General features: G+C 46.4%; 3 protein-coding genes and 1 pseudogene across 7 annotated transcripts in view; 2 read left to right on the forward strand and 2 right to left on the reverse strand.

Annotated features, from left to right (window-relative positions):
* The first annotated feature begins 15,388 nt into the window (after window positions 1-15,388).
* Ccdc93 (CCC complex scaffolding subunit CCDC93) lies at window positions 15,389-88,218 on the forward strand. Of its 5 annotated transcripts, none has more exons than XM_029477817.2 (25): window positions 15,389-15,569; window positions 18,839-18,952; window positions 21,556-21,650; window positions 25,679-25,790; window positions 30,592-30,690; window positions 32,092-32,148; window positions 39,832-39,932; window positions 41,078-41,095; window positions 44,368-44,404; window positions 44,784-44,876; window positions 45,128-45,178; window positions 46,023-46,109; window positions 59,215-59,331; window positions 60,999-61,061; window positions 64,169-64,242; window positions 65,352-65,433; window positions 65,956-66,021; window positions 66,641-66,694; window positions 68,693-68,755; window positions 73,225-73,333; window positions 74,852-74,934; window positions 76,342-76,379; window positions 78,840-78,924; window positions 81,091-81,204; window positions 83,035-88,218. In XM_029477817.2, exons 1-25 carry the CDS (start codon window positions 15,528-15,530, stop codon window positions 83,086-83,088), a joined length of 1,908 nt encoding a protein of 635 aa, XP_029333677.1. In that variant the 5' UTR covers window positions 15,389-15,527; the 3' UTR covers window positions 83,089-88,218. The 5 variants fall into 5 exon arrangements, 4 of the variants coding, with proteins under 4 accessions (XP_029333677.1, XP_029333678.1, XP_021019010.1 ...); XM_029477818.2 differs by having other exon boundaries at window positions 45,131-45,178; XR_003836725.2 differs by lacking the exon at window positions 83,035-88,218 and having other exon boundaries at window positions 73,225-73,337; window positions 81,091-81,201.
* A 2,762-nt stretch (window positions 88,219-90,980) lies between these two features.
* On the reverse strand, window positions 90,981-107,519 carry LOC110301108 (5-hydroxytryptamine receptor 5B). Its single transcript, XM_021171355.3, has 2 exons — window positions 106,495-107,519; window positions 90,981-92,015 (listed from the first exon to the last, which is right to left on the reverse strand). The coding sequence occupies exons 1-2, from the start codon at window positions 107,269-107,271 to the stop codon at window positions 91,680-91,682; spliced, it is 1,113 nt and encodes a 370-aa protein (XP_021027014.1). The 5' UTR covers window positions 107,272-107,519; the 3' UTR covers window positions 90,981-91,679.
* LOC110301113 (large ribosomal subunit protein uL23 pseudogene) lies at window positions 100,444-100,905 on the forward strand (annotated as a pseudogene).
* A 25,685-nt stretch (window positions 107,520-133,204) lies between the features above and the next one.
* The window catches only part of Ddx18 (DEAD-box helicase 18), a 13,554-nt gene continuing 3,670 nt past the window's right edge, over window positions 133,205-143,088 (reverse strand). The window contains exons 4-13 of the mRNA XM_021159637.2: window positions 141,437-141,572; window positions 141,067-141,167; window positions 140,657-140,971; window positions 139,302-139,441; window positions 138,331-138,492; window positions 137,577-137,729; window positions 136,564-136,677; window positions 135,018-135,074; window positions 134,562-134,739; window positions 133,205-133,502 (exon numbers count right to left, since the gene is read on the reverse strand). Of these exons, the coding sequence (XP_021015296.2) occupies window positions 133,360-133,502; window positions 134,562-134,739; window positions 135,018-135,074; window positions 136,564-136,677; window positions 137,577-137,729; window positions 138,331-138,492; window positions 139,302-139,441; window positions 140,657-140,971; window positions 141,067-141,167; window positions 141,437-141,572 (1,499 nt within the window). The 3' untranslated portion in view covers window positions 133,205-133,359. The remainder of the gene's footprint in view (window positions 133,503-134,561; window positions 134,740-135,017; window positions 135,075-136,563; window positions 136,678-137,576; window positions 137,730-138,330; window positions 138,493-139,301; window positions 139,442-140,656; window positions 140,972-141,066; window positions 141,168-141,436; window positions 141,573-143,088) is intronic.

Here is a 143,088-nt window from a genome sequence, read left to right on the forward strand (position 1 = left end):
AAGATAAGACCCAGACCCTGTGTAAGATTGTCCTGATTTCTCAGCACAAAGGATAGGGAGGAAGGGGCTGCTCTGGGGCTGAGCTGTTCTCTGCACCTGCACACAGGTGCCCAGTGCTTCAAGGTCTTGGAATACACTCTCTCACTGGAGCTACTCCGAGTCTCCAGTGCTCTTAGTATGATGTCCAGGTCTTTATTCCTCATACATTCAATCACCCCAGGGTCCCTGGTGATGATTGGGTAGAAGCAGGAAAGGACAGAAGTGGAAATGTTCTCTGCTGCCAACCTCGAGCTGGTCAGAGAATCTGAGTTCTCGAAGAACTGAATGAGAAACCTTCACAGTCCGAGTGGCCCTTTGAGAGTCCCGCCTAAGTGTTCTAGTTTAACAGAATGACACTGCAGCCCAAGCACCTGGGAGAAGAATGGCCGGAGCACCACGTGTTAGCTGCGGAAGGGCTGTGTGGTAACACCTGCATCAGAAAGTGCTGGATGCTGAAAGCCTGCTACACGGAAGCATCAATACTGCAGCATTTCTTTTTGCTTCTAATCTTTACTCTACCTGAGCATGATTGAAGTGGGCTATAGGGACATCAGTTAGTGATTTAGAGAAAAACAGGATGTGGGGGAAAAAAGGATAGACCATTACCTCCACTTCCATAGGGAGAATTCAAGATCAGCCTAAGCCAGACAAGGAGAAAGTAAGGATCAGATGCTAGAAAATATGTCACACTCTTCCTCTCTTCTCCCTCCCCTTCTCTTCCTTTCCTTCCTGTTCCCTTTCCCTCTCTCCTCCTCTTCCCTGATCTCCCCTCCTCTCCTCTTTTCTCATAGTAGAGGCTGGACCAGGTGTTTCTAGGTTCTTGCTGTCCTGCACTGAAAATCATGGCTCATACAGGGTTATGAAAGAAGCAAGATAATTGAGCTAAGCAATAGTACATATTAAAGAGGGATACACTGACCAGATTGATAGTGGGCTACATCCTTCAATGAACAGACTCAGCGCCCCCCAATTATCCACGACTCCCTTTTGTGAGAACCAAGAGAAGGAGTTGATCACTCCAGGCCTTAGCATGACTGGTTCTCTCTCTTTTATTGATAGATACTTTATTGATAGATTGGGCCATATAATTACTTCTCTGGTGCAAATATCCCTTCCCATAGCTTATCTGATTTTAATCATATTCTCACAAAATTCTGCATAGTATACGATAGCTAATAGGTGTTATGCCTAAAAGACTACCAGAAGATGCAGTTTTGCTTATTAAGCATAAACTCAAAACCAGTTTAGGCCGCATTGGTTATTCTTCACACCCAGATATATTGGGAATGTTTGAATAGAAATTGACTGAATTGATTATTATGGAGAGTCTGGGAATATACCATTGTTCAAAAAAAATGGGAGTGCATGCAGCCCAATGAAGGTGGAGAGTTGAGAGGGTTCTGGTTTTGCTGGGTGCGATGCTTAGAGGTAAAGGTGTGCGTGTGTGTGCGTGTGTGTGTGTGTGTGCGCGTGTGCGCGCACACATGGGGGTGGTGGTGTAGTGTGTGTAGGTGACAGAACCAAGCTGCCAAATAAAACATGACAAAAGGGCGTGTGTATAATTCCATCTTGTTAGCGTTTCTACTGCTGTGATAAAACACAATGGCCATAAGCCTCTTGAGGAGGAAAGGACTTACCTTGCTCACAATTCCACATCATAGTCCATTTCTGAGGGAAGTGAATGAGGGAGGCAAGACAGGAGCTGAAGCAGGAACCCTGGAGGAGAGTTTCTTACTGGCTTGTTCCTTGAGGCTTGTTCAACCTGCTTTCTTTTATATCATCCTGACCACCGGCCCAGGGGTGGCACCATAGATGGGCTCACCTATACCGGTCATCGGTCACGAAATGTACCACAGTCTTGACCACAGGCCAATCTGGTGGGGACATATTCTCAGTTGAGCTTCCCTCTTCCAGAATGACTTACCAGGCATCAACTTGTATCAGTCTAGCGAGCACAGGCATCTGAAGCTAAACTACCTCCTATGCTTACCTATATCACTTTCCTTACCCTGCCCTCCCCTTCTCTTTGTTGTAGCTAATCTTCTGCTCCTCCTTCCTCTGGTCCCTGCATGCACCAGGACACCGTGTTTCACTCAGTGCTGGGAACGGCATAAAGGCTCCTGATTTGCTAGACCCGCATTCTTACAACTAGTCTGCATCCATAACCCGAGAGCTTGAGAGCTTGAAGGGTTCCTGGGCATGCAGTAGGCTAGCCCCACTGCTTCTGGGTCTAGGAGCAGCTCACCATGGCAGGATCATAACAGAGAATGCCACTTATCTCATAGTAAAAACACAAAAGACGTAAAGACCAGTGTCCCATGATCCTTTAAGGGATCACCTCCAATGACCTAAAACCTTCCATCTATGGCACACTTGGTTGTTGTTGTTTTGGTTTTTTTTTTTTTAAATATTTTTTATTAGGAATTTTTCTCATTTACATTTCCAATGCTATCCCAAAAGTCCCCCATACCCTCCCCCCAACTCCTCTACCCACCCACTCCCACTTTTTGGCCCTGGCGTTCCCCTGTACTGGGGCATATAAAGTTTGCAAGTCCAATGGGCCTCTCTTTCTAGTGATGGCCGACTAGGCCATCTTTTGATACATATGCAGCTAGAGTCAAGAGCTCCTGGGTACTTTCTCTAGCTCCTCCACTGGGGGGCCCTGTGATCCATCCAATAGCTGTCTGTGAGTGTTGTTTTGTTTTTAAGAGAAGGTCTTACCATGTAGCCTTGCCTGGCTTGGAACTCTTTATGTAGACCAGAATGGCCTTGAGCTCATAGAGATCCGCTTGCCTGTGCCTCCTCAGTGCTGGGGTCAAAGACTTGGGCCACCACATGTGGAACTAGGCACCATTTCCTAATAGTTCACACCACTCTGTGACAGCATAACTATGGGGATCAGGCCTTTAATGCGTGGGCCGGTGTGGGAACATTCTAGATTCAAATGACATTAAATCTTATTTTAAAGGACAAGTCCATGCAACTGCCTAGCTTTTTGCTTATTTGATTTTGGTTTTGTTTTATTACCAATTTGGTTTTTGTTTTGTTTTGTTTTGTTTTTTAATTGTTGGTTTTGTAGCAAGGCTTTCAATCTCAAGAAAAGACCAATCTGTCCTAGATAATATTTGAGATAGGAAATCAATGCTAGGATAGCTATAAATTTCCAGTTAAATATTGGAGAAATTCCACTGACATGAAATTATATTCAGAAGTTAAATCTGTTTTTCAACTTCGAAGGATTTCTTTGGTGGAAGATTAACCATCCCAGGCCCTGAGGACTGACTTATCCATCTGCCACCTGGTGGATACTCCGATAGACACATTATGCTAATGGGGCCACCTTTTGTTGCTTTTCCATCCTCCCTGCCCCAGTCTTCTGTGTAGGCTCTAGATCTGAGAAGACTCTTGTCCTTCCTTGAAAAAAAAAAAAAAGCTGATAAATTCATAGGAGGAGGGCACCTTGTGTTTGAGGGAAATCTGTAAGTGTTGAGGCTTTGTATTCGTTACACTTTTCCTGTTTCTTTGACAAAGAAAAAGAGAGAGAGAGAGAGAGAGAGAGAGAGAGAGAGAGAGAGAGAGAGAGGAAGAAGAAGAAGAAGAAGAAGAAGAAGAAGAAGAAGAAGAAGAAGAAGAAGAAGAAGAAGAAGAAGAAGAAGAGAAAGAAGAAGGAGGAGGAAGATAAAGGAAGAAGGAGGAAGGAAGAAGGAAGAAGGAAGAAGGAAGAAGGAAGAAGAAGAAGAAGAAGAAGAAGAAGAAGAAGAAGAAGAAGAAGAAGAAGAAGAAGAAGAAGAAGAAGCGGCAACTTACACAGAGAATGGTTTATTCTGGCTCTCAGTTTCAGGTGGGGAAGCCATGGCGGCAAGTCACGTGGGGCAACTGGTCACATGGCATCTGCAGTCATGAAGCAGAGACCTGGGATGAATGCTGGTCTGATTCCATCCAGGACTGTAGTCCAGGGAATGTGCCACCGACACTCAAGGTGGGTCTTTCCTCCTCTGCTCAACCTTTTGGGAAACACCTTTACAGATGTGTTCAGAGGGGTATCACAGAGGTGAGTCTAAATCCTGACAAGTTGACCATTAAGATTAACCATCTCAGGCCCTGAGGACTGTGTCTGTGTTTTCGATTTTCTCCTCTTTTATTCTCTGAAGTTTAATAAAGGAGACTGCAGTTTTTGACTAAGGATGGCCCCCATAGACTCAGATTTGAAAGCTTAAGGAATGGCATTAAGTGGTGTGGCCTTGTAGGAGGAAGTATGTCTTTGGGGATGGGCTCTGGAGTTTCAAATGTCCAAGCCAAGACCGCCCAGCAACTCTCTTCCTGCTATTTACCGACCCAGATGTAGAACTCTCAACTCCTTCTTCAGTACCACATCTGTCTGTCCTGGTATCTCTTCACAATCACAGAGACCCTGACTAAGAGACTTAATCTTTCCAATCTTTTAGCTTTTACATTTTATTTATTTTATGTGTGTGCCTTGGCATGCCTATGGAGGTCAGAGGACAACTTGCAGGAGAATTCTCTCCTACCACCATGCGGGTCCTGGAGGTTAGGCCTGTCATGCTTGGTAGCAAATGCCTTCCTTTAGCCACTGAGACAAAATAATGCTTTGATGACTCTCTCAGTTCCTCAATAGAATCCAAGCTCCCTTCCATTGGCTCCCCAGCCCTTGTGGCCCCTTCTTGTCTCCTGTTCATAAGCTCTTCCCAGCCTGTCCATCCACTGTCCCTCAGCTAGAAGTGATTTCCCCACTATGTGTAGCCCTCATTAACCCTCCGGTTTCTTTTGAAAATTTACATTTATTTAGTGTTTGAGTGTGTTGGTGTTTTCGTGGTCATGCTACGTACGGTAAGTGTATGTATGTGGAGGTCAGGGAACAGGTGCCATAATTCTCTTCTAGTGTGTGTCCTGGGATAGGAACTCAGGCTGTCATGTTTGGTGGAAAGGCGAGCTATCTCTCTGGCTTAAGTCTTCAGGTCTTAAACATTGAATCCTTAGAGAAACTTCACTGATTACCACTAAAACCATCTCTCCTTCTAGTTTCCCTCCCACCACCTTCCAACATACCACAGTGGCTCTTATTTTGGCATGTCACTGAGTCATTTCCCACGGGGTTATTTGCTGAGTGTTCACTCTACGGCTCTGTGCTGTTCCTTTCCACATCCAGCATTCATCCGGGGAAGGTTTGGGTGCTTTTGACATGTGAGGGGATAATTCTGTATCAGGTTATTTGATGGTAATTTTTATTACATTATACTGCATTTCTATTTATTTTGTATGGATGTGTGAGCCATGGTCCATGTTGAGCATGGGGAGGTCATTGGTCAAGTTGTGCGAATCAGTTCTCTTCTGCCACCTGAACCTGGGGAATGAATTCATGTCCTAAGGCTTGGCAGCAAGAAGGCTGGACAGCAAGTGTCTTAGTTTGGGTTTCAGTGCTGTGAAGAAACACCATGGCCACAGCAACGCTTAACTGTGGATGGCTTATAGTTTCAGAGGTTCAGTCCATTATCAGCATGGTGGGAAGCATGGCAGTGTGCAGGCAGACATGGTGCTGAAGGAGCCAAGAGTTCTATATCTTGATCGGAAAGCAGCAGTAGATTCCACACTGGGTGGAGTTTGAACATAGGAGACCTGGAAGCCCACCCTCCACAGTGACATACTTCCTCCAACACATGAACACTTACACATGTATACACGCGTACAAGAAATTGTTTCTCTTTTAAGGGACATAGACTTAGGGGAAAAGTTATAAAGCCTGTGGAGGAAGTAATCTGAGTTCATAGTTATCCTGAACTGCATGCTTCAACAATGGCAGATATCCTGTGGCTGACAATGCTTGTTTAGAGGGGCGAGCTTCACCATGGGATGGAGTATTTTATGTCTTTTTAACTTCTGTTTAACAGATTTATTTTAGTTTTAGTTAAGTGTATACGTGTGTTGGTGTGTACAGGTGGGCATTGGATCTCCTGGAGCTGCCATTATCCACTGAGTAGTCGTGCTGGCCCTTATGCTATGCTAATGACACTTAGAAATGTCCTGACTTCGATGCTAATGGCAACCACTGATGTTCTTTCAAGGGTCTGTTCCTTGGCTGAACTTCATTCTCAGGTCTTCTCAACCATTCCATTCTTTTCTTCCAACCATTGTTCAATTGAAGACCCAAGCTGAAGGAGCAATGGCTGCCTGGGTGAGTTCCTGTGGTTGGTAGTACGCATATGACCAGTGAGGAAATGTATAGGGGTTCCTAATGCTTAGCCTGGGCCTGTAAAAGTTCATTTCTTCCCACACTTTTTTCCGTTTAGAGACTGTCTCGTGACCTAATGTTAAGGTCAGCTTGAGATCTATAGCAGCTGGGAGTAACATGTTGGCAATGTGAAGTTAATGTTCTTATCATCCTAGAACCTGTAGGTCAGAATGTTAGCCTGCTTTAAAAAAAAAAAAAAAAAGGTAAGTGAAAATCCACTTACAAGCGGTGAATGTGGCTTAGTTGCCAAAGTGCTTGACCCTCAAGCATGAGGATTAGAGGTCAGTCCTCAGCACCCACATATACAAGGTACCGGGTGCACTGGCTTTGTATTTGTAATCACGGTGCTCAGGACATGGAGAGAGGTGGGTCCCTGGGGCTCATATTATTAGGAGGCATGGATTTTAGAAAACAGGAATCTATCCTCATAAATGACCCTGAAGATGTCCCTTAACACCCCCCATTCCCCCGCCATGTCAATGACCAGAAGAAGACAGCATCTGTGAGAAAATGCTGACTCTGCCGTGGTCTTAGTCTCAGACTTCCCAGTTACCAGAATTTCCTGCAATTTTTAAAAAGAGAGAGAGAGAGAGAGAGAGAGAGAGAGAGAGAGAGAGAGAGAGAGAATGCACACCTTCCTGTGGGTGCCTGTAGGGGTGAGAAAGTGACATAAGATCTCCTTCAGATGGAGTTGTAGGTGGTGTGAACTGTCCAACATGAGTGCTCAGAGCCAAACTCAGGTACTTTTTAAGCTGTCTTGACCATTGAGCCATCTATCCAATCCCTAGCACTGGATTTTTGTATTTTATAAACAGCCTCTGGCATTTTGATATAGCATCCCCAAGGGAATAAGTCACAGAACATCCTGGTTAGTTTTTTAACTGTCAACCTGATACATCTAGAATCAACTACTAAGAGGGAATCTTAACTGAAGAGTTGCCTCAATCACACTGGCCTGTGTGGATGTGTTTGGGGGCACTGTCTGGTTTGTTAGTCGGGGCAGGAGGAGCTAGCCCACTGTGGGTAGTACCATCCCTAGGCAGGTTGTCCTGAGCTCTGTAAGAAAGCTCGAGCATGAGCCTATGAATGGGACAGGGAGCATGGCAACACGAAGCATTCCTCCACAATTCCAACCTCTAATTTCTTGCTTGAGTTCTTGCTCTGACTCCCTCAGCGATGGAATATACACCAAAGTCCTTTCCTCCTTTAAGTTGTTTCATTCAGAGTTTTTACACAGTAACTTAGAACCCTGTGAACATTCCAACTGCCCCTTGAGTGCTGGTGAAGTCATGATGGTCACTGAAGGGATACTTGGTCTCTTAGTTAGAGTGTGGTGCTGTGAACAGACACCATGACCAAGGGAACTCTTATAAAGGACAACATTTAATTGGGGATGGCTTACAGGTTCAGAGGTTCAGTCCATTATCATCAAGGCATAAGGAGCATGGCAGTGCTCTGGCAGGTGTGAGGCTGGAAGAGCTGAGAGTTCTACTTCCTGTTTCGAAGGCAGCTAGAAGACTGGCTTTCAGGCAGCTAGCATGAGGGCCTTAAAGTCCATGCCTTGAGTGACACACTTCCTCCAACAAGGCCATGCCCACTCCAACAAGGCCCCACCTCCTAATAGTGTCACTCCCTGAGCCTAGAATATTCAAACCACCACACTTGGTGAGCAGAGAAAGTTGCCAATTCACCTTGTTGAACTGTTCAGACAATTCAATGATCAGTGACTACTACCAGAACCTGCACTGGCTCAGCATGGATTAGCAGTGTTTCTCCCATGCAGGAAGGATACTTCATTTTGACTTTCTAAAATGATGCTGAAATGTTCTTACCCAATTAGTGAGATGTCCTTGATACTTCTCTAGTCAAGCCTCATGCTTTTGTTTCTCTTCAATTTTCCCTCCTTATTTGTAAGTCTTGCCACAGGCAATGAACATCCTGCTACCAGCTTGTCTTTTAGGTGTTTAAATGTGCTCTTTTTCTTCTTGGTCAGGCAGACATTATTAATATTGATATAACTCCCATCTCACCCTCTTCTCTCATTCCTAAGTACACATTTTCACCAACAACAGGATGCTCTACCAATGAAAATACTGTGTTTAGCCAGTTCTTTATTAGAGGACTTTGCATAAATTCTGTTTTTTTTTCCTTAGTTCAACATTGTTATATACACAGAAGTCAGAAAAATACAGTGGGGATTCAGGAGATGTTTCTGCCAGTGAAGCAGGAGAATGGCCTAAGCCCAGATCAGTGTAGTCCCAAAAATCTGGGTACAGGGGTGTAAGACTAACCCAAAGCTGAGGGAGCAAATACAGGTGGATCCCTGCAGTTCTCTAGGCTGCCAGCTAGTCGCAATGAGCTCCACATTTACTGAGCAACCCTTTCTCAAAAGCAAAAGTAAAATGGAGAGCAATCAAGGAAGACGATTGCATTGACCTGTTCTGGCCCACACATGTGCATACATCCACATACATCCTGACATATAACATACACACACACACTCAAAGTATTATATATATATATAGTTATATATAGTTATATGTATATATAGTTATATGTATATATAGTTATATATACATGTATACATATAACTGCATATACATTAAACATGTGTATAATATACATCTATATGTTATATGTATACTTATATAAAATTGCAAGATATATATATCACACACACACAAAGTATCATACCCAAGAATGTGTTTGAAGTTCTTGTACATTTGAAAGCTGCTGTTGCTATCCTACCCTCAGACCCCACAACCTGGATCCCCATTCTCTGGGACTCACACTGCAGATCACCTCATCTCGGGGCTACATCAGTGGTCATTACACTCAGGCCCTGCTGCTGGAGCCTTTGCTGGTCAGCTTCTTCCTAGAAACAAGGGAGGCATGAGCTCTGTCTGAGAGGGGGTTGCAGGGACCAGGGAAGGCTATGCTGTACACCTCAAGTGTGCCCCTTCTCTGGCATGCTTTCTCTGGGGTTTCCTTATGACACCTTTACGTCTCTGTGAAATAGCATGGGAGAGTTGCATCTTGGTCTCATCCTGACGCTGTCCTTAGACTGTTTCCCAACCCACTGCAGCAGGTTTTCTTCCCTTAATAGCATTTATTTCTACCAGACATTATCTTATTAATTTACATGCTTAATTTCCCTCACTTATTATCTTGTCTAGTTTGTTGGCTGTAATAACTCCAGCACCAAGAACAACTTCTGGCACAAATTCTTGTCAAATTCGCCATTCCCTGGAACCACCTGCAAAGACTTAAAAATCCCTTTGGAGACTGGGGAGGTAACGCACAGTTGGAAAAGTTCTTACATGCTGCACAGGCACAAGGACCCAGTTCAGTCCCCATCACCCACATGGAAAGTACATGTATTAGCACACATTTACAATGCCAGCTGTTGGGGGCTGGAGACAGGTGTGCATCCCTGGGGTTCACTGACAAGCCAAGCCTAGCCTAACCAGCCAGATCCAGGCCATGAGAGACTCTGTCTCCAGAATCAAGGGGTTGGGTCTTAAGGAGTAAGACCTGAGGTTGACTCCTGGCCTTCATACATCCTTACACACTTATGCATACACATGCACTTTCGCATACACTTGCATCTGCACTTACACAAACTTGCTCGTTCACTCTCACACACACACACATACACACACATCAGAGGAAATGCTGATAACATGTTAAGTATCATTTTCTTCAGGAGACAAAGAATGTTGAAGTGTTCTCATTAGGAGACAGAGAACACAGCAGATATTCTCCAACATGTTTATTCATTGCTGTGGAGCTGGGTCCTTGTCAAATCATTTTAAATGAAGCTAAGCTAATAGAGTATGTTTGTGAAAGTTATTGGAATTTGTTAATAAAACTATTCTTTGTTTAGAGAATGGGCTAGAGGAATTCATCAGTGTGGGTGCGGGTGCAGGGATGCAGGGATGGGGGTGCGGGGGTGTGTGTGGGGGCGCAGGGGTGCAAGAGGGCACAGGGGTGGGGAGGTCAGGGGCGGTGGTGTGGGGGTGTGGAGGGGTGGAGTGGTGTGGGTTTGTGGGTGTATGGGTGTATGGGTGTGTGGGGTAGATGTTGGATTATTTTATCTTCAGTCCAGAAGACACAGGGTTTAAACCCGAAGTATTCAACTTGTGGATCATGACCCCTTTGGGGGTTGCATATCAAGTATCCTGAATATCAGATATTTACATTATGATTCATAACAGTAGCAAAATTAGTTATGAAGCAGCAATGGAATAATTTTATGGTTAGGATCACCACAACATGAGGAACTGTATTAAAGAGCTGCATCATTAGGAAGGTTGAGAACTGCTGGTTTAAATCATCTTGTCATGTCCTGTCACATCTCTACCTTTTCATTGTAAAAATGTCGCATGCTGACAGCCTTGGTGGCACAGGACTCTAATTCTAGCAGGAGGATTGTAAGTTCAGGGCTAACTTGAGTTACAGAGTGAGTTCAACACTATCCTGGGCAAGTTAGTGAAGTCCTATCTCAAAATAAAAAGTGAAAAGAAGGTTGGGAGATAGTTCAGTGGCAGAGTGCTGGTCTAGCTTGTGCAGTGCTCCACAGTCAGTCCCTCAGAGGAAAGAGAGGCAAGTCACGCTAAATATAGAATGCAACGTTGCACAAGTGTAAAAGCTTACCACTTAAGAACAGCATACAGTTAAGAACTTTCAGGAAGAAGAGATAGTAATGACAGCTCAGTGAGTCAAGTGCTTGTCTTGCAAGCATAGGAACTGAGTTTGATCCCCAGACCCTAAGTTTAGAAGAAGAGGAGAAAGAGGAGGAGGGAGAGGAGGAGGAAGAAGAGGAGGAGAAAGAAGAGAAGGAGGGGGTGGTGGAGGGGGAGGAGAAGGGGAAGGAGGGGGAGGGGGAGGGGGGAGGAGGTGGTGGCAGCCTGGAGGCTTGGAGGCCTGGAGAGATGGCTTAGTGCTTAAGAGCACTTGCTGTTCTTCCAGATGACTCATTCTGTTTCCAGAACCCATGTTAGGAGGCTCACAATTGCTTGGAACTCCTCTTCTGGCCTTCATATTCACCCACATACATGGAGTACACCCACACACATGGGGTACACACATACACACAGTCCCAGTTTTCTGTGATAAACACCATAACCAAAATCAACTTGGGGAGGAAGGGGTTTATTTCATTTTACAACTTATAGCCTATCATGAAAGAAAGTTAGGGCAGGAACTCAAGGCAGAACACACTGTACAGGAGAGTCAAATAATACAGTTAGCTACTCCTGTTTATTTAAAACATTGGAAAACTGGCTCTTGGTAGTTGGCAGAGCACAAACACTTGTAACTCTAGCTCCAAAGGTTTTGATCCCTTCTTCTGGACTCCCAAAACAACTACACTCATGTACTCAAATCCACACAGAAATACATAACACATTTTGTTTTTTATCTAAAACATTGTGAAGGCATTTATAACGGGGAACCGAGGTCTTGACACCTTTGACGTGGGCTACTCTACAACCGGGTATTTAAGTTCACCTGTCCTGAGGCAGGAGTCCATGTTTGACCCCACATGGCTACAGTTCTCAGTATATATCAAGTCAGCGATGGAAAGTTTTAGGGTTATAAAAATAAGATCTTTGGAGAGTTATGGATGGGCCCTTTAGACATGAGTTTTACTGTGTGAGAGCAAAAGCTCTAACCCAGGGGGAGAGCTCTCTTCTCAGGACCTCACTTTGCATATTCAGATTTCTCCAGTCTGGGGGCTCAAGAAGCTTTCTCATCTTTTGGGTTCACCTTGTCCTAGAGCTCACTGCTCATCCTGAAAGGAAATAAAACTTGAGACCTGTGATTCATGTCAAATAGCCCAAAGAAGAGTTTGTGAGTTTTAAAACCTGGGGCTGAGAATATAGCAGAACAGACCAGGACATGCCCGGGCAGGCCCATCATTACATGTCCTGACTGGCCTAGTGCCTCCCTATCTCCCGCCCTTCTGACAGTCTGTTGATGTTTAAATGGACCAATCATGTGAAACGGCGCCAATTCCTCCTCCAGCCCCACCCCTTTTCTATAAAAGTCCCTAGCTTCCAAGCCTCGGGGTCGAAACCACTGTCTCCTGTGTGAGATACGTTTCGAACCGGAGCTCCACCATTATGGCTCCACCATGTGGTCAACACCTCTGTCTCCTGCGGGGAGATATGTGTCGGCCTGGAGCTCCGTCATTAAACTACCTCGTGTTCTTACATCAAGTTGGCCATCTGTTTGTGATTCTTGGGTGCACACCGAATCGAGAATTGAGTGGGGGTTTCCCCACTAGGTTCTTTCAATCCCAGACTGGTTGGTTAGAAAGGCCGAGGGGTCGGCCTATCTCTGCCTCCCCAACAGAGGAATACAAGCACACCTCCACCACTCCTGGAATTTTCCACTGGATTCTGAGGATCATCCTCAGATCTGAATGCTTGCAAAACAATCACTTTATAGCCTGGGTTCAGCCTTTAGTCAGGGCATGAACTTAAGGCTCTTCCTACCACTTGTGTGCTCTGCGTCCAGAGCATTGTTCTGTTTGGATAAACCCCAAAGTACAAAATGCAAAGTTCTCCATGGACAAACATTTACTTCGTATTTAAGTTTTTTTTTTTAAGACTTCAGGTATAGGAGATGTATCAGTCAGGGCTCCCTAGAGTAACAGAACTTATAGAACTAATCTCTGTGAAGATTCATTGGATTTATTGGAATGACTTACAGACTGCAGTCTAGCTAATCCAACAATTGTTGGCTGTGAACAGAAAGTTCAAGAATTCAGAAGTTGCTCGGTTCCACAAGGCTGGATGTCTCGGCTCGTCTTTAGTTTACATGTTGTCCCAGAGTAGGTTCTAATGACTGAAGAAATGGATGTGCTAGCATGGTGAGAGGTCAGGCAAAAAACCAGAAACCTTTCTTCTATGTCTTTATATAGACTTCCAGAAACAGGCGTGGCCCATACTAAAGGTGTGTCTTCCTGCCTCAAGATCCAGGTCAAAGGCTGTGTCTTCCTGTCTCAAAGGTCTGGACCGGAACTGGATTCACCCACTTCAGACCAAGCAGAAAATCTCTCACAGGTGTGTTCTCTACTTCTGGATTGTAGTTCATTTCAGACTGTGGTGGTTTGAATAGGAATGGCCCTCATAAATTCATTTGTTTGAATGCTTGACCATAGGGAGTGGCAAGATTAGGTGTGGCCTTGTTGCCATAGGTGTGGACTGGACTTGGTGGAAGAAATATGTGTGACACGGTAGAAGCAGGCTTTGAGGTCTCCTATGCTCAAACTACATGAAGTGAGCACACAGTCTTCTGCTGCCTACAAATCAAGATGTAGAACTCTTGGCTCCTCTGGGACCAAGTCTGCCTGCATACTTCCATGCTTCTTGCCATGATGATAGTGGACTAAACCCCTGAAACTGTAAGCCAGCCCCAATTAAATGCTTTTCTTTATAAGAATTACCCTAGAGGCCAGGCGTGGTGGCGCATGCCTTTAATCCCAGCGCTGGGGAGGCAGGCAGATTTCTGAGTTCACGGCCAGCCTTGTCTACAGAGTGAGTTCCAGGACAGCCAGGGCTATACAGAGAAACCAAAAAACAAAGAAAAAAGAGTTGCCCTAGTCATGGTCCCAAAAATTGCTATCATAGAAGCTGGAGAGATGGCTTGGTAGTTACGAGCCATCTCGTAAGAGTTACTGCTCTTACAGAGGACCTAGGTTTGATTCCCAGTGGCCATGAGATAGCTCATAATTTTCTGTAATTCAGGTACCAAGGGAATCTCATACCCTCGAATTTCTTTGAGCCAGAGGCATGCACATGGTATGTAGGCATACATACAGGCACAACAGTCATACACCTAAAATAAAATGATAAATCTAAAAAAAAAAAATCAATCAAAAGTTATCAGAGATATTAAGAGGAAGAAAGGAAGCAAACACAAAACCCCTTTAATGGCAAGAAGCACACGTTTTTCCAGTTTTCCACCCCTCCTTCAGTAAAGATCTCTCCTATAGCAGAACACTTCATGTCACTTCTGCCTCCATTTCTTACAAAATGAAAATAAGCTGGTAAACTGTTCTGCAGCAGGTGCTGGGCTGGCAGGAAAAAGACAACCCTTTTGTATAGCTGCCATCCTCCGGGACAGACAAGGGGCACATTGCATAAGTGGTACAGCAGCTAATCGTATGTGATCACTGGACTCTACATTCTACAAAACATGTCCCCAGAAAGATGCAGGGTGTCAGGACGAGATGGGTGGGGATTATTTTCCAAAACAAATTTTTCCTGGAAATAAAATGCAGAGACTAGGAGGGGACAAATGTAATAATCTCTTTTTGAGTTCTCTGTCCCCAGGTCCACATGTTAATAGCTGGCACAAGAGTGTGTTAAACATGGCTGGAACTGGGTCTTAGCTGGGACTGACTCAGGAGCTAGGAGCTGAACCAAACTCAGAATCGGATACCCAGGGAAAGGAAAGGGAGCCAGAAGGCAAGAAAGAAATCCTCATGACACAGGGAAATGACTTTTAAGAAGCTCCGTGAAGGCCAAGAAACTAGAAAGTGGGAATAGTTAAAGAACTCTGGTGATATAACAGTTGAAGGGAGAAATACTAGAGGTAGAACGATTTAAGAAGGGAAGGGACGGGGCAAGGAGATGGTAGAGAAAAGAAGGTGGAGGTTCAAGTAAGACTAAGGATATTAGAACATGCCATAAGGAAACGTACTACTTTGTAAACGGGAAAAAAAAAAAAAAAAGGAACTGATCATGGTGGCGCATGCCTATAAACTATGTAGATGGGGAACAAAGTTATCCTTAGGAAGTGCTAAGCCAGGCTGGCTAAGACACTGTCTCAAGGAACAAAAAAAAAAAAAAAGGAACAAGAAGAAAGCATTTTAAGAAATTAAAACTTAGGAAAGAAAGGAAAAAGTAGGAAAAGAAAAAAGAAAAAGAAAGAGAAACATTTTAAAAAGAAAGAAAAAGTACCTTAGGAGGAATCTTGAGTTCAGCACCTCCTCTGAGGGGAGGATCGGTTACTCGGGATCCAGCCCCGCCCAGCAGTGCTGGCTGTCCTTGCGCAGGCGCAGTGGTTCCTCGCTTCAGCCCTAGTGCGCATGCTCCGCGGGGCCACGGTTCTCCGACCGGCTGTGGTAGTGTCAGCTCCTGTGAAGGAAGTTTCCGCTTTGCACCCCACCCGGATCACAGTTCGGTTGTAGGGCCCGCTCCCTCCGGCTCCACATCAGCGCATCTGGATCATGGGGTTACCCAAGGGGCCAGAGGGCCAGGGACTCCCGGAGGTGAGGACCTCTGTCCCTGACACCCTGGGGTTGCTGGGGAGAGAGGGCCGAGCCCAGGGCGGCGGGCAGGGACCAGCCTGGGGTGGCGGGGACACTGTCTGCGGTTGCTCAGGTGTGTCTGTCCCAAGGCGGGCCCTAGGTACCCTGGAGGGGCAGCTGACTGGTCCCCCGGCGTGCCAGGGTGCATCGTGTCGCTGGGTGCAAACTTAAGGGTTCCTGGGTCCTCTGGGGACAGAGGAAACATCCAGATCCCGGCCCAGATGCAACCTCACACATCACGAGGTCCCCGGGAATTCCTATCTCGGGTTGTCTGGAGGCCCCTCACGTTGCGAAACTGGCTCCCCCGGCCAAGGCTGCTGCGCTCAGGAGTCTCAGCAGTCACGAGATGAGCGGTGGGACTGTCCTGCTCCCGGCGTGCAGGGGGCGGTGACCTTGGGACGCACACCTTCTACGGGACCCAGGTGGCCAGCCTTTCATTCCTTTTTGTCAGGAAGGCACGCTACCTACCCGGCTTGTAGCCTCCTGCCCCTCCCCCCGTCCCACGGGCCGGGGAGGGTGAAGTAAGTTTGGAAGCTCTGACAGGCACATCGGGGTGATGACAGAGTTGAGGACACTCTCTCCTCTGGTGCCTGTGTCGGAACAGGAACATGCTGCGTGTTCTAAGGAGGGAGGACCTTTTCAGAAATGGTTTAGTACTCAGCCAGTACTCGTTCGATCCTATGAACAGGACTACCACGTAGGCTGGGAAGAAAAGTGCAACCACCCTCTAACGGTGGGCTACCGGTAGAGCTTGGCTGTGGGATTTCCAGTGGTCCTCCTAGTTGCCAAGCTAGGTCCTCAAAGCTCTGAGCTTAGAGAAGGGTCCCAGTTTCCAGAGAGAATTAGGGAACACCTCTAAGGCACCTGGATCCCTTACTAAGGCTGGGAGGCAGGCTTTGGCAGAGGTGTGGTGTGCCTATTTGACACTGTGCCTAGTGCCCGTTCTTATTCAGCTGCGCCGATCTTGCCTCCCTGTGCCCCTCACAAATCCTTCTGTTACATCTTCATCCTACTCATTACAGAGTAGCAGTGTTCTGTGTCCAGGTGACAAGGGCTGGTGTGTATGGCCCTGGGTTAGGTAAAGTTTCATGGGGTCTGGGTTGTAATAGTTCAGATTTTCTTTGCCACGTAAAAATCTCTGTCTGTCTGTCTGTCTCTCTCTGTGTATGTTGAAGTGCGTATGTGAGCATGTGTGGAGGTCAGAATAGAGCCTCCCATGTCACCCTCATGAATGCTGAAAACCTCCTTTGAGACAAGTACTCATTGGCCTGGGGCTTCCCAAATAGGCTAGGTTGGTTGGCCAGTGAGTCCCAGGGATCTTTCTGTCCCTGGGATTACAAGTGCACAGTACCATGGCTGGCGTGTTTATATGGGTCCTGGAGATTGAACTCAGATCCTCATGTCGTGAGGCAAGCGCTGGGCTATTGTTGCAGCTTTAAGGCTTTTCTTGGCCGTCTGCTATGGAGTCCTGTGTAGGCTTCCAGTTCTACCCTAGATCCTTCAAACTAGCAGAAGTTTTTCTAAAAGTAAGAAGCACACCACTGTCATGAGTAGGTGTGACTCCTCATAGGTAGCCAGGAGGCTGGTCTGATTTGTTTCTCTCTTCTAGCTTGTTCTACATCGTGAGTTCTGGAGCAGCTGTGGGTAGGGAGATGAGAGGGGTGGGCATACATAGTGAGATCCTGTCTCAAAAAAGAAAAAGCAAAACACAGAAAGACCAAAATGACTGTGTTATAGTGTGCACACAGATATAGACTTAAAAAAAAGATATAAAGGCTAAAAACTAGCATGAGTATAAAATTGAAAAGCTCCAAATACTGAGGGTTTAGGGCAGAGTGATTACATATGTGCCTGAGCTCTGGGTTCTGTCCCCAGCACAGTGAACAGTGAGGGTGGGGTGCCTGTAATCTCAGCACTGGGGAGGCAAGAGAATGAGGAATGCAAGGTCACTGTCCACGTAAAGGAATGGAGAAGGCCAACCCTGGGCACAGGAGACCCTTTCTTAAAAGACAAAACAAAATTGCTGTCACCTGGCTCTCACTAATCCAGTTAACTCCTGCTGGTCAGGTTTTGAATCCCTTTGTATGTATATGAAAGAAAGCAATAGCTAGACCCTTCCAGCTTCTGAGAGCTACAGTGCAGGGCAGATGGGAGCTTCTCAGGCCTTGTTTAAGAGCTCTCGGCGATCCATCTCCATCAGTCTCTGGTTATGAATTTATTTCCCTTTACTTACGCATATGTCCATGTGTCTGTATGTGCGAGTGAATCTGAGTACCTGTGAAGTCCTGACGAGTGTGGCAGGAGATGGGTTAAGGTGGTGGTGAGATGCTTAGTGTGGGCTTGGGGAACTGAGCCTGGGTCCCCTAGAAGAACAGTATGTGCCCTGAACCACTAAACTGTCGTCTCTCTGGCCTCCAGTGTCCTACTTTAGTAACTGGAGGTATTAACCAGTGTGGTGGGGTTTTATGGTTTCAAGAAGGATGGTTTTTGTGTTCTCTGCATATCAGCACATGGCCACTTTCCATTCTGTGTAAGCACGTTAATGTGTAAAGTGAATTTGGAATCAAACATCCCCATTCAGTGTCTTAGGCCAAAAACTTATTTCATTGGTTCTATTTCAAAAATACAGTTGTACATTCTGAAATGACAGGCAGCCGGTGGGGATGCTGTATGCAATGAATTGAGGTGGGAGATTGTCCTTCTGGGCTATAGTGTCCCCTTCTTGGCAGTATCTTTATGACACATGATAGCTGAATACTTGAAGGAATTCTATTTTATTTACGTGTGTGTGTGTGTGTGTGTGTTTGCATGTGTGGTGTCTAGACATGTCTGTCTGTGTGTGTGTATGGATGTTCATATATATGTATAGATGGTCACACTTGTTTGAATACACATGTATGTGAGTGCATATTGACTCCTGAGGTTGGCATCAGTTGTCTTACTTTGCCATTTTCTACCTTATTCATTGAGGCAAGGCCTTTCAATTGAACCTAGAGTTTACTAGCTGGGCTGGTCTAGCTATAAATAGCTAGCCTATGGTCTTTGCTTCCCAAGTGCTGGACTCACAGGTGGGCTACCATGCCTGCCCAGGATTTGCATGGGTTCTGGGGAATCTGAACTCTGGTCCTCGTGCTAATATGAGCATCCGACTCTTGGCAGCGGAAGGATTTACTTCATTTCCACTCAGTGGAGATGGCCTTTACCAGTTATGTGCATCCCTTTTGTTCTAGGTGGAGACGAGAGAAGACGAAGAGCAGAATGTCAAGCTGACTGAAATCCTGGAGCTCTTGGTCGCAGCTGGCTATTTCAGAGCAAGAATTAAAGGCTTGTCTCCTTTCGACAAGGTAAGAGAAAGCCTTGCTAGCCACTGCGCCGTCTCTTTGCAGGACTGTGCGGTTATCCAAGGTAGCGAGCGGAGGATGAACTGGTTGTGTTTTCACTTCCTCTGTACCCATGATTCCATTCCTCCCGATCTGGACTCCTCGGGGATGTACTCAGATTTCCTGTTCAAAGAGAATTATAAGTCAGTAGATGCAATTGGGTTCCATTACTGTGCACAATATTTTAGGGACTGTAAACAAGCAAACAAGCAAGAGAGTATTTTCTCAGGCCGGGAGACTCCTCAGTCAGTCAGTAAAGTGCTTGCTGGGAAAGCATGGGGACCTGACTTGGATCACCAGAACCCATGATAAAAAAAAAAAGGAAAGGAGGGGAGGGGGAGAAGGAAGGAAGGAAGGAAGGAAGGAAGGAAGGAAGGAAGGAAGGCAGGCAGGCAGGCAAGCCTGTGGCATGCTTGTGATTTCAGTACTGGGCAAGTGGAGACAGGCAGATCCCTGGGGCTCCCTGGCCAGCCTAGCCAAATTGATGAGTTCTAGGACAGTGAGACCATGTGTCTCAACTAGATAGTGGATGGATGACTCCTGAGGAATGACACCCAGTGCGGACCTGTGGCCTCTACATGTATGCATGTGTGTGCACAAACACATACGCACACAGGAACACTTATACATGTACACACACGTACAAGAAATCCTTTCTCTTTTGAGGAACATAGACTTCGGGAAGGAGTTATAAAGCCTGTGGAGGAAGTAATCTGAGTTCATAGTTATCCTGAACCGCATGCTTCAACAATGGCAGATATCCTGTGGCTGACAATGCTTGTTTAGAGGGGCGAGCTTCACGATGGGATGGAGTATTTTATGTCTTTTTAACTTCTGTTTTACAGATTTATTTTAGTTTTAGTTAAGTGTATACATGTGTTGGTGTGTACAGGTGGGCATTGGATCTCCTGGAGCTGGAGTTAGAGTGGGGACCGAACTCAAGTTCTCTGCAGGAGCAGCAGACACTTTTAACCGCCAAGCCACCCCTTCAGCCCTGGGGTGGTGTCGTCTAATTTAGCAGAGCTGTGAACAGTTATCATGCACAGGACCTAGTATTAGGTGTTGAGGGCACAGAGATAAACCATAGCCCTTCACTCAAAGAGCTCCACCGTCGTAGAGAAGAGTGACAAGCCAACCGTCAGGGCCTAAATTATATGGTGCCCAGTAGACTGTGCTCCTCAGACATCTGGGACCAATGGTAAGCTAGGCCAGGGAAGCTTTGCAAATACTGCTGCAGGCTCCAGGGATCACCCTCCTCCTTCTTTGTGGCAGAATCCGTAAGGGATGTTTTATAAGAAGCACGTCCAGACTTCCTCCATCAAGCTTCTGTGTAGGTGGGTCTGGGCTAGCGACCTGGAAATGTGTATTTTATTGTACATCTCAGCCATTAAATAAGGACCAGAAAATGTCTGCATTGCTGCCCACATGCCTGGTTGGTAAAAGACATCCTCTCTCTCCATCTGGCATGTGTCAGAACCTGGGCTAGGAATCTCTCAGCTGGGGCTGGAGAGGTGGCTCAGCTTTCTGCTCTTCCAGAAGTCCTGACTTCAGTCCCCAGCAACCACATGGTAGCTCGCAATAGCTATAATGGGATCTGATGCTCTCTTCTGGACCGTAGGTGCACATGTAGGTAGAACACTCACATACTTTAGATATATTTAAAAAGCAAAAAGAAAGAAAGAAAGAAAGAAAGAAAGAAAGAAAGAAAGAAAGAAAGAAAGAAAGAGAGAGAGACAGAGACAGAGAAAGAAATCTCTCAGCTGATGACTCAGTAGGCTGTGTAAGCATGAAGATCTGAGCTTAATCTCCATATTAAAAGCCAGCTATGGTAGTGGGCGTGGTAATCCCAACACCGAGGAGATGAGAATTCCTGGGGCTCCCTGGTCATGGTGCACTCCAGAGTCAGTGAGAGACCCTAACTCAAAAACCAAGGCATCCACATGCCCATGAACAGGCGAACACACACGCACACTCACTCACACATGCACACATCACATAAAAGAAATCCAAGCGCATAATATCTGATGCTTGCCTAGGAAGAAGAGCAATGAGTGCTAAGACTGTCTCTGTAGGTATTGGTGGATTGCGCAGGACAGTTGATCAAAGAAATGAGAGCTACTGCAGGATGAGTTCAGGCTTCTCAACAGCAAGGAGGGCAACCTCTGTGGGACTGAACCCCAACAGTCTCCTGGAAGCTCTTTTTATTGTTACACAAAAGGCACCTTTAGCATAGCAATTTCGCATACCAAAATATCTCATCTGACCTATGGGCTATCATGAAAGACCCATCATCAAAGCAACTCTCAGCCATGAGAGATTTCCTGAGAGACCCTGCCTCAACAAACAAGGTGTACAGCATGAGGGTCAATACCAGATTTGACATCTTGCCTCTCCATGCATGCACACACACACACACACACATGAACACATGTGCATACATACCAGATATTTATGGTTTTCTGAGCTTTTTGAGTCTGTATGGACTGCTTAGGAAAGGAGTTTCCTCCCCTGGCCCCTGCTCCCCTCCTTGGGGGGCTCATGAGCACCAGCAGTCTCCTCTCTTACAGGTAGTAGGAGGAATGACGTGGTGTATCACCACATGCAGCTTTGACGTGGACGTGGATTTGCTCTTTCAGGAAAACTCTACAATCGGTCAGAAAATGTAAGTTACTGGGGCTTGCCATAGACGGGCCAAATGATGGGGAGGAGGGTAGCAAAGATGGTTCTTATGTGCTTATATACACATTCCTTTGTATTTCTCATGCTATAAAGCTGTATTTAATGTGTGTGTGTGTGTGTGTGTGTGTGTGTGTAGGCCTTAGCTCTTTTTCCTCAAGCACTGTCTACTCTTTCAAAAGACATCTCTTACTGGCTTGGAACTTGCCATATAGGCTAGGTTGACAGGCCACTGTGCCCCAGGGCACTGCCAGGGTACTGGACTGTCTCCACCTCTCCAGTGTTGGGATTATAGTGGTGTGGCACTATGCCTGACTTCCCTACCTTTCATTTAATGTGGAGTGTGTGTGTGTGTATGTGTGTGTGTGTGTGTGTGTGTGTTAGGATTACAACTCAGGTCCTTAGGCTTGCAAGATATTCTCTTTACTCACTGAGCCATCTCCCCAGCCCAAGCTTCTGTCTTTTAGCCCATTAGCATCATGTAGTTTCTCCTGATATCTAAGTATTTAGAGTAAACTTTTTAATGTCTTTATTTGGCATTATACCCCCAACTACCATCCTAATATTTATTGCCTTCAAAATGGTAAGGGCATAATATTTATATAATAGTTAAGTAGATTCTTAAATGTATAGTCATTTTTATAGTAATTACTATATAAGGGACAGGATCAGGAAAAAAAAAAAAAAGGAAATACAGTCTTTTCAACCTAATGATACTTTAAAAAAATGGTGTGTGTATTTATGTGTGTGTGAGACTGTGTGTATGACTGTGTGTGTGACTGTGTGTGTGTGTGTTGTGTGTGTGTTGTGTGTTGTGTGTGTAGATCAAAAGATAACTTCAGGGAGTCCATTTCTCCCTCCATCTTTTAGGCCCCAGGGATTAAACTCATGTTGCCAGGTCTGGCAGCAGGCTTCTTTTTTTTTGTTTTTTTGAGACAGGGTTTCTCTGTACCCCTGGCTGTCCTGGAACTCACTTTATAGACCAGGCTGGCCTTGAACTCAGAAATCTACCTGCCTCTGCCTCCCAAGTGCTGGGATCAAAGATGTGCACCACCACGCCCGGCAACACGCTTCTTAACCCACCAAGCCTTCTCACCAGTGTAAATGGTACGTTTTAAAGGAGAAAATTGAAAGTATCAGGTGAAAAGAGTCTTCATTAATCCTTTCAATAAATATTTATCAAGTCTGTGTTACTTACTACTGCATCTCAGACATTATTCAGGTACTTTGGAAACATTAAGGAGAAGTGCCCTGACTTCATAAAGTTTATAATTAGCATGGCACAGACTACAGATATCAAATCCGTGAAGTGTGGGGCTGAAGACAGCTTGGTAGTTAAGGATGCACACTGCTCTCGCAGAGGGTCAGGGTTCAGTGCTCAGCCCCGAGCTTGGGCAGCTCACAGCTGGCTGTGTCTTAGTTACTTTTCTACTGCTGTGATAAAATACCATGACCAAAAGCAGCTTGGGAGGAAAGGGGTTATTTTATTTACATTTCTACATCACAGCCCATCTTAGAAGGAAGTTGGGGCAAGAGCCTGGAGGCAGGAACTAGAGGGGTGATGCTTGCTGGCTTGCTCTCCAAGGCTTGCTCAGACTGTTTTCATGTACAGCCCAGAGCCGCCAGCTCTGGGGCAGCACATCCACAGTGGGATTTCCCCTCACCCATATCTAATTAAGAAAATGGACCACAGGCTTCTCCACGGGTCATTCTAGTGGCTGTGTTTTCTCAATTGATGTTCCGTCTTCCCAGATGGCTACAGCTTGTGTCAAGCTGACATAAAACTAGCCAGCACAACCCATGACTCCAGCTCCCGGGGATCCAATGCCCGTTCTTGACCACACATACCCATAATTAAAAATTAAAAAGTGAGTCTTGAAGGAGTAATATATATATACATATATATATATGGAAGTTGCATGAGCACTGGAAACAGTTACAGCTGGGGCAGAGTATGGGGGAACACTGAGAGACATGCACAGTTTTACTGAGTGAGATGCTGCACGGGTCCTTTGGGACCACGGCTTGAAGGCAGAGGGTTGCAGGCAAAGGGAACCTCTTCCCAGCACTGTGCGTGTGTTTTATCATCTGTCCTGCCTTTGAATTTGTGAGACAAGGATTCTTTTCCTTTTTCCCCTCTCTCCGTATGTGTGCATGCGTGGTGTGTGTGTATGTGTGCCATAGCTTGCATGTAGAGTTGGACACACGTAAAAGTTGCTTCTCTCCTACCATGCAGGTCCTGGAGACGGAACTCAGGTTGTCAGGTTTGGCCACAATTGCCTTTATCCTCTGAGCCATCTTGCTGTCCTGTTGTTTCTCATGTTTTAGGTCTGTCTGACCGAGAGCTGGTGACTTGCCAGAAGTCCCAGAGGTGGTCAGGCTGGGATTTAGATCCGGGACAAATGAACCATCATGGAAGAGGAAATAGTGAATATAACACGTAAAACTTTGAAAGAGTCTGCTCGATGTGCTGGTGCACACCCATAATCTCAGCATTCAGGAAGCTGAGGCAGGAGAATTACAGTTTTGACGCTATGCTTAGCTGTATAGCAAGATCCTTTCTAAAAAGAAAATACCCTTAAAGTGTCAGATTCGTAATCTGTAAAGACAGTCGTCATACTAAAATCTCAAGCTCAGAGGTTTGCCTGGTGATCCACATATGCACCTTGTTTGATTTTTGTAATGTTGCTGTGGTAGACACCATGATCAAAAGCAGTTGAGGGGAGAAAAGAGTTTATTTGGCTTACAGGTCCCAGGCTGTGAAGAAGTCAGGGCAGCATCCGGAGGAAGAATGGGAGCAGGATCCATGGCCGAAGCCTGCTCATTTGTTCTCAGATTTATGCTTAGCTGACTTTCTTACACACCCAGGGTGACCTGGGTCAGGATGCTGCTGCCCACCATGGAGTGGGTGCTCCTAGAGCAATTAACAACATAACCTCCCAACCACTCACACAGGCCAGCCTGATCTGGGCAGTTCCTCAAGTGAGGCTCTCTGCTCAAATGACTTCAGGCTGTGTTAGGTTGGCCAAGCTTTTAAAGAAGTTCTGACTTTTCAGAAACAGTTCTGCTGACTTTTTAGGAAGTCTGAGTTCCTGAGCAGAGCTGAGGGTGGCTGGTGAATGTCTCTAAGAAGTCTTCCTGCCTTCTCTGCCCTGCCTTCCTACTGTGTGCTTCCTTCTCTATTGCTCCCGCCAACAGGGTTAGCGCTAGCAGCCTCTCCTGCTTCTTGCTGGGACTGCCTGGGCTTGGCTCTAGTTTCTGGGAGGCAGTTTTAAGAGGCTCATAAACCCCAAAATGACTTGCTATATCCTCCCCTCTGGGCACTTATGAATTGCTTGATTAAGCTGCCTGTGAGGAGTGGCTAGGGAGAACCCTCTGGAAAAGCAAGAAGGTTGGTTGTGTATTGTTGAGGTCTCAGCCCTTGGATTTATTTGAAGCTCCCAAATGGTACTTTTTCAAGCTCAAGCTCTGTGGCCCACTAGGGGGAGCACTCTTCCTGCTGAAGATGGCACTAAAGACCCGCGTGGTGGTGTGCTGAGCATAAAGACGCACGGAGCCAGGGCCTAGAACTTGTCTCCCTTGGATTAGTGTGGATTCTGGGTAGGTGGTCCGCAGCACCACATGACCAGGGCGTGGTGGCATGCACCTATAAAACCAGTTCCAAGGTGGAGGCAGGAGGATCTTCCTTGTCTAGGAGTCAAGTTTGAGGCCAGCCTGGGCTGCACAAGATCTTGCCTTAAAAACAAAACAAAAAACAGAAAAACAGAAAAAATAAAATAAAATAAAGGAAAGAAGGCAATAGGTGTAATACATGATGGGAAGAATCCTTTGTGACCTTACATGCATACAGCTGAATTGTGCTTCTCATGTTGGTCTACTGGGATGAACTTGGTCAGGTCTGTCACTGTCACCCTGACCAGGCTGGGACTTCTTCACAGTCCTGCCTAGACTTTAGAGCTGTCTTTAGAACCACTCAGTGTGCCCTGACTCTGCTTACTGTTTTCTTCTGGACAGTGCTCTATCGGAAAAGATTGTCTCCGTCCTCCCAAGGATGAAGTGTCCCCACCAGCTGGAGCCTCACCAGATCCAGGGCATGGATTTTATCCACATATTCCCTGTCGTGCAGGTGAGGGCTTCTGCCTGGATTCTTGCCTCTTAACTGTGAGTTCCTGGAACACACCTGGCTCTCACAGCCCAGCCTGGACCCAGGGTGTAGCGTGGGATGGTTCTGCTGCCGCACAGCTAATAGGGATTCTTGCCAGCATTCTCAAAAGGCAGCTGTGCTCCCTGCACTGTAGTAGTTTCACTTTGGCTTCTGCTGTGATCTTTGGAGGTTCCCATCAATGGCTTTTGTTTTCCCTTTTCATATGTGCATTGCCGTGTGCGTATGTGTGTGTTGCACATGTGTTTGTGGGTACATGAGTGTGGAGGTGCACATGTGGGGACATACAAGTGCGTGTGGGTGTCTTGTGAATGTGGGCATGCACATGTGTGCATGCATGTGAGTGCATGCATGTGAAAGCCAGAGGACAGTGTTGGCCATTGATCCTTACATGACTACTTGCCAAGTAGACTGGACCAGCCAGCTAAGACTTGTCTTTTTCTCATGCCCATACTGGATCTCTCTGTGAGAGCAGATCCTCTTCACAAGTGCTACAGCAGTCATAGTGGGAAGTGAGTATCTGACCGACATTAGCTTTGACAGCGGGAACTCCACAGCGGGTTCCGTGAGAGGCTCTGGGATGAGGCCTTCTTCCCCTTCTCTACCACATTATACTAGGTATGGTCCATCAAAGCACATCTCTACAGATGGAGTGGACACAGGCTTGATAGGTCAGAATGGGGAGGAGGGGGCTGGTGATCCACAGGAAGGCAGAGGTGAACTGAAGACAATCGCTTCTTTTTGTTTGTTTTGGATTTTGGATTTTTGTTGTTGTTGTTATTGTTTGTTGTTGTTGTTGTTTGATTGTTTGAGACAGGTTTTTCTCTTTGAAGCCTTGGCTGTTGTGAAACTCACTCTGTAGACCAACCTAACCTAACTAGTCTGCCTCTACCTCCCAGATGCTGAAGGGTGTGGGCAACCACACCTGGCTACATGGTTGGTTCTCATCTTCAATTTGATACACCGTAGAACCTAACTGGAAGAGAGTCGCACTGGATTGTGTAGATCAGCTTGGCCTGTAGGTGTGTCTCTGAGGGATTGTCTTGATCGCTGTAATTGATGTGGGAAGACATAGACTGAAAGTGAGCAATGCCAGTCCTGGTTTGGGTCCCTGGACTCTATCCGTAGAGAAAGCTAGCTGAGCATTAAGCGTGCGTGTGTTCCTTTCTCTCTGTTCTTGTCTGAGCTGTGACTAGGTTTGAAGTTCCTGACTCAACTTCCTCATAGTGATGGACTATAACCTGCGATAGTGAGATAAAATAGTGTTTGCTTTTGCTCTCCTAAGTCATTTTTTTGATTGTTGTTGGGATTTTCTATCACAACAACGGAAGGAGCCAGGACAAACACCGTGTGATCCAGAGTCATGGTTCTTGGTGCCTGATGCTATCATCTCTCCCTGATGCTATCTCTCCCTGATGCTATCTCTCCCTGATGCTATCTCTCCCTGATGCTATCTATCTCTCCCTGATGCTATCTCTCCCTGATGCTATCTATCTCTCCCTGATGCTATCTCTCCCTGATGCTATCTCTCCCTGATGCTATCTATCTCTCCCTGATGCTATCTATCTCTCCCTGATGCTATCTATCTCTCCCTGATGCTATCTCTCCCTGATGCTATCTATCTCTCCCTGATGCTATCTCTCCCTGATGCTATCTATCTCTCCCTGATGCTATCTATCTCTCCCTGATGCTATCTATCTCTCCCTGATGCTATCTCTCCCTGATGCTATCTATCTCTCCCTGATGCTATCTATCTCTCCCTGATGCTATCTCTCCCTGATGCTATCTCTCCCTGATGCTATCTATCTCTCCCTGATGCTATCTCTCCCTGATGCTATCTATCTCTCCCTGATGCTATCTCTCCCTGATGCTATCTCTCCCTGATGCTATCATCTCTCCCTGATGCTATCTATCTCTCCCTGATGCTATCTCTCCCTGATGCTATCTCTCCCTGATGCTATCTATCTCTCCCTGATGCTATCTATCTCTCCCTGATGCTATCTCTCCCTGATGCTATCTCTCCCTGATGCTATCTATCTCTCCCTGATGCTATCTATCTCTCCCTGATGCTATCTCTCCCTGATGCTATCTATCTCTCCCTGATGCTATCTCTCCCTGATGCTATCTCTCCCTGATGCTATCTATCTCTCCCTGATGCTATCTCTCCCTGATGCTATCTCTCCCTGATGCTATCTCTCCCTGATGCTATCTATCTCTCCCTGATGCTATCTATCTCTCCCTGATGCTATCTATCTCTCCCTGATGCTATCTATCTCTCCCTGATGCTATCTCTCCCTGATGCTATCTCTCCCTGATGCTATCTCTCCCTGATGCTATCTCTCCCTGATGCTATCTATCTCTCCCTGATGCTATCTCTCCCTGATGCTATCTATCTCTCCCTGATGCTATCTATCTCTCCCTGATGCTATCTCTCCCTGATGCTATCTATCTCTCCCTGATGCTATCTCTCCCTGATGCTATCTATCTCTCCCTGATGCTATCTCTCCCTGATGCTATCTCTCCCTGATGCTATCTCTCCCTGATGCTATCTCTCCCTGATGCTATCTATCTCTCCCTGATGCTATCTCTCCCTGATGCTATCTCTCCCTGATGCTATCTCTCCCTGATGCTCTCTCTCCCTGATGCTATCTCTCCCTGATGCTATCTCTCCCTCTGTTCTGCTTATGTTTTCAGTTAATGTCCAAGGTCTCTGGGGGTGGGGTCGGTGGTAGAGTGGGAATAAATGGAGGATGCTAATAACAGGAATGTTCTTCCTAGGATATGCACAGCACAGGAATGTGCCCTGTGGTGTATGTGCTGTGTAGCGGGTTTTTTTTTGTTTGTTTTTTGGTTTTTTTTCATGAAGTCAACTTATTTGGGGCAACTGCTTCCTAATCATGTCTTTTACTCGTGTTGGCCACCTTTTAAACAGAATTTGAGTCCTTGCGATGATTCTGGACGTAAAGATTCTGTGAAATCCCAGTGACCTGAATTTGATTCCTAGGCCTCACATAAAGATGGAAGAAGAGAAGTAACTCCACAAAGTTGTTTTCTGACCTCCACATGCAAGCCATGACACACAAGTCATTAGTAAAAATGAACTATAGATCTCCCTATTCCTACCTTATGGAGTGCCTCCCTATGGGTTATATACCTAGGTGCCTAGGCAGCTGGACCTGGCTGAGTTTGCTGTGCACTTGATAAATAAACTACCACTGTCCCCATATTGTTTTGAGGATGTAAGAGTTCTCTCTGAGGAGGGACTGTCAACTCTAACAAATGGTTCTTTCTTCTGATGTGCTTGTGAATAATGGAAAGAATGAATGAAGAACAGGCATTATCCACAGTGTGTGAGTGTGTGTGTGTGTGTGTGTGTGCGCGTGCGCATAATGTGCATATTTATGTTTGTGCATACGTTGTGTGATAAAACGTTTTCTGGGAAGACGTAACACATATGCCTACTCACCTAAGATAGGGAACCCACAAAAGATTAAAGTACACATATCACCGAAGTCCAATCCAGTAAACCAATGGGGGTTTTATTAGAGTTTCTTACAGGAATCCGTTCACGTGAAGGCTTACTTACAGGAGCAGAAAGGACTCAAAGCCAGCTGGGAATCTGAGTACACTGCACGGCCTGCTGCTTGTGGCCTGTGGCAGGTTGGAGAGGATCCCTTCCAGCTCTAAGCTCTGCCAGGCAGCTTCCCTGGTTTCCGTTTCTTCTAGGCTGCTGGTCTTGTCTCAGGGTCTTCTTCACTTTGGTTGTCTGAGCGTCTTCTTTGCAGGTTGGCTTCCTTCTGTTTGAGGGGAATTCTCAGCTTTTATTATTTACTCTGCCAGGGAAGGGTCTAGTGAATCTGGTTTGTTTCAGGGATTTCCTGATGTTATTTTGGTCTTGTTTACATTCCAGTCCTTGCTTAAAGAGCTTCCCTGTTTCAGTCTTGAAGGAAAAAAACTACACAACAGTATATGTGTTTTAATTACATGATGTCTTTTAATTGGAAACTAGGACTAGCAAAGCCAACTGCTTCCAGATACCAGCCTCATGAGACTGGGAACTTGAATAGAAAGCCCATGTTAGTCACTTGATGTGGAAGCCTCCCAGTTGTAACTCCCAGTTTTATCTTGTAGCTGCAGATCATTTGAGTAGAGTAATGTAGTGTCTGTGTAAGGTTCTATAAAGGTTGTACCTGAAATGTCACAAGGATTCAGAGAATGTTCTAGCCAGTGATCCCAGTGCCTCAGTCCCTGTACTGCTGCAAACTCTTCTACCACGTGAGGATTTCTTTCATCTAGCAGAAGAGGGGTTGTCTCAAGTGGTCTCTGTAGTGTCTGTCTGTCTGTCTGTCTGTCTCTGTCTCTCTGTCTCTCTCTCAACCACCCATTGACATTAAGATGAATGCATACCTGTCATCCCAGCATGTGGGATCATGCTCACCCACACAGTGAGTTTGAGGTCAGCCTGGGCTCCATGAGACCCTGCTCCAACAACAAAAGGAATGCCAAGGAACTCCCCCTTCTCTTGAAGAGACAGACAGGCCTATAGCTTTTAAATGCTGCACAGTTACTTAAGGCTAGTCACACGAGGTTACTGGGTCCTGTCACCTCAGAGGCCCAACTGGCTGCTCTTGTCGATTAGCAGTGTGTTCTCATGGTTTCTTCCCACCTGGGCAGGTCAGTTGTGCCGACATGAATTCCCAGGATGCGCAGTTTCCCTGCAGTAGGAGTCCGTTCCTGTCATCTCACACCTCACTTTCTCCCACAGTGGCTGGTGAAACGAGCTATAGAAACAAAGGAAGAGATGGGTGACTACATCCGCTCCTACTCCATCTCCCAGTTCCAGAAGACCTACAGCCTCCCGGAGGTCAGTGCTCTGCCCCGCTTCCTTCTGCTTACTCACTGTCTGTCCTGGTATACTTAGTTTCTTCCTCTTTCAGGTGTGTGTGGATTGAGTGTGCTTGTGTGTTTACATGGGTGCAAGTGCCTAAGGAGACCAAAGACATCAGGTTCCCTGGAGCTGGAGTTGGGAGGTGGCAAGCCACTGGACCCGCATGCTAGGAAGCAAACTTGAGTCCTCTTGCAAGAGCAGTAAGAGCTCAGCCGTTGCCGTAAATCTCCAACCCCAGTAAGCCCATGCAAAGGACACACAGCTCGGTTGTAATATTTATAAGCTACACGCCTGGATTGGGTAATATACCACTACACTATTCTATTCCAGGTATGAGATCCCTTGCTACTTGTGGCTCCTCCAAGCCATGTGGTTCTGCTCCATCTCCCTTCCACCTCCTCTTCCTCTTCCTTCCTCTCTCTCTTCTGTCTCCTCCTCTCTAAAACTTCCAGCCCCACCTTCCCTTCTACTGCCCAATCACAGGCTCTGGCTTTTATTTGACCAGTTAAAATGGGGAGGAGGTTCACATGTAATCACCTGAGTATGTGATCCCCTGCTCATCGGGGCAGCCCCTGTTGAGGAAGCAGAAATAGTATCAAAATACAAACAGCAGCATGGCGATCCACAACACTCAGCCACTGAGCCACCTCTCCAGCTCTCTGGGGTGTTCTCACAGTCTTTAATGTTATACATGTTTAAGGTGTAGCTTGATCATATCTACTTCCAACACCTTTCCTGCCCACCCTGGGCAGTCTCTAACATGTTCCCTTCCCACACCCATGCCCTCCTTCTGTAATGTCTATTACCTGACTGGTTCAGGTAGTGCTCCTTGCTGGAGCATTGACGGATCTTGTACAGATAGCCACCATCATACAGTGACTTCCAGTGTAGAGAGCCATGCCATGTGTTCACAGCCCTCCCCCGCCCCCTCCATCTCTCACATTCCCTCTGCATTTTCCTCTCTGATGTCCCCTGAGCCATGCAGCAGTCCCAAGCGTGTCCCATGTCCCATTTAAGGCAATAGTACCAGCACTGTCATAAAAGCTAGGTAGGTCCCTAGGGTTCCCAGGCTAGCCAGTTTTGCTTACTTGGCCAGCTTCAGGACAGTGAGAGACTATCTCTGGCTAATCGGCACCTGAGGAAGAACAACTTCGGTTGTCTTCTCGCCTCTACATGCACGCACACACATGTGAACCTGCACATACACGAACATACACATACCTAGACACAGACTTTTAAACAGCTCCTTTGGACTTCTTTACGCACAGCAGTGACAAACAACTGTTCGATAAGGGAGATCTGTGTGTGCAGATCTGTGTGTGCAGCTGATTTTTATCCTTAGTAGAATTGGTTGAGTTCCTGTGTTCTGTCTTGCAGGATGATGACTTCATGAAGAGAAAAGACAAGGCCATCAAGACAGTCGTTGACCTCTCGGTAAGTCCTTGCCCCAGCACTGCATAGCCTTCAACCATCCCCTGTGGAAGTCACATGTCCCCCAGATGCTGGCAGCCAGGAATGTATGCTAGACATCCCTGCCTGCTCTACACACTTCGCACCAGGACACAGGAGCCCGTTGCTGCGCTCCAAGTCCCGTAGTGCCAGTTTTAAGGGAGAAAATTCAGAATACAAAGCGTGATCCCCTTCTTAAGCTGGTAGCAGGAGTAACAGCACAGCTCTAGAGAATGAAGCATGGTAGCTGGCGAAGGCAACTCACTGCCCTGCCCCCTCCCCATGGTGGCTCTGGGGAGACAGAGTAGCTTTGAGGTTCTGCAGGAAGGCCACCGTATGTGGTGAGTTCTGGTCACTGGATTCAATACACATGAGCCATGTGCCCGGTGGGGGTGGGGAGCTTTGTTAAGATGCTTCTGGCCAGAGCCAGGAGACTGCAGCCGCTGGCCTTGAGCTCAAGAGAATAAAGCCTCTATGCCTGATGCACAGCCTCTGTCTTCCAGAAGCAGCGTGCTACAGCACACTGTGAGTCTAGCTTATGATGTTGTTGTGTCATAGTGCATTTACTCAATCTCATTTGCAAGGACTCAGCCATAGACAGATGAGAGGACAGGTCTGGTTGCTAGGCCTCACCTTTCACCTTGTTTCAGATGGTGTATTTTGGCTATTTTTTGACTGTGTACAGCAGGCCTGAGAGTTTCTGGTGATTCTCCTGTCTACACTGCCAGTCTCTCTGTAGCAGTGCTAAGATTAAAGATGCTCAAATTATACATCTGTTTTTGTTTTTTGACGTAGCTTCTAGGTCCTTATGCTTCCATGGCGGGTACCTTTTATCCACAGAGCTGCTTATTTTGGTGTTTAAGTTAGTGCTTGTTAAATAGCAAGTCAGCCAGCTTAAATATCAACTGTGCATTTAATGCAGACGACAGGGTGGCAGTAAGATTAGAAGCTGAGTTTGCCTGGCTCATACAGCTTTGTGAGCTGGCTCAGGAATCTCTTCAGAACAGTAATTCTGGACTTGAATTTGTGTTGTCCCATAGTGACGACACTGAAAAGAGCAGGTCACTTGATGGTTGCAGACATGAGCTCAAGCACAGCAGCCTGCACCCCTCCCTCTTCCTCCTCTGTGCTGTCAGCCCCAGGAGGGAAAAACCTTGACAATTTTGTTTTTGAGACAAAGTTACACGGTGTAGCCCTTGAGTACCTTGAAATTGTGGTAGTCCTCCTGCCTCAACCTCCTGAGTGCCTGGGTTACAGGTGTGCACCACCATACCCGGCTTAGCTACACAATTGGTACAGACTCATTGAGTCTGGAGGTGGCACCTGTGCTGGACCCGTGAGAAGAGGATAGTGTCACAGGGACAGCGCTGCTCACTGGAGAGACAGGCAGGAGACAAGGTTGGAGTTGTGTCTGGATAAACATGGATGAATAGCGTCTGTCGTCTCACCGTCTCCGTCACTTAGAACCCAGGGGCTTCACTTGGTTTGCTGTTTTATTACTGTGAAATATTAGGAAAGAAGGAAAGTGGTTGTAAGTGGCAGGTGTCTGCTTTGGGGCGGGGTGTGGCACTTGGTGTAAGCACCTGTGGAGCCCTGGTGGGCGGGAACCAGATTAGTTTACAGCTCCCAGACTGAAGAGGCTCTGTTAAAGATGCCGCAACGGTCAGCTTTGATTGTCAATCTGACACAATCTAGAATCACCTCGGAAGACAGTCTCAATGAGGGATTGTCTAGACCAGGTTGGCCTATAGGGGGCTGTCTTATTTATTCACTGATGTGGAGACCCAGCCCACTGTGAGCAGCGCCGTTCTCTAGAAGGGTTTCTGAGCTGTGTAAGAATGGAGAAAATGAGCTGAACACAAGCAAGCGAGGTGCATCGCTCCTTTCTCTCTGCTCAGACAGTGGAAGTGATGTGGTCAGCTGTCTGATACCTGCTGTGACTTCCCACGTGGTGGACCATAATCCAGAACAATGAGCTAAATGATCCCTTCCTTCCCTAAGCACCTTTCCTCAGAGTGTTTTAATCACAGCAACAGAAAGGAAACTAGCCCAGTTATGCTGGGCTGTGAGAATGAGTGACTGAAGGCCAGTGGAGGCAGCTTCCCCTTTGAGTCAGGTGCGGTATGGCCCACGGGAGCCTTCCAGTGCAGAGCACTAGATTGGTAGTGGCGCTTCACTTCTCTGGATTTCAATAAAGAAGCTGTCCCTGGCGATAGTGAGGGCAGCGATCAGAGAGTTGACACGTCAGGGGTACACATCAAGGGGTAGGTAGTGCTCTCCCTGCCTTGCCATTTCAGATGTGGGCTCAGGGATCACTGTGACAGGTGAAAGCAACTGTGATGGTCCCTTTGAGGAAAGTGGCTGTCAGACACACAGGGGTTCTCTGTGTTAGGGTCACCTTAACTCTTTAATGCCATTCATGTGTTCTTTATCACTTGCCAAGGCAAAGTGTCAGAACAAGGAGAACTGATCAGAGCGAGGGAGAACGTATTTGAAGAGTCCTCGTGCTGATGTCATTCCGTCGCTGTCACTTAATGCTTTGTTAGCTATGGGCAGGTTGTTTAAACCCAGGACCAGTGAGACGCCTCTGTGGATCAGGATGCTTTCCAAGCTAATAACTTGAATTTGATTCTCATCCCAGACTCCATGTGATGGAAGGAGAGAACTGACTCCCACAGGTTGTCTTCTGACCTCTGCATGTGCACCATGGCATACCTGTGCACCCTCCCTCAGACATACACGTAAGAGAAATAGTGAGATAGAAATCTAAGCTCTGCAGGTCTTATCTCTAAGCAGAAATAAGAATGGGAGGCAGTGCATAGGAAGTAGCCAGTGCAGGCCTGGCATGTGCTCATAGCGAGACAGCAAGGCTGGGAGGTGACTCCATAGGGAAAGGGCTGGCCACATAATCTCGAGGGCCTGGGTTTGAGCGCTGGAACCCACATGAGCTTGCAGTCTAGTTGCCAGGAGACAACATGAGAGGATCCCTGGAGTATGCTGGCAGCCAGCCTAGCCACATCTGTGAAGTTTGGTAAAAGTGAGAGACCCTGTCTCATACAACCTCCCACAAGCTGTCCTCTGACCTCCACACCCAGGCTGTGGGCATATGCCTGTGTGTGGGTGTATGCAGGCACATACACACATACTAAAAAAGGGAACAAATAAATAAAACGTACATTTTTTTTTTAAACAAAACAAGGTAGAAATCAACCAAGGAGGATATCTAGAGTTGACGCCTCAACTCCACAAATCATGTGCACCCCCAAACAAACACATATACAAAGAGAAAACATAAGAAGTTAACTCTATATAATAAACGTCTAAAGTATTTCATTTTTGATTTCTTTGTTGTGTGTGTACACACTTGTACATGAGTATATATGAGTATACATGCCACAGTGTCCTCCTGCTGCCACCTGGGTCTCAGGGATTAAACCCAGTCCTAAGGCTCAGCAGTATGCAGTCTGACCCACTGAGGCATGTGGCTGGCCCTGTGTGACTTTTCAAAAGTGAACATAGCCATACAGTATTGTTAATCTCAGACTTGAAATTGACACAGTCGTGTTAACAATGAACGAGACACTGGACGTGTCCCAGAAGTTTTTGTAGTTTGTGGTCTGTTGGAAGGAGCTGCCCATCCCAGAAGCCATCAGTGGCAGAAATGGGGTAAGATGCCTGTTGCTTGAAGAGTGACTTAGCAGGAGCTCTGTACATGGCTTGCAGTAGCTGGTGTTAGGTCTTCATTGACCAGGCTACCCCATACCTCAGCTACAGATGGTACTGTGAGTGGTGGGAGAAGGTCAGCTAGAGAGGCAGCCCGTGGGTGCTGGAGATACTGGCACATGCAAGTAAGGAGAAAAGCCAAGGCATTTGGAGCCTAGTGCTGTCCTAGGCTAGAGCTATCCTAGGCCCAACACTATATCCTAGGATCTTGGACAAATTATTTATTTAGTTGGGGGAGGAGGGTTGTTTTGGTTTTTTACTGAAACAGGTCTCATGTACCCCCAATTGCCTTTGACACTGTATAGCTGGGGATGAGGGATAACACTGAACTTCTAATCCTCTTCCTCTACTCAGGAGAGCTCAGCAACAGGCATATTCTACCAAACTCTGTTTATGTGGTCTGAGGATGGAAGCCAGGACTCATGGATGCTAGGCCAGCACTCCATCAGCTGAGCCGCATCCCTAGCCCCTGCTTCTTTAGCCTTACACTGAGAATAATAGTGTGTGCCCTGCCTTTGCCTCTGCCTGAGCAGTTTCAGAGTGCCAAAGGTAAGATGCATATGAAGGTGCATTCTTAAAGTGTACACGGAGCCTGCCTGCGGCCGCTGTGCAAGATGAGCACTCCCCTTGGCTCTGGTTTTCCTCATGCTATTGTCTTGAAGTCTTTTCTTAGAAGAATCCAATTTCCTGTCTTGAGTCATTGGCTCTTTCACTGGTAACTGAGGAGAACAGCAGTTAAGCGCAATTATGCAGTGTTATTATAATAGGCGAGCTTGGTGGGAATTAAATTACATGCAGTCCCAGGTTCAGGGGCCCATTCTCCTTTTCATTTCTGTATAAGTCTGGCTTGTGTTATTTATAGTTTGCTGTTTGTATAGACAATGGGAGTGAACTAGGGGATATTTGTGGAAGGACTTTATGAGAGCAGCCCTCAAGCCAGATATTGCCAGATATTTGATGCAAAATGTGAGATGGGCCAGTGAGCTGGCTTAGTGGGAAAGGTGGCTTGCTGGCAAACCTGAGAGAACCAAACCGGCTCCCGCAAGTTGACCTCTGACCTCTACATGCACAAGTGTGATCACACATACAATAAATACATGTTTAAAAAGTTGAGATCATTTGTGTGTCACAGGTAAACATAACTTCATAAAGAAAAGTCCAGTGAGGCGTAGGAAGCTGGGTTATCTCCAAGGAAAGGTCCTGAGTGAAGTGCTATGTTTGAAGGTACTTATCCTGGGCCGGGCCGGCTAGGGACAGGCTTGTGCTGTCACAGTGCCCATTGGTCCACATACAGAGCCATCTCAGCAGTCAGGAAGGACATTTATGGGGGGTGGGGTGGGGGTGAAGTGACAAATCAGGCCATCAGAAGGTAGACACTAGCAATTGATTATTGAACATGTACCGCATGCCACATACTTTGATCAAGATAGACAGATAGATATAAATATGTCACATGTATACATATGTACAGATATGTGCACATTCAACCAGAATGTGTGCCTTACAAAATAGACCTATATTTATTGTATGTAGTGTGTTGATTACATACAATAGCAGGACAGGTAACTGTAGTCCTACCTGCTCTTTAGGCTGAAGCAAGAGGATCTCTTGAGACTTGAGACAAAGAGTTCATCTAGATAATAAAGCAAGGCGCTGTCTTAGAAGAGGGGGAACAGATATAGGGCATTTTAGTTTTCTTAAGCTTTTTGATAGTGAAGCTTCGGGGCACATTTCTGTTACTGTGACAAAATCCACCAACAGAAAGCAACTTAAACAAGAAAGGGTTTATTTTGGTTTCCAGTTCCACAGGGATAGAGTCCACCATGGTGGGGAATTCCTGACTGCCAGGAAGCAGAGTGCTTGCATGTCCTCCACACACAGGAAACAGAGAGAACAGGAAGTGGGTGCCAGGCACAAAGCCATCACAAATCACGTACTCCTTCCATCAAGGCTGCACCTCCTGAACTTTCCATAGTCTTTCCAAACAGCAGCACCAGCTGGGACCAAGCCTGTGGGGACAGTTTACATCCAAACCACAACATCCACATTGCTTTCCAATGTTAGACTATGAAAGAACTGTGGTCTCCTTTACCATGTAGAGAGACCTTTTAGGACAATTGATTATCACAGTGTCTGATAGTGAGCTGGTTTGTGGGAAGGTCAGCGCATGATGGCTGTTCACTTGACAGGCTGTGTTCGGTTCAGAAGACCAGAGGAGACCTTCCTTTATTTCAAAGCCAGACAGCATCATAAAGAGATGCTCTTCTAAAGTCATCTAGACTTTTGGTGTGATTTTAATAAAAACAAAGAGTTTGCATAAGGAACCTAACAGGCAGGTGCTGGGATATGAATAGGCATGAATTTAGATAGAGCAGAGCTGAAGGCTTCAAGCGTGATCTTAAGACGAGAGGCACTGAGCGGCAGTGGGTCATTGGAGTCCGGGGCCTGCCTGTGTGAGGCGGCTTGTGGTCAGAAGTCTAGACGCCCGGTGGGTAGGACGGGATGCTCTGTTTTCCATGTGTAAAACTATGACCTTTCACTACACCACAGAGATTTTAAAGCTAAACATAAACTATAATGTGAATATATTTCCTTCTTATGATAACATATAAGGTGTTTTCTTCTGTGTCTGCTTGTCTCATTGTTCCTTGCTTAAGTAAGCTACATGTGTTGGTTTCCTTTGTGTTGTTACAAAAAACACCCTCACAAAAAGGTGAGAGAGGGTTTATTAAGGCTGCAGTTGCAGTTAATAAGGCTTCCAGGTCGCAGCCCGTCATTATAGGGAGGTCAAGACAGGAACTTAAAACAGCCAGTCACAGCCACAGTCAGAGCAGAGGAAATGAGCATGTGTGTGCTTAGCTCGCCGCCAGCCTTCTCTGCTCATGAGATGGCGCTTAACCAGAGGGAGGTTAAAATGTGGGTGTGTGTGTGTGTGTGTGTATCTATATCTACCTACCTATCTATCTATCTATCTATCTATCTATTCCTCATGGTTGTGATCACAGGTTGAACTGATCTAGACAGTTCTTTACTGAGAATCTACCCAGGTGATTTTAGATTGTGTCACACTGACAGTTAAAACCAACAATTACAGTGTAAAATCTGGAATTAGAGGAGCATATTGTTAAAACGACCTTAGCCAAGTCCATCAGCAGCTGTGTACAGAGCCGGATGTAGCCACACATGCGTGCATCATAATCCCAGCACTCTGCAGCTGGAGGCAGGATCCGAAGTTCAGGGCCATCCTCAGCTGCAGAAGGAAAGGGAAGGAAGGGAGGGAGGGAGGAGGGGAAAGAGAAAAACACAGTCTCGAAGCCGGGTCCTGTCAGTGAGCTTCTGCCCTGGCCATGAGACCTTTTCCCTTCTTGGTACATGAGGCTTGTGGCCCCCACCTTGTTGCAGTGGTAGAGGCAGCTCCAGCATGGCTAAACCTTGGGCTCCAGCTTCCTGTGTGTTACACTGGCAGAAATACAAATGAGGAGAGTGGGGGGTTATTTGGCTATTGTCTATTGGTGAGGGGCACTCAGGGCATGAACTGGGGCAGCTGCTACCTCACAATAAGCCCAGAGAGGGAGTGCACAAAAGCAAGCGTACTGCATAGTGCCCAGCTGGCTCTCTCTTCTCTCTTACAGTCTGGGCCCACCCCCAGGGAATGGTACCACTGACTCTCAGCCTCAGTGTTCTCACAGTGATTAAGGCAATCAGGACAATCTCCCACAGACAAGTTCACAGGCCAGCCTGATCTAGACTCTTCCTAGGTGATCCTAGCTTGCCTTAAGTTGAAAGTTAGCATTATCACACCTAGACTCTGTCCTGCTGCTCCTGATGTGAGCTAACCGGGTGGGTGCCCCCATCCGTTAGTAAAGGTCTACTCTGCTGGCATGGCTGGAGGCACCCAGCCACAATCCAGGGGAGCCTCTCATGTTGCCTTTCTCGTCCCCTCAGGATGCTTACAAGCCCCGGCGAAAGTACCGACGGCAGCGGGGTGCAGAGGAGCTGCCGGACGAAGAGTCCCGAGTCCACTCCACACTTCTGGAATATGGCAGGTACAGAGTGGGTACTGGTCAACCCCCAGCACCACATGAAAAAGTCCAGAGTGGCAGCGCACACTTGTTATCCCAGTGAGGAGGTGGAGACAGGGAGATAGATGCTGGGGCTCCGTGGCCAGACAGCCTAAACTAAGCCTGTTGAGTAAGATCCAAGCCACTGGGAGACCCTACCTCAAAAACCAAGGTAGACCCTGTCCTAAAAAGAAGGTTGTTCTCTGACTTCTACTTCCCTGTATACATACACAAAAGAATATGTATTGATATATTTAGCAGATGGATAGATAGATAGATAGATAGATAGATTTATAGAATATACATCTAAATAAAGACTTTTTGAGTTTTCATGTTAGCCCTCTCTCATCCTCAAGGGTGCTTTTCCCTTCTTAGTAAACTGTCTCAAGAAAGAGAGAAAGAAAGAAAGAAAGAAAGAAAGAAAGAAAGAAAGAAGAGAGAGAAAGAGAGTATGTGTGAGAGAGAGAGAGAGAAATGGAAGGAAGGAAAGAAAGAAGCAAGCAAGCCAACAATTAATTTTTTGTTAATTAAAATTGGACAGCTGCTGGAGTGGTGGGGTATGCTGTTAGTCTGAGACTGGCTGACAGAGGCAGGTGGATCTCAGTGAGTTTGAGACCAGCCTGGTCTACAGAGTGAGAGCTCCAAGCTAGCCAAGGCTACATGGTGAGATCCTGTTTCAAAAAAGAATGGAGAGAGAGAGAGAGAGAGAGAGAGAGAGAGAAGCAAGCAAGCTGGCTTCTGACTGATTGAGTCCACATTTGCAGCTGTGACTTTCTGGTTTTGTCTCTGTGCCCACCTTTGTAGTTCTCTGGAAATGGGTGTGACTGTGCATGGACTCCAACCTTCTTGGAGAGTTGGTGCAGAGGCCAGGGCTTGAATGCCCCTCTTTTTAAACAGACAGTCCACAGAGCATATGCAGCCATTTCATTATGCCCTGCAGCAATCCTTTAGGGCAAAGATCAATCTGAATAGAAAAATGAAAGCCTTAATAGTAAGCCTTATTCTTAAAATTATTTGTCCTGGAGAGAGTTTTACTTTATAGCCTCACTTCTTTAAAAACATGCAAGCACAGGCTTCCCTTGGTCAACACTGGATATTAACCTTGCCCATGTCCTGCATTGTTTACCCAGGGTGACCGATCCCTTGATGTGAGTATGTGCCTGTGTCTCCTGCCTATGTGTGGGGATAGTGTTCCAACTCTTGTTGTGTGGCTGATGCTAACTCTCTCACTAGCATCTCCCTGTGTGTCTTATGGCGCCTTCTGCTGAGAAATAGTAGTAAGCAAGAGGAAATTAGACTTAGCTGTTCTAGCTTTCCAAGGAAAGGCAGTGCTTATTAGTGTGCGTGTATGTTGTGTGTGTCTGTGTGTGTGTGTGTGTGTGTGTGTGTGAGAAAGAGAGAGGGAGGGGGGACAGAGACAGAGACAGAGAGATGAGGGCTGTGTGCAAGCCATGGCCTGTTTGTGTACAGGGTAAGTTTTCTCCTTTCACCTCCATGTGGGCTCTAGGATCGAATCAGGTCTTTGATCTTGCATGAAAGCACCTTTACCCATTGAGCCATCTCACCTGCCTCTCGTGGTGTGGTGGTGTTTGGCTTTGTTTATTTGCTTGTTTTGGGGTGATTCTCTGAGGTCATCTCTCTCCCACAAATGAAACTAGTGTTTCAGAAGCTACGGAGTCTGTTCAGCATTCTGTCTGCTGCTGAGAATTGAATATGTTTTTCCAATTCAGAGACCATTCATACCAGGGACATTATTTTGAGAGGGAGCAGGAACTGTATAAAATTAAAGTGCATAGCCCCTTGTTAAAAATTGTTAACAAAGGCCTGGAGAGGTGGCTTATTTGGTAAAAGTGCTTGCTTTACCATCACTAGGGCTGAAATCCAGTCCCAAGAACTCACAGTACAAAACTGCCTGTGATTGGCATTCACTTGTAACTCCAGGGCTAGAAAGGCAAAGGCAGAAACATCCTGGGGCTTCACTGCAGCCAGCCTCACCTAACGGGTGAGCTCCAGGCCAGTGCAAGACTCTGTCTTAAAAATGAGGTGGACACACTCACACACACTCACAAATGAAAAAGGATTGTGCTGAAAGTGTGGTGTGACCTCTGTCTACACTGTGGAGTAGCTGGGAGCTCCCAGGAACCGAATCATGGGATTCAGTCACTCAGACTCCAGACTATGTCCTGGAACTACAGATTTAAGTCATCCCACATTCTGGGTTCCAGTGTGGAAGCAGTTTCATATCTTAAATCCGGGCACTTTTCATATACACTGGTGGAAACGTTAGGGTTACGGCACACGTAGAGAAGTCACAGCCTTGGATGTCATCTCATAACTCTTACCCTTTTGGTTGGTGGGAAAAAAAAAATTTTAAATAGTTTATTCTTGAATCAAATATATGTTACTAAGGCCCTGGAACATGAATTCCTACATGGAAATGGTTTCCTGAAACTACAGAACAAAAGGCTTTTTTAATTAAAACAACATCAGGTAGATGTGTTAACAAACCAAGGAGATGTGCTATGGGCAGAGATGCTGCTGTCCAGTGATGTTCTTAGTGGAAGCAGGAAGTATGCTAAATTCATTTCATCGGGTTGTATCAGATTAGAGGTGGGCAGTGAATGACTGTGAAAAGACTTAAGGATATCACCAAGGTAGTTCAGCTCTGAATCCTCTACATTCCAACCCTCCACAATGCTGAACTTGTAGGTCTACCTTGTGCAAGGTTAGCTCTGATGGGGCTTTTCCTGTTAACTTGGCAGCACTGACTAATCTGCAGAGGCTGCAGTAAGGTCCTGTACAGGACTGTGTGGAGACCCAAACTTTAGCCTTAGGTTGAATTCCCTGTACTTTGGCCCACTGTCCTGCAACGTCTGCCATGCCTGTTTTGGTCTTTTCCAGTTCTATTGCAAAGTTAGGCAATGTTTATAACATCTTACTTCCTGCATTTTCTTTCACTTGTATTTTTTTTTTTAATTCAACAAACATGAGAAACTCAAACTGTAAAAGCAGCAGCATCCACCAGAAGGGTACAGACACGTGCTCAAGCAATTGACCATGACCAACAGAGTGGGGGCTTGTGTGGGTGCTAGAGAGACAGGTCTTGCTCTGTATGTGTGCACTTGGACAAGTGGAAGCTTTTGAGACACAGAGCAGAGAGGCAGATGAAGGGAGAGAACTGGTGTGAGGCTCCAGATGGACAGTAGATGGAGCAGGAGCTGCTCGGATGAGCCTGAGTGGGGCCTTGGAGGAGGGAGCTCGCCAGACTGCTTAGGAGCCAGCAGTGCATCTTGGAAAGTGCGGTTGGATGGGTGGTGGAAGAGCAGGAGGGGAGGGGTAAAGCTACAGACCCTCCCTAGACAGTGACAGCAGCACACTGCTCCCATGGGCAAGGCATGTCCCAAGCAGGGCAGAGCAAAACCTTAATTTGTGTTTCTCTTAAGTGCTTGCATGCAACTTTATTTGAAACTAAGATCTTAGAGGCTGGTTATTCACATTATATCTTTTGTTTGGGGTTGAATCTTTTTTGTGTGTGTTATTGTATTTGCTTTAGAAAAAAAAAAAGCATAGTTTTTGTTTTAAGCCAGAAAATAAACTAACTGAAGCTGAAATGCAGCCATGCGCCTTTAAATTTTAGCTCTGCTGAAGTGAGTCCACATGACTGACATTATGTTTGGGTTATGTGTGAAAATAAAATATGGGCGTGACTTGAAGTCATTAAAGCAATATTAAAGTCTGCATTGGCTTTAAATACATTGTTTGCACAGATGTTTTTAAGGCTTTTAGCTTGCAGTGTGGTTTTGATTTTTAGCTTGCAGTGTGGTTCTGAGATGCAATTCCTGATTCGAAGAGTAACGTGTGCCCTTAAAGGATGCTCTATACTGTCTTAGCATTCCCGTGTATAGTATCTGAACAGCAAATACCGTGACTGGCCAGATTCAGAATCTGATAGGTTATGTTTCTGGGGACACACATGGAATATTTTCTCTAAGCATTGAATAGGCTAAATCCTTTTCATAGTCTGTGGAAAACCTAAGTGCTGGGGCTGGGGAGATGGCCTTTGTGGTAAAGTGCTTGTCACGAAAGCCTGAGGGCCCGAGCTCCTGAGCTCTGTACCCAGCACTGTGTAAAAGCCAGTTGGAAGGGTGTGCACCTGAATCCTAGCGCTGGGAGGCAGAAACAGGAGGGTCCCTGGGCCTTGCTAGCCAGCGAAGTTGGTGAGCTCCTAGTTCATTGAAAAATAAATGTCTCAGAAAAATTTAGAAAGTGCCTGAGGAAGCTATCCAATTTTTGCCAGCCTCTACACTCATGCATACACGCAAACACACACACACATACACAAAGGATCCAATAAAAATGCACTTTTTGGAATTTATTGAGATTTGTGAATAGTAATTAAGTTGTTTCTCATGGCTTACAGGAGATACGGATTTAGTCGCCAGAGCAAAACAGAGAAGGTAAGACCTACCTTCTTACCAGGTGGTGGCAGCAGGCCCTGGGCAGGCAGGGGTCCTGGGAATATACCAGGCACCTTTGTCCCTTGCTTGTTCGTCTTGGTATCTCTAGCCTGCCGCCTCTGCAGTCCAGGAACAGAGGCATCCGAGAGCTATAGAGCAAGGATGGTTGAAGTCCAGCTGATAGATGTGATGCTGTGTCAGACACGCCTCACCGACCCTGACTGGCCTGCATCAGAAGCCTGGAGCCCCCTAGATTATCCAATCTCTTTTATTTGGGCCCCGGATGTTTTCTTTCACAGGCTACCCCTCTGTAAGCCAGCCTTGTTCCTGCTGAGTCTCCAACTCTGGTGCTCAGCTGTTTTCTCATCTTCCCTTCTAGGCTGAGGACAAGAAAACAGCGCTTGCTGCAGGGCTGTCAGCTGCAGAGAAAGCGGATGCTCACGAGGAAGATGAGCTTCAGGCAGCCGAAGAGGTGTGTGGCATGTGGTGGCTCTTGGAGGTTCAAGTTTGGGTCACTTGAGGGAAGCGTTAGCTCTCACCCACAGCTCTCTCAAGCAGCCTTCCACTCACAGTTCCCTTTTTTTGAAATGTTATGAGGTTCGCCATTACCCCTCATTAAAGCAGCAGCTCGGGTTTCACCACAGAGATCTGGGCAGGTGCTCACCTCAGTCAGTCTCACATGGTTGGTCAGAACTGCTCCTCACTGTTCTCTTCCTCTTTCAGCAGCGTATTCAGTCACTGATGACCAAGATGACCGCCATGGCAAACGAGGAGGTGAGGACTTGTGGGGAAGGGGGTTGTGTAGTAGAGATGCAGAGATAGAGACTTGGCCCCATCCTGATCTGTCCTAGGGACCCGAGGCAGGGGAATACCTCTTCAGAGCCCTCTGTCTTCAGAAGGAAGCCTTTTATAATGCTTAGCACTGACATCAGGGCCTTCTAAGAAGGAACCTGTTGGTGCCATCTGTTCCTGCAGGGGTAATGCACTGACCTTTACGGAAGAGAAAGGGTCAGTCCTGCTTATCTGAAGCCGTGGGAGCCCCTGTCTTCTTCTGAGATCAGCTGTCTAGGAGATGAAATCCTAAGTTGCCAGAGAGCCTTCTCACAGGTCAAGGCCTGCACAGAAGGAGTAACTCTGTCCCTGGATGTGATCATTTCTTTCAAGACCAGGAAAGACCTGTGGGAATAAAGAGATAGTTTAGACAGATAGGGCTTCTGATTTCTTTCTATTCTCATCTGTGAGCCTCAGGTCCCCAAACGTCTGGACATGAGGGTGGAGATGAAGGAATCCTAGAGGTACCCTGGTCTTAAAGAGGAGCCAGTACCTAAGGGGAAGTTAGAAAGGATACCCAAGACCCAAGACCAGAGGGGAAGCTAGCATAGCTACTAAATGACTTGAGAGAGAGTGGTCGTTCCAGGGGCAAAGGAAGCAAACATAGCCAACTGAGTAACTCTGGAGACAGGAGAGGCAAGGCAGCTCTGACACCTGTCCTGAGCCTTGTGGGTGAGTCAGAGGTCAAAGCCAAGTGCCTTTCCTGGGGCAGTGCTGTGTATTTTGTATTTAGACTAAGCTCTGTGATGGGCATGTGTCCCTAAGAATATATGTCATGTGATTGCAGAGCCGTCTCACCGCAAGCTCCGTGGGCCAGATCGTGGGTCTCTGCTCTGAGGAGATAAAGCAGATTGTGTCTGAGTACGCAGGGAAGGTACGTGACTGCCTGCCAGCGCCTGGGTCTTGGGTCACACCCATGGCTTCATCCTCCCCTTCCCAGAAGCACCAGCACCAGGCTTACCCATGCACAGCCATCTACACCCGCCCATGAGCTAAATTCATTTGGTTCCAAGGTGCTAATTTTTTTCTATAAATATTAAGGGAAAAGTCTGTCTTGAAATAGCAGTCACATCTACTATGTCACCACCTGCAAATCCAGGCAGTCATCTTTCCTGCCCTGTCAGGCTGCTTATAACTCAGGCTTAGTTTGGCCTTTTTGCCTTTAAGGAGATAAACTTCATAACTTAGCCAAGCCCAAGGCAGAAGTTTTTGCTGGACACTTTATTATTAAGAAATGTGTAGATTGAACAAAAGCCTCAATCATATTTCAATATTATTTCTCTTCCCACCCTAAGGAGAGGCCAGGGGGCCTTAAATATTTCAGAGATGGAGTGATGACCATTTTTAAAATAGCTTTAATTTTTTATTTATTATTGATCTATTGGAGTGGGGAGGAGGGTTATCACAGCATACATGTCGAGGTCAGAGAGCAACTTTATGGAATAGATTTTCTCTTTCTACCTTTATGTGGGTCCCAAGGTTGAACTCCCAGAGCAAGCACCTTCCCCTGCTGAGCCAACTGGCCAGCCCAGTAGTGAATCATTTTGCACATAACTGAGTCTAGTGTGGCTGTGCTTTGGCCTGGGTGAGAGATGATTTACAAGGCTCTCTTGTTTTTTTCATTTCCTGTTGTGATAAAATGCCCCATGAAAGCAACTTCTGGGAAAAAGGGCTTCTTTGGCTCACGGTTCTGGGTTATAGTCCATCTTTGCTGGGAGGTGGAGTCAGGAGGAATGTGAAGCAGCTGGTCCCAGCCACAGTGAGAGCAGAGGGCAGTCAGTTAATGCGAGCATGAGCATGCGAGCGGTGGCTCCCTCTCCTGTTCCTATGCCCAGGGCCCAGCCCATGAAATGTTGCCTGTGTACCTTCCCCACTCCACCCAGCTACGAAATTCTCTCACAGTCATGCCCACAGGCTAACCTGATCTAGCCAGATCCTCACTGAGCCTCACTTCCAGGGTGAGTCTAGACTGGGGCTAGTTTTTGACTAGAGCTGACATCAGAAGGGTCTGTTTGCTCGTCCCTCCTTTCTCACCTGTGCTCTGAGCGGCACGGCTGGACTGGCCCTGATTGTCTCAGATGCCTGGGGGGACAGAGTAGTTCCACTCGGCCCTTAGAGCTCCGGTGGTGATTGTGAAGGATGCTTGGGGAATTGCTCTCCCCTAGGGCCAAAGTGAGGTCTCCAAGGCATGGAGCTTCAGAGCAGGACAGTGCGTAGGTCGATATCTGGGGTGGGTTTCCTTGAATCCCTGCCGTCCAAGGGTATGCTTCTAAACATGGCTTTCCCTAGCTCTCATGTCTTTGCATGTATCACCTAGAAAGGGGAGCACTGGCGTGCCATCTGAGACTAAACCAAGAGAGATTTTGCCTATGTAAATGTACAGTAAACTCAAAAGATTGCAGTTCATAGTTGTGAAAGGGGAATAAAAATCACTGCCCCAGAAGTGTCCTGGTCTCCTGTCAGTCGATCTAAGTAGCAAGGCTGTGAGTCTGACATAATTCTAGACTGCCTGTAAAGAGCTTTAGTCAGCGAAGTTCAACAGGAAGGAGAACTAGATGTGTTTCAACTCTGCCTGTGTATAAATGTGATTGTGTGTCTGTTTCTGTGTGCATATAAGTGGATTTGTGTGTCTCTGTATGTGTATTTATGTATGTGTGTGCATTGGTATTTGTGTATATGTCAGTGTGTATATATATTTATGTGTATGCATGTGTCTGTATCTCTGTGTATATGTTTGTGTGCATATGTGTCTGCATGTATGTTTGTGTGTATGCTTATCTGTGTATATGTCTGTTTCTGTGTGTGTGTGGGGGGGTGTCTACGTGTATAATATATGCCTGCTTGTTAGCATGGGGCATGCATGTGGAGGCCAAAGGTTGAAAATGACTTGTGAGGCCTGGCCCTCTCCTCCTACCTTATGGGTCTCAAGAGTTGAGCTTGGGTTGTCAAGCTTGGCTACAGGCATCTTTACCTCCTGAGCCAGTTCTCTGGCCCTCAGTCTCTTACTGCGATTAATGCTTTCACTAGGTTTCATTGATTCTGCTATACAGGTCTATCCTGGCTTTTCCATTTGTATCCACTTACCCTACTACTGTTTGTCAGAGAACATCTTTGTTTCCCTGTGACACTTGAGCTTTACTCTGCTTTTGTGTTTCCTGTCTGATTTAAAATACAAACCAACCTTTGTTTCTTATTCTTCTGTTTGCTTCAGGCTCCATCAGGAAACCTTGCTGTTGTGTTTGCTTCCTTCTGTCTTGTTGTAGCATCCAGCCAAAGACTGGTTGTGTTCAACCTGGACCCCACTCGTGGGTCGCATTGGGTTTATTGCTGCATGTCACACCTCTGTAGAGGTGCACAGCAGCTAGTTAAGATGGTGCTGAAAGGTTTAGCTCTGTGTTGGATGCTACAAGGAAGGGCCTGTGACCTTGACTCTCAACATGGGCTCCCACATACCACACCTGTTGCTTTGTTGTCTTCTTGTCTCAGCACCATAGGTTGGCTTGGGACTGGGCTCTGGTGTCCTCTGAGATGGGCATTGCTGTTGTCAGTTTTGTTAGTAGTACCACTGTGGTCAGAGATGAAGACAGAGTGTTCCAAGCAGACTCCATTAGTGCCATTTGAGAATTGTCCAAGCTGGACTGTTACCTGTGTGCATTTTTCTTTAGTGAGGAGAAAGGACCAAACCACTTTCGCAAGGTAGAAAAGGTAAAGAAGATTTTTGGCAACAAAGGATAAATTGAACAGCCTGCCTAAAGCAAGTGCTTGAAAGAAAAGGGCTGGGCTTTGGGATCTAAAAGTGAGGAAGAAATAAGAAAGTAAATGTCAGACTTGGCTTTCAGTTTTAAGGTTCACAGGTTCCTCTGACAGCGTGATGTGATGAGTAGCCCATGTGCTTCGACGCAGGCTGTGAGATAGCTAACTCACTTTACTACGCTTCTTGTAAGGCTGCAGGTTGGGGGGCGGGGGGGGCGGTATGACAAAGCATTTGTAGTTGTCATCCACGAGTGAGGCTCTGGGCTCGGTAGGCCCCATCTCCCTGTTCCTACCTGACACTCTCAGAATGTTCTATAAGGCCTCACGGAGCCTTTTATTGTTGATATCTAACTTTCTCCAGAGAGGAGCCTCTCACTGTGGTTTGCAGACAACATAGCAGCCTGAGTGTCCAAGCTACTCTGACCTCACCAATCCCAGGGGCGTCCTAAGAAGCAGCCCGGCCGGGGCCCTAACGCTGCTGCTGCTGCTGCTGCTGCTGAGTCAGCCTTAGCTGATATGTCTGTGGGAGGTCCTGATGGGTCTTCTGGGGGATTCTGTGGGTCTGAAGGTGTAGGGGATCTGTGTTCTGCAAACAGAGTCTGCATGTCCTCTCTGTTGGCATCTTGTACACTTTTAATTCATGACTGTTCATGTGTCAGCAGTCAGTCTTCACCTTCTACGTTGTCTGAAACCTCTCTTGTTCTGTACTGAGTTCTACAGCCTTGCTCACCCATTTGCTTCCAGAATATTCTTCTGTCTCTACCTGTAGGAATGCCGCACCATCTCCCCAGCCCAGCATTTTTAATGCTAAAAGAATATTTAACTGCTTCTCTTTTTTACACCTTTATTTACTTGTGTGTGTGTTTGTATGTATGGGAGCAAGGAGAGTGCGTGCTGTGACTTATCTGTGAAAGTCAAAGACAGCTTTCTAGACTTGGTTCTCTCTCCCACCATGTGGGTCCTAGTGTTGAACTCATGTTGGGCATGGTGGCAAGTGCCTTTACTCAATGAGCATCTCGCTGGCTGAGATAAGTTGGTTTTTCCAAGCTGTCTTCTTGCTTAAGACCTTCTGCCTCCCTCCCTCTTCATACATATTTGTCCTTGTCTGTTGCTGTCAAAATGGACCACATTCTATTGTTTAATTGAGCAACTCACTTACTAAATACCACGGTTGTTGGTGCCGGGGAAATAAGTCTGTAATGTTATAGACATTTGCAGATGAAGAAAGTGTGGGTTATAGAGGCTCAGTCATTTCTCCATTCCTGTGCAGCTCTAGTACGTTCCTGGTTCATGCAGGACCACCTGCCTTTACAGCCTGTCTGTTTAGCCAGCTGGAGGGTCATGGGGGATGGGGTGAATGTATGTGCCCTCTGTAGTTCTTCTTCTGAGCCTGCAGCAACCACGTGCCTCCTCAGGCATGCACACCTCCACCGACTGCCTTTGCACTGTACTGGAAAGGGTGAGTGCACTAGGTATGGACAAACCGCAGAAGTAAGGGAACCTAGTACAGCCTGGGGCTCACAGAGCACGACAAGCCTTCTGGCTACTGAAGTTGCTTTTACCATCATCATCATTGTCATCATTCTTTTATCATCATCACCACCACTACCACTGCTGTCATCATCGTGTGTGTGTGTGTGTGTTAGACACATGTGCATGTTCTATGTGTAAAGTCATAAAACAACCTTATGAAGGTGGTTTTCTTTTTTCTCCTGTAGTGAGCCAAGGCTTGCACTCCCTTTGCCCCCATACATACAACAAGCACACACCAGTAACTAAATGGGGATCAAGCTCAGGAGACATCTTGCTGGCCTGTGGAAACTATAGAAGTTTCTTCTGGGGTATCCAGTGACTTTTCTTTTTCTTTTTTTCTTCTTTTTTTTTGAGATAGGGATTCCCTGTAGAGTCCTGGCTGTCCTGGAACTCACTTTGTAGACCAGGCTGGCCTTGAACTCAGAAATCTGCCTGCCTCTGCCTCCCGAGTGCTGGGATTAAAGGCGTGCACCACCACGCCTGGCTTTCAGTGACTTTCCATGTCACTGTAGAACACATTATAACATTTTCAAATAGCTCTTTCTAAAGTATAGCACTTTAGGCAAAAGAGATAACTTACCCAATTAAGGCACTTGCTACCAAGTCTGAGGATTGTGGGGGGAGGAGAAAACTGGCTCCAGCAAGTTGTCTCCCCATCTCCACACATGTGTACGCATGCACACACAAAAGGAGTCAGTATCAGTTCTGAGGTAAAATACAGCATCCCAGCCCAGTGCTGTTTCCTGTGTGCCCTCTGTCATCTTATTTCCATGGGGACATGTGCTTATGTCCTCAAGAGCCTTATTTATGGAAGGCATTCTTCTCCCAGCTGGTTCTAGAAGGCCCTGCTCCTGACCTTTTGAGGACTGCACTCTGGCACCCAGTTTGAGAGCACCTTTGTCTCAGCAGATAATTAGACCTGGGGCTGGTCCAAGCATACACATGCAAAACTGCAGAGGAAAGAACCCTCCCTCTGGAGAGCTCAGATGCTCAGCAGCTCAGTGTAGGTTTGCAGGTGGTTCGTTCTCCCCTCCCCACACACACATGATGGTTTTTGTTTTATATTTTATTTCCTTAAAATACATTATTCTTGTATTTTATTTGACAATATCATACATGTCTATAATGTATCTTGGTCATTTTTTTCCCCAATTACCACCTCTCCCATTCCCACTGCGCCCTTTTTCCCAACAAATTCTCCTGATTTTGTATCTTTTGTGTTTTGCTGGTGGTGGTGGTGGTGGTGGTGTGTGTGTGTGTGTGTGTCTCCCACTGAGTTTAATTAAGGCTACTTGGATAAGCCAAGGTGAGGACTGTTTATTGTAGCATGGGCAGACCCTACTAATGGCTACACAATAAAGAAAGTGATTCTCCTTCCCCAGAGCAAGCAGCAACAGCCAGTAGTTCCTTGGGTCACCAGGTGACCTCATGACCTCCTCCCCCTACCCCCAGGATGGAAAGTTGGCTGGCTTGATCTTACAAGTTTCTTGTGCAGGTCACCACAGCCATCCATGAGGTAGGTCATCACTGTGGTGTGCTTGTCCTGCCTAAGAGACAGCGTCTCAGAGTACCCCTTGCCCTCATCTGGCCTGTACTTTTTTTCCATTCCTGTCCCCCTGCCTTCAGTGCACCACAGAGGACTGCCCCATTTAGGGCTGACCTGTTCACATAACAGTGTGAACTGACTGGAAAAGAGTGTCTCTTCACTTCTGCCACCCATGGGCCTGGCCAGTGTGTGTCCCAGCAATGCTGCTGCTAGAGTACTCGAGGGAGAGCCTTATGTTGACCGGCTCCCTTCTGGGCTTCCTGGGAACTCAGCTTTTGTCCGGACCCTTTATGTGTGCTGGCCTTCTTCTTCCTTAAGGCCTTCACTTGAAGGCCTGGCCAACTGTTTTAGTCAGACAGCCTCTTCTCATATTTCTGTATTAAATTCTGAGAGACATTCATCTCGGTGTGACAGGCTCCGGTCATTTATTTTCCTCTCACTCCATTCCTTGTATCCAAGTTGGGATCTGTGATTGGCAGTGCCTCTGTAGACTGGAGATAGTGATTTCCCACAGGAACATGCTGGTCTCATTAAATTAGCACCTAGAGGCCTTAAGGACATTTATATACTAAATCTGATAGGGTGGGCCCAGAAGAAAAAAATTAATACTTTATGTGCCTACTTGAGGTTCTGTCTTCATGTTATGTAACTGCCCTGGTTCTGTGACTTGGCCACTGTTTCTAGGTTATGTGTAATGGCTTCTAACAATAGTTGTAAAGACAATGGGGGGCTTCGGAGATGGCGCCATCACACAGGCATGAGGACCTGAGTTCAGTCCCTAAAACTCACATAAAAGTGGCTGTAGGTGTGGTGAGCACATTTGTAATCTCAATGCTGAAGAAGAGAGACCGGAGGATCCCCAGGGCTTGCTGGCCAGACAGACTACTGTAATCAGTGAGCCCCGGGTTCTAATGAGAGACCCTGCTTCACAGGAAAAGAGTGAACAGCCCCTGATCGACATTCAGACAGGAAGAGAGTGAACAGCCCCTGATCGACATTCAGACAGGAAGAGAGTGAACAGCCCCTGATCGACATTCAGACAGGAAGAGAGTGAACAGCCCCTGATCGACATTCAGACAGGAAGAGAGTGAACAGCCCCTGATCGACATTCAGACAGGAAGAGAGTGAACAGCCCCTGATCGACATTCAGACAGGAGGAGAGTGAACAGCCCCTGATCGACATTCAGACGAGTTGTTCTATGACTGCTACTCATGTGCGTACATGTCTACCCAGACACACACTCACACTCACACACACACACACACACACACACATTAAAAAGAAGCAGAACATGGATCAGGGAGAGTGGATGGTCGGTCCATGAGGAGTGCCTCAGAAGGTCACTTGCACACTACTGTATGTCCAGAGGACAGCAGACACCAGTGAGAGACAGGGACATCCTCCTGTAGACTAACCGTGGGTGCTTCTCTGTAAGTTGAACTGTCACATACAAGTGAGTGTGTTTCAGGGTTAGTGGCCCTGATTCTCTTGTCTGTTCCTGCTGGCTTCAGTGCTTTGACTTCTCGGTGTGCTTGCCAGGAGTTTTTAGATTACATGTACATGCTAGGGGGTGTGTGTACACACCGTGGCATACACACATGGTGACTCACATGGAGAGCAGTAAGACAGCTTACAAAAGTCTGTTCTCTCCTTCCTTCATGTGGGTCAGAGGATCAAACTTAGGTTGTCAGGCTTGGTGACAGGCTTACCTGCTTAGCTACCTGTCCAGCCTGCCTGTGAGTTTTGACTGGGGATTCACCATATTTCACTAAAAACTTTCTGTGGCAGGTTTTGGAGGCAGAAGGTTTCAGCTCTGTCCTTCCTGGGAGGATCCCGTCTTGTTTCTTGGGCACTCGGGTACACCTCAACACTAGTCTGTTTTAGAGTCCTGACTGGCAGGTGTTTTCTGTTGGGTTTTGTGTTTTGAGACAGAGTCTCATGGAGCACAGTCTGGCTTCCACTCAGTCTGTATGTGAGGACGAGTTGAACTCCTGATCTTCCTGCCTGTGCCTCCCAAGTGCTGGGGTTGCAGGTGTGCACACTTGACTCCTTCCTGGCTTGCAGTTTTATGGGCATGCAGGGAGCATTATGGATTTAGATGGCAGAACTCCAAGAAGCTAATCAAATTTTATTGTGTACCTTTTCCTTTTACACTAAAGCCAAGGCTAATGTGGAGTCTTTATTGATCAACTGTAAAATCAAAGCTAGACATTACAAGGTTTTGGGAAATACTCTGAAGGAAGTAAGCCATCTTCCGTGAGGGCACGTGCCTGCTGGAGTCCCACATTCACTTACATTTTGGCCTCTCAGAATCCCATCACATCTTCCTAGCTCCTAGCTTTGTTCCAGGAGGAACACTGAGCTGTGGTTTGTTGTCTGTTTGCTTGGTTTCAATTGGAGGCTCACAAGATGCCGGAAACTGAAGTTCCATTGATGACTGTGGAGCGCTTCGACCCCCGTGTAAGGTGGGCTGCAGGGGTCCTCACTTTCTCATCCTGGAGACTAGATTGTGGTAGGAAGGGACTAATGGGGGAGGGTGTTCCTAGACTAGAAGAAAGTTTGAAGTGGGGATGTAGCTTAGGGGTAGAGCACTTCGCTCACACTGGGTTTGATCTCCAGTGCTGAAAAATGGGAAACAGGGATGCAGGTTAGCACATAGGTAACCCTCGGGGGCTCATTTGATTCTGACAGGATACCAATGTAGGAAATGTAATCATTTCTTATTTCTCTTGGGTGTTTAATATTTTGAACTAGACTGCTGCCATCAAGTGACATTTAAAGCCATCTCCCCTAAGAACAGGTGTCATTTCTGTCTGTCATATTAGAAAACATGAGCTCTGCAGCCGAGCCTGTTAATCCACTCTGTGGTTTTACAGGCACGTTCTTAATCTGCAATTGTTGAACAAAATGAGATCAGCATATTAACCCTTGCTCCTGGTGGGGACACAGGGCGTGTTTGTTGATGGTCAGCCTTTTCAGAACAGATGTTGTATTTTATAAACAGACTGTTAAGATACCAAGGACTTAAAATGTTCCCATGGAGGGGTGGCTGTCAAGCCCCATCTTGTCTTTGCCATCTTACCAACTTTGCACCATTGTTAAAGGTGCATCTTGGTCCTCTTCAGCCTGTTCTCCTGCTGTAGCTTTCAGTCAGCCAGTGTCAGATGAGCTAGGCTGCTTCAAGGGCCTGTTTTCTGCCTTCAGTCTGGGTTCTCCTGGCTGTTAGAAAGATAATTTGGGAGAAATAAAAATTTAGACTGTATAATACGAAGTATGTTTGAAAAGCAATAAGACTAGGTTAAGAACATCTTCACTATAGCTCTAGAATAAACTGCTTTGTTGAAAGGCTTCCCATCTGGACCAGCAGCTTGCTGAAGCGCCACTTCACTTGGACTAGAGAAATGGGTCAACATGGAGATAGAACTCAGGATCCTGAGTTAGTTAACGTGAAGGAATACTTTATAAATGAAAGTTTAAGAAACTGCAGGGGCTGCAGGGATGGCTCGGTGGGTAAGGTGCTTACCACACAGCATGAAGACCTGGGTTCAGATCCCCACCATCCATTTAAAAAGTGGGATGCAGCCACACATCTGTAATCCCATCCTGGGAAGATGGAGACTATAAGATCCTCTGGGGCTGCATGTATACGTTCACTTAAATATGAGCAGAAAGATTTTGAAAGCCCTTGTTTCCTGGAACATATTGTAATAAAGATAGAACAGATTTGAAAAGACTTAAGGGTTCTTCCTGTGTGCATGCATTTTCTATTTATATGATTCTCTGTGAGAGAGTGGATTGGAGAGAGAAAAATTTCATTCTTCCTAAAACCCTTGGTGGGGTCTGTCAGTTCATTTGCTTCCCAGACAATAGGTCCATTGTTGAATTCCAGGAACTGAGTAGATTACCAAGTGTAAAAGTCAAGGTTGTCTAAGGAGCAGAGCTGTGTGTGTCTGTGTGTGTGTGTGTACAAGATTTGTTAGAGTGGCTTATAGGCTACAATGGCTGTCTTCCAGTGGAAAGTCCAAGAATCTAATACTGTTCAGTCTATGGGGATAAATGTCTCAGCTGGTCTTCAACTTACATCAGAATCCCAAAGAAGTAGACTTGAATACCAGTGAAGGAATGCCTCGGCAGCAGGATAGATGAACTTGCCAGCAAGAGTAAGGAGAAATAGGCAAAAGCTTTCTTTTTCCATGTCCTTTATATAAGCTGCCACCAGAAAGTGTGACCCCCAAATGATCTAATCAAGAGAAACCCTTCACAGGTGTGCCCAGCCATTTGGGTTTTAGTTAAATCCAAAGCAAGTTGATAACCAAGAATAACTGTCACAAGTTGACTAGAAGACCCTTTGGATGAAGAAATATTTCTCAACACATTTAGTTTCAGCACCCTGTTCAAAGATTCCTAAAATTTTCTGAAGACTGGGGAACTTGTGGATTGATTTGTTTATGGATAGTAATCAATGTATTCCATGTCAACATTAGAGCAGTGATGTCACATGTAACATCTAGGGAATTACACTGCACAGACATGACAAAATGCGTGTGGAGATTGCAGGTAACACCTTAGTGTTTATGAGTCCTATAAAAAGAAGTTAAGAGAACCTCTCCAGGCTTGCTCAAAATTCAGGTATGGGTGAGGAAAACAAGAGGAGAGACAGACAGACAGAAAGAGACAGAGAGAGAACAAAGAGTTTGAAAAATCCTTTTTCTGGAAATCAAAATATCTACTGGTCTCCTTCAAGAAAGACTCTTGTAAGTAAATATTAGAGATATGGCTTGGAATAGCTGCATGTGAGCTGCATGTACTAAAACAGAAACTGAGAAAAGGGCAGTTTTTATTCCAGAGACTGACTGTAAAAGCTGTTGATGGGAGGGAAAGGGTTTTGAATTTGAGACCAGTTACCTGGGTTACAGAGTGAGATAGTGTGCGTGTGCGCACACGCTCGTGCACACGGACAGACAGATGTGACTCAGTTGGTGGAATGCTTGCTTTTGCTTGGTCTCCAGCCCTGCATACACCAAGCATGGTCCTGCACTTTTGTGACCCCAGCACTTGAGAGGTGGAGCCTGGAGGGTATGCTCAGCTTCAATGCTAGTTCTAGGGCAGCCTGGGCAAACAGAGCCACACTGTACTGAGGGGGGATGTGGGGCAGGGATGGGAAATGAATTATTCCAAACAAAACAGCAGGCTTGTGTAATTCTGATAGTGATGGGAAATGTCCTCGGGCTGTGCCTGTGCTGCTTTGGAGAGCAGGGTCGGGGTTAGGTTGGATATTAAAATCTCATTTGGAAATGAGGTGCAAGCTGCAAACAGGGCCAAATTAATCATACTGTTGAGGAGGGGCCAGTCAAAGCGGGTAAGGTACGGTGAGTTCGTTGTAACTCTGGCTTTGAAGTGATTTGGACTAGGAATCCCTCCTGCATTTTTGTCTTCTACTGTCAAGTAGTTCAGAAAGAGTTTATCCTTCACCAGGCTATAGGTTGTACCTTGATGTAGGCAAAATTAATCTTAAAATGTTAACTCCAGTTCCAGAAATCCAGCAAGCTGAGTGTCTTGGTGTCAGTCTTATTACATCAGTTAAGCCAATCAATCACAAGTGTGCCTGGGGGTTGCCTGCTAGGTGATTCCAGAGCTTGCCAACTTGACAGTGAATACTAACCATCACGTGAGCATGTTAGTGGGCGGGGCATTTCCTGAAGTGCTGGGTTGTGATACCTGATGTTCAGTTTCCTTTTTTTTTTTTTATTGTGTGTGCATGTACACGCATGTGCATGAAGGTGCTCTCAAAGGCCAGAGCCATCAGAGCTTCCCGAGTAGACGTTCACAATGGTTGTTAGCTGCCAGGAACAATCATGTGCTAGGAACTGAACTCTGGTCCTCCGAAAGCCGTGTATGCTCTTAACTGCTGGGCTGTCTATCCGGCCCCAAGGGTTTTCTATTTCCTTTCTGGCCTGTCAGCCTCTAGTATACAGAATGTTAATCTTGGCTCTTCACTGTGGCCTTACCCGGCACACTATTTCCAAACTCCAGAGTCATTAAACAGCACGGCAAATTAAAACAAGACAAAAACAAAAAACAAAAAAAACCCAAACTCTTCATTATCTCTTAATGGTGTTACATTCGTGGGACTAGCAGAGGTGGGGGAGCATGCATGTGAGTCAGAGGACAACATTTGGGGTAGGTTCTCTCCCTCCACTATGATGGGCCTGGGGGTTGTTGGCAAGCACCTGTACCATGAGCCATCCCTCTCCAGCCCTTGCCACATCTTTGCATCATTCCTTAGTAGTAGTCAGTACCTGTTAGGAAATGTCAGTCCTTTACCCTGTGACACTCACTACCCATAAATCTCTCCTTTGCCTGCCTCCAGTTCTTAAGTCTGTGTCTGCTTGGCCTTCTCATCCCCATCTCACATGTCCAACTGTAGAAGTTTACCACCTGCCTTCTCTGGCAACTTTCTCCTTTTGGGATGAAGCAGGAAATAGTTGAGAGAGTGGCCTGCGGAGAGGGGAGAGATAAGTGGGCAGACTTGCTGCTTATCATATATATGTGCTCGGAAATGACTAGACTTTGCAACTTTATGTTTATAAAACTTGGATGAAAGTGAATCAGTTTATAGCTTATTCCATTTTTCATTACACTTATTTACATTTGGGTGTGTGTCTGCGTGTGTGTACATAACTATGTTTTCACATGTACCATCCCATACATGTGGAGATCAGAGGACAGCCTGTACCTATAAGAGTCTCCTTCTGCCTAAGTTTTGGGGGATCATTAGGTGTGGTGGCAAGTGCTTATATCCACTCAGCCATCTCTCTAGCTCCAGCTTGTAACTGCACGATTCCAGGTGTTCTTATGAAGAAATCACTAAGGTTCCTGAGTCCCCCTCTAAGGACCCTCTGTTGCCTGGATAATTCATCATGACCTTAGCTGGGCAGCCTGCACCCATGCTCTCCCTTCCTCCAAAGCATAGGCCTTCTCAGTTTTTGTCAGACTTTTCCTGTCTAGATTTTTGGTTCTGAGCAGAATATTGTAGATACCCTGTCTGGCTGTGACTGACTGCCCAGGACCGCCTTGCTTACACTGAGTAGGGATAGACAACCTGAATAGAAATGAGTTCATTGTCTGGTTTGGGTTTTCCTACAGCAGTCTGAGCTGTCCGCTGAAGAAAGTCCAGAGAAGTTAGGAACCTCCCAGCTGCATCAGCGGAAAGTCATTTCCTTGAATAAGCAGATTCTGCAGAAGAGCAAACATCTGGAAGAGGTGAGTGTCTTTCTACTTCCACTCCAGGTAGTGACCGTTCTTCCAAGAGGGGAGAAGCTGGTCAGGAGATACTGAATGAGAGAGAGCCTTGTGGTAAACTGGTCAAAGGAGGCTCTGGTGCAGGCATGCTACAGGCGTCAGTCCATCTAGCTGCATGTACTTTTGTAAAGTGTGTGTGTGTGTGTGTGTGTGTGTGTGTGTGTGTATGGATGTGGCAGGTATGTGGGGGTATTTGTGTATGGGTGTGCATACATGAGCCTGATGGATATATAGAGACGCCAGCCTTCCTTGATCACTGTCCACTTTATTTACTGAGACAAGGCCTCTCTGAACCGTTTTGACTAGTCTAACAAGCTGTTGCCAGGGTTATCCCTTGTCTCTGCCCCCTAAGCTCTGGAATTAAAGGTAAGCTACCACACTGATACCTAGCTTTTCACATGGGTTCTGGGAAGCCAATCTTCAGTTCTCTGCCTTGTTTTCAGTTTAGGCACTTTTCTCCTAAGTTCTCTGCATCCCCGTGAATAAAGTTTCACTGGAACAGCTAAGCACTCATGTACTTGCCTGTTTCTCTGTGATTGCTTTCAAGCTACTGTAGCAGAGTTGAACAGTGGTAACAGAGACCAAATGGCCCACAGAAAAGGCCCTTTATAGGAAAGGCTTATTAACTCGGATCAAAGAAGTACAGAGCAAGGCAGGAAAGATGGATTAGCCTCCACTGGCTCTTTTTGCACTTGCAGAGGACATGTATTCTAACTCCCATCACCCACACTTGCTGCTCACAGCTGGCTATAACTTCAGGGGCCTGGCACCCTTTATTGCCTCTGCGGGAACCTGCATGTGTGCACAAGCATGCTAGTGTGCCTGTGCATACACACAGACACACATGTGAAAATATACAGGACCAGAATGGTATTTCTTTGCTCATGTGTAGTATTGTGTATGTTAAATGCTAAGCAAAATTACAGGGGTGAGCGAACAGTGTGGGTCAGGGCCTTGCCTGCCAGGACCCTAAGGTGTAATGGAGACTTGCGGTGAATGAAACAGCCATCACGCTGCCACTCAGTTACAGTCGCGGTGACGTGGTAACTGCTAAGGGGAAGTCTGGGGATCTGGGACTAATAGAGCTAACGGAGCCCGAGGTCATGGCTGACTGCATCTGAGATAAATGGGCACTGGCTGAATGGAAGGCCTGTGTGGAGGTGATGAGGAGCCTGGTGGGGATGCATAAAGCAACGCTGACAAAGGCGAAGGGAGGGAGAGTTGGCTGGTTCCTTTCTGATGGTTGAGAAGTCGAGTGACTATGCAAGCATCAGGCCCTAAGGTCAGTTCCCCAGGTCCAGATAGAAAGCCTTGGCATTGCTGTATGCACCCATAATCCTCCTCGTGCCAAGGCCATGTTCCATGCTGGTTTTCGGGTGTGGCTTATTTTCTCTTCTCTGCAGTCTAAGACATAGCTCACTGGTAGACTGTTGGTCATGCATGGAACCCTAGCTCAACTCCCTAGCACCGAAATAAGTAAATGTGGATAAAAATGAAAGTCCTTCTGTGTAAGTCTGTTTTAGCCGATCTGGGTTTCCACTTTCTCATTGTAAAAGAGGGGTCCCATCGAAGTCTGTACTGAGGAAAGGACTCCATTCAAGCAGATGTCCTTTTTCTCTCACTCACAGCTGCAAGCTAACCATTCCAGCCTCCAAGCCAAGTACAGCGACAGGAAGAAGACACTGACAGAGGTAAGCAGACCTCCCCCCACCCCAACACACCCGCACTGTGACCTCAGGGTCACCACTCACAGGTCAGATCATAGCAGTTCGAATAAACCCCCTTCCCTGCTGTGGACTCAAATCTGGGGACAGAGCCTGTCACGTGCACACTTTACTTGCACACCAGCTGATGCAAGCGGCATTCCGCCAGCAGCACTGCTCAGACATAGCCATGCTGAGCCCTCACATGATGCAAACCCAATTTTCATTGCTGTGAACCCTGCCCTTCCAGGATATGGTGGACGCATACATGCTGATAGCACGTGACACTCATGAAGACAGCCCCAAAGCCACTCCAGGAAAGCTGGACACTAGCTGGCTGCCACATTAGCAGCATGGGCTACCATCTCTAGCGTATATAGGTGTATCACACACAAGCCTACCAGTCACAACTCAGGTTCCCTAGATGGAAGGGTAATTCCCTTTGAACGAGCGCTGTCTTTCCAGATCTCTGTGGGCGGCCAAACATTGTATCTAAAGTATATATTGCTCTGTAGTATTTCCCTAGTCAGAATTCATTTATAAATTGGTTCACTGGTTTTTACCTGTGCGCCATTGTTTGTGTATGCTGGGTTTTGTGTTCATCTGGTTTCATGTTTCCTCTTGCTATCTCTTTATGCTACTGTCTATTCTTCACAGTTTCTTGGTCTGTTCCTGACAAAACCCCTGACAGGAAGCGGCTTGAGGAGGGAAGGCTTTAGTTTGGCTGGAAGTTCGAAGATGTAATCAGTTGTGGTAGAGAAGTTGAAACAGCAGGAATTCGAAGCAGCTGGTCACACCTCACCCAGCCAGGCGACAGGCAGATGACTGCTAGTGCTCAGCTCAGGTTCTCCTCTTTCTGCAGTTCAGGTCACCAGCCTTGTGGGTCGTGCCTCCCACGTACAGGGTAGGCCTTCCCAGCTCAGTGAACCTTGTGAGAAACTCACAGGCTTGCCCAGAGGCTGACCTGGCCTGGCTAATCCATTACATGTGTGCACAGAGCTTGTCTCCTGGGTGATTCTAGATCCTGGCAAGTTGACAGTCAGTATTAGCCATCACGGCAGCTTGCCTCCATTGTTCTGCAGAAGGGTGCTGCCTTCTGTGTGGTAGATCAGCTGACGGCAAGAGCTACTCAGAGCTGGGAAGCTTCCCATTCTCTCTGCTGTTGCCAGCAATCTGGGGCTCTCAGACGCTCTCCTCTGGGTCTGTCTTCACTGCTCTGTCAACCCAGCCTCACTCCCCTAATACAGGCCTCACCCTACAAGCCATTCTTCCCACCTGTGCTGGCTAGCACTCCATACCTGACTCCCATCTGTTCCCTGTGAGTTAAGCCACCTCCGGGTTCCAGCATCATAGCCTGGATTATTTGGAGACTTGGAGTGAGAGGGTTTGATGAGACACCTGGCTGTACTACTGCCATTTTCAACTAGGAATTTTTTAAACTTGTGTTTTGTTTGAATGAGTCACATATTCACACAGTTCACAAAAACCTCACAGAACACAAAAAGTGAACGCCTGTAACCCACCATCTGTCTACTCACTCCAGGGTAATAAAAGTACAGCCAGTATTTTCTGGATCTTTCAAGAACTGTTTTGGTTGTATAGCAATTATATTCTACATATTTGTGCACAGTCCCTCTTTATAATTTTGTTTGTTTGTTTGCTTATTTAGTGTGTATTGGGGGTGCTGTTAAGTGTGCCACAGCACATGTGTGGAGGTCAGAGGACAACTTGTGGGAGTTGATTCTCTTCCACCATGTGGATTCCAGGGACTGAAGTCAGATTATCAGGCTGTGACTGAGTCGTCTCATCAGCCCACATCTGCGTACTTTATCTGCTTTAGGAGTTTGCCATGGTCATGGTTTTAGACTTTGTTCTCTAGATCATTGTAAAAGGTGTACTTTACAATAAAAGGTGTGGGGAGATGGCTCAGGGGTCAAGTGCTTTCTGCATAAAGACCTATGTTCAGAACCTAATTGTCCAGGTAAGAGCCTGGCACATTGTGGCACCTGGGACCCCAGCACTGGGGCTCACTAGGCAGCGAGGATAGCAAAACCATGACTTTCTATTTCAGTGAGATATCAGGTCTCAAAAATTAAGGTAGAGAAGCAAAACTAGACGAAGACTTCTCTGCATCAGCCTCTGCCTCCATTTGCACACCAAGCACAGGCAGTGTATTCGTGCACACTCATATACCATACACAAAAGTATATTGCTGTGTGTTAATATCTGCATTTTCTTAAAGATTTGTTTCATTAGTGGATTCAGAAAACCATTTGTCTTAGTTAGGGTTTCTGTTGCTATGACAACACTGTGATCAAAAAGCAAGTTGGGGAGGAAAGGGTTTATTGATTTTACATTTCCATATTGCCATTCATCAGTGAAGGAAATTGGGACAGGAACTCAAACAGGGCAGGAACCTGGAGGCAGGAGCTGGTGCAGAGGCTGTAGAGGAGGGCTGCTCACTGGCTTGCTCATCACAGTTTGCCCAGCCCACTTTCTTATAGAACCATCAGGCCAGGGATGGAGCCACCCACAATGGGCTGGGCCCTCCCTCATTGGTCACTAATTAAGAAAATGCCCTACAGGCCTGCCTACAGCCTGATCTTACGGAGACATTTTCTCGACTGAGGTTCCTTCCTCTGATGACTCCAGCTTGTGTCAAGTTGACACAAATCCAGCCAGGACACCACTCAAGAGGCTGGGAAGTTTCAGCCCTGCCATACTCTCCCTCTCTCTCCCACTCTTCCTTTCCCTCTCCCTCTTTCCCCTTCGTGTGTGTGTGTGTGTGTGTGTGTGTGTGTGTGTGTGTGTTTGTACCCACCCGCTTTCCTGCTCCAAGGCTTTGTTTTCCCTCCTCTGTCTGCTACATTGTGAGGTCATCACCAGTGTCTCCAAAGCGAGAGCAGCATTTAGTGGGTTTTGACTCTGACCTCCCTGGCACCTCCCCTCTATCTCATCTGTCTGGCCCATCTATTTTCTCGGTGTGCAACCAGATCCAGTGGGCTCAGTCATCTATCCAAAATGAGCGAGGAAGCACACCCTCCTGTTTGCTTTTAAGTCTCCATAGCTAATGGTGACCCTGCTCTCTTTTGCAGTTGAAGGATCATGGTGAGAAACTAGACAAAGAGCAGGCAGCCCTGGAGAAATTAGAAGCCAAAGCCGACCCAAGGTAAGGCTTTCCGCATGTGCTACCATCTTTTTGAGGAAACTGGCTGCAGTGTCTGATGCTTGTTTTGTCTGATCAAGGGACAGAATAGCCAGAGGTCATGGGCTGGTGCTCCATTTCCATTCAGTTAATGTCACGGGACCAGCAGGGACCGGCAGTCACCTTGATGGTCGGTCACTGAGCTGTTTGGGCTGCACTGAGCCACCCACCTCTCTTCCAGCCCTCTCTGTGATCAGAGCTCTTCTGGTGTTCTGACTTTAAAAACAATGAGACAAGGCTTGGGGCTTAGTAGGCAAGGTGCTTGCTTTTTAAGCATGAGAGTCTTAAGTTTGATGTCCCAGATCCAGCCTGCAAATGTTGGGCCTGGTGGTATACCCTTTTGATCCTAGAGCCAGAGAGGCAAAGGCAAGGCTCCTGACACTCGCTGGCCAGGCAGGCAGGCAGGCTACTTGGCATGTTTCGAGCCACCGAGAGCACAGGAGGAACCAGCTTCTGGATGGAGAAGAGTGCTTACTGTGTATGAAGTCTGATGGGCCGGGTTCACTCCCACAAGTTGTCCTCAGTCTTCCACATAGGCTGCATGAGCACACTCACTCACACAAGATAAATAATTAGATGTAAAAACAGGTCTTAAGTTAAAAGAAAATCAGAGGCTTACACCTGAAGAACAACAGTTGAGATTATCTTCTAGCCTACATGCATGCACATGCACAGACACAGACACATGCAATTCATGAGCGTGCAGGCACGCACACAAGCACGTGCACACACACATACACACACAAACACACATTTTTTGGTACCATGTTTACTCTGAGTACTATTAAATAAGTGATATATGAGTACCATCAAAGTTCCTTGATAATTCCAGAATTGACATTCTCACTCTAGAATCCTGTGAGGTGTGTCTGTGTGTGTGTCTGTGTGTCTGTGTGTGTGGTTTGTCTCCTCATGAGCTTGAGGGCCCAAGTGCATAGTCAGAAATGGAAAGTGTGACCATTTGTCACGGAAATTAAGAAGGAGCTCTGTGTATTCTCACTGTGGCTTCAGCAGTGATTCATGAAGCCACATCCTAACGGTCTGCCCTATGCCATTGTCTGGTCTCTCCTCAGCTTGCTGCAGAACCTGAGAGCACTTGTAGCCATGAATGAAAGTCTGAAAAGCCAGGAGCAGGAGTTTAAGGCACACTGCCGGGTAAGTGCTGGGCGGTATTGGTGACAGGCAGGAGGGTTCTTGGTTTCCCTTCCCTGTGACGCTGGGACACACTAGCCAGTGCAGTGTCAAAGGTTGACGTGGGCTTTGGAGGTGACTCTGTAGATAAAGTGATTTCCACTCTTGCAAGCCTGGGAGAGTTCTTTTCCAGAAAGGGATGAACTTGCAAGTGAAAGCTTTTGTCTTAGCACAAACTAATGAGAGAAATGTCTGCACCGAAGAGTTAAATTGCACAGGCAAGATGGCTCAACAGGTAATAATAGTGCTTGCCACCAAGGCTAGGAGCCTGACTTCAGTCTCTGGGATGCACACAGTAGAAAGAAAAGAACTGAATCCATAGGTTTTCCTCTGACCCCTACACATATGCTAAGGTGTACAATATGATCATTAGCACACACACATGCACACAGACATAAATGTAAAAGCAAGCTGCTGTGGCTTAAACAGTTACTCTCCAGTTGGTGGCTTCCCTGAGCTTTGTAAAGGTTTACCTTGCTTTTGCAGGAGGAGATGGCTCGGCTACAACAGGAAATTGAGACCCTGAAAGCTGAGAGAGCTCCAGGTGAGAAGGTAAGCCTTAAATTAGCCCTCAGTGCCATCAGCCACTTTCTGGCTGGTGTGTGGAAGGAACCTCCATTCACTCCAGATAGAGGGGGCACTGCCGGGTCAAAGGAAGGGTTCTAAGTCTGGTGAACCAACACAATACATTTATTGGGGTCAGTTATAAGGGCGTTGGTGGCTCATAGGCAACTCCAAAGGGAGTGCTGGTAACTTAAGGGCAGCTGTGCCATGGAGAGCCCCACTTTAGTCAGTGGTTGACCTCTTACATAACTTGGGGAGTGGGAGGGTCTCATGCTCCTCATTGGATCCACTCTATTTAAAGATGGCAGCAGCTAAGGCAAGCCTGGAGTAAACAGCTCTCAGCACCAACATTAATCCTTTTCCAAAAAGCACTGCCACTTTACTGGAGCTGGGCCTAGAAATGTGTACTCCCCAGGGTTGGAGAGATGGCTCACTGGGTGGGAGCATCTGCTGCACAAGCATGAGCACCTGAGTTCCAATCCCCTGCACCTGTGTAAAAATCCGAACTTGAGGCGCTGGAGAGATGGCTTCATGATTAACAGCACCTACTGCGTCTCTCTGTTCCCATTACTGAGAAAAGGTGCTGACCTCATTTCCTTACTTTCAGATCATCTCTGGTGGAGAGCCGCAGGGTGCCCTGACCTCCACCATGACTCACAATGTAAGTATCTCCTTATCCTTGAGGCTGACGTTGTTCCAAGAGAATGTGTCAGCCTCCTTTCTGTTCTTGCACAGCTTTCCCAGTATCATCTGCTCTGCTGCCTACTCTGTATAGTCTGCTCTGCTGCCTCCTCTGTATAGTCTGCTCTGTTGCCTCCTCTGTATAGTCTGCTCTGTTGCCTCCTCTGTATAGTCTGCTCTGCTGCCTCCTCTGTATAGTCTGTGCTGCTGCCTCCTCTGTATAGTCTGTGCTGCTGCCTCCTCTGTATAGTCTGCTCTGTTGCCTCCTCTGTATAGTCTGCTCTGCTGCCTCCTCTGTATAGTCTGTGCTGCTGCCTCCTCTGTATAGTCTGCTCTGCTGCCTCCTCTGTATAGTCTTCTCTGCTGCCTCCTCTGTGTAGTCTGTGCTGCTGCCTCCTCTGTATAGTCTGCTCTGCTGCCTCCTCTGTGTAGTCTGTGCTGCTGCCTCCTCTGTATAGTCTGCTCTGCTGCCTCCTCTGTTTAATCTGTGCAGCCGCTGACTCTTCTGCTCAGTTCCATTTTAGACACTTCACTCCTCAACTAGAAGACACCTGTGTTGACCACATGAGCCTCAAAGGGCGAAAGAGTGATATAGAGGGAAAACTGCCTTCTTTGCTATTTTTATGGCAGGCCACTGCTCTAGTTGGCCATACTGACTGTGTATTAGGTGTATCCAACCTACAGCTCAACAGTTATCAACTTACATAAAATATTATGAGGGAATTTTTTTGGGGGGGGGCTTGATTGCATGTTCTCAAGCACAAAAGTTGTAAGGAATTATATTGTGTCACATGTATTATAAATAAATAGACATATATATATATATATATATATATATATATATATATATTCCAGCACAACCCTATTTATAGAAATAGGCAAAGAGTCAGACATGGCTCAAAGGCTTTAGGCTTTCCATGGCATACTCTAAGTTGCCGAACCCTGTTATGAGTTAAAACAGCACTTATCACATGTAAAGAGAAAGGAAGAGGATAAGTGGGGGAAGCAGGGGGCACCAAGCAGGGCCTTCTTTAAGGGTGGTCTTCATAACCTGTAGGAGACTGGACAAGGGATATAGGTGATATCTGTTAGATGTCACCTATAGCTGAGTCCTATGTAGGAACTTGTATGCATGTACTCTGTGTGTTCTCATGCACGTGTGTCCCTTCTGTAATTTTCTCTGAGATAACAGACCATCCGGCCATTTTTCTCGTGCCTTGGTCTGGTGTAAAGGCACACCTGTACATTAGCTCTGTCCCCAAGGGACTTTCTGTAGTGATGAAAATGCTTGCATAAGGATCTTCCCATACATACTGCATTGCTATTGGAATTGAGAGACTGGTTTCTTTTCCTTATTATACTTGATGCAAGTTTAAATGACACAAAGGGTTACCAGTTATAATTTTGGATACCTCAGGTCCAGTCAGAAACATAAACAAAAACCAGTGTAAGCTGAAAACACTAAGATGGAGAACAGACTCTTATGGGAGAGTTGTCTCCCTTTTGTAGTAGGGTGTTCGAGATATGGGGGCTGCAGGAGCCCAGAGGAGGCTCTCACTTAACATTGCATTTAGGGGCTGGTGAGGTGGCGGCTCAGCAGGTTGAGTACTTGTCCTGCAAGCCTGGTAACATGAGCTCCATCCCCTGAACCCACATAAGATGGAAGGCGAGAACCAACTTTACAAGGTGGTCTTCTTCCCTCTATAATTCCTTCTGTGGCACAAATATGCTCCCCCACGGTAATAATAGATGATTGGTTTCTTCTGGAAAGAAGATTGGATTCAGCCAGGATCCCAGTAAAGGGAGAGGTATGAGGACATGATGTGAAAGTATCTCTCAGGTGTGAAGTCCTAAAGTTGGTCATTTGAGAGAAGGAACTCAAGCTGAGAGAATATGATTAGATGTTCTCAACTTTCAAAGACTTCGTCAGAGAATGGAAGTTCCATTCTAGATAACTCTGGCCTGTTGTCACTTTTAGGAGGACCTGGACAGACGGTACAACATGGAAAAAGAGAAGCTATACAAGATCCGGTTACTACAGGTGAGTATCCACAAGGACCAGGGCCGCATAGATATGCCTGGCTGGTATGCATGTCCTGTGACTGATGGAGGTATAGGTGTAGAAGAGCTAGCGTGGCCAGGACCTGCTCACTGCTCCCATTGCAACCAGACATGCTATGATGTAAGGAGTTGCTGGCAGCAACACAAGTGTCTGTTACTTTCAGCATTGCTAGTTGGAGTTGAACTTTACCTTGCATTCAGAGTAAGTATGATTGGCATCACAATTACAGGAGTTCTGCATGTTCCAAGTTCTGTTCCCAGAACTCATGTCAGTTGCCTCACGGCCCCTGTACCTCTCCATCTGCAGGGCATGTGACACCATCTTCTGAACTCCACGGGTACCCACGCCCAGGCACACATGCCCTCACACAAACACACACAAGTACAGATCATTAAAAAGGTAAATACATTTTGGTGGAAGCTTAAGAGATGGCTCAGCAGTTAGGAGCACTGGCTGCTCCTCCACGTGACCCCGGTTCGATTCTCGGCACCCACGTGGCAGCTCACAACTATCAGTCCCAGTTCTGGGGGTCCAGCACCCCTACCGCCTTCCAGGGGCACTAGGCACCCACAGGCATATATATACAGGCAAGCAAAACCCCCATACAACATAAAATGATAAAAATAACTTTCAGTAGGTTAACTGTTTCTCCAAAGGCAAGCCTCAGGTAGGTCCCAGAAGCAGGATTGAAGTTCAGGTCTACTTACTAACTAGAGAGTTAAGAGCATAGCTTCGCAAACAGAGTCAGGAGATGGTAAAGCCAGCTCCAAACCTAAGCACAGTCAGTACTGTGTTTCTGAGTCCGTTGTATTGCCGGTGCCTGGCTCATGGAGATTCAAACCCACAAATGACCCTTTGGCCTTGTATTACATGTTGGTTTGGGTCACTTTCTTTTCCTTTGTCTGTATTCCTGGGAAGCCAAGCTTTGGTAGGAATGGCCAGAGGGCTCCATGGGCCTATGAGAGGTTATTATCATCTTTCTGGCTCTTAATTATTTTGTGAGATATTCATATATTCAGATGAGTGAGATATGTCCTTGATATAAGAACACTATTCTTACTTTTAGTGTTTCGAGTGTTATAGCTCAAGCTGGCCTCAAACTGTATGTGTAGCTTGGGCTGGCCTTGAACTTCTGATAAACCTGCCTCCCTCTCCCAAGTGCTGGGATTAGAGTTATGCACCACCACGCATGACTACCTTTCAAATATTTAAAGATGGCTTCTCAGCCTTCAGCAAAACCAAGTGCAAATATTTAAAGGTACATAGAATTAATACAATCTGGGCCCTACTGCTGTTTGGAGACCCTGACTGGCTACTTCTTACATATTCAGCAATGTATCAGGTCCCAGTAACAGGAACTGGAAGATTTGCCCTCTGGGACCTGGTTATTTGAGGACCAAGATCTGCCCATATATGCCAAACTACAAGGCTGTTTGTGTGGGGAATGAACTAGTAGAGAGAGGCTGAGACCAAGCTAGAAGATACAAGGAAACCAATGGCTTGCTGAGAGCCTGGCCTGGGAGAGGCAGCAGGATCTGTGAGTGGAGTGGGCAGGGGAAAGTGAGGGCTGCATCTCATGGAATTTGGTGATGCTGGGTGAGAGGAAGAGGGAGATGAAGGTTATGTGGAGGTCACTGGGAAACGGGCAGGGACATGAATGGCAGTCTGAAGAAAGTGTAAGTTAAAGCTCTGCTGGTCTGGACTGGGTTCTCTGGAAGACAGCTCAGCAGTTTAAAAAGCATTTGCCTTGCAAGTGTGCAGAACAGAGATCGCATCCCTTGAAGCCCCATAAATTCCAAGTGCACATAGTGGCCCACCTGGAATTCTACCCTCAGGGAGACAAGAAGGTCTCCAGAGCAAGCTGGCTAGCAAGAGCACTACTAGTCCTGTCTGAGCTCCAGGTGTGACTGAGAGACAGACCCTGCCTCAGTGGATACGGTGGAAGAATGACAGAGGGTGATGCCTGCCATCAACTTTAGGCCTTCATGTGTACATGTGTATGTGTACATAAGCCCCCCACACACACATATGAACACCACGTTGCACACATGAAAACTTGAGGAGGCAGTAACCATTAGGTAGCATTGTGGGAAGAATGATTGGTGTCAGCTCCAACTCAAAAGAGTTTGGACTGGAAAACAGTCTGTAATGGGGATGGTAACTAAGGCTGTGGTATATGGGCAAGACCCAAAACAAAACCCTAGTGAGCGATCAAGCAAGAACGAGAGAAAGAGGGTGATGGGAGAGGCGCTCAGGCTGCTCACAGGTGAGCAGACAGCTTGGGTTGCCGTCAAACAGCAGTATGATAGATTTTTGCTTTATTGTATTTATTTTCATCAGGATTGGTTTTATCTCTTAGAAGCCCGTTCTTTTCTAATGAGAGAGAGAGAAAGGGAGTGGATCCAGAGGGGAGAGGGAATAATCAATAGGGATGGATTATTTAAGAAAATAATCTGTGTCCAATATGGCAAGTGGTTGAGAACTGAAGGAGCTAGAAACTCAGATTCCACCATTCACCCATGCCCCAGAAAGCTTCCGGAGTGAGACTTTTCCTGTCAAGACACGAGAAGCATACTCCCAGTGACTGTAGTTAGGGAACCCACAGCGATCAAAGTCCTTGGTGAAGCAGTGAGTTCTTACTGCAGTTACTTCTGACCCTACCTTTGGTGAGGGCTGACTTACACGGAGCAGGGGTAACTCACCAAAAAGCCCTCTGTAACACAAGTGACAACTCATGAAAGTGCAACCCTGAAGCCCCTGCACCATTTGCAGGCCGCTAGACAGGTGGCAGTCTCCTTGACGTGGTTGCTAGGCAGCAGAATGGCTGGTCAGTGGCCTCTCCCAGCAGTTGTTTGCTGCTTCCTTGGGGAGGGACCCAGTGAGCCTTGTAAATTTCAGCTTTCCCAGAACGTGGTTTGTCTTCTTCCTGAGTCTCCTGAGCCCTGGCCCACAGTCTACCCCAATTCTTCCTGGCAGGAGTCGTCCAACTGGGAGGGAACTGGGATACAGCATTTGTCAAGCAGAGAGAGGCTGAGGCTTGAAGGGCGGAGGCACTAAGCAAGCCTGGCTGTCAGGGCAAGAGGCTGGAGGCTGAATGGTGGGGATACAGCTCAGCAAAGACTTGAGCAAATTTAAGTGCTGATGAACAGCCAATATGTCCACAAGCACCCTCACACATGCAGAACATTCTAGAAACAAAGACACAGTCACAGAGTATAGCATGTGTGCTGGTGTGAGACAGCCCCCAGGGTAAAGATGTGTGCTGTGCAGGGCACAGGACCATGTTCACTCCCTCTGCCCATTAAAGAATTAGAAGGCAGGAGAGCAAGGTCACTAGAAGACTCGGGGAGTCCAGCAGAGCCATCGTGGGATGCTAGGGAAAATGGAGTTTTCTCGTGGGATACTTATTAATAAAAGAAATTATGAACAGACTCAAACAGATGCTCAAGGACAATTTATTAATTAGAGTTTAAAAGGAAAACCCCAAGGCAGGCAGGCTGTGAATCAGAGTTGCCCAGGAGGAGAGTAAAGATAAACATGGAGGCACACAGTAGGGAGGGGGGCTCAGAAAATGAGCTAAAGGCCAAGGGCATTCGTTTGTGATTTTAAAAGTGTAGTCAGGCTCTTGCCAGCATTACAAAGGAAAGGACAAAGAAAAGAAAACCGAGTAGTTAGCACTCTTCTGAGCCTTGACTCAGGAAGGCAGGCAGTCCCCTGGCCTGGTCCCTGTCCTGTCCTGCTGGACTAACCCTTAAGGGAGCAAACAAGGGCATGTCTCCACCTAGAGGTGGATTCCGTCCTTTACAGCCAAGCTTGATTCCTGGACCCACATGGTGGGAGGGGAGAACGCCCACAAATTGTCCTCAGAGTTCTACCACCCATCACGGATATGCCAGGAAGCAAGCAAGCAAGCCCGTGCAACGTTACACACTTTAAACATCAGATGGCTGTACCTTAAGATTCCCGTGAAGAAACTCAAGGTCAGCCCCGCCACTCGGAAGGAGAGTTAGGAGAGAGAAGCTGCTGAGAGAGAAGCAAGACCCCAGACTGGTAGGGCACAGACAGGAGGAACAAAGGCTCAAGAAAATGGCAGTGCTCAGCCCAGGTCCTGAGATCTGCATGTAGCCATGTGGAAGCTGAGTGGTGTGGGCCTCATGAAACATCCTGCTGCCTCCTGAACACCTGACAGGACAGTCTGGTCCCTTTGAAAGGCTTTGAGAAACTAGTAGGCTTCTAAGTAGAGGAATTCAGAATACACTTTGGATAGGCAGTAGGATGGCACCTGTCATCTGGGACTCCTTACACTGCCTGTCCTCTGGTCAGTCACAATTCCATGTGAGGACCTCAGGCTAGTACAGGAATGTGTGTCTTTGTGGCTGGCTCAGCTGTGAGGAGCAGACAAATATAGCCTTTGACCAAGTGTTCTCTCCCTGACCCTTTGCATTTAGGCACGAAGAAATCGAGAAATAGCAATTTTGCATCGCAAGATTGACGAAGTGCCCAGTCGAGCAGAGCTGATACAGTATCAGAAGCGATTTATTGAACTCTACCGTCAGAGTAGGTGCATTGATCAAACACACAGACTCTTGGGCTTTGTGAGGGATGGGGGGGAAGGGGCTTCATGCAGTTTAGCGCAATGTAGCATTGGTCAGAGCACAGTCCACAAGGGCCACATTGAAAAGGACCTTACTTCATCTCTGGGCTTGCTGAACCGCCCTGGGAGATGACTCGTGGTCTCTGTTTGCTCTGTAGATGGACTCAGGACCTTGAGTGCCAACATTGGCCAGCTCTCATGGTGGTTAGCTGTGTGCAGTCACCTGAGCCTCCCTCTTCTTTCCAGCTTCTTGTGAAGCATCCCCACCCCAGCATCTCCTGATGGCCCGAGGTCATGCTCCATAGAGTCTCACTAGCATTGCTTTAGAGCATCGTGTTCTCTCCATAATCCAGGACCTGCCTCACCTCAGCCTACTGCACAGTCACTGCATCATGTCAGAATCAAAGCTGTAAAAAAAATTAATATTCTGTATATATTAATTAGTGCTGGAAATTAATACAGTGACAGTTATTCCTGAGACCTTTTAATATTTCTTAGCTAGGCAGACTCTCGTTTAGCTCATCTAAGTTAACCTGACCACCTAGCCCCATCCAGTCACATGACTAGCTATACCTTTCAGGCCCGTGGGCACATGTGACTTTCTTCTTCACAGAGTTCCTTTCTCCCTCCCAAGAAGTCCCACCTTCCTCTCTCTCTTCTGCCCAGTCACAGGCTTTAGCCTTTTATTGGCCAGTTAACTTAGGGAGCAAGGTTTGCACAACAAAAGCTGGTATACATGAGAATTTGGTCATCTTGGGGGCAGCCATATCTTGGGGTACAGACCAACCCCAACACAAAGCCACCCTCAGGGTCAAGGAAGATGGTCCCTTTAATTAAAGGGCTGCTTGACAGGATTGAGGCCCTGAATTTGATCTCAAGTACAAGAAACATATTGTTGTTGGTTGGTTGTCTATTTTTAAAGGCTGGCAATATGGCTCAGTTGTTTAGTGTATGTGTTTGCAGAGGACCCAGGTTAAATTCCTAGCAGCCACATGACAGCTCACAGATGCCCATAACTCCAGTTCCAGGAGATCCAACACCCTCCATGGGTCCCAGGCACACATTTGTGCATATACATTCATGCAGGCAAAGCAACCATACATGTTTTTTTAATAGGCCAGATGTAGGTACACACACTGGAGACAGCTAGATCCCTGAGGTACACTGAACACCCAGACTAGCTTAGTAAGTGATCTCTGGGTTCACTGAAAGAGCTTGTCTCAAAAAATAAGGTGAAGAGGGATTGAGAAACATAGCCAGTGCCGACCTCTGACCTCTGAATGCACATGTGCACACGTACAAACACATATGCACAGAGACACAGGCTTCTGTGACGACTAAGTGTGCATACGGCCCTGGGCACATGCCGCATGGGGTTGCAATGCTGTGGTCTATGGCCCTGGGCACATGCCGCACGGGGTTGCGATGCTGTGGTTCACTGATGCTCTGACACGAGGATGCTGATCTCTCTGTACTGGCAGTTTCCGCAGTGCACAAGGAAACCAAGCAGTTCTTCACTTTGTACAATACCCTGGATGACAAAAAGGTTTACCTGGAGAAGGAGGTAAGAGCCTTTGTCTGCTTCTTTCTTTCTTTTCTTATTCCATTTGAAATTTTACTGTGGAGGGGAGGCGTTGTGCATGTGTGGAGGTCAGAGGACAGCTAGTGGGAGTTGCTTCTCTCCTTACACCGTGTGGGCTCCAGGCACAGAACTCAGGTCTTCAGGCTTAGCGGCAAGCACCTTTGTACTTAAGACTTCGCACTGGCCCGAGGAAGAGCCTTTATGGAAAGAAGATAACTTCGGTGAGCCACTGACAGCATGGTAGCTCCAGAAGATTCAGATGGACCTAGAGCCTGAGACGGAGTGTCCAGTAGAAGTAGAGAGTGACTGCCTTCCTGTGCCAAGCACTGGGGACTGTCACTGCAAAGCAGTGGGAGCTCTCTGCAGTGAACTAAAGCTGGTGTTTACCCATTCTGTAGTATCATGTGAGAAACACCAGCTTGAGGTGCTGGGAAGATGGCTCAGTACATAAAGTGCTTGCCTTCCAGACAGGAGGGCCTGAGTTCAATGGCCAGAACCCACATTACAAAAAACAAAACACAACACCACCAAAACCTGGCATGGTACTCTGCTTGTAATGCCAGGACTGGGTAGGCAGAGGCAGATAGACCACTGAGGATCACTGCCCCAACCCCAGCCTAGCCTCCTGGATGAGCTTGGACCAGTGATAGACCCTGTCTTAAAGAGCCAGGTGGACAGCCTCATGAGGAATGGCAGCTGAGGTTGTCTTCTGGCCTCCACATGCAAGTGCACATTCAAACGCAAAGTCCAGCGATAGTAACTGCTTACAGATGAGCCAACAGGTACATGGAGCACAGCCAGGGGACCCACAGACAGAGCCCTTCCCAGCATGTCTCACAAGGTCAGATGGATGCTCTAGCTCTGAAGGCAGGAACAGTTTCCATGGGAACAGGACCATGAAGATTGTGTTTTATCAGAAACTCTCAGGACCACTCAGCAGTTGGCCAAGTTGGTGACTCAGTGTGGGAGTGGAGCAGTGGAGGATGGGCGCTATCTTCTCTGTCTTCACCCTACTGGCCCACCTGACTGATAGCCTCAAAAGAGAGTGATGTTTGGGAAGACCAATTGATCCCTGCTGGCAGTTTGTCCAAAAAGTCCTGCCACTAGAGTCCCCTCTAAAAAGCCATCTTTCCTCATTCTCGTGGTCACGTATTCTAGGGAAAATGATTTTCTCTAAGTAGATGGGGTCGATTCTCTGAGGAAAACTATGCAGGGAAGAACATGCTGTTTTTTCCTTTGTTTTGTCGAGTGTCACTTTGACCTGCTCGACAAGATGTGTCTCCCCTTCAGTGGCCTTGTCCCAGCCCAAGGCAAGCTCTCCAGCAAGGACCAGAAGAGTGCAGGGACCTTTTAGCTTTCTACTTACATGGTTCCTTTTCACTCCCCCAGATTAGCCTGCTGAACTCGATTCACGAGAACTTCTCACAGTAAGTACTGGCTGCCCTCCTCCCTGACCCCCTCCTGGTCTGGGTGAGGAGTGACTGAGAATGTGGTGTGCACACAAGGTCTGGCACTGGGACATGAGTCTTACTTTCCCTATCCACTAAGGGTAGACATGCCTTAATGGAAGGTTCTGCAAATTGCAGTGCTATGGGCAAAGAGCCTGACTTGCTCCGTCCCAGAGCCCTCAGAAGGAAAATCAAGTGTAGTGGCATGATCGTAGTCCCAGAGCTGGGGGACTGGAGACAGGCAGATCCCTAGGGTTCAGGGTCCAGCCAACCTATTCTACTTGGTAACTTCCAGGCCATTGAGATAGCCTAGGGGAGACTTAAGGCCCCAAGGAGTGGGGGCCATCCTCTGGGAGATGAAAGAGGAGGTATGGGATGAGGAACAGTCAAAGGGCAGACCAGGAGGGGGATAAAGACAGGACTGTGAAAAAGGATTAAAGGGGGGGGGGAGGTACCTTCTACCTTTCTGAGGAACAATTCTTTAAGGTCTATTTTATCAGTTAACATACATCTTCCAAATTGGGGATTTAGCTCAGAGGTGAGTGCTTGTGTAGACTCATGAAGCCCTGGGCTCAGTTCCCCAGCACTGCATAAACTGACTTCTTGGTGTATGCATGGAATTCCAGCACTTGGGAGGAAAGATAGGAGAATCAAGAGTTGTTTAAGGTCAGTTTAACTACAAAGTTTTTTCAAGGCCAGCCTAGGCTACATGAGATTCTACCATAAAATAAATTGTATAGGAAGGCCATCTGTATAAATCAGATAGCAAGGGAACCAAGCAATACTAGCTCTGGAGTGTGTTCATGGTAAGCTAGCCTTACCCACCTTGCTGGCAGCCTAAGGCTCGCTCCCAGAATAGCATGCTTCCTTTTGCTAGCACAAGCCTCTGCTGGCCCCTGACAGCCGACTAGAAACATTTTAAAGCCAAGTTCATGAGCTCTAGACTTTCTATATCTTTTTTTTTTTTTTTAAACACAGCAGGGCTAAGCCATTCTCCATTGAGCCTGAACCTGAATTCAATCTGCAAGACCCATGGCTCACACACGTGCAAACACACACGGGCAGACAGACAAACACACACACACACACACACACACACACACATACACACACACACAATGTTTGTAAAACAAAATTCCAAAGGTTTGATTTTACCAAATGAAGACTCAGGAGCCAGGCGCCATGGTGAAAGCCTGCTAGCTCAGAGAGGCAGAGAAAGCACCCAGCTGACATTCCTCCTCAACTGATAGACCAGAAGGAAAAAACCTGTTCTTCCAACTGCATGTCCCTCCTTTCTACTTCCTGTGTGTCTCTCTATCCATCCTCCTGACTTCCTCTCACTCTCTATGGTTTTTTCTTCCCTTTATTTACTCCCTGTCAGCTGGGTGCTTGCTCCACCTCTCCACCTATGGTTGACTTTATTCAGTCTCATTTACGGTAAACAGAAAGCTCTTGGATTTACGGTGTGTGATAGGATTGAGCCACACCATAACTAGAAATAGTTCTTTCCAGTAAACAATCTCTGGGTTCTCAGTATGATCAGATATGCTGCAACGGACTTCACACACACACACACACACACACACACACACACACACTCACTGGGAGGTTCAGGGGTGGCACCTGCCTTTGTGTCCTGTTGCCCCTCTCAGACTGGAGGGCTGAATTCCTGATAACCACAGCAGAGTTCTGCTCTGTCATCCCACTCTCTGAATAGTTCTCCACCTGTGAGTGCCAAGCTCTGAGCCTTCTGGCTCCCGTCCCTCTGCAAGACTGGGTATATAGCAGGCACACCAGGAAATCTACCCCTTCTACTGCCTCCAGCAAATTTCCAGGTTCTCAGCTCAGATCTGGGAATACTCAGAACATGTGCTCTAATTCCAGGCGATGTTCCCCTGTCCTCAGACTCTTAAAAAACAAAACTAAGTTAATTTCTTAAGTAGTACATGCCATAATTCGTGGCAAATGGCATTCATATTCTTTTTATTCACATTTGATGTTGAGGAAATATAGTTTGGTTGAAAGTTACAAGGAAGAAGCTGAGCAATCCTCGGAAGGCAGCACTTTGAAGTTGCCTGTGTGCGTACCACTGCTGAAAGAGTACACACATGCCTGTCAAGATTAGAGGAATAGCGTGTTCTCACCTGCATAGTTTTCCTCAGAATCCCTTTACATCTAGTCAGAGATGTTCCTTACACAGCCCATTGCCACAGGAACACAGGGAGAATGGAGAACAAGATTCACATTTGGTTAGCAGATCAGAGGTTTGGAATCCTGACTGCTTGGTATTCTTGGTGACTCCCTCAGCCCACTGTGCCCTGCAAAGGTCTAGTTGACCGTTGGGACACATTCTAGGTACAGGGCTGACTCCTTGGTGTCCCCCACCCCCTTCCTAACTGAGCAACGTACTGGACCTACCTCTGCTGATTTTTCTTTCAGAGCCATGGCCTCCCCTGCTGCCCGGGACCAGTTTTTAAGGCAGATGGAACAGATCGTCGAAGGCATTAAACAAAGCAGGATGAAGGTCAGCAGGCTTCCTTTACAGCAATACAGAGTGTGTGGTGGTTAGGAGGTCGTGGGCAGAGGCTCTCCATCCAGAGTGCATCCTGCATTGCCACACCAGCCATGAGACTCTGGTGGGGTAGGCCTCCACATTGCTATTGGTTATAGCTTCCAGGCACTGAGCACTCCTCTGCATCAGATATTGTGCTGTTCCCCCATATTAAATGAGCGGTACTGCCCCTTCCCTGCCTTACAGATAAAGAACTGTTCCTCCCAGCAGCCCTCCTCTCTTGTCTAGCCACCTCTCCCTGGGCATTTATCTCATGACATTTCACAGGGTGTGGTGCTTAGGATCTTGATGCTGGGGAGAGAACCTGGCGCTTAGTGGCCAGCCAGCCTAACATGCTTAGCCAGTTCTAGACCAGATAGAGACCTGGTCTCAAAAAAACAAGGTGAGGAATCACAGCCAAGTTTATCCCCTGGCCTTACTTACACACACGCACATAGGCACATGCACATATATACTTGCAGGCTGAACCTGCTCTATACATGAGTATTTTCTGCCTTCATCTCCTGGCTGGCTGACCCTACATTTAGCTTCAGAAAATAACTGCACATAGCACCTGGTTCTGTGAGTTGCCCTCCTTTCAGCCCTCTGCATCACAGAGTCCACATGCCTTCACCATCTCCAACTCCATTCTGTTTTCCTCAACACTGATGCTGCTGATCACTAATGCGCATTTGTTCACTCTTCAGACACAAGGCTGGTTGGTTAGTTGGTTGGTTGGTTGGTTGGTCTGGTTTGGTACTGATCTCCAGGGATGTGCCCTGTGAAAACAAAGACTTTACTTGTTCACTGCTAACCTTAGGTCTCTGTAGGTGTTCCATTACTCTTTACCAAGTGTACAGAGGACCCGAGCTTAGTCCCTAGAGCCCTGAGAAAATACCTAGTATAGTAGTGCTGGTGCATGCTTGTATTCCCTGTGCTGAGGACTGGAACATAGAAACATCCCTGGAGCTTGATGGCCAGCCAGTCTGGGGGTATTTGGCAAGTTTCAGGCCAGTGAGAACCCCTGTCTCTATAACAGGGTGGGCCAACTAGGTGGTTTACTGAGTACAGGCACTGTAAGACCCCCGAAGCTGAGCCTCCGCTCAAGTCCCGGGATGAGCTGGCCAGCACCCCAATGACTTGAGAGAAAACCACACCTGATGCAAACTGCAAGAGGTTTTATTATCAGCTAGCTGAGGACGAACTCCGTGCAGGACAGGGGAGTTTGACCCCGGAGCGGTGACAGTAGGGGGCTTTTAACAGCTCGCTGAGGAATTGGGAGGAGTTGGGAGGAGTGTTCTTCTCTGCCCGGGTGTCCTTGGTAAAATTACAATTATTGCATCTCTGGCTGTAAGGCTCAGAAACAAAAAGGCTTTTTGCTGGCTATAGAGAACAAAGAGCTTCTTTCTGGCTGTATTTTTAGAGATCAGGGAAAACAAGCTTGGGGACTGTCTAGGGGCTTTACCTTCTAGGGAGAAACACTCTAAGTTGGGGTCTCACAGCACGTGACAGAAGGAGGTTATCCTCCAGCCTCCACTTGCAGCTTCCTCCAGCTTGTGGCTACCACAGAAAATCTCTTGAAGTCAACATTTTAGTGTCTGTGTATAAGATCAGTATCCTGGAAACACTCTATAACAGTTTAGATAGCTGTAGATAGCTTACACTATGGCACAGTTAATAAATGAAAGGTAGTAAGCTATGTTATTATAAACACAATATATACTCATTGGGCTACTCAAACAATTGACATCCTGGGCTAGATAACCCTTTGCCTTATGGCCGTCCTGAACCCTTTAGGGTGGTGAGCAGCCTCTCCTTGCCAGTGACACCAACAACTCTCCTTCTTTGGAATTGTGACACTCCAAACTCCTTGCAGATACTCACAAGTACCCTCTAGAGACAAAGTGGTCCACAGTCAAGAATCCCCCCAAAATGCATGCTGTTCATCTGGTGTTCTGTAAATAGCGAACTGCTGATTAGATTATAGAGCCTGCAGATGATTTCATTCAGAAAGGAAACAGGACAACCTGAGGCAATGTGTTTAGAAGAAACCGATACAAATGTTAATCATGGCTGCCTGTTGTGACCCTGTCAGAATGCCTCTTCCTCCACCACCATTTCTTAAAATGTTTCCAACAGATGGAAAAGAAGAAGCAGGAGAACAAGATGAGGAGGGACCAGTTGAACGATCAGTACTTGGAGCTCCTGGAAAAGCAGAGGCTCTACTTCAAGACTGTGAAAGAGTTCAAAGAGGTGAGAGGGTGTGGGCCGAAATCAAATGCATGCTCAGCCCACCTCAAGGTGCCCCTAAGCCTGGAGCTGGGGCTGCAGAGATGGCTTTGCCAGGAAGGTGCGTGCTGTAAAAGCGGGAGTACTTGAATTTGATCCTCAGAACTAACAAGAGGAAAAAATAAATAAATAAACAATGGGATGGTGACCACTTGAGTCCCAGCACTGGGGAGGAGGGGGAGGCTCGAGGACCTCTGGGCTTCTTGGCCAACCCACCCAGCCTACTACAGCATGAGCAAGATGGCTTAGCAAGCGAGTAAAGGTGCTTTCTACCAAGCTTGATGACTGGGTCCAATACCCAGTACCCACATGGTAGAAAGGGAGACCCAAGCCCCACAAGTTCCCCTCTGACCTCTGTGGCAGGCATATATGTACACACAAAGTAAATAAATAGAAATACAATTTTAAAAAGAAGCAAGGTAGACCATGCCTGAAGAACAGCAGCTAAGCCTGACTTCTGCCCTCCATAGGCACACATGCATATGTGTGCATGAGCACACACACACACACACCACACACACAAACAAATAAAAAGAGAATGTCCCATGCCAACGGTTTTGTTCTGATTTATTTTTGAAGATTATGCTGTCTTCCACCTTCTCTGGCTGCTCTGCCCTCTGTTTTGTGATCTAACATTTGGCAGCTATATGCATGCCTACAGGCATGGCAGCAAATCTCATCTTTTCAAATGTTCTCCCAGCTCTGACTGCCTGTGGCATAAACCAGGTTGGAAAACAGACCCGGTCTCTGTCCTCAAGGAGCTTCACTGTGGTGAAGGAGACAGATGAGAACAAATGAACAGAAGACCTAGTGAACAGGAAATTAAAAAAAAATTAATAGTTTCAAACTTATGTGTAGGGAGACAGAGGCAGATGTTGTTATCAGAGCAGGCTCCACAGGCTGAGCCAGTCTCTGCTATGGGGGGAGCAAGAACACATCAGGGAGCAACCAAGGCCCTGAGGCACGGGGAGAGCCCAGCAACTGATGTGGAGTCCATATGTAATATACACATGTGTGTAAGTGCATGCCCATGAGTGTCTTTGCAGAGACCAGAGGAGAATACTGGTGTCTGCTCTGTCATCCATCAGCTATATTCTCTTGAGACAAGATCACACTGGGTTTAGGCTGACAGCCAGAAAGTCCCACCAACCTTTCTGCCTCTGTCTCATAGCATCAGGGTTACAGGCCTATGCAGAATCGTGCCAAGCTTTTTATGTGGGTGATGGGGATTCAAACTCAGGTCCGCATACTTGCTCAGCAGGCACCTTTACCCGCTGAGCCACCTCCCCTGCCTCAGCTGTCTTTTGGTTAGAGACATTAAGATGCTCTGGGAAAGGCCTGGGGCTGTTGAGGGTTTGCTAACAGACGCATTGTGAGCTGTCAGCTCTAGAGTTTGCCACAGGAATGGAATTCAGAAAGGTAACTGGTATTTCAGGGCGCTGGGCACCATTGGCAGGGAATGAGGCCGGTGACATTCCTCAATGATAGCCCTCAACAAGCTTAGTCACGGAGCTCAAATAACTCACTATTGGAGAAAGGAGTACCCTTCATAAACACTTCTCATTGCGCCTTCTTAAGACTGAGACTACTTGTCATCTTCGCTCTTAGAACCTCTCAATGTGTCATCTAAAACTCTGTCTCAAGTCTCAAAAAAAAAAATCAAAAAGCCAAAACAAACCAACCACAACAAAAAAGCAGTTAGCAAGACTGGGGAAAGGCTGGGCCCCTTCAGAGACCCCCACATGAGTACCAGTGACTAACCATCTTTGCTTCTCTCTTACTCTGCTTTTCTAGGAGGGCCGAAAGAATGAGCTATTACTATCTAAGATCAAAGCCAAGGCCTCCTGAAAACTCCATCTCCATTTCTGGATGTCCCTGATATTTTTTTAATGACATGTATAGACTACAGGATCTTGACATGGTTCTGCCCGTGATGGCAGAGAGACCCAGGAAAATTCATTTCAGTTCTCTAGACGGATGTTTTCTTTCTCCTACTTGTTTCATTTCGTCTCTCCTGGCTGCGGCTGATGGACTCAGAGCCCTATGAAGAACTGTGGGCAGTGCGGATGACACTCAGAGCCCCATAGGCAGTGCCCACTCACTCTGACCAATCAACTTCCATTTCTTCAGTGACACTGCATTTATGAAGGTACCAGATATGTGCAGGCCCTGAGAATAAAGAGCATTATGTTCAGCAAGTATTGAGCAACTGCTAAGAAATAAGCCCTGAGATAAATGTAACTGAACATGGCCCCTGCCCTTCTGGTGTCTGGCAGAGGCCCAGAGAACAACCCTCTTGCTCCCCTCCCCCAAAGCTTGTCCCCTGAAATGTTTCAAATGGCTGCTGGATGAGCAGCCAGCCCATTCACCTACCATTGTGCCTTTTGTTCTGGCTTGTCACAGTACGTAAGGACTCTAGGCTGGGTTGGGGTGCAGAGCAATTAGCCAAGAGATGTAAAGACAGAAGCAGGCGAGGTTCAGGTTGACTAGAGTCTACCCATTTGTGTTGTGAAGACTGATACCAAGTGCCCGTGATGGCCTTTGGAAACAGGAACCCCTGATCTGGAGCCATGCTTCTCAGGCATCTGCTCTGGTGTGGCTGTAGGTGTGTGCCTGCCCTCAGGCTGCATGTGGTCAAGCATAGCTGTGAGGGTGCTGGAAGCATATCCCATGTTCTTGCACTGTCAGGGTTTCAGTGAAGATAAGATGTATAGACTGTTGAGTACTATCAGGTCAGACAAGGGAAAAGACTTTGGGTGCTGTGCATGGAGGAAAAGATGGTAGTAACAGGGGCAGGAAGACTCCACGGAGTGAACAGCACTTGGGCCAGAGCCAAAAGGAGTAGGATATTAGCTGAGATGGGAAGGAGGGCCTCTAATAACCCCTAAAGGGTTGGCTTTAGCCTCTGGACATGAGCAGACCAAAGCAATCACAGAGCACCCCCAGATCTCCAGGTATCAGGAACCTAGCAACTGGGTCATGCTAGGTAAACCCCAGTGTGAGATTTGTGCTCCCTTCTGTATAAACTTAGCATACACATGAACAGCAGGTTGGGACCATTAAGCAGAAGCAGGTGGGGGCATTGTGCAGTCACAGAAGAAGTGCTTCTCAACTTTAGTTTCCTAATGTATGATTAAGAGGCATGAGGCATGCATACTGATAGGAAAGAAGAGGTGCTGGGCTCAGTGGGTAGGGTCCTTGCCTAGGTTCCATCCCTAACATCACATAAATAGACATGGTAGCACACACTTGTGATAGAGGCAGGAGGATCAGGCTAGAATTTCTTTTGGTGTGGTTGTAGGCATGATCAACTACAGGCTGCCTGTAACCAAGGATAAATGTGAATGTGGCCCAACATGAAATTGTAAAGTAATTTAGAACACAGATTATTTTCCATCTCTTCTCATAAAACTCCATTACACTGTGTACTCCATAAACTTTGTAGGTGGCAGGGTCATGTTGTAAAAGCATAAGGGTGGTCACTCCTGATAGAGAGAGATTGGGTTGGTAACTCTTGGTAGAGAGAGATTGGTGGATACTTTGTCCCATTCCTTAATCCACAAGGCTTAATAGAGATGATGAGAGGTTCCTGCTCTTCTGTACCAGGCACAACCGCCCTCCTGAGGAGCAGGTAAGAGATCTAAACAGAATAAGGTGGCTGACCTATGCCTCTATGACTCCAATGCTCTCATCTTGCCTGGCAGATTGGTATTACAGCCTGCAAGTCCATAGCTGGGTAAGACTGTTGCTGACACTGTTACCCCAGCGTCTGTGCAGCAACATCTGACACTGGGAAAGCTAGCCAACAGAGGAGAGGCTTCGAGCTCAGATCTACCTGATTTCTCTCTCCTGCATTCAAAGTATGTGTTACCTAAAGCAGTAATGTCTTACTATCTGGTTCTGGTAAGCAACAATGAACAGTGGCCGACCTGTATTGTTTAGAGCTTTGTGGGTAGACTGTGTTATTCTTTGAATTAAACCTGAGAACCCTACATTTGCATCAGACATCCTAAAACAGATAGACAACACTTTCGTGAGTAATTCCAGCATGAAGTGGGCTGCTCAGTCTGACGTTATTATTGGCTGAGGAGATTCCCTGAGATCCCTGGTCAGTTCAGAATCGACCTGGAGGCTGGTGGAAGGGAAGGGCCTCTCAGGGTAGTATCTTCTGTACCCAGACATAGCTGTACCCAGACATAGTATAGCATTGTATTTGGAGCCTACTGGCTTTTACCAGAATTGTAAGATGGTGGGGAAACATCTGTAGGTGAGTCTTTTTTGGTTGGTTGGTTGGTTTGTTTGTCAGTGTGTACTTTAAGAGAAGCCAGAAACAGAGCAGGGAGCTTGTTCACAGGGCTGGCTCCCAGTGCCATGCATTCTTAGGACCAGCCTCTAGGTCAGGAGCGCCCTTCCCTCCCACATGCTTTTCATGAAGTTCCTGAGGATGCTCTGGTTGAGACCAAGCTCAGAGCAGCTGTGAGCAGGGTGAGACTGAGGTGATGGTGGAAGGCCTGGGAGGATGTTCAGTGGGTAGTCAGCCAGCACCACAGGGGCAGTGGCGAGCACTATAGAGTATCTGCCTACCTGCATCCAAAGGTGCTGAAAATGAGCTCCTGTTAGTCTGATCTTCTGGATCGGGGTCTGGGTTGTAGCACTTGATTCAAGAACAGTGGAGACACAGGCTTATGGTGGAACCAAGCCAGCATTGGTCTCCAGGAAAGGCTTTCCTTCTCCAGACTGTTTCTGGGGGACCCCTCAGGACCTTGAACAAAGCACGGGGCAGGCCTTCCCACAGCTCTCTTACTACCTCCCAAGGTGCCAATCCTATCCTTTGTTACTTTGGCAGACTCCTGTCTTTTCTATCTTGAATATTGTAGTCACTACCTGAAGGGGTATCTGAGAGACACCCAGCCTGACCTGCAACCCCTATAATGCATCCCTTCTGCCTCCTCCATGGTTCTGTCTTGCCTGCTCCCAAGGTGATGGATGGTCAGTTTAAAGGAGCTGGGCATCCTAGAATAACTTCCTACAGGAACTTTGGCTTGTGAAGGTTCAGGCAGTTGAACTGAATTATGCTCTGAGAAGTACTATAAGGAAGTGTTTTATGATGTGTTCATTGCCAGGGTTGGTCACTAAGACAAAGAAGACCTTAATACAGAGCAGTATAATGAAGAGCCCAGTAACATGGGTGGTATTGTCTGTTGCAGCTGAGGGTGGCTAGAGGAAGAGTCAATGCCTTCTGAGATGCATCTTAGAGTTTTCCATGCTCTTCCTTCTAGCAGCAGGTGGCACTGGGCCAAGATGATATGTAAAACGTAATGGAGGGCGGGGGAGATGTCCCAGTCGGTAAAGCAGGAGAACCTGAGTTAGGGTCCCCAGAATCAAAGCCACACATAGCAGTGTGCTCTTGTATTCCCAACCCGTGAGAGGAAGAGACAAAAGGACCCCTGGGGCTCACTAACCAGCCAGGCTAGCTGAGTTAGTAAGCTTCAATTCAGTGAGAAAACCTGTCTCATAACATTAGGTGGCGAGCAATATAGATGGCATCTGAGTTGACCCCTGACCTTCATATGCACAGGCACATACATATACATGCACACACATCCCCATACACATAAAGGAACATGCATATACAAAAAAATAATGCATGTTTTCCTTCTCAGAATAACTATGTATAAGGTCATGAGCAGGGCTTTAGTGCCTCATTGGCAGTGTGTTTGACACCATGGGGAGTCGCAGCTTCTGTATCATCATCAGCCTGTATCGAGTTCCCCGACGGCCACGCTCGCCCTCCATTGATACTCTCCTCATGTGCCTGGCCTCTCCACGGTTTTGGATGATGTCATCACACTGGCCTCCTGGTCATATCACAGTCCACTTGTCACATTCCTGTGGTCTGTCTTAATGACACATGTCACTGCTTAAGGTTCCTGACCCTTCACAAGGTCTACATCTCTTTTCTTTGGAATGTGTAAAGGCAGCGGACGCAAGGACCCTACCCACCTCACTGTGGTTCATCAGATGGTCAGAACATTCCACTTGGTTAAGTTGGCTCCCCAAACTGTTATCTTTGCATCCTATAGTAGCAAAATATAGATCTAATCTAACCTATGCTCAGGTTTAAACAGGCTGCCAGTTCTAGTCAGCAGCACTAGAGAAGCCCTCTTAAGTCCATTAGTCACTAACCTTGAAGGATGGAATGGAAAAGGAGTTTCCCGGCTTTAACTACAAGGTCACCTTTTGGAGATGTGTAGTATTGCGGCAGGGAAGGCACATTAATGTCGAATAGGATCATTAGTGTGTTCGTCCTTCAGATGTGGTGGACGGATCTTAGCTGCATGATGGAAGAAAACGGGTGTTGCTGTAGAGCAACACGCCATGCAGTAAATGGCAGAGCTCTAAGTTTATAGCCACCTTGGAGGACAATTGAATAGCATCACGAATCCAATGTACCGCCTTTTCAACCAGCAGTGCCACATGTAGGAACTTTTCTTATGTACAGAAACTTTTATTAAAATAACGTTTGTAATAACAAAAGGTTAGAAACTACCATTAATTCAGAACAGAGGTGAAAAATATCATGGCCCATATCTACAATGGGGCATTTTGCAGACACTTAAAAGAATAGACCTGCTCTGTGTATTGCCAAGGAACGTTCAAGGGATCTTGGAGCCACATGGTTAAGTGGGGGAAGAAAACATGCATGAACATGCATGAAGTGCTAGTGTTTGGAATAGAGATAAATACATGTAAATGTGTGGATGCATATGTGTGTGTGCATATACTCACACATATGCTTGTGATACGTCTGCTTGCCTGTTCCCAGACTGTCTCTGAGAAGTGACACAGCAGCCTGGCAGCCTCAGTTGCCGCCTAGAAGAGGGTGGAAATGACTTTTCACCGTTTGCCTTTTGTACTCTGGAATTTTGTACCGTGTACATGCATTATCTACTCAAATAAATAGTTTTTGAAGTTTAATTTGGTTTCATTTAAGAATAATCATGGGAGAAAATTTCACTTCCACTGGTCTCTTTTCTTTCTTTTTTTTATTGGGGGGGGGGGGTTTGGAATACATGGTAGTGAATCAGGGTCTCCTGTCCCAGGCTGGCCTCAAACTCTGCATAGCAAGGGGTGAGTTTGACCTTCCCCAGTGCTGGGATTATGGGTGTGTGTCACCACACCCAGTTTATACAGAACTAGAATTTAACCCAGGGCTTCTGCATGATAGGCAAACAGCCTAACAATTGAACTACATCCCTAGCACACACACCCCTTCCATCAACCTGGTTTTCCCCCTTTTGGGGGATGGGCTTATTTTCTTTGGAGATGGTGGGTTTTTCTGTGACAGGGTTTATCTGTGTAGCCCTGGTTGCCTGGAACTCACTCTATAGATCATACTGGCTGCAACTCAAAGATCCATCTGCCTCTGTCTCCAGAGTGCCAGGATTAAAGGCATATGCCACCACACCCGGCTAATCTGTTTTCTTAACAAACTCAAAGCTCTGGAGTTAGAAGTTGTGGTGGGATTCTTTTTTTTAGGGGGGAGAGGGGGGTCTATAAGTAATTTATTGTCTTCAAGACTACAGTGTGGACTCCTCTCCCAGAGAAGGCTCTTTCAGAGGCAGGGGACTGTCATCCAGGTGCAGGCCGTCTACTTGTCATTATTGTACATGGCTGGATTCTTCCTTTTGGACTGCTCAAACTCCTGGTTGCCCCATGTGTAGATCAGGTAGAACACTACAAACGGTGGCACCAAGCACAGGATGCTCTCTCAAGTGTAGCGCAGCACATTGGAGATGCCTTTGCTGATATAGTTTGGGAAGGCATGCTGCTCAAAGGGCGACAAGCTGTAGGAAATCACGTGCCATATCTGAAAGCCCGCTCAGCGCTGTGGTGGGTATTCTTAAATGTTAATTTGACCACATCTGACCCGGGCACACTTGAGAGATAAATCACTTGAGGTGGAAAGTCCCACTTCTAATCTAGATCTTTGAGGTGGGGAAATAAGCCCTATCCAGATCTTTTGAGATAGAAAAACTCATCATTAATTTGGGCCTCACCTTCTAGAGTTGACATGTAAGAAAAAAGATCTCTCCCCTCCCCCTACTTTTTGTTCCCTGTCCTTGTCTGCTTGCTCTCACTAGCAAGTCCTTTCCTGGCATTAGAACCTACCTCTGTGGGACTCCCATTATATATACTAAAGATCAGATGAAACATAGAACCTCATGGGCTGAACAACTACTGGATTCTTGAACTTTCCATTCATAGGCAGCCATTGTTGGTTTAGCTGGACTATAGCCTGCAGTTTATTCTAATCCCCTTTACATATACATATACTTGTACATGTATATGTATATATACACACACACACATATATATGAAGAGATTTATTCTGTAAATGTTGTTACTCTAGAAAGCCCTAACTAATACAGGCAGCTGGGCCTCTGAAGTCAACCTTTCATAGTAGCCCAGGCCCCGGGACCCAAGCAAATGAAGCCAGCTGCCTGTATTAGCCACTCTGAAGGGTTGGCCTCATTGGTGGAAGAACTTCAAGGGAATTGGGGAGGCTGATTCTGTTCTTTCATCTATGTAACAGGGAAATGAACTGAAGCTGCTCTAGGGTTGTCTGTACCTCATGAGAATCACATTATAGCCTCCCTGCTACAGAAGATAGGAATAGTACCTCTAAGCAATGAGCATCCTCTAGCAGCTGTGCCTATTTCACCTGGAACTTTCTGTGTGTTGTCTCTCCCAACCCTCTTCCTTGCCTGCTCCTCTTGTTAGATTTTATTGTCCAACTTGACACAAACATAGAGTCACCTGGAAAGAGGAAGCTTCAGATAGAGAATTGTCTCAGATTGGCCTGAGGCTATTGACCTGGGAGGGCCTGGCCAACTATGGGTAGCACCATCCCTAGGCCAGTGTCTCTGATCTGTATATAAAGCTAGCTGAACATAAGCCAAAGAGGAAGCAGTAAGCTATGTTCCTCTGTGGTTTCTGCCCTGACTTCCCTCAGAAAAGCACGCTACCAAGTATAAGCTGAATTACCAAGTGGAAGCTGAACTCTGCTTCCTCCAACTGCAGTGCATTCATTGTTTTTCTTGAGGCTGTGATTAAACATCTGACAAAAGCAACTTTGGGAAGGAAGGGTTGATTTTGTCTCACAGCTCCAAGGATTTCAGTCTATTATGGTGAGCAGGAAGGCAGTAGGAACTTTAGAAGTGTCTGATCATACTGAACCCACTGCCAGGAAGCATAGAAAGAGGGGCCTTAGCCCATGAGATGATGCCATCCATACTCAGGATGGGTTTCCCCACCTCAGTTAAACTAATCTAGAAACACCCTCAGTTAAATTCCTCGAGGTGTGTTTCCATGGTGATTCTGAATCCTATCAAGCTGACAATCTACATTAACCCCAGGAGAGGAATTACAACTACTGCTAAACTATTATTTAAACCGGGCAGTGGTGTCGCGTGCCTTTAATCCCAGCACTGGGGAGGCAGAGGCAGATGAATCTGTTAGTTAGAGGCCAGCCTGGTCTACATGATAAGTCCCAGCCCAGCCAGGGCTACAGAGGAGACCCTATCTGCAAAAAATAACAACAAAAACAAAACAGAAAAAACATGAAGACATTTCAACACTAGACCACCAAACCTCTTTGAGAGTCTGATCCAGTCAATATGAATTACTGAACACTTTTTCTATTTTCAAATATGCCTTGTTTATTATTTTGTGTGCACATGGGGGTGAGGACTATTGGCAATATCTGGAGGTTAGAGACAACTTGCAACAGTTAGGTTTTTTTTTTTTTTCTTTCCTTCCATTACGTGTGTCTCCATCAAAAGCAGGCCACCAGGCTCAGGGGCAGGTGCCTTCACCTACTGAGTCATCTTGAAGACACCTGTGTGGAACACGTTTTATCAAGGCTTCGGGTGAGGCCCATCTGCTTCTAAGCTGAGAATCATTGTCCTGTGGAGGTTGTGTAGGAGGCTAAGAAAGGGAAACTCCTCTGATGGATAAGGGATAGAGGAGAGTCTGTGTCAGGGAGTCAGTCTCAGGAAACTCCTGAGAGACCCTCACTGAGGGACACGGTACTAAATAACGGAAAAACAAATCAACCTTGTCACATGTCAGGTCTGACAAATGCTCACCAATACCTAAAATCTATCCTGAAAGTGTTTGGCAGGGTTTCTGCCTAGTGCAGAAATGGAGCACAATTCACTAGTAATGTCTGTCACGTCCTTCTGTAGAAGGCATGGGCGTGTTTGCCAAACAGTTGCCAACCTCCATGAGAACTCTTCAACGTTCCAGGCCCAATGGTACGACTTTCGGAGTGTCATTATCGGGCTGTGGGTGGTGGGGAGAAGGTCTCGGGTGAAATGAGGATTACAGATCCCCTTTCTCTTCCCAGGTCTTCCCTTTTATCTCCCCAGCCCTTCTTATCTCTGCTTAGTAAAGAGGCTCTTGAAGGCATTGTTGTAATTCTTATTAAAGGCAGTGTAAATCAAGGGGTTGAAGAACGAATTGGAATATCCAAGCCACAGGAATATGCTTTTCCAGATGGGTGGCAGGCTGCAGGCACAGAGCGGGCTGATGAGCTCCGTCAGGAAGAAGGGGATCCAACAAAGCACAAACACGCCAATCAAGATCCCGACCATCATGGCTGCCCGCTTCTCCTTCTGCTCCCGCCACGAGTCTCCGCTTGTCTGGAAGGTCACTGTTGCTCTGCGACGGGCTGTGAACACCATCTCAGACTCCTGAGGTGCTTCCTTTGCCTTGAAACAAAGGAAATACAGAATTAAAGTCACAGAACAGGGGAATAAGCTGAACTAAAAAAAAAAAAAAAAAAAAAAAAAAGCGATTCTCAGTTCTATCAGAGAATTGAGGCCACAAGTCTCAGGTGCTGTTTAAAATATAGAACACCGTGAATCCAGAGACTCACAGCTGAGGGGAACAGGCAGCCACAAGCAGGAACCAGTGCACCAGGGCAGAAAATTGTAAATATGACTGGCAAGGCGCCAGAAGCTCGGTGTGGCCATATCTAGATGCCAAATCTCCGGATGTGGTGATGAATTTAATAATGTGTTTGCTATGCAAGATGTGGACCAGAGTTGAATCCCCAGAACCCATCTGAAAATCTCAGGCATGGTGACATATGCTTGTAATGGGGAGTGCTGGGGAGGTGGAGACAAGAGGATCTCTGTGGATCATTATCCATCCAGTCTAGTCAAACTGGTGAGTTCCAGGGTCACTGAGAGACCCTGTTTATAAAAAACAAAAAACAAAACAAAACAAGGTGAAGAGGGCTTGGGAGGTGGCTTAGCAGTTCAGATGATGGCTCGGCAGTACAATCCTGAAGATTGTAGTTTAGATCCCAGCATCCTTCATGTGCTTGCAACATCAGATCTGAGGGGGTGGAGACAAAAGGATTGCTGAGCCTGCTGGCTTCCAGCCTAGCTGAGAAAATGAGGGCCAGGTTCAGAGAGAGGCCCTGCCTTAAAGGAACAGTTGTAATAGAGGATGCCTTCATCTACACACAGGTATGGGTACATATTCTCTCACACAGACATATACACATCTATTATTTTAAGAAACAAGGTGGAAAGGGACTATGGAAGATACCTAACCTCAACCTTTGGCCTCCATGTATACATGGGCGCACACACAAACCAGAACACCACAGGAGGAAGGAAGAGAAGGACGTGGGGAGTGGAATACACACTTCTATAAGTTTGCACCGTCAGGAGTTCTGCCCTGTGCTGGAAGCAACCAGCGTGATGGGGTCAGTTTGTGCTTCCTGCAGTGAACAGAAGATCTGTTTTGAAACACATCAGATCATTTTATTGTTCCGGACAAAGCTTAGCATCAGGAGAAATCTAATCTACCTTGGAGAAGATAAACATTAAACTCAAATACCTTTAAACCTCACAGTCCCACATGAGGAGAGGTGAGACCCATAGTGTGAGTGAAGTTCACAGTCCAAGACATTGACCCCAAATAAGTTTGATGTGGAATCTGGAGCTTGAACTCAGATGGTCAACCTTGCACGGTGTCCCAGTTTGCTTTTCTGTTGCTGTGATCAAACATCCTCAAAAAAAGCAACTTGAGGAGGAAAGGGTTTATTTAGCTTACACCTCCATGTTAACTGCCAATCCCTAAGTCAGGGCAGGAACAAAACAGGAGCTGAAGAGAACCCATGGAGGAAGGAGGCTTATCTAGAGAGGGTGTGGCCCACAATTGTCTGGACCTCCAACATCCATCACCAATCAAGACAGTTCCTCACAGGGATGACCACAGACCAGTGATACTGAGGCATTTCTTTATATGAGGTTCCCTCTTCCTAGGTGAATCTAGGTTTGCGTCTAGTTGACAAAGGGTATCCAGAATGTACCGCAAGCATTTTGCCCACTTAGCTGTCTCCCCAGGCTCTGTTTATCTTTAATGACCAAGGGATCTATAATGATGTCCTCCTTTTCATTTCTGAAATTACTGGCATTTCTCTTTCCTTAGCTTTTCTCAAGTTTTACTTTGTAATGGATCACTTTTTAAAAATAGCGTTAGGATTTATTGATTTTTCTCCATTGATTTCTAGCTTTTTAAATTTCTATTCTGACTCTTCCTTTAGAATTTCTTCTTTCCATCTTGCTTCCTAAGGTAGAAATCTACATAGGCAGTATTGAAAGAGAACCACAAACTTGGGGGATTATCATTATTACTCCACCTCAAAACATACTCATAAGGGGGCTGGATCTACGGCTCAGTGGTTAAGAGAGCATACTGCTCTCCCAGAGACCTGGGGTTCAGTTACCAGCACTGTGCCAAGCAGCTCATAATTACCAGTAGCTTCAGTTACAGGGGATGTGATGCCTTGTTCTGGTCTTTGTGCATACCTGCAGATACATACACATAGTTACACAGAGACATGTCACACATAAAAATAAAAATAAATCTTTTTAAAAAACATACTATAAAGCTTTAGTAACCAAGAGTATGTTATATTGGCAGAAGAACATAGAAATACAGTAGGTAAATAGAACATGGAGAGCCCAATAATATTAATATATATAAATTATATATATATATTCATCATGATGCAATCCACAATCACTTGACAAAGAATCTCAATGAGGGATCGTCTAGATGGCATTGCCCTTTAGGCATGTCCATGAGAGATTGTCCTTTTGACATTAAATGACATGGGAAGACCCATCACACTTCAGGCAGTATGTGGTTGAGTCCTAGACTGTGTGAGAGTAGAGAAAATGAGTGCACAGTGGTTAGCATGCACTCATTCACTTCTCTCTGCACTTGACTGAAGATGTGATGTACCCAATTGTTTTAAGTTCCTTTTGTCTTGATTTCTCCCACTATAATGTGCTGGAACCCAGAACTGGAAGCTAAAATAACCCATTTCTCTCCGTAGTTTTTTTTTAAGATGTATGTATTTATTTATTATGTAAACAGTGTTCTGCCCACATGTATGCATGCCTGCAGGTCAGAAGAGGACACCAGATCTCATTATACATGTGATTGCTGGGAATTGAACTCAGAACCACTGGAAGAGCAGCCAGTATTCTTAACCTCTAAGCCATCTCTCCATCCCTCCAAAGTTGTTTTTTTGTTGGGTATTTTCTGAAAGCAATAGAAATTAAGACATATAGTCAGCTGATCTGTGACACGGGAACAAAGGTAATACCATGGATAAAAGTGTTTTAAACAGTCAGGCGGTGGTGGTGCACGCCTTTAATCCCAGCACTCAGGAGGCAGAGGCAGGCAGATTTCTGAGTTCGAGGCCAGCCTGGTCTACAAATTGAGTTCCAGGACAGCCAAGGCTACACAGAGAAACCCTGTCTCGAAAAACAAACAAACAAACAAAAAAGTGTTTTAAACAAGTGCAGTTGCAACAACTAAAAATCCTCCCCACCTTCATAAAACAAACTACAAAATGGATCAGAGTAAACATAAATTTCTAGGAAATAGTTCTGGAGAAAATCTAGATAATTTTGGGTTTATGGGGATTTTTTGATTTCATTAAGGAAAGAATCAATGTGCTACACATCAATGCATTAAAATTCTCTGCTCTGACTACCCCACCCGGGGATCCATCCCATAATCAGCCACCAAACCCAGACACTATTGCATATGCCAGCAAGATTTTGCTGAAAGAACCCTGATATAGCTGTCTCTTGTGAGGCTATGCCAGTGCCTGGCAAATACAGAAGTGGATACTCATAGTCATCTATTGGATGGAACACAGGGCCCCTAATGAAAGGAGTTAGAGAAAGTACCCAAGGAGCTGAAGGGGGTGCAACCCTATAGGTGGAACAACAATATGAACTAACCAGTACCCCCGGAGCTCATGTCTCTAGCTGCATATGTAGCAGAAGATGGTCTAGTCGGCCATCATTGGGAAGAGAGGCCCCTTGGTCTTGCAAACTTTATATGTCCCAGTACAGGGAAACACCAGGGCCAAGAAGTGGGAGTGGGTGGGTAGGGGAGCAGGGTAGGGGGAGGGTATAGGGGACTTTTGGGATAGCATTTGAAATGTAAATGAAGAAAATATCTAATAAAAAATTGAAAAAAAAATTCTCTGCTCTGTGGAAAACATTGTCAAGAGGATGAAAAGGCAGTCTGGGGAGAAATAAGAAAACAAACAAGTCAGCAAATAAAAGGCCATTATCTAAAATATACAAAGACTTTTAAAACTCATGAATGTGAGCTGGGCTGAGAAGATGGTTCAATGGGTAAAGTCCTTGCCTGCATGTGTGGATGCAAGTACACATTCCCCAGAACCCACAGAAATGGCAGGTAGACATCAAGACTGGTCTGTAAATCCAGCCCAGGCAAAAATGGACCACATCACCTGGGCAAGCTGGATAGCAAGGCCAGCTGAATCCCTCAGCTGGATAGCAAGGCCAGCTGACAGATGGAGAAATGTCTCAGTGGTTAAGTGCACTCACTACTTCTGCAGAGGATCGGATTTGGTTTTCATTACCCATATCAGGTGGCTCATTCTAACTCCAGTTCCAGGAAATCCATCACCCTCTGCTAGCCTCCTTGGGCACTGTACACACATGTGTATACCTAACACATATGATTTAAAATAATAATAATAAAAGGATGAGCCAAAAGCTGAGATGAGTTCATTGGGAGACCCTATCTCAATACGCAAGGTCAACTTTATTTGCACCTACATAAACATTTGTGCCCCCACACGTGCAAACATACATATACACTCATGCAAATGTACATACACACATGCAGAAAGGAAATAAAACAACCTATTTTAAAATAGAAAAAGAAACCTTTAACAGATACATCACTAAAAAAAATTTAGCTCTACATATCTTTGGCTGGCAAAATGGCACAGTGGGTACTCGATGTGAAGCCGGAATGTGGTGATTTGAATTAAAATGGCTCCTGTAGGTCCATAGGGAGTGGCATTATTGGAGGAAGTGTGTCACTAGGAGTGGGCTTGAGGTTTCAGAAGCTCAAGCCAGGCCCAGTGGCTCTCTCTCTTTTCCTGCTGCCTACTGATCCAGATGTAGAACTCTCAGCTACCTCTCCAGCCCCATGTCTGCCTGAGCACCACCTTGCTTCATGTCATAACGATAATGGACTAATCTCTGAACCCGTAAGCCAGCCCCAAATTAAATGTTTTCCTTTATAAAAATTCCTGTGGTCTTTGTGTCTTTTCACGGCAATAGAAACCATAACTAAGACACCAAGGATCTAACTTTGATGTCCAAGGTCCACAAAGTCGTGAGAATGGACCACAGAGAGTTCTTCTCTAACCTACACAGATACACCTCATAAACAAACAAACAAACATAAATAATAAATAAATGTAGATGTACAAAATATACATGCAATAAAACCATGGGTCATCTGATAAGTGCAAATCAAAACATCAGATGCCATTAAACATCTATTAAAAGTGTGTAGCTAGCATGGTTCTGCTAGTAGAGTACCTTCCAAGCCTGCACTCAACCCTTTGGTTCTGTTCCAGCACCATACAATCCAGGTCTGCAGCACACACCTGTGATCCCAGAAGTCAGGAGATAGAGGTTGAAGGATCGGTTATCCTCAACTACATCATGAGTTTGAGGTCTCCTTGGACTAATGGAGACCCTGTCTCAAAGAGTGAGATAACAGAGCACAAAGGGTAGGGACCAGAGACGCGTGGACTTCATCTCTCATCAAAGAAGCTTCCTTTTACAGCAGAGGAGACCGTTATTGGAAGCTACAACTACTCAAAATGCAAATAGCAATTTGCATGACCATGTGATTCTCAGCCTCAATTGCTAGGTCTACAACACAGCTCCTGTACCTAAGGCTCAGGGAACATTGAAGAAAAGAAGGTGGAAAGATTGGAAGAGCCAGAGAACCAGGAAGTCTGCTGTCACTCTATGCCTTCTTGCTATGACAGGGAAGCTTTACCCACAGAATGTCAACAAGATAGCTGCCTGAACAAGAGGTGAACAATTCCAACAAGAGTTGGTATGCCAACATGGGCTGAGGAAGCCCATGGGTCCCATCCCTCGATGATGAGCCACAAGCAATTAACAATGCTGAGAGAGTAGGAAGCAGTCATACCCAGGAATGCGCCTCTGATTGGTTATCTAGTCGCAAGTGGTCAGCCCTAGAAATTTACACACAGTAAACAATGAATGAACTCAGCTGGATTTAAATATTTATTTGTTTATATGTAAATGTTAACAACAAGGGTTAAGAAAGAGGAGGCCCCCATAAATTTAGAACCTGTCATATTCCTTTTAAAAAATGGTGAAAAAATCTATTGAGAACATTGATTAAGGTAAAGTCTAAAGATTCTTTAGAAGAAAAAATAAAGGCTTGACGACAAGAACAAAAGCTTTTGTGGCAGACTGCCGTTGAGACTGGGCAAGCTCCTCTGTCTCTTCAAGCCTGGTAGCCCATCAGTGAAGCAGGCTGATGAAAGTCTTCAGCCTCACCAAGGCTTCAAGGAAGATGAGCATTGGATACATGTTCCATGTCCAGAGAAGCCCTCTGCCCCCACATTCATTCGCCCATCCCCTATTCATGGTGGAGACTGAGAGTGGAATTTCTGCCACCAATGGAGCAGACACAGTCCTGGCCCTTCCAAAGTCTGCTCTAAAGGGACAGACAGTCTGTCCACATTAACATTGCAATATATTGTATAATTGCTATGGTAAATGGAGTCCTTATAAATAATGTAATGATTCTGCTTTGCCTAGATTAAAAAACAAACTCTAAATGCCTTTGTATCATAAATTAGTTAATAGATGAGGGAGATGACTCAGTGGATAAAGCTCTTGCCACACAAGTTCAGATTCCTAGCACCCATGTAAACACTGCCCAGGCATGACAACCCAGCTGTAATCCTAGCAAGGGAGATGGAAAAGGCAGATCCCTTGAGCAAGCTGGCTAGCTAGACTGTCGAAATCAGCAAGCTCTAGGTTCAAATGAGAGACCCTGTCTCACTATATATGGTAGAGAGCAATCAACCAAGACACCCAGCATCAACTCCCGGCTTCCACATTCACAGGGACACACATGTACATACATCCACACTTGGAAACTAGCAAATACACACCCATGCACATTGGTGGCGCATGCCTTTTAATCCCAGCACTTGGGAGGCAGAGGCAGGTGGATTTCTGACTTTGAGGCCAGCCTGGTCTACAGAGTGAGTTCCAGAACAGCCAAGATCTACACAGAGAAACCCTGTCTCGGGAAAAAACAAAACAAAACAAAACACCAAAACCCCATGCACATCCATATATACAGGCAAAATAATAATTAGCTACCATTTCTGCATATTCTCTCTGTCTTTGTCTTTGTCTTTGTCTGTCTCTGTATCTCTCTCTCTCACATACATACACACACACACTTCTGTTTGCCTCTTAAGTTATTAGTCCTCAAAGAACTCTCCCATGATCCTCTGAACTCATCCATGACTCCCTGAATTAAGACCTTACTTTCTCCTTTTATAGCTAGCAATTTGGGTGGTTATGTGTGTGCTGTCTGAAACAGAGGAAGAAACTAGATCTTAATACAGGAGCTACCTAGTATCAGCACCTGTTCCCTGGCAGTACCCAGGAAATAGCTGCTTAACCAATAGCTTGGTGCCATAGCACAATGGCTTGCGTATGCCTCTCTCTTCCTTTTTGGAAGATGCAGAGGCAACAAGCTGTCAAGTAATAACTGTTTCCAGTTCTTCTCCCAGACCCAACTGGGTACAACTATCAGGACCATCACAGGACTGAGGGCACTGGACTCTGTTCTTAGCATGTCTACTTGTCCATCCTCTCTCACATGGAGCAGTGCCCCTAAAGACAAGCACTAAAGGTGGCCTGGCTTTGCAGTCAGAATTTTTCTAGGCCTACCTTCAGATGCTGCCTCCTGCTCCCTCTTCCCTACCTTAGTTTGTTTGGAACAATCCCTAAATCAGCCTAAACATAGATGTGTGAAAATCTGGCCAAAAGAAGAGGCTTTTCCTTTGGCAGTGGCACCCCAGCAGCACTCCACATGTCACCCGAATAGAGACTATAAATGGACAAATAATTTCAGCAGTAAAACAGGATGCTAGGGAGACAGTTCAGTTGGGAAAGTGCTTGCCTTGACAGTGAGAGGACCCGAGTCCAAGCCTCTAAATTCACCTCTTAAAAGAAAAAGAAAGAAAAGGAAGAAAGGAAAAGAGAGGGAGGGAGGAAAGGAGGGAGGGAGGGAGGGAGGGAGGGAGGGAGGGAGGGAGGGAGGGAGGGAGGGAGGAGCCCATAAGTACATAGCTTGTACTTATGATTCTAGGGATAGGGAGGAGGAGACAGGTGGATTCAAAAAGACCTTGTCTCAAAGAGTCTAAAAAAAATTCCTCCCACCCCAACCCCCACACGGGAGTCTCTTTCTTCTTGGATTATAAACACATATATTCTGAAGAGCCAGCTAAGAGCCACCCCATCTATAACGAGCTTTTAAAAGTGTTCCAACTTCTCCCAGTGTCCAGCAGTGGGATGCATGTCAGCCTTCTCTTTAGAAAAGATGTGTTAGATGTGATGGCACCTTCCTTACTCCCAGCACTTGAGAGGCAGTGGCAGGTGGATCTTTGTGAGTTTGAGGACAGCCTGGTCTACATAGAGTTCTAGGCCAGGCAGAGCTACGGTTGGGGGAGGAGAACTTGCCTAAGAAGCCCAAGGACCAAAGATGGCGCCGAAAGTGAAGAAGGAAGCTCCTGCCCCTCCCAAAGCCAAAGTGAAAGCCTTGAAAGCCAAGAAGGCAGTGCTGAAAGGCATCCACAGCCACAAAAAGAAGATCTGAATGTCACCCACCTTCTGGGAGCCTAAGACCCTGTAGCTCCAGAGGCAGCCAAAATATTCTTGAATGAGTGTGCCCAGGAGAAACAAGCTTGACCACTATGCTATCATCAAATTCCCACTGACCACCAAGACAGCCATGAAGAAAATAGAGGATAACAACACTCTTGTGTTCATTGTGGATGTCAAAGCCAACAAGCATCAGATGAAACAGACTGTCAAGAAACTCTATGACATTGATGTGGCCAAAGTCAATACCCTGATAAGGCCTGATGGAGAGAAGAAGGCCTGTGTTTGTTTGGCTCCTGATTATGATGCCCTAGATGTTGCCAACAAGATTTGGATCATCTAAACTGAGTCCACAAGGCTAATTATAAATATACACTTTTTTTCACGAAGAAGAAGAAGAAGAAGAAGAAGAAGAAGAAGAAGAAGAAGAAGGAGGAGGAGGAGGAGGAGGAGGAGGAGGAGGAGAGAAGAAGAAGGAGAAGAAGAAGAAGAAGAAGAAGAAGAAGAAGAAGAAGAAGAAGAAGAAGAAGAAGAAGAAGAAGAAGAAGAAGAAGAAGAAGAGGAAGAGGAAGAGGAAGAAGGAGGAGGAGGAGAGAAGAAGAAGAAGAAGAAGAAGAAGAAGAAGAAGAAGAAGAAGAAGAAGAAGAAGAAGAAGAAGAAGAAGAAGAAGAAGAAGAAGCAGCCCAAGGACCTGTACTCACTCCTTGGCTCAGAGGCAGGGGACAAAATTACAAAATGGACCAAAATGAAAATCAAGGCCTCTAGGAGAGACAAGACTGGTCCATGGCATAGCACAGTCCAACATCAACATCAGGTACCACAAAGGTCTAAGGGATAAGCAGCTGCATCCTGAAATCCGGCCAGGAGTGCTTAGCCATCCCTTTAGAGAGGAACAGTATGCATGGAGGGAGAAAGTGGCTGCCCTCTCCCTCCTCCTCCCACTCAGGAAGTGCTTATTAGTGGGCACTTTCCCAGACATTTTTCTTCCCTTGTAGAGAACCTCGAGGCACTTCAGTCTGTCCACAATAGAATCGAAAGTGTAAGAAATGGATGGGGTGAGTTAAGTTCAAAGAGATCCGGAGGGAAGAGAAGTAGAAAACACAAGTCTACTGATTAAATCCATTCATTTAAAACAGACCAGCTCCACCAGGGAAGCAGTGAGCCCAGTCTCCTCTTGCCCTATCAGAAGCTCAGTCCACAGCTTTCCCTCTGAGCACTGCACTTCCTACAGGGGGCTGGAAGGGAAGGAACCCCCACCCCCAAGCAACCTCGAAGAAAATAGGAAGGGCTGGGGTTTTAACTCAGTGGTAAAGTTTAGATGGCATACAGGAAGCTCTAGGTTCAGTGGTCAGTAAGGAAAGAAAGGGAGGTAGGAAGGTATGGAGGGGGAGAGAAAAAGAGAGGGAGAGAAAGAGAGAGAGAAAGAGAGGGAGAGAAAGAGGGAAAGAAAGGGAGAGAGAGAGGCGTCAATTCAGATAATTCATTTTGACTTTTTCAGTTCAAAATATGACGCCCATCAAAAACCAGTAGGACAAAGCAGGTGGGGGTGGGGTGGGCATGGTGGCAGAGACAGGTGGATCCCTGGGGCTTGGCTGGCCAGCCAGTCTAACCTACTTGGTGATGGAGCACTAACCACTTGAACAAAACACCACTACCATCCTCACATGATCACAATATCACAAGATCAACCCTGTGTGATCTTACAGGACCAAAAACTTTACTGAAAAACAAAAAAACAAAAACACAAAACAAACAAAAACAAAAAACAAAAAATCCAAAATGCCCCCAAGTCTAAAACTTCTTGAACATCAATCAACAAGACACCAGTAGCAGAAAGGGCCACTCCCAATTGTAGACAGGCTAAACGCAATGCATAAAATGAGGTTCTAGCTACATCATGTCTTTTTTGTGGGTTTTTGCAATGACCTGGAGCTAACCAAGTAGCTAGGCTGGCCAGTGAGTCCCAGGAATCCACCCGTCTCCATCTCCATATCCATATCCCTGGGATTATAAGTGAACACAACTACTCTCAGCCAATTTTCATGATTCTGGGGGCCCAACTCAGGTCCTGTTCTCTCAGTGAAGGCAGTTTGTTGACTGAGCAATCTTCCTAACCTCTGAAATAGCTATTTCTAATCAAAGATGCCAGACCAAGGCATGGAACACCCAAGGCTTTGTCTGCTCTGCAACTGCTAAACTCCAAACTTCACCTTAAAATATCACCCACCATAGCACAGAGGGTGTCTATCATGTCTGACAACCCAAAAAAGGAAAGTTTCTCAACTCTTCCTCATGTGTAGAAGAAATCGTGCAAACAAGTACGTTTTCTTGTCAAAATAAAAGCAGAACACAGTGGGTTTGATACAGATAAGCCAAGCCATCCCATAAGTGTGGTAAAATATACACACATACACCACATGAACACACACACACAACACATACACACACATATATATTCACACACATATGCATACATGTGCACACACACATACGCACACACAAATATACAGTTTGGCTAAACCCTTGGGCAAGGTACACTTGTTACAGTTCTAGCGTTTAGGTGAATTTTGTTGTTGAGTCTGAGAATTTGGTAGCTCTGCAAAGCTAAAGACCACTGAGGTTAATGCTTAGAAGGGGGACGTGGAAGTACACTCATTGAGGTTGGATTACACTCATGGATGAGGGGAGATATTACTAGTTTGGTCAGTAAGGTACTAGGATCCTGTGGATCCTGGCTTCATTTCTGTTGGGACAAAATGCCCTTGCATGTGCAAGAGCAAAGAGAGATAAATGCATGCAGGCTTGCTCGCTCACTTGCTTTCCTCTCTTATACAGTTTAGGACTCCTGTCTAGGGAATGGGGCCTGCAAACATGACCTGGATCTTCTGACATCAATTAATTTTAGACAATCCCTAGAAAACATGCCATGGGCTAACCTGGTCTAGACAACCTCTCAATTAAGACTCTCTTTCCATGTTATTCTAAGTCATTTCAAAGTTGACAGTGGAAAACTAATCATCAGCTAGCTATATGTGGTGGAACACACACCTTTTACCTCAGCTCTTGGCGGGCAGAGACAGGCAGATATCTGTGAGTTCAAAGCCAGCCTGATCTACATAGAGTTCCAGGACAACCATTGCTTCATCATGGTGGGAAACTATGATGCTAAGAGTAGGAGGTGCCTGGTCTCACTTCAGCCTCAGCCAGGAAGCAGAATGTGGGAGAAAAGAAGAGCTTGGAGATCAGAGGTCATTTCACATGACCCATTTCTTCTGGGTAGGCTCTGCCTCTTCCCAAACAGCATCCCCAGCTGGGAGCCAGGTGTTGAAACATATGAGCCTAAGGGAGACATTTCACTTTCAAACCACGAAGGAGATAATGCTCTGCGTTTTAGAAGTTGAGACCCAGAGTGGAGGAAAGCTTTCCGCAGGCCCTACCACTAAAGAATAACTCAGCACAGTGCTGGACCTACCGGCTGGAGTTCTCTCTTCCCATCACAGGCTACTTCTGATTAGCCAGCCAGCTGACCTTCCATCTCTTCATATCTGCTGTCTAAACGGGCTGTGTGAAGCAAATGGTAAGGGCTGGGGATGACAATGAGTGGCAGTGTGCTTGCCTGGCATGTACAGGGTCCTGGGTTTGATCCACAGCAATGCAAAAGCAAACCTAAAAAATAATAATAATGATAATAAAGACTGTTTCTTCTACCAAAATAAGGAGTAAAGTCAGGCTTGGCAAGCCTTCTGGGCATCCATTCCACTGTGATTTTCCTAGGTGCATAACTGCATTGATGTAGCTATTAAAAGTCAGGCTACCCCTGCAACCAGACAGAGAAGCTATAATCACCCCAGGCATTTCCGAGGGACCTTTCAAGAACATCATTAATTCTGAATAAAGCTCTCCTTTCCAGCACTTTCCAATTATAGACTTGACATTCCTGTTTTGTGTTAAAAAAAAATTCCTCTGCCATTTAATTAAACTGAAATGAATCTACTTTTAAAAGCTCATATACGTGTCTGGTAGCCTAGTATCTGAGCTGACTTGGAAAAGTAAGACAAACAACAGCCTTTCTTAGCTTGTTCATTTTGACCCTTTTGTATTTGTGTGTATGTGCACATGGGTGTGTTTGCTCCCTATCATAGTTCCAGGCAGGGTCTCTCTTTAAACCTGCAGCTCCTTGATTCAGCTAGACTGGTGGTCTGTTGAGACATCCTTTCCTCAGCCGCTCATCATGACCAGGACAATGTAGCTATCTTTGTGTTCTTCAGTTGGTGGGGTCTTCCTCAGGGGAAGACTGGGGGTGTGACTCAGTTGGTAGAATGCTTGCCCAGCATGCATAAAGCTTTAGGTTTCATTCCCAGAACCACACAAAGCAGGTATGGCGGTACTGCCTCTGACTTCCACACTTTTGGGGGTGAAGGAGGAAGGATCAGAATTTCAAGGTCATCCTTCGTCACTCAGGAAGTTCCATGCCAGCTTGCAATACCTGAGACCCTGCCTTAAAAATATTCAATTGTTAAAAACTAGTAACCAACGTGTTTAAAGATGAGGAAAGGGAGACACACAAGTATTAATGGATGTCTGGAATGGGAACTACAACCCAGGTTCTCTCTCCCAAATCTCCAGGAGACATCTCTGGGATTGGGATAAGTAAACAAAGGGGGAGGGAGAGAGAGAGAGAGAGAGAGAGAGAGAGAGAGAGAGAGAGAGAGAGAAGGGGGAGTTGGGAAGTGGCTTATAGAATTTTAGAATCTGGTCACTGTGAAGAAGAACCTGGGGTCAATGACAATAAAGAGTGACAGCTACAGGCATTTCTTTACTTATATTAACGTAATTGACATTCCACAGAAGTCCAGGACAGTCTAGTCTAGCCAGGATCAGGAAGATGGCAGCTCCAGACCTGATGTGGACAGAGTCACTCCAGGATCTAGGAATGATGACTGCTGCTAAGTAGCTGTGTGTGTGTGTGTGTGTGTGTGTGTGTGTGTAAAACATTTACTCATTTGTGTGCATGTGTGGTCCATGTGGAGCTCAGAGGATAACTCTCAGGGATAGAGCTCAGGCTGTCTTGGCTGCCTAAGACCAGCTAACTAGATAGGACTTGATCACTATCAAGAAAGACAGGTTGGGGATGTAGCTGAGTTGGTAGAGAGTTGCTTCAGGTACAGGAAACCCCAGAGTTCCATTCCCTTCCTCTCCCTCCACCACCCCACCCTCGTCCCAATTCAAGGAGATTGGTAATGCATGCCTGTAATCCTCCACTTGAGGCCAGGGGATTAGAAGTCCAAGGTGGGTTGTTTGTTTGTTTGTTTGTTTGTTTGTTTTGTTTTTTGAGACAGGGTTTCTCTGTATAGCCCTGGCTGTCCTGGAACTCACTCTGTAGACCAGGCTGGCCTCGAACTTAGAAATCCACCTGCCTCTGCCTCCCGAGTGCTGGGATTAGAAGTCCAAGGTTATACTTTTCCATAAAAAGTTGGAGTTCAATTTGGGCCTCATGAGACCCCGTCTCAAAACACCACACACACACACACACACACACGCACACGCACACGCACGCACACGCACACGCACACACACACACACACACGCACACGCACACGCGCGCACACACACACACACACACACACACACACACACACACACGGTTTGGAGGCTCCAGCGCTAGTTCTCATGTACAAGTTTAGAAAATCATTTTCACAGGTGCATATCCCGCAGGTGGTTCTCTAGAAATACAAGCGAGAAGCCACCCCACGAGCTCAAGAGCAGATGGCCTTCTCCCGCGCTCCAGATGCGACATTTCCTCTCCTCTCTTACACTGCAAAATCCAAACTCCGTTCTACTCTTCTATTTTCTATTTTTATTTCTTTCCAGGACCCTTCCCCCGCACCACACCCACATCCACACCAAGAAATCCACAAAGAGTCCCTGTTACCTGCGTGGTGACAGGAAGCGGTACCACCGCCCGCCTTCTGCGGCCAAATCGAAACTTGGCGGCTTTGTATATTTTCCAGTAGACGAAGAGCACCACCGCTAGAGGCAGGTAGAAGGCTCCGCAGGTGGAGAAGACAGCATAGGAGGGCTCCTGGCTCACCTGGCAACGCTGCAGCCGAGCATCATAGGCTTCGCCCCAGCCAAAAAGCAGCGGGGCGAGAGCAATGAGCGCGGACAGTGCCCAGGTGACCGCGATCATGAGCGCAGAAGCGCGGCTCCGGGTGCGCAGCGTGTACTGCAGGTGGCGCGTGATAGTCCAGTAGCGATCCAGGGCGATGGCCGCCACGTTCCAGATGCTGGCGGTGCAGCACAACACGTCGAAGGAGATCCACACGTGGCACAGACTCCTGCCTAGCTGCCAACGTCGCCCAGCGGACAACTCGCTCACCAGGCTCAGAGGCATCACCAGAGCCGCCACCAGGACATCCGAGACGGCTGTCGAGGCCACCAAGTTATGTGGCACGCGGTGGAAGGCGCGGACGCGCAGGATAGTCACCAGAACTAGCAGATTCCATAAGAAAGTGGCAGCGATCAGCAACACCAGTAGAGTCACCACAAGCACGGTGAAGGCAGAAAAGGGCGGCTCACGGCCGGGCAAGATGAGCCCACCTGGGGTGGATCCCATGCTCCTGCCGGAACTTGGGCTGTCACTGCAGCTCTCGGGTCCCGGAGGAAAGGCAAGGCCCGGAGTGGCGCCTGAGAGGTTAGAAACTTCCATTATTCAGAGACTTGGGCTCTGGGGCAGGAGATGTGCCCGTGGTTGCATGAACTGTGAATAGGTGGTGAAGCAAGAGAGGCACTCCGCGCGCCCAGCAACGCAAAAATAAGTCCAAACCGCGCCACCCTTGTCCTTTTTCCAAACTACAGTCTCCTTTTGGCGCTTCTTTTGGCGGTTTTCATGGACCCTCTTTTCCAGATGAGACTCTTTAGTCCAGCTTTGCCCAGCGCATCAATCTCTCAGTCTCTTTGTGGTCTTCAGGGTAACCGACTGCAGAGGATTGGGGACTGGTGCCTGGTCTCAATAGAGACCTTCCCTGAATGGTTGCTGGAACCAAGGGACTCCTCGTGTGGGCTGAAGTGGGCGGAGGAGTTTTGGAGCCGCCACCAATAGGAGCTGGAGCTGTAGCGCAGTACTAGAGGTCTCCCACCTCCGAGGGGCGGAGAGAAAGCTAAGCAGCGGTCGCCTCCGGGAAAAGTTGTTAACATCCTGTTGGAATTCCATAGCTACCACCTCCGCAGATCCCTCAAGTGGACTTGTTGGTTCTGTTAGACACTGAGACATTGGGCTACCAGCCAAAGGCATTGTGGTTTCCTGGAGCCCCGATTCTACCTGTATCCAGTCCCAAATATTGGAGTGCATGAAACAGAAAGTTCTGCGCCCCAGCTGCTAGGTGCTAGGTGCTAGGTGCTCCGTGCTCTGTGCTCCGTCCCAGCTCTGTGCTCCGTCCCAGCTGCTTGGTGCTCAGCTCATAGGGAGCATTTCTTGGACCTTGCAGTTTATCCCCTAGCTTTATGCTAACAGCTCCAGGCTGAAGCTGTTGGACAGAGATCTATCTAGAAGAGGGACAGTTTCCAACCATGTCTAACTTCAGGTGCTCCACCTTCTTTTGGTTTCTAATAGTCTACTATCCTCTTCCAGTTTATTATTTTTTGGGTTTTTTTTTTTTTTTTTTTTTTTGGTTTTTCGAGACAGGGTTTCTCTGTATAGCCCTGGCTGTCCTGGAACTCACTTTGTAGACCAGGCTGGCCTCGAACTCAGAAATCCCTCTGCCTCTGCCTCCCAAGTGCTGGGATTAAAGGCGTGCGCCACCACGCCCAGCTCCTCTTCCAGTTTAAACCTGAGGTTTTATTGTTGCAACTTTGTTTCTTGTGGTGCTGGGGATGAAGGCAGGGGTCTTGCCCAGGATAGGCAGGCACCCCACCCCGCAGCTACTCTCACTTACCCTTGGGTAAAGGAAAAAGGCACTTAGGTGAAATTCTCTTCACCCTCCTCCAACATCCCCTTCCCATTTTTCAATCTCATTCTTTAAATTACTTTTACGTGTGTGTGTGTGTGTGTGTGTGTGTGTGTGTGTGAGAGAGAGAGAGAGAGAGAGAGAGAGAGAGAGAGAGAGAGAGATCATGAGGAGGTCAGAGAAAAACTAAAGGAAGTCAGTTGTTCCTGTCCACCGTGTGGATTCCAGGGATGGAACTCAGAGCTATGGAATTCAGATCTTCAGGCTTGGTGCCAACTGTTTTGACCCAGTGAACCATCTTGCAGGCCCCAGTCTCATACGTTAAAAAAGCATATCAAGTTGGATGTGGTAGCACACACCGTTCTTTAATCCCAGCACTCAGGAAGCAGAGGCAGGTTTGAAGCCAGTCTGATCTACACAGTCAGCTCCAAGACAGCTGGGACCACAGAAAAACCCTGCCTCAGAAGCAAACAAACAAACAAATAATAAAAAGTATATCAAAGTATATTGTATGAAAAAGTCTTAAGTAAAAATAATTGGCTATTTTAAAAGCATAATGCGATTACTCTAAAGTTGTGGCTGTTGGTGGGAGTCAAACAGAAACTTGAGATAGCATCCTTAAGGTTGGAACAAAGGTCAGACAGTTGAGGGTTCACCTAGCATATCAATCTCATATGCTGGTGTGTATATGGTTGCAATCCCAGCAGTTGGCTGGGGGTGGGGGTGGAGGTAGTTGGATCAGAAATTCAAAGCTCTCTTCTAATGTACATAGCTATTCATAGTAATATGCATAGCTATACCTCTAATAGACATAACTATATACCTAGTAAGTAAGGTCAAAGTCAGATGAACAAGACTTTTTCTGGTTTTCTTTCTGTTGCTGTGATAAATAACCTAACAAAGCAACCTTAAGGGGGGAAGGATTTATCTGTGGCCCATCATTGCCAAGCAGTGACCCTGCAGGATCCTGCAGGAGCTTGGGACAAGCAGGGAGAAATGAATACAGGGATGGAGCGTGTCCAAGTAGCTTTTCCTTCTTTGATACAGCCCAAGACCTAAACCCAAGATTGGTGCTGCCCTCTTTCAAGCTGTGACTTCCTATACCACTTGAGGTAGTCAAGAAAATTCCCCATAGACATGCCTGTAGGTCAAGCTGATGTAGAGAATTCCTCACAGCAACTCTCTTCTCGAAAGGTAATTATACATTTTGCCATTTTGCCAATTGAACCTGGTCATCAAGAGCCTGTCACAAAACAAACAATAACAAAACTCAGTGTCTATGCCTATGGTCTTTTAGGGACAAAGGAGGCCAAGCAAGCTATGTGTTGGAAGAGTTAGTGGCTTCTGCACCCTGTCAGTGAGCTCCCAAGAGGATGACCCAGAAAGGCCTCTCAGGCTAGAGCAGGCAAAGTGCCTTCCCCCAGCTCCTCATTCCTGTTGTGTGTGGTGTGGTGTGGTGTGGTGTGGTGTGGTGTGGTGTGGTGTGGTGTGGTGTGGTGTGGTGTGTATACCCATGTATGCATCTTTACATGTGTGTGAGTGTGTGCGCCACAGTTGATATAAGCAATGAGCTTCAATCTCTTTTCTACCTTATTTACTGAGTCGGGGTCTCTCATAATATGGCTATTTTCTGTTGCCAGCTTTCTCTGCCAGCTCTGCCTCTTACATCTGCCATTATATGTCACTACACCCAACCTGCATTTACACGGGCTCTGGGGAATCCAAATTCCAGTCCTCACAACTGTGTGACTAATGCTTTAATTGCTGAGACATCTCCCCAGCCCCAGTTTGAAAAGAAAACGAACGTTTTTCTCTGATTCTTCCAGAAGCTCCATCCCTGGTTCCTGGGCTGACCTGCAGGTATGTGATAAAAAGATTTTGTGTCGGGACACATTCATAGCTATCCTGGGCCACACACAGCCTATAACTGTGGGCTGGACATTGGGCTATTTTGTGGAATTGAGAGGAATCCTTTAAGAGAAATACTGTTGCAGTGATACCCTAGCCATCCTACTGAACAAAGAATGAGAATGTTAAAAGGTAGAAAAATTCACCTTGTGCCAAAGCCAAGATATGTTTTTATTCTTAGCTTTTGCTCCTCTCTTCGCATACATTTTTCATGCCCCAAATCAATTTTTTATTTCGCTCATTTCCCTTAACATTTTTCATGTTACTATATATTCTCTTTGTAGTTTTTTAATGTCATGCCATTTATCACTTGAAAGACTCTGAGTGACTTAGGCTTTCTGAGACAGACTTGTTATTTTTAAGGGGATCATTGGGGCTGGAGAGGTGGCTCAGTTCTTAGGAGCACTTGCTGGTTGGTAGAGGATCTGAGTTCACCTCCCATCACCCACATAAGGCAACTTACAGCCACCTGTAAGTGCAGCTCCCCATCACCCTCTTTTGGCCTCTGTAGGCACCTGCACATGGGAACACGTGCATACACAGAGACGCACACACTCTATAAGATAAGACGCACACACTCTATAAGATAAGCTTAATGGAAGTTATTATGTTTCCTGTGAGATTGTGATGGAAATAGAGTCGGGTAGAGCTGGCAGCTCACACGGTGCAAGCTTCCCCTAAGCGCTGACGACCCCTAAGTGCTCAAGACCCCTGCTCTTTACAGCTCCCTGCCTAGATGTCATAGTCAGTTCTTCTCTGATCTTCAGTGTGGTTATGTTTTTACATACGTTTTTTTTTCCTGTCGAGTATGTGTAATGACAACACACTTTATTCCACGTGCTTTTTAGTTGATCTTACTAGTGCATTGGTGACTTCTCTGTTGCTGGCCAGTGTCTTGGCTGCTTTTTTTGTCGTTGCTGTAATAAAATACCTGGTAAGACCCCCCTGAAGGACAGAAGGGTTTATTTTGGCTCACGGTTTGATCACGGTTTGAGGATATGATCCGTCAGAGCGGGACAGGCAGGAACGTGATTCAGGACGCCAGAGAGAGATGGATGCTGGTTCTTAGCGTCAGAGCGGGACAGGCAGGAACGTGATTCAGGACGCCAGAGAGAGATGGATGCTGGTTCTTAGCGTCAGAGCGGGACAGGCAGGAACGTGATTCAGGACGCCAGAGAGAGATGGAGGCTGGTTCTTAGCTCTCTTTCCCTTTTTAATCCGGTACAGATTCCCAGCCCACCAAATGCTGTAGTCCACCTCCACAGCGGTTTAATTCATCTATAAAATCCCAGGCATGCCCAGAGGTTCTATTCCCAGGTGATTGATTGTAGGTTCTGTCAAGGTGACAGTCAGTATAAGCTATCACAACTAGCAGTCTTCGAAGGCACAGCTAACCATTCACAAATGGGAAAATGGAGAGAGATTTGTCAACTTGCTGTGACTGGTGACTTTGGCCCTCCTATTATTAAATCCTATCCCTCGCTCCCAACACACATATGATTAAGTTCTACCCCCTAATGTGACTGTGTTTTAACACAAGGACTTATAGAAAGTAAAAGGTCAGCCGGGCTGTGGTGGTACCTTTGATCCAAGGCGAATCTCTAGATTCATGATCTACAGAGTGAGTTCCAGCAAAGCCAGGGTTACACAGAGAAACCCTGTCTCAAAAAACACAAAGAAGGAAAAGGGGGAGGAGGAGGAGGAGGAGGATTTGAGCTTGACTCCTGAAAGCCTGTAATCCCACCACTGAAAAAGCAGAGACAGAAGGATACCTGGGGCTTACTGGCTAAATAGACTCATGGCAATCTCTTAAATATAACCCCTTATGAGATGAGAATAAAAACACAGATCCTGTACCCCCAACATAAAACAGCACAGATTATGCATAACTAATCACAGGGGAGGAAAGGAGCATAGTGAGGAATACTGGACCAAAGCAAGACCGAAACGAGCTGGGTAAATTCCAAACTCTGCATCTCCACGTCTGATATGGAAATGCTCATCAGATCTCCAGCTCCGTTCAGCTTTGTGACTGCAACACCCCATATGGGGATCATATAACTGAATACTGGAGTTTCGAAAAATTGGTTGGTATTAAAGGGGCTCTGAAGATGTGGCAAACAAAAATTAATTAAAAATCAAGTATGTAATAAGTGAAATGGTTTGTGGCTGTGCTCACCTGTGTTACACTGTACATCTGCACTACAGTCTGGGATCTGAACTCACGGCATGCACAGTCTGTGAACTCATGGCAAACACACTCCGTGCTGCCCATACCATCATACCGCAGGAGCAACCGTACCGTACCTATGTGGTGTTGGTCTTTCATATCAGTTACCTTAGCTAACACACACCAGAAACAAGTATAAACAAGCAAGAAGCTTTTGTCCTGAGTAATAAAGTCCTTCATCCCTCACCCAGAAGTCTCATGTCTTCAACCATCATACTGGAAACAGGAAGAGAACTGCTGTTCAGCCTGCAGCAGGACAAAATCTTAAATGCTAAGCAGGACTTGACAGGCATTAAGCAGTCAGATTATTGATTTTTAACATTACAATTCAAGTTTTACCTTTGGGGTTTATTTCTTTGCTATATTTTCTTCTAAATTTAATAATTGACTTAAAATGTAGAAATAGTGTGACTATTTCTTTTTTTTCATATTTCTATATTATACCCCAGAGATATTTAATGAGTGGCTATTTCCTTAGCTGTGGTCTTTGCGGAGAGGGGGACTGCATTTTTCACATGGATACATTATATATGTATTCTTTTATAGAAATCATCTGCTTTAAAAAATTTGTGTGCCTGTGTGTATGTGTGATATGTACATGTGTGTCTGTGTGGTGGGTCTGCGTGTATGTATGTGTATGTATGTGTGGTGTGTGTGTGTGTATGTGTGCATGTGTTTGTATGTATTTGTGCATGCATGTGTGTCGTGTGTATATGCATGGTATGTGTCTGTGTGTGTGTGCACTTGTGCGCCATGGCACATATGGAGGTCAGAGTACAACTTTCAGAAGTTTGTTCTCTCCTTTCATTACATGTGTTCTAGATATTAAACTCAGGTCATCAAGCTCCTGTGATAAGTCCTTTTACTAGCTGAGACATCTCGAGGGCCCAGAAATTATCCACCTTCTTGGTATTTGTGTGAGTGTAAGTTTAAGTGCTTAGCTAACTTCCTTGTACATCCTAGGCTAGCCAAGTAATAGGGCTGCCCATAGTGAGTGAAGTTGGATTGTCCTACATCAACTAACTATGGATATGATCCTCCAGAGATAGACCCAGGCCAATGTGATCAGGAGAATTCCTCAACTGAGGCTCTCTTCTCTGGTGATTTCTAGATTGTGTCAAGTTGGCAGTTAATTAGGACAAGAACCTTCCATCTGTCAAAGACCAGATCCATTCACAGAGTGACCAGTTGCAGTGACATGTGCTGACCAGTTTAGAGACACCAGCAAAGACTGCTGCTTTCTGGGAAGGAAGCTCTCCTTCACTGAGGAGGCCCAGAGCATAGCTCTTGGGGAAAAGCATGCTTCTACCTTGGACATTAAAGATGCGGATTTCACTGGGAAAGTGGAGCGAGAGGAAGTGAGAGCCTTGCCTGGCAGGAGAAAGAGGGTGGACAAAGAGTTCCTGGCAAAAGCAGACTCATATAAAACCAAACCATTAGTGAGAATGCTTATGTAGCACCCCACAGAATCTAAAAAATACAAGTAAACAGAGAGATGGCTCAGAGGGTAAAGGAACTTCCTGCTAAACCTCACAACTGACGTTCCCTCACTGGGCCACACAAGGAGGAAGAAGAGACCCAACTCCTGCAAGCTGTCCTCTGCCACACAAGCCCTGTGGCACCTTTATCCCCCACTAAAATGCATAGATAAATACATATAATAAATTTGTATCAATAATTAAAAAAATATTATCTCTATGTCCTAGCTCTACCATTTCTGAGTCCCTGAAGGGCTCTGTGTCCCACTGCTGGGATGCATGCTTCTTGCAATAAGCATCCATGTTTGTTGCAGATTATTCACAGCAGTGAATAATGGAACCAGATTTGATGACCATATTAGCGCTTTTCTGATGCAGTGATAAAATATCATGACCAGAAGCAACTTAAGGAACAGTCTTATTTTAACTTATGGTTCTACAGGGTCTAGATGTCCATAACGACAGGGAAGGCGGGGTGGTAGGGTCAATGAGCTAAAAATCACATCTCAACAGTACACTGGAAGCAGAGAAACTAGAAATATAGTAAAGCTGTAAACCCTGAACACCTACCTCCAGTGATGGACATCTTCCATCAAGGCTGTACCTATTGAAGATGCTATAACCTCCTAAACAGCATCACTAACTGGGGACCAAGGGTTGACAACCTGAGCCTAGGAAGGACATTTCACACTCAAACCACTGCAGTGTCTGTCAACAGATACACAATGGACTTCAATTCAACTGTGAAGAAAAATGAAATTTGCAGGAAAATAGATGGCTCTGGAGAGTATTAATCAAGTGAGATGACTCAGACTAAGAGAGACAAAAGTGGCATGTTCTCTCTCATGCACAGAGCCTAGATTTCAATATTTATATGTATGTATATGAGAGAGTGACTGTAGGCTAGGAGACTGGAGAGAAGACCACAAGCTGGGGGAAAGAGGTATTGAGAAAGAGAGATGAGGGAACGGCTGAAGAGGGGGTGCTGAGAGTGGGAGGGGTGTGAGGGGCACAGGGCCACTGGGAAACAAAGGGAAAAAAGACAGAGTTTGTTGAACATACCATAACAAAACCAAATACTTTGTTCAAGGTGTGTGTGTGTGTGTGTATCAACATAGGTATGTAGGTACCCGCAGAAGCCAGAAGAGGGTGTTGGATCCCCTGGAGTTAGAGTTCCAGGCATCTGTGAGCCACCAGACACAGTTGCAGGAACTGAACTCTGTCCCTCTGCAACAGTAGCAAATATTCTTAACCATTGAGCCTCTCTGCAGCTCTAAAACCTAATACTTTGTACACTAATAAAAATTAATAAAAAGGGAAACAAAGAAAGTGTACATAGAACATGTCTACCACTTTTATTCAGTCGGGCCTTTCATCTCTGCAAACCTCCCATGTCTCCTGTGATGATCTTTCGTGCTTTATTAAAAAGCATTCATTGTTTGGTATCATTGCTCTTGTGTGTTCTTCCAGTTGATTCTTAATATTATTTTATCAGGCTGGTTTTCTGTTTCATCGGCTCTCAGACATTAACTACTTGAATAAGGTGCCCCTGAGCTGTGCTTCTTTCTGCCCCGGGCCCAGCTCTCTCGGGGCCTCAGGATCTTGCAGGAGAGAAAACTGGGATGAAGGGCAGGGGAGGACACAGGGCAGAAGGGCAGGGGGAGTGGGGAGAGGGGAGGGCGGGGTGGGACTGGATAACTCTTTATACCTCTCCACTAGATGGTAAGCTCCCAGGGGATGTGACCAGGGCTCTCCATGATGCTGCCCACTGGAGGCTTGACTAACACTAAGCAAACTAGAAAAAATGACAGTAGAGCGGGAGGGGGACAGAGAGAGAGAGAGAGAAAGAAAGAAAGAAAGAAAGAAAGAAAGAAAGAAAGAAAGAAAGAAAGAAAGAAAGGAAGGAAGGAAGGAAGGAAGGAAGGAAGGAAGGAAGGAAGGAAGGAAGGAAGGAAGGAAGGGACTTGTCACGAGTTCTCAGAGACAGACTACTTCTGGTGTTGCAGGGGATCAGGGAAGACATGTAGTCTTATAGAATGAGGAAAATGTACCCGTGAGTGTGAAGCCAAATGATGCAAATAACCAGAAAGAGAGCAGGGAGCCCAGACTGTGGACACATTTCATTTGGCAGAGCACTTGCCACACATGCACAAAGCCCTAGGTTCCATTTCCAGCACCATAGAAACTGGACAAGTGGCCATCACCTGTAACTGCAACATTCAGAAGGTAGAGGCATTAGAGTCGGGAGGTCAAGGTCATCCTCAGCTACACAGTGAGTTCAAAGCCAGACAGGGATACATGAGACTCTGTCTTGGGGAGGAAGATATAGAAAGACAAGAGAATTGCTTTTCATTTCTTATTTTATCTTAACATTTATTGTGAAAAGAGATGCTTGACAGGGCTGGGAATCACTTCTGTGATACAGCTGACACAGTACCTCCTCAGGATTCACTGGGTCTCCAACTTGAGCATGTCAGTTACCTGGAGCACTAACTAAAAGACAGATGTCTGAACAGCCCCAAGTGTTAGCTCTGTGGTGGGGACCAGAAAAGCATGCAGGGCTGTTGATATCTACTCTAGGGTAGTGTTCTCAGCCACTTCCTTTCTGCTTCCATATACAATTTAATTCACCCTCACTGGATGATTCCATGTCAATCACTACACTAGATAATACTCTGTGTAAAGCACTCTGAAGCATCCTGTAAAACACTGTGCTATGTATTCTGTGTTTGTCACTGTGTGAAGTATTCCATGGAAGTCATCATGCAAAGTAGCCCAGGTAAATCATTTAGTTTTTCACACCTTTACGTAGTATCTATATCTTTTTAGAAATTAACTTTTACTAAATTTGTTCTTGACAGTTTCAGACATATAGTCCTGTGGTGCTTTGACTATGCTTGGCCCAGGGAATAGCACTATTTGGAGGTGTGGACTTGTTGGAGGAAGTGTGCCTTTGTGGGTGTGGGCTTTAAGACCCTCGTCCTAGCTGGAAGCCAGTCTTCTGTTAGCCTTCAGAGGAAGATGTAGAACTCAGCTCTTCCTGCATCATGCCTGCCTGGATGTTGTCCTGCTCCTGCTTTGGTGATAATGGACTGAACCTCTGAAACTGGAAGCCAGCCCCAATTAAATGCTGTCCTTCCTAAGAGCCTTGGTCATGGAGTCTCTTCACAGCAATGTAAACTCCAAGATAAATCCATTCTGATTAAGTTCACTCCACTGCCAGTCTATTTCCTATTACTCTTCCTTCCTTATAAGTCTCTTTTCCATATTTATGTTGTTATGTTTCTGTGACACACTGTGCTTAACAGGGGCTATCTCTGTGACCATGGGTTTGGATTTGTATGTGTGAACCTGGTGATCTTAGTGGTGACTATGCAGTTGAAGAGAAAGGATAGCTGACCCTCTCCAAGAACACATCAGTATCCAATAATATTTCAGCAGTGCCTGCTAAGACCCTTCCCCACCCATGATTAACCATTGACAGGCCCAGTACAGTCACAGCTCTGTCAGGTCACATCTGCCCTGGGTGTCATTCCCAGAAGACAGCATTACATAGCCCTTCTCCCAGTCTTCCAGCTTTCACATTCTTTCTGCCTCCTCTTTTGTGATATTTCCCGAGCAATAGGTGGTGGTATAAATGTCTTGTTTAGCGCTGAATCTTCAGAGGCTGAAGAGATAGCTTAGTGGTTAAGAGCACTGACTGCTGTTCCAGAGGTTCTGAGTTCAAATCCCAGCAACCATGTTGTGACTCACAACCATCTGTAATGGGATTCAATGCCCTCTCCTGGCATGTCTGTGTAATATCAAAAATAAATTCAAGACTACCCAGTACCTTCTCCCTTCAAAAGGACTTTCCAAACTGTACAAACAAGATTAACAATTCCCCTGCCTCGCCTCACACTAAAAACCTCAAGGACAGACAAAATGAGAGTCACCCTCTACAAACCAGCCAATGTCTAAAAAGGTTATTGACTACACCAATTAAAATAAGCCAAACTAGGGTGGTACCCATATCTGGCCCTTACAAAGTTATAAAAAGTGTGTTCTTTCTTTGTTCTGGGTCTCTCCTCTGGCCTGCGTGCTGAGAGGGGGTTCCCCAACATGTTAGATGAGTAAAATCCTCATGCGTTTGTATCGATGACAGCCTTTGTGGTCTTTGTGTGAGTGGGGGTCTTTTGACAAGCTACATCTGAAAAGAGTGACAGTGTATTCACATACATAAAATAAATAAATCTAGAGCCAAGCCCTCAGTGGCCACTTAGTCTCAGCCTTGAAAAGTCATGTGTCTTTGTGCCCCATCAGAAACAAAGAATCCTCTTGCTTTGGTCCCTCCTCACCCTAGCCAATACTCAAGCTCCCAGATTAGTACATTTTTATCCTGAAGCCAGAGTTATCAAATCCACAATTGACATTGAGAGTGAAGCTTCAAATTAAAGAACATGAATCACATGGCAGCTTCCTCTCTCATCCTTGTTCCAATCTCCCAAGACATCTTGGCAGCCCCTGCCTGTGGCTTTAAGATAGCCATCCCCTTCATAAATCTCACCTTGTCTTTGGAACAAGGTTTCAAAACTGTACATGGAAACTAAAAATAATAACTATATCCCCCCCCACACAAACTAGTCATGTTCACTGTCACACCATTACTTGTGGTCCCCTAAGTGTCAAAGTTTGAATATGATGTCAAATAGTCTACCTTAGCCAGACACCTCCACCTCCATCAGAACTACCTTAGAGATGAATGTGGGATTGGTTCTGAAAATGTTTATATTTATTTACTCTCTGTCTCTTTCTACACACACACACAGCATATGTGATCAGAAGAAAACTAACTTATAAGTGTCAGTTCTTTCCTTCTTCCATGTAGGCTCTATGGTCCTCCCTTCTCTGCACTGCCTACAAGGACAAAGGGAACCCAGTTGAAGAACAGAGTTTGGAAGCCCTTTGAGTTCTTCCGGGATCCGCTTCAGAGAGGCAGCTCAACTTTATTCGGGGGTTAAGCAAGGGCTATATATAGATAGATTCTGGGAAGCGATAGGGATTTCCAGGGTGGGTAAGTATCTTTGGGCAGAGTTTAGGGGAGTGAAGAATACCTCATTTGCATGGATTTCAGGAATTCTGGGTACTTGCTGGACAGGACTACAGGAAGCTAAACCTGTAATCTCAGCAAGACTATGTGAAATTCCACAGGTAGATGAAAAGGGTGGTTTGGGGTTTCCCAGACAAGGTCAGAGAAGGGGAAGGAAGCCCTGCTGGTAAAGGGAGTCCTCCATCTTGTGCTGATCTCAAAGGAGCTGTCCAGACATGGTAGACCACAGCCTTAATTACCAGGGGTTCCCAGCAAGGTCCCAAGAATTGAACTTAGGTCATCAAGGTGGATGGTAAATGCCCAGATCCATTGAGCCATCTCACCAGCCCTTAAATGTAATTGCATCCTCTGTTCATGGACATAGGCCATAGCTCCGTCTGCTTTTAGGTAACTATTGTAAACATATTCGTTCTTTTTTTTTTTTTCTGCAAAAATTTAACTATTTTAAAATACTCTCATCCTCTGCAGATAAATAACTGCTACTGATGTTCAACCATCCAGAAGCTTTTTCTCCATTGAAGGAAACTGCTCTTGGTGTGCTACAGGGTCCCAACCTCCTCACTGCTATGGTTTTGGCTTTGTTGAAGGGTAGGAGGAAATCATTCATGCAGATAAGCACCAGCCTCCCTCCAACCCACTATCAATGTGATGCTGACGATCAGATGGAAAGAGCCAACAGTTCGGAAACGGCTCAGCCTAATTGCCATTTGTTTTGCCTACCCGAGTGGGTGTTGAAGTTAATTTGTTTGCAGGACTGAGGGGAGAGATAGTGCCTTAGAGTAATTGTTCCTCCTCCTCCTCCTCCTGTCCCCCAGCTTTAATTAGCAGAACAGCTCCTTTCCCTCCATCTCCCCAGCTGCCTTGTTTTATATATCCAAAGGTCATTTTTTAAAATTCCCATATATTCAAATGCAGCTTTTAAATATGCCTGTTTCTCACTTTGAGCAACAATAGCCAAGAGATGAAGATTTTCCAGAATCGATGGTAATCAAGAGCACCCACTTGCTATAAAAACCCAGTCCACGAAGGTCACTATGAAACATATGGCCTCCCCAAACCCTTTCCCATCCTGCTGAGCAGCAATTTTCTCTAAAACAAAACTTTCAACGTGGAATGAAGTGCCTTAAGTCACAGGGAAACTCATGAAAATTCAGGAAGCAAACGGCTCAATAGAGTCAAGGAAGTCCCTGAAACTGGCCAGATTCACTATACCCTCCCTCTCCAAGCAGTTGTAGGGGTCTGTGCAAACTCTACAACCAGCAGAGTAGAGATCTACATGAGACAAAAAGAAAGTCGGACTGAATGTGACTCAGTAGCCAGTGTTGTTTCAAACTTCTAGAGTCTGACACCTGACAGTTTATTTTAGACATATTTAAGTACAGTGCTATTTGGGGGGAAGTTTCCTTATGCAACACAATCTAACGTGCATAAGGAGGCATAATTATGTCAAAACTCTTCTCAAAGTACATGTCACTTCCACCATGAAGATGGGTTCTCTAGGTAGTTTAATGTGTTATCTTAAGGGCTTAGGGGAAGATCTGGGGTAGTCTCAATTATACAGCTAGCACAGAGGTCATCTAGACTGTTAGCTACCTCCAGTCCTGGCTGTGGAAGTTTGAGGGGAGCCAGGTGTGGCCCGGTCCTGCATATAGCAAAAGGGCTACCTGGGTAGGCTATTATCCACCTCCATTCCTACCCTTCTGAGGGAAAAACAGGTTACACGGATTTTTATGTGAAAAGACAACCCAGCATGTTTAACATTCCTGGTTTCCCTAGTGCTATCTGTAAGGCCAAAGACTTTGGTGCTCCCAATAAGCAGTAAGGACAGCTGAGAAACACACAAGATGCTCAGACCAACTTAGCTGCCTGAAAGAGGCAGAGAGCCGCTGAACTGCTGGGAAGAGGATCAGACAAACTGATGTAGGAAAGACACCTTCCAGCCTGTTGAGTTGCCTACAAATTCTGCCGTAAGCTCTGGGTTCCCAGCATTCATGAGCTGTCACCTTTGCTGGGGTGGCCTTTGGATAACACAGCTTCTTTGAATCATTTCTGCTCCCGTAAGTAACCCCAGTGACAGATCTTCTCACTGGTGATGTCACGTTGTTTCAGTCCACCAAGGTTGCTAACAAGATGATGATGATTCCTCCTCGGGACATGCCCCTCCCAGGAAAAAGTAACCCATCTTCTTCTGAATTCACAGGTTTGCACCAGGCTGCATTAGACAATGTGTTCCCATGCCCTTATTTTGAAACTATTCAGGCTGCAGCTATTCAGTGCCTGACCAACTAGTTTACTGCACGCTTATTTCTGTTCTGCCCTGCAAAGCTCACTTCTGCCGCAATCCTGAGGACTGCACTTTCTTGCCATCCTGAGTTCAGCCTGGTGGATTTAATAAAAATCTGTCAGCACCTGGTTAGCTCCTTCTGGTGTATTTTCTGTCACATACCAAGTTGGACTTTGGTAATATCCTTACTTTGGTCTGTTGTTGTAGTACCGGGGAAATGTTAGTGAATGTTCTGGCTGGGTTTGTATATCAACTTAACACTGGAGTTATCACAGAGAAAGGAGCCTCCCTTGAGGAAACGCCTCCATGAGATCCAGCTGTAAGGCATTTTCCCAATTAGTGATCAAGGGGCCTATTGTGGGTGGTGCCATCCCTGGGCTGGTAGTCTTGGGTTCCATAAAAAAGCAAGTTGAGCAAACCAGGGGAAGCAAGCCAGTAAGCAGCACCCCTCCATGGCTGCTGTATCAGCTCCTGCCTCTAAAATCCTGCCCTGGGTTCCTGTCCTGACATCCTTTGTTGATGAACAGCTATGTGGAATTGTAAGCTGGATAAACCCTTTCCTCCCCAACTTGCTTCTTGGTCATGATGTTTTGTGCAGGAATACAAACTCTGACTAAGAGAGTGAACCCCCAAAATGGACAAGAGCCAATCTGATGCAAATTAAAACAGGGTCTTTGTTCAAACTAGCTTGGGCCCCTCAGCCTACCACCAACACGCAGGATGGTTTTGGTGGAGTGGAGCCCTGAACATCTACCAGGGTAAAGCTTTCTAGAAAGCCACAAGCCAGGATGTGGGCTGGGGCAGTGAGAGGTGAGTGTTTCTAGCCTGGCAAGCATCTAATTGGAAAGCTATTGTGGCCTTTAACATAATTGGCTAGTGCTGGGAGTCAAACCATAAACTTAACTTCCTATTCTCTCTGCATTAGTGGTCATTAGGCAGGGCATTGGCTTTTTGGCAATTAACTTGGAAATGCTGGATTTGTTGGGGTTAGCCTAGAAACTGGAGCTAGGCTCGGGTTTTGTTGGGGAAGAGTAACCTGGAGATGCTGGTCTTGTTCTTGTTAGGGGATAACTTGGAAACTAATGCTAGGTAGCAGCCTGTTAGTTTATCTGAATTTAAATTCTTTAAGATGGAGTTTGAACTCCATTTGGTCTCTCGTTGTGAATTTCATGTCTGTGGTGAGCAGATGTTTGTCCTTGTTTCTCCAATAATAGTGTCACCCTCTCCTGCCACACCACCTGAACTAACTAAATAAACGCCAATAAATAATAGTGTGGAGAATGACTTGAGAAAAATCCAGCATCCACCCATGGCCTTCACTGGCATACGCACATACACATGAAAATGCACACACAACATACCCACAAGACAGGATGGGTGAGGGACTAGAAGACAGTGTTTTCCTTTTCTGCATTTTAAGCAGCTCACAGAAAATAAAGTTAGGAAAGAAGGCTGGAATGAAGCCTGAGTATGTTTTCCATTCCTCTTGCAGCTAATGTACATCCCAGACCCTCAGTTCATCAGTCAGGACCAGAGACTCTAGCCCCACATCTTGTCATGGAACCCTTAGCCCTAGATTCCATTTCTAGCTTCATAAACTTAGGTGACAGCATGAATCAAAGAACTCCAAGGCTTATAATTTGAAAACGGCCATTCTTAAATGCCTGGGCTTCCTCTTTTGGGTTCTTAGTTCCATTAATAAAAGAAGTTAGAAATAGACTCCGAAGCTAGTCAAGGACAATTTTATTAGGGTTTAAGAGAGAATAATGGAGCAGACAAACTGTGAGCCTTGACGGCTGCTGGGACAAGGGATGAACAGAAGAGAGAGGCCACTTGTAAACAGTACATGGTGGACAAGTGACTTCATGGTGAACAGATGGATGGGGAGGGCTTTGGGGAAAGAATGGGGAGATTGTACGTACTAGGAAAGCATGTCCTGAGATTAGCCAGTGTCTCCGTTGGAAGACTAGTCCAGTATCCGTTCTAGTTAGCATTAGCTATCAACTTAGCACATCCCAGATTCACCTGAAAAAGGAGTCTCAGTTGAGTAATTTTCTCTATTAGGTTGGTCTGTGTACAGGCCAGTGAAGGATTGTCTTGATTGTCTTCACAGATGTGGGAGGGCCCAGCCACTGTTCATGGAGCCATTCTGAGCAGGTTTCCTGGGCTATATACATAAGAAAGCTAGCTACTGCAGGCAGTGGTGGCACATGCCTTTAATCCCAGAACTGAGGAGGCAGAGGTAAGCAGAGCTCTATGAGTTCAAGGCCAGCCTGATCTACAGAGGGAGTTCCAGGACAGCCAGGGCTTCACAGAGAAACCCTATCTCAAACAACAACAACAAAACAAACAAAGAAAGCATAAGCCAGCGAGCCAGCAAGCATCAGCGTGTTAGATCACTGCAACAGATGGAAACATGAACAGCATCCTATCAAAAGTATGGTTAATTCTCCCACCTCTCAGGTGAGTCAGCTTTCCTGGGTATCTGACTCCAGGTCAGGTGATTGACAGGCCCAAATGGATAAACTCTTAAGGGAGGAGACAACAGTGTGGTGTACTAACTTCAGGATGGTATATCTCCAGTTTGGGCCAGAGGGATTCTGTTCTTTGAAGTAGGAGGATTAATAAAGAGAGGCAAAGCTGACATTTACCTTTCTAGAGAACCAGGGAAACAGAAAGGTCCAAAGCTGACCCTGGGGGAGGAAGCCATCTTCACTGGCATCTAAGGCTTTGATCAGCACTATAGTTAGTAAAATAGAAACAGCAAAATAATGTTGGATAAGTTTCATGTACAGATGTATAGCTTTCCAAAGTGCCACTTGTTGATCAGTGATGGCTGTATAAAGTCTTAAAGAAATGCATAAAGTGTTTTTAAAGATGTATTTTTATTTCACATGCATAACTGTTGTGCCTTCATGTCTGTAAGCATGTTGTGTGTGCCTGGCTCCCAAGGAGTCTGGAAGAGGATGCTGGATCCTTGGAACTGGAATTACAAAACTGTTGGAGAGATGGCTCAGCGAGTGAGAGCCTTTACTGCCCTTCCAGAAGACCCGAGTTTAGATCCTAGCACCCACATCAGCGGCTCATCATCACCTATACTTGCACTTCTGGAGGATCTCAGGCCTCTAGCTTCTGAAGGCATTTACACTATTGTACATATGCTACCTCCCTAACAGACACTCACACGCATGCATACACACAGGCACACACACAGAGACAAACACACATAGAGACACACACACATACAGACACACATGCATGCACACACACACACACAGACACATACAAGCACACATACAGTCAAGGTACTTACACTATTGTACATATGCTACCTCCCTAACAGACACTCACACGCATGCATACACACAGGCACACACACAGAGACAAACACACATAGAGACACACACACATACAGACACACATGCATGCGCACACCCCCCCACACAGACACGTACAAGCACACATACAGTCACACACACAGACAAACACAAACACAACTAAAACAAATCTAACTTAAAAATGAAAACCTTGCTGTTCTACCTCCCAATCCATGATGAATGCCTACCTGGCGCTTCCTCTGCCCTCCTAACCCCAGTTCTATCCAAGATCCCTAAATTTTTGTCCTTCTCCCAACTTGAGACCTGCAGAGAAGATCTTGGAGAGTCCCATTTCCTCGGTGTGCTGTAAGCTGAGCAGAGAGAACTATGCTCTCCAGAATTATGGGTCACCTGCCCAGACATGTGACTCTTAGTTGATCAGAACATGACAGCCAAATACTGTAGAATATATCTTTCTCTAAGTAGCCCACAAATCTCTAAAACAGATAGATCAGATATGGACATAATATATGATAGCGTCTAGAGTCGCCTAGGAGACACATCTCTGAGCATGCCTGTGATTGGGTTAGCTGGGGTGTGGAGACCTACCTCGTGACTGGCATGATTCCATGGGCAGAGGTCCCTGGCTGAATAAAAAGGAGAAAGTGAGCTAAACACCAGCATCCATTTCTCTGTTTTCTGACGGAAGGTACAGTGTGACCAGATGCCTCACTCCCCTGCTGCCCCTTCCAAGGTGGGATGGGCTCTGTCTGTAAGGTCTAGGTGAGAGGCTACTCACACTATGCTGACCTGAAGCAGCCTCTTCCTCTCTCCATCCTCATGGCTGGCTGGGTAATTCCCACCCCTATAGGGAAGTGGCAGGGACCCTACTGAGTGTATGCTTCTGAACCTGTAATCCCTCTTTCCTCTGGGGAAATGTACTCAAGGCCCTAAGTAACTAGGGTCTACAGGTGGCACATCTCAAATGATGGATACACAGTAACCAAAGAGATGAACGATATTTCTTCCAGCACTGCACGGGGAACAATCAGTCTTGTTACAAGCAAGTAGCACAGGCTACTCACCAGCCATATGGCCCTAGACCTCCCCTGTCTCTCGAACATGTGATGGGGAATCCCTGCTTTGCCTCATGGGCCTGGATTCTCCACGAGCTCTTGCCATGCTGCTGTCTGTGTGTCCATGCTATTCACCTTCCTCCTAATGAATCTCTTATCCAAAAGGACAGTCCGCTTCAATGTCACATTGAGCCCCTTGTCTGAGACCTTATAGTATCTTCAAACTGTGATCCCATAAGTCCTTCTTCCTTGAGTAGTTTTGCCTTGCATCTTGTCACAGCAAAGAGGAAGTAACTAAGGCCCTTCACCACCTACCTGTGTCATGAAAGTCTGGGGCTTCTGAGTCCTATTCTCCAGAATGGGCATTCACTAGGTAGCCCCGGATAGCCTTAACTGACAGGTCTGCTTCATCCTCCAGAGTAATTGGAATTTCAGGTTGGAGTCACCACAGACTTGTCTGTCTTTGTGTGTGTGTGTGTGTATTATCTTCCGGCCTGGCTACAATTAGCCTCCAAGAGCTCCTTCAGGATGACTCGGCGAAGCATCCTTTTCTTGCTCTGAGTTGCAAGTGCTTCCCCCACAGTTTGCATTAATCAGCTGAGCAGCTGAGATAGAGGATTGGAGATGGGTAGGTGGACACTTGAGGATGGGTGTCGTTTCCCACAGTGACTTTTATCTGAGCTGGTGGCACCAGCACTTCCTAATGGTCTGCAGAACCCATCCATCCTACGTCTTCAGCTTTAATTCTACTCACAGAGACTTTCTTAGATTACTGGTATTATCTCCCAGGCACCTTCAACAGGGCAGTTAAGTTCACCCACTGCTCAGATCATGTTACCATGGTAATTTACTTCACCACACAAAACAGATTCATAGAGATGAACAGAAAGAAATCGGAATAAAACTCTGAGTACTCCTAACTCTTATCACCAAAAGGCATTGGAAGGAAGAAGATTTTCCCTCCCAGGCCAGTGAGATGGCTCAGCTGGTGAAGTCTGTACACTGGAGTTTGATCTCTGGCACCCACACAAAGGTAGAAAGAGAGAATCGACTCTTCTGATCTCTATGGCTATGCCTTGGTACACACAGCATGCACACACATAAGTATAATAAAGTAATAAAAAATTAAAACCAGGGCTGGCGAGATGGCTCAGTGGGTAAGAGCACCCGACTGCTCTTCCGAAGGTCCGGAGTTCAAATCCCAGCAACCAAATGGTGGCTCACAAACATCCGTAACGAGATCTGACTCCGTCTTCTGGTGCATCTGAAGACAGCTACAGTGTACTTACATATAAATAAATAAATCTTTAAAAAAAAACAAAAAAAAATTAAAACCAATATTTGCATTGCAAAGAAATAAGAACAATTTGAGGAGATGGAAATGCTATTTATTTTTATTCAATCAATACATAATGTATAGAAGTATAGAAAAGCAAACACAGGGGCTGGGATGATTGCTCAGTGGATAGGAGCCTTTGCTGTATACACATTATACACATGCTCATATACATATGTATACACATGAGTTCAAATACTAGCAGTCACAGGAAAACTCAAACATGCAGCATGTGCCCATGCTGTGGAGACAGGAGGATCACTGAGCAAGCTTTGCTGGCTGTGAGCTTAACTCCAAGTTTACTGAAAAACCCTGTCTCAAGGCAATAAGGCAAAGACAGCCAACCAAACCCAATTAAGGCTGATAACCCTAATTTAGTCCTCTCCACATTGATAGGAGAGGGCTGACTTCCTCTAGTTGTCCTCTGATTCCCACATTCATGGATGGTATATATACACACACACACACACACACACACAGAGCACCCCTACCTCCACACAGCCTTACAGAGTCAGAAGATCTAAACTTGCAGGGATGCTTAGCAGAGCCTGCTTCCTTGCCTTTTCCAGCTCTAGAGCACACAAGGTATGGCTTGTGAGCCCATTTACCTATTCAAAGCCAGCTGTGCTATTTCTTCAGATCTCTCTGGTGCCATATCTTCTATTCTGATCTTGGTTTAAAGATATTTCTTTATATGCTTTGTGTGTGTGTGAGTGTGGTAGACAGTATATGTGTGTAGAGGTGTGGGGGGTAGGTAGTATATATGTGTAAAGGTCAGAGGACAATTTATGGGCTGGTTCTCTCCTCCCTCCATGTGAGGAAATTCTGGTGGTCAGGCTTGGCAAAGTGTCTTTATCCAGACATCTGGCTGCACCTTTAGTCTGACCTTTTAGACTCCTAAAGATACTGAGAATGCAGTGTGTTCATGTGAACAGTTCAAGATCATCATCCAATAATAGTGGTTCTGTAATTCACTATATAGACCAGGCTGGTCTTGAACTTGTGATGCTCCTGCACCCGACTCTTCTCAGATGTTCAAATACATGCTACGAGGATGAGGTCAAGGGCACTGCTCCTGTGGTGTCTGGTCTACTATGATCTATATAGCACCAGGCTTGAGGCTAAGCCTTTGGTCTTTGCTCTCACACACAGCCCTACATTTGGACTCCGGTTCTTGGTCCCGCCTGTGTCTTTGGATAACAACTGTTATTCATTTGCAGGAAGAATGGACTATCTCAGTGTGATGGTTTGTATATGCCCAAGGAGTGGCAGTATTAGAAGGTGTGGCCCTGTTGGAATAGGTGTGGTCTTATCAGAGGGGGTGTGTCACCATGGATGTGGGCTTTAAGACTCTCACCCTAGCTCCCTGGAAGTCAGTCTTCCACTAGCAGCCTTCAGATGAAGATGTAGAACTCTCAGCTCTGCCTGCACCATGACTGCCTGGATGCTGCCGTGCTCCCACCTTGGTGATAATGGACTGAACCTCTGAACCTGTAAGCCAGCCCCAATTAAATGTTGTCCTTTCTAAGACTTGGCTTGGTCATGGTAGCTGTTCACAGCAGTAAAACCCTAAGATCTTCAGCTAGCTTTAATCAGGGAGGAAGAGTCTCAGCTCTGGGGTGGATTCAGGCCTGAATCTGGGCCAGGACACTTATTAGCTGCCATAGCCTCTTCTGATTTGTATTATATCCTTACTAACACTAGCCATATTTCTCATGGCTGCTCAGATGCTTGGTGATGGTACAGCACAGGAAGTGCTTAGGTCAAGAAACCCAGGTGTGGCGGTATATCCTGAGAGATGCAAGATCAGAGGAGCTCAAGGTTCGACATGGTGTCAGATCCATCTCTCCAAGCACTCTGAGCATGAAAGGGCGTGGCAATGTCACTCAGGCCTTCCCCTGCTTAGTGCTTCCCCACAAACACAAACGAAAGCTCCACAGCTCTAGGCCCAAGTTGCTTCTGACAACTCAGCAGGTGCTGTCAAGGTAGCTGTCCTCTTTGGCTTGGGCCTATCTTGGAGGCCCTCTGCTGGCCACAAGGCAGAATCATGGAAAACTGTATGCACAAGTGCTTGCAATGTTGAGATCAGAGGAAAACTGGAAGGAGTCGGGTCTCTCTTTCCACTTTGTGGGCTCTGGGGTTCAAACTCCAGTCATGAGGCTTGGATACATTTGTCTTTACCCACTGAGCCATCCTCATCTCGTCACCCCCAAGAAGGCTCCTTTTAAGCAGCTTGTTGGCCTAAAGCACCCTAAAACCTCCTTGAAGGGGAAGTGTGAGGGGGACCTTTTCTGTTTGATTACTGATCTTGACAGCTTTGGCCTCTGTGAGCTCATGGCTTGTGATCCTTGGAGCTATTGTCCCTTCCTCGTTATGGTTGAGGAGACAGGGCCAGAGAGGACAAGCCACTTCCTCAGTGTCTCATTGTAGTCCTCACAAGATCCACAAACTCCTGGAGGCTGATACTCACTCTCTGGTCTGCTCTTCTCCAGATGACAATCCCCACGGAGGCAGAAGTCCCACTCCCTAATGCCTTTGAAGCTCCCAGATCCAGAGCAGGCTCTTCCAGGCTGAGCTTGCCTCATGTTCTTTCTTTGATGTGTACTCATCCTAGATGCTCCCAAACCTGACTACTTGAAAATAACTCCTTTCTCTGAGCTCCAGAGCAGGGAGCTGTGGCCCCAAAGAGTGGGGATGCAGTGAGCTGCCTGGCCAGCTCACAAACAGCAGAGGTGAAGACTGCAAATCATAAAAGCTGCATTTTTGGGTTCTTAGAATGGATGAAGAAGCCAGAATGATTTAAAAAAAAAAAAGATAGAAAGAAAAGGACCCTGGGGCTGTGGATGTTGCTCAGTGGGTAGAGTCCTTGCCTGGTACACACAAAGCCCCCAGTTCGTTTGCCAGCACTGTAACAGTCGTGGGGTGCATGCTTGTAACCCCAACATTTCAGAAGTGGAAGGCAAGGAGATCAGAAGTTTAAGATCATCTATGACTACAGGGTTTGGGGTCAGCACACGCGACATGGGATCCTCTTTAAAATTTAAAAAAAAAATCAAGAGAATTATACATATTATCTTAAATATCTTTTTGAGATTCTCAGATTGCCCAAGCTGGCCTCAAACTTGCTGGGTAGCAGAGGATGGCCCTGAACTCCTGATCTACCTGCTCTACTTCCTCAGAGCTGGGATTACAGATGTGTATCACTTTGATAAATGCCTTTAGAGAACCAACCCAGAAAACACTCAGGAGAAAAGGTGAGTGGAGATGTCAAGTGCAGCTGCTACTGCCTAGATGCTCAGTGGGAACCTCCTGATCCCAACTCAGCAGGCAGCCTCGGAACCAGAGAAGGGTTATCCTGTTTCCGCTCCTTCAACCTGTGTCTGATTCAGGCTGAGCAGATGTATCTGGCTGGGTGACTCAGACCCCGTCCCAGGCAGCTTGCTTCCCTAATGGGAACTGTATTAGTTACTTTTCTCTCTGGTGTGACAAAATACCTGGGAGGAACAAGTAAAGGAAGGAAGGGTTTACTGTGGCTCACAGTTGGAGGGCACGGTCCACCAAGGTGGGCATGGTCCATCATGGTGGGCAGTCAAGAGGCAGCTGCTCACACTGCATCAGTCAGAAGGCAGAGATGTGAATGGTGGTGTCCTGAGGACCCTGGTCTATGGACCGCTGATGTCACATCCAGTGGGTCTTCCCTCCTCAGTTAGGTCTTTCTGGAGACATTCTGAGGTATGCTTCAGTGATCCTAAGTCCTTTCAAGTTGACTCTCACTACTAAGCAGCACAGGAAGTGATCTCAGTAGCCCCCAGGCCTTGGAAACATGGTTTCCAAACAGGAAGTCTACATGCTGCACAGCAACTGAAAACCAAAAGCTTGCCCTCCTCCACACACTGACAGGCGTAGATGCTAAACCCAGAGGGGAAGACTTCCTTCCAAAGGGCATGCAGCCAAGGTTTTATCTCCTGTGTGGATATCAACCCACAGACTGAATGGGGCACTACTGAGCAATCCTAGGCTGCCTATAGCATGCTTCCTACACAAAGCATCAACAAAGGCACAGCTGCTCCCCTCGGGCAAGCCTGAGCATCTGCCTCTGGAGGATCCTGATCCTTTGTGGATGACTGCATGTATTAACATCATTTCCGGTGCTGGCCTTTCAACTGGCCAAGGTTACAGCAGAATGGCACTCACACCCGTGACTGGAGCACACAGGGGGCAGAGGCAGATGCCAGCGTAAGGCCACCTTGCTCTACAAAGTGAGCACCAGGCAGAGCGACACAGTGACTGTCAACCATGATCAGAGTAGACAAGGTACAACAGGAGGCTTATATATGGCGATTCAATACTTTATAAATGCAACTACACGAGAACCACTCAGTTAGGTTCCTTGCCCCATCAGTGGTTGGCTGAACCTACCAGGGATGAGATAAGACCACCTCAGTGCCTCATCTGCAGTCTATAGGAAGGCAACCCGTACTTACAAACACACACAGTAAAGACCTCTGCAGCCATAATTACTAAATGCCAGGTGTTAGAAACCCAAGAAGTGGTCAAAATTTAGTTACATCTGGCAATTTTGGATTTCATTGACAACACAACTTTATAATTAGATGCCACTGAGAACATTCTAGAGTGTAAGGACTCCTCTAATATTTGACTGTTAAATTTGACTTGTTCACTTTCAGACATCATCACAATGAGCTTCGTTTACAGGGCTCAAAGGAAGTCAGCTCTGACCAAATGCCAAGCATTGTCCAGGATAAAGTCTCAGCCTGGATGAGTGACTGTGGATGGTGCCCTGCACTGAGCCGGAGCCCCACCTCAAGTTATGCTGCCAAGAATCTGAATGAGCATCATCACCTTTCTGCTTTCTCATTTTCACTTGTGCATATGGGAACAGGTCTGAGGCTGACAGTGGATGTCAAGTGCTTCCATGTAACGGACACAGGGTCTTTCAAACCCAGAGTGCATCATCAATGCCGTAGGTGGACCACCATGTCCGCCTGGCACTTATGTGCTTCAGGGACCCTAACTCTGCCATGGCAAGTGCTCTACACGTGTTGTGTGTAGCCCTTTAGTTCTGAAACAAACAAACAAACGAACAAAGGCTTGTCTGGCTAGGCAAGGTGATGTATGCTTCTGATGCTAGCATTCTTAGGAGTCAAAGACAGTAGGGTCTCTGTGAATTCAAGACTAGCCTGTTCCACACTAAAACTCTATCCAGGAAAGTCTGTATAGTTACTCAGTGGTATTCCACTTCTCTGACTGTAAGGGTCAACACTGTCTAACTTTTCCTTTTGTTAAGTGCTAAGACTCCCAGGCGCCACTTTCAAACGTTTCTTGTTCCCACAGAGCTGATCTTTGCCTTCCATCTTGTTAAATGCAGTATCTAGTTGTGACAGGGTGAGACAGTGCAGAGGCTCCTCCATCTTGTATCCTTGCTGAGGTCGTTTCAGGGTTAACTAGAATCTGATTTTCTTCATGGAAAGAGAATCTCATGGGAAATTACTCAACTCTTTCCTAGGACTGAGGTCAAGATGTCCCAGGAAATTTATCTTAGCTTCTGTTAAACTGCCTGCTTGTGTATGACCACCCCCTGCAGCTGCAGAGTAATATACCAGCACACACTTTTGCCTTTAAAAGCTTCTTTCTCTAAATGCTTAGGCCTATACTTGGGTCTAAAATCTCCGAGTGTAGCCCCAGCTGGTGGGAAGTGTATCCATCTCTGATGGGCTCTCCTAAACGGCTTTGGTCACCCAAGGATTCACTTCTTCACCTCCCATCTTGCTGTAGGGATGCTGAGATCGTACAGGCCTCCCTACTGTGCCTGTGTTTTAAGTAGTTTCTGAGGACTTGAACTCAGACTCTTTATCTCCACAGCCCAATTACTTGTTCTTGAAAACAACCAACCAACCAAAATAAGCCCATTGTAAAATCAGGAATATACCAAGAGGGAAAGGTATAAAAACCATTAAAACAGTGATAAAATTTGTTTTATGGAAGTATTTAAAAATAAAATATTATCATCATAGCAAAGACAAAAAGATCCTAAAGGTGATAAGTTCCTTTTTAAAGGGTACTGGGGAGGGGGAAGTTGGGCAAAGTCAGTCCAGGCGGAAGGCAGATTGCCTCAGTGTGAGAACTGCCTGCGGTCTGCTGGCTTCTTACTGATGTGTTTAAAGATCTTGGACTTCTCCACTTTCTTTGTTTTCTGGTAGCCGAATCCCCCACCACCGCCTCTCTTCTTAAGCTTGCCATCATGGCTGCTTACATCTACAGGTAACTGTTAAGGAGGCCAACAACAGAGAGCACTAGCTGTTCAGGAGAAAGCCCAACCCACCCAGTACTGCCCCCCCCCCCCCCCGCCACACTCCCCTCGACCAAGGGAGATGTGGGGCCTGAAGCTGTGCAACGAACCTGCATGAGACTAAGAGAGAAAATAGGCTTGTACGCCAAAATGAACACCAATGCCTTGGAAGTCAGCTGTGGTGGCTTCAATCAGCACGACAGAGCACAACAAACACGCGTCACTGCGCATGCCTTTCAGGTCTGCTGAGACCAGAGTCAGAGAGGCTCATGAGCTAGGCAGTGATTCCTTCTCATACAACCCAATTCTCACTACAGCAGACTGCCACAAGCTCTCGGGTGAAGCTCATCTATCTGATCCGGCAATCCCCTCAGGAGTTACTAATATGGTCGACACTCAAGCACATCTGTGCAGACATCCGTGCACCACACTGCAATGGAAGCAACTGGAAGGTACCTTTGTCCCTCCCCTAGACCAAGGCTCAGGTTAGGTTTCTGTGGCCAGTCTGGCCATTTCTGTGTAGGTAACCCTCTGGTGGCTACACGGGGATAGAACTCCGAGAGCTCTCACCTCTCTTCAGCTACTTCCCACCTCTCTGTGCCTCTACCCTGAGACACAACTGCCTGCTTTTCACTAACAGTCACATTGCTGTCTCAATATTCTTCTGTGTGTCTGCATGTGGCCATGGAGGTCAGAGGGCAACTGAGATGTTCAGCTCTCTCCTTCTACACTGAGTCCCAGAGGTCAAACTTGGGTGCCAGGCTTGCTGGGCAATCACTTTTGCCCACTGAGCTACCCTGCCAACCAGCCTTAGTTCTTCAGAGACTTAAGTCTTGAGCTGCCTTAGTCTGGTAAGTCCCACCCCAGTGACAAGTCCCATGTTCTATGCTACTGCAGGTCGACACACAATGGCCAAGGGGAACACCAGAGCCTGTGGCTGGCAGCTGAAGTACACTTCAACTTACTGTAGAACCCCAGCAGCTCTGCTAAGTCCCTCAATTGTAGCACAACATCACAAAGGATACTCAGATCAACAAAAGGAGGGACCTTAAAACCAAAAGACAGAGCAACCTGAGGCAAATTTAAGTTGTTGACATTGAAGATCTGCTTGAGAGAGTGAGAGTCATACGCTCGTATGTAGGATTTGTATGCTTCCTGGGCAGACTTGTGGAGAAAGTAGTTCTTTTCGATCAGTTTTTCCAGCTGAAATAGAAAGAGAAAAAGCAGATGTCAACTATTAGAACAGTTATCCAAAAAGCGCCTGTCCCAGCCTGTCCTTGCCTCCGGCAGCACAGGTGCAAGACTGAGGTTCCAGCAGGCCCACCCGAGAGCAGGACCCATGTAGGAAGGATCCTGGAGGACCTCAGAGTCCAAGCCAGCATCACCCACAAGAGGGAGTGAGCTGGGAGTGACTGCAAAACTCCACAAAATCGTATTGGGGCAGGTGACCTCTTCCCCAGAAAGATAAACAGAAAGTGTACCTGAGACTGGATATCAGAAACTTTAGACCAGGAGAAGTCAAACTGATTCAACGGAACCTAGAGAAACAACAGTTAGGTATTAGTAAGGGGGCACTCAGGATTAGATGTATGAAGACTATAGTGTCCCATCAGCAGCGACATCAAGGGACAGTGCTAGTCCTGAGAACAGAAATGCCTGGGCTGTGGAACCCCCAGGACAGGGACAGCGATCTGCTGCTTACTACCTCCCATCATCAGAGCACTCCATCTCCACGGAGTTCATATGGGTCCAGCGTGGCAGCCCCCATTTCTTTCTTGAAAGTTGAGGTGAGGAACTGAGCAGAGGCAGGCAGCTGCCCCAGCTCCCCTGACCCTGACATTCAGGGTGGTAAATGATTACCTATGTTTTTCCTATTTTCTAGTAGGGCTGGCCTTGAACCTGCTGTAATCCTCCTGCCTCTGCTTCTTGATTGCTGGGGTTATAGGTGTATACTTCCATGCCTGGGATGACCACCTCTTCCCCTATACCAGGAGAGGGGTCTCAATACCACTGTGTCCTGTGCTAATGACACTGAGTCCATGCCAAGATGACGCCAGCTCTGCTAATAATTTACCAAATATTGCCTTTATACAGCTGGGAAAACATATAGAACCTGTGTTTGTGCTACAGACTGGGGAAGATAGTAGGTGTACTAGGACTGGCTGCTGCCCTCCCCTAGGAAGGCATGTGCCGTGGCCCAGAGAACAGACAGGGAAGTGATGCAGGACCTGTCAGGGTGCATTTGTGTGCTGGGAGCACAACTTGCTGAACAGTATCCTGTGGAGACCCAGGGCAAGGGCAGCAATGCAGGCCCAGCAGTGCAGGGGCCTCAGGGCAACTTCAGGAATCTGTGTCATACTGTAGGAAAGAGGAAATCCATGTGGCAAGATGGTGTCATGGAGTCAGTGTCATGGACAAGCAGGCCAGTCATGTACCTACCAGGCCTAGCAACAAGGAGGCCAAATGTAGCCTGCATGCATCCTTTCCTGGCAAGATGGAATAAGGGCAAAGCCAGGCAGGTTGGGGATTAGCTGGAGACCAGAAAATATACAAACCACTTTCTTAAACAAAAAGACCGAGGAGGCTGAGGCTGAAGCAGAGCTTCCTAGGGAGACTTGAGATGGGAAAGCACTGGCTGCACAGGGACCAGGAAGTGCTGGAAAGAGTCAGGAGAGGGAGGAGGAGGAGGCCGAAACAGGGAGAACACAGATCTGCTTGTCTATGACAGAGAGAGATCGGGAAGATGCTACACAGCAGGCTGCAGGGGTGCTGGCCGGGGGAGCAGAGAACCAGAAAGGAGAGCCTCCAACAGTTGCTGAGGAAACGCAGCTGAGACAAAGCCACGGGCCTGCTCCTTCTGTCCATGCTGCCAGGCAAAAACACATTTTATTCCCTCACCCAGTGACCTAGCACTGTTTGACACCAATTCAACCTCGACTCTGACATCAACAGAGATGGTACCTGAGAAGAATTCTCATAGCAACGAGTTTCCTCCCAACTTAAGATTTTCCAAACAAAGGCTTTTACCTTGGATTGTTTCAAGTAACGAAGGAAACCCAACTCTTCAGGGCGCAGGATGAGCAGGGCGTGCCCTCTTCCATTCAGGCCCCTGGCTGTTCTACCTACACGATGAATGTATTCCTATGGCGAGGCAAGAAAATCTGGCTTAAATTATGAAGCATTCATGAGTCTGCCACTAGCACTCTGTGTCCCTTAATGGAAGGAAGCAGGCTGAAACACCTACACTACATGGTGTACCAATCACAGGGCAGAGCCAACTTTACCGTCACATCCTCTACACTCTGGGCCAGCCAGCATTCTCTTTGTGGATACCACCCCTTATTGGGGCCAGCCACCAAAGCAAGAGGAGCTTCACCTATCAGCCATACCAACACTGTGTAAGAAAAGCCCATAAGCCAGTCACATCAACAAAGACCTATTAAAATGACTATTATAGTTCTCCTTCAAAGAAATTTTCTAAGGAAATTAATTTAAGTGCTAGCCAATACTTTATTATAGCTCGTTGTTTATTGGAAGTACTTCTGTGTGTAGAAGTCGGGTGGAGGCCAAGTGGCTTCCTCTGCGGTCCTCCGCCTTGCTTGTCCAGGCAGGCTCTCACTGAACTTGGAGCTTGCTGTTTCAGTTCGATGGCCCCACAAGCCCTCAGAGTCTGTTTGTCCCCATTCTCCCCCCTCCCCTGCTAGTGCTGGGGTTACAGAAGCACTGTGCATGCCTGGTCTTTACATGGTTAGTTATCCCACTGCAGACTCTACAGACCTTTATTTACTTCCTTCCGCAATGTTACTTCCTCCAGACACCAGCTGGACACATCAGTCTAAGGACCTAGCATTCTTAAAGTCACAGATGCCACTCAAACCACTTCACAGCCCTTTGAGCCCCACAGGTCTCTGACCCTCAACACCAGTAACAGCCTACAGCTGACAGCGTGGCTGTTCTGTACAGCTGAGCCGCACAGATGGAAAGGACATGCTTCTTTGGGCAAGCGCACTCCTCAGATCTCCTCTCAAGACACCAGTTACCTTGGGGTCATCGGGAGGGTCGTACTGAACAATCCAGTCCACTTCAGGGATGTCCAGCCCTCTGGCTGCCACATCAGTACACAGCAGTATTCCCGAATCCGCGTTGCAGAACTGGAAGAACGTGGTTGTTCGCTTATTTTGCTTTTGCTTTCCCTAGATTCAAAATCAACAAGAGCACAAAAACCATTCAAGTTGTATGTGAGAGTTGAACGTACAAATAACCAATTGTGGAGCTGCTACCACACTTTGGAGCAACCTTACTCCAGCCTAGGCCCTATCACCCCAACTGGACCCAAGCCTTTTGAGAGGGAGGGTGTCTTCCATTAGCCTGCATTTACCTGTGTTATAACACTACTGTGTGAAGTACTCTGCTCACACTGACCCCACTGCCCTCTCCTGTCCCCTCCCACTCCTGCACATTCCCTCCATGTCCCTCTTCCTTTCATGTCTTTGTGTGATTCAAGAAGTGAACAAAACCAGGGGTGAAGGGGACTGCAGGCACACCCAGTAGTATACGACTGAGGAAACATCTAACAACCATTAGCCTCCTACAGATCCTCAGGGAGGGGCAGAGCCTTGAGAGACCCTCCCACCATCTAATCTTCAAGTAGCCACTGGTATCTTCAGATCCATGCAGCCCCGCTCATCCTCTGGGAGAGGAACCACCCAGATCTGTGTTCAGAGGGAGTAATCCCTCCAATCCCAAATGCACAGGCTCTCCCTGTTTCTTAACAAGCTCCCTGCCACCACTTACATGGATGGCCAAGACGGGAAGGTCAATGTAGTTCAACAGCTCATAGTGGTACTTCACAGACATACAAGATGAAAAGAAGACCATCACCTTCTTCTTCCGGTTCTTCTTAAGGAATGTGAAAAGCAGAAGGAACCTCTTCTCAGAGGGACAAACAACATAGCCCTGAAACGGTGGGAGTGAACAGGTTACTCACAAAAGAATGTGACTGAACACAGCAATATACTGCAAGGTCTTTCTGCCATGGTTAAGGACTATACCAACTCAACAACTCCAATTATATAGAACCGTTTACTCACTGAAAGAATTTGCCTTGGAGCTAGAAAGACAGCTCAGCTCAGCAAGTAAAGGGCTGAGGACAGGTACCCATGGCAATGCTGGGTAAGTGTGGCAGCCAGCATTGTAATCCCAATGCCCAGCAAATGGGATCAGTGGGACAAACTGGCTAGCTAGATTAGCTGAGTCTACAAGCACTGGTTCAAATGAGATTCTTCTCAATATTCAAACGGTGAGCCATTAGGAAGTCATCTGACATTACACACACACACACACACACACACACACACACACACACACACTTTCTCAAGCTTAAACTTGTTTTCATGAACTCAGATCTGGCATCTCTTTCTGACTTTCACAGCAATGTACTTATTCCCAAGCTAGTTTCCTCTCTACCACCCAACTTCCCTGGCACCCCATGGCAACAATTAAATAACAAGTTCTGCTGTATTAAAATTAGTAGTGACTGATGCTTCCATTAACAGAATAGAAGTTGGCTGGGTCATTCAGAGTTCATAGTATTTTATACAAAAGAGTCAGAGACACTGAACCCAAGTCTGCTAATCTGACTCCCATCCATCAGTCACTGTGCTCTGTGGATCATTCTGAAGAAGCGCAAGGAAACACCACGTACAATCCTTCAGGGCGTCACTTACTTACTTTTAAATATGTACTAAGCTAGTCATAAACAGTACCTGCTCAAGGCCATCCACTGTGGCAACCTCTTTGTCGTCGTCAACACCCACGTACAAAGGCTCCTTTTTTAGAGAAATTCTTGCCAAGTCTTCAACTTTTCGAGTTTGTGTGGCAGAAAAGAGCATGGTTTGCCTACGTGCTAAAAAGACACAAAAGTTGCCAACCTTCCAAAGAATCCCATAACTGCTTCACAATTACACTTTAGGAAGAGAGTCCTGGAAGAGGGGCTATGCTGTTGGTATACATACCCTGATAACATCAAGAGTAAGGTTATAATGTGAATTTTAGGTCTATAGACATGATAACTTAGGTGAAATGGACAAAACTTAAGCACATTAAACCCGAGTGATGGGAGTTATGGCTTCCCCAGCCACCAGCAATGCCTTCTTCAAACTATTCAAAAGAAAAGGAGCTATATAACCCTACAACTTGTAGTCAATGTTCACGGGAAATTTTTGCAGTCTCATGCTACAAACAACACACACACCTGTCAACAGCTGACTGAATAAACAAACAACGCAGGTGACATGCCATCACTTTGTTTGTGGTTATGATTTTCAAGCAGTACACAAGAGTATCAGAAATTAGCTACTTAAAGGCGATAGGTTTACTTATTTTTAAATTAAGTGTTTGTGTGTCTGTATACTAAGTAAGCTGCCTCCAGAAGCCAGAGGGGTAGATTCCCCTGGAGTTAAGAGTTACATACAGGTGATGACCATGTGGTGTGGGGTGATGGGAACCAAACCTGGGTCTCTGCAAAAGCAGTATGTGCTCTTAGTTGCTGGGCCATCTCTCTGGGCCCTAGTTTATTTTTTGAGGCCGAGTCTCAGCAGTTCTGGGGTCAAGGTCTCAGGGATGCCCTTGACTCCTGCTTCCACACTTGCTTTTCTTCATGTCAATCATTTCAGCACAACACTGCACTAAGCACAGGATCATGACCTTAAAGATCCAGACTACTGACCCTGCATTTTTTTTTTTTAAGATTTATTTATTTATTATATGTAAGTACACTGTAGCTGTCCTCAGACACTCCAGAAGAGGGCGCCAGATCTCGCCACGGATGGTTGTGAGACACCATGTGATTGCTGGGATTTGAACTCTGGACCTTCGGAAGAACAGTCGGGTGCTCTTACCCACTGAGCCATCTCACCAGCCCCTGACCCTGCATTTTAATTTTAGTTTATGAGCTATGGTAATGTGCTATATGAAGCCAACAGAAAAGAACGACTTCTGCAGTCGACAGGCCCACATTCCTCATGTGGCCATAGTAAAATTCTGGTATTAAGATACTATTTTTCCTACAAGATCACCAACCACGTACCCTGTGAGCCCCATGCAGATGCCGTCTACTTACCTGGCAAAAGTTTAATAATTTGCTTTAATTCTTCTTCAAACCCAACATCCAAGATACGGTCAGCCTCATCAATAACCAGACACTGCAGGTTCTTGTACATAAATCCTGGCGTGTTCTGCATGTGGTCCAGGAGCCGGCCGGGCGTGGCCACGATGATGTTGATCCCATTGAGGAGCTTCTGCACCTCAGCAGACCTGTTGCTGCCGCCCATGATCAGCCCATACGTGTGAACGTGGTGCGTCATCAGCTCCTTGAGAACACCAAAGGTCTGCATGGCCAGTTCTCTGGTAGGAGACAGAATCAGGACTCCTGTTCCTAAAAGGCAAAAGGCGACAGAGGGCCGTCTCCACAAGTCCTTAAGAGACACAAATCCCAGTGACATAACAGCAGAGAGACAGGGCCTGCCTTACCATTCCTGGGCATGAACTTCAACTTGACAATGAGCTCGATCACAGGGATGAGGAAAGCGAGGGTTTTGCCACTGCCGGTTTTCGCAGCCGCCAGAAGGTCCCTTAGTATTGCAGAAGACAGGATATTCATTTGACTCATGCAGATGTGTCCTTAGCCCACACTATGCGCTCTGGGCATGCTCTAGATACTAAGTGAGGACACAAGGTGCCTAGCACCTAGCTCACAAAGACTGATACACCAGTAAATAATGCAAGTCTTTAATATAGCCAAACAGGAATCCATACAGAAAACAAAATCAGAGGAACACATATTACAACTGCACAGTCCTCAGGGCAGGCGGGGATGTCCCTGTGTCAGTGTCAGCCATACCTGCCTTCCAGAAGTGGCCTGATACTTTTATGCTGGATCTCCGTCATGCGCTTGAAGCCCATTTCTTCTATGGCCTTCAGGGTGTTCTCATTGACGAGGTTAGACAAGGAAGCAAATGAAGTGTCCTCAAAAGCACCTAGCAGGAGATTGTTCACTATCAGCAAGCTCTGTGGTCAGAGTGCTTGCCTAAATCCACCTGCTCCTTACAAGAGCTCTGTGGTCACACTGCTGCCTAAATCTACCCGCTCCTTAAAAGAGCTCTGTGGTTACATTGCTGCCTAAATCTACCCACTCCTTACAAGAGCATCTTACGGTGAGAAGACACTAATGCCCAATCACTGCTAAGATAATGATGAGAAAAACCCACAGAATAAGAAATGTCTTACAGTATAAAAATATGTAAACCCTGGGGCTGGAGAGATGGCCTAGAGATTAAGAGCAGTTGCTGCTGTTGCAGAGGACCTGGGTACCGTTCCAAGCACCCACATGGCAGCTCTTAGCCATCCACAATCCTAGTTCCAGGAGTAAAATGACTACTAATCTCCATGGGCACTAGGCATGCATGGTGCACACGCATACACACTGGCAAAGTGCCAAAAACATAAGCTTGGCAGTAATGATGGTCCTGACTTGTGACCAATGTTTGGGAAAACATGTTTCCAGTGTGGCAAGGATAAACTACTAGATACATAACGCTTTTATAAATCAGGCTTTGTTAGATGATTTTCCCCCCATCAGAGTCCAGATAAGAGCTCTGATTTTTTTTTTTTTTTAAAGATTTTCCTTTTAGTCACATGTCTGTTTGGGAGCAGACATGTGTACATGAATGCTGACCCCCATAGACGCCCTGGAGCTAGAACTACCTGTGCACAGGCTGTTGTGAGACACTATTGTGGGTACTGTCTCTGGTCCCTTGCTTTCAGCTGCTGAGCACCTCTCCAGCCCCAGGGAGCACGTTTAGGACAGGGTACTGTGAAGGCTAACCACACCGTGAACCCCAATACTGTACTGCTTACTGGACAAACCTGTTCTAGTTGTGGTGTGGCTTAGCCTTAACACCTTTAGTCCCTCTGGCTGGAATACAGATAGGCTCTTAGTTCACACCTTTAATCCCTCTGGTTGGAATACAGACATGCCCTCAGTTCACTCCTTTAATCCCAAACAATGACAATAAATCAGTTTGTACAAATAGCACCCATGCCAAATTAGAGAAAGATTTGACAGAATAATATATGCCCAATTCTCACAAGAGCAGAAATTTAAGCAACTTAAGAGAAATACTGGGGGGAAGAGAGGACAGAGTTTTATACTAGGATGTAATAGAGACAGGTTGTAGAAAGAGAACAAGCTCGACACAGATGAAGATAGAATGAACCAGAGCATGAGCCAGAAGATTAGAACATATGAGGCCAAGCAGAACAATTCAGTCAGAAGCTGAAAGAAGCCAGTTTGAATCAGTCAACATGGAAAGGAACAGCTAAATCAACCATCCAGCCAGAGTTCAGAAAGATCTAGAATAAAGGTGAGCTTATTCAGCTGTATGTCTAAGATACTGAAAACATTCTAGACCTAGATAAGCTTCCAGGGCTCTGCCCAGGTTAGCAGACAGAAGCAGTAAGCCTCGGAGACAACAGTTACAGCAGGGAGTAAGC

This window comes from Mus caroli, unplaced genomic scaffold (genome assembly GCF_978045245.1).
Source record: "Mus caroli unplaced genomic scaffold, Mus_caroli_1 scaffold_1, whole genome shotgun sequence".
Classification (NCBI taxonomy): domain Eukaryota; kingdom Metazoa; phylum Chordata; class Mammalia; order Rodentia; family Muridae; genus Mus; species Mus caroli.

Coding starts and splice junctions, on each gene's coding strand:
- Ccdc93 (XM_029477817.2), top strand. CDS start 15,528: ATGGGGTTACCCAAGGGGCCAGAGGGCCAGGGACTCCCGGAG. Junction 18,953..21,555: donor GCTTGTCTCCTTTCGACAAG/GTAAGAGAAAGC, acceptor CCTCTCTTACAG/GTAGTAGGAGGAATGACGTG. Junction 30,691..32,091: donor AGACCTACAGCCTCCCGGAG/GTCAGTGCTCTG, acceptor TCTGTCTTGCAG/GATGATGACTTCATGAAGAG.
- LOC110301108 (XM_021171355.3), bottom strand. CDS start 107,271: ATGGAAGTTTCTAACCTCTCAGGCGCCACTCCGGGCCTTGCCTTTCCT. Junction 92,016..106,494: donor CGCTTCCTGTCACCACGCAG/GTAACAGGGACT, acceptor CTTTGTTTCAAG/GCAAAGGAAGCACCTCAGGA.